This window comes from Halichoerus grypus, chromosome 6 (assembly GCF_964656455.1).
Source record: "Halichoerus grypus chromosome 6, mHalGry1.hap1.1, whole genome shotgun sequence".
Lineage (NCBI taxonomy): Eukaryota > Metazoa > Chordata > Mammalia > Carnivora > Phocidae > Halichoerus > Halichoerus grypus.
The window spans coordinates 155,156,753-155,300,931 of record NC_135717.1 but is presented as its reverse complement, the minus strand read 5'-3'; the positions used below and the strand labels follow the sequence as shown (position 1 = coordinate 155,300,931).

Sequence of the window (144,179 nt, the reverse complement as noted above, 5' to 3'; positions counted from 1 at the left end):
TCTATGTTATAAAAACTCTGATCTTTAGCTGGGCCTACTGCTGCTCAACTTAGGAAAAAAAAAAAAAAAAATACATCCCAGCCTCCTATGCAGCTAATTATGGCCACCAGACTGAATTTTGGTCAATCAGGAAAAGGCACACCTTTCTCTTCCATATCCTCAGTCCCATTGCATGGAATTCAGATGTGACTCTGGAACTCTAGCAGCCATATTGGACCATGAGGACAAGGACTAACCAGGGCAGTAAGCTGGCAAGAGCCAGGGTATCTACCAGCAGCATGGAGCTGTCAGAACATCCATATACTGCCTGCCTAAGACTCATGTTTTCGGCTCAGGCCATGATCTCAGGATCCTGGGATCAAGCCCTGCATCAGGCTCTGTGCTCAGCATGGAGTCTGCATGAGATTCCCTCTCCCTCTCCCTCTGCCCCTCCCCCTGCCCTCTCTACTTCTAAAATAAATAAAATTTATAAATCTTTTTTAAAAATGTTGATACGAATGTAGTTAAAAGAAAAGAACTAAATCTATCTACCTACTCACCTACCTCTATATTTATCTATTTGAGAGAAAAATAAATGATATATGCATTATACTTTTAAGTAAAAGAATAGATTTATGTATTACTTGTATAAAAATGACAAAAAATTTTTAATCATAAAAATGCTAATTTTTTTACTCTGTATACATTTTGCTTCCTAAATAATCTTTTAAGCTTCCCAGAAGCAGAGATAAGAACTTTTATTTTCTTTGTGTCTGCCACTCTCCCTAGCATATAACAGGTCCTAATATTTGAGTGGCTAAAACCTGTCAGAATTTAACACTGACTCTCTGTACAGAAACGCTGAGGATAAATGGTGAGGTGGTGGGGGGAGCTTAAAAAAATGAAATCCTTCGGGGCGTCTGGGTGGCTCAGTCGTTAAGCGTCTGCCTTCGGCTCAGGTCATGATCCCAGGGTCCTGGGATCGAGCCCCGCATCGGGCTCCCTGCTCTGCGGGGGGCCTGCTTCTCCCTCTCCCATTCCCCCTGCTTGTGTTCCCTCTCTCGCCGTGTCTCTCTCTGTCAAATAAATAAATAAAATCTTAAAAAAAAAAAAAAAATGAAATCCTTCATCCTCAATAACTTCATATTTTATAGTCTGAAAGACTGTTTACTTCTCTTAGCCCTAATATCAGAGATTTTATACTCAAATTAAATATTAATATGTTTGACTAATCTTTATAGTCCCTTACTCCCTACCTCCCACCAAATTTAATTCACTTATCAACTAAAAAATTAACTATTTTGATTTCTAAAATGAGAGGGAAATGTTGATTGTGAAGCTTACCAGTAAGAGAGGCTGAAAGGAGCCAAATAAAGACAAAAATGGTACGAAATAGAATTTCTTTATAATATATGGTTTGAAAGATGAAATTAATACTCATCCATAAATTTACCAGATTCAAACTTATTCTAAGTTCTTAGCAGTTATGCTCCAGAGGATGAGATTTCTTACTATCAGTAGTAGAAATCCATCCATATTTTGTGCTCTTCACCGGAAGACGTTGTTTGGGGCCCATCAAGAGGTAATAGGGCATAGCATAGAAGTTTATTGGAAAAACTAGCTCTTGTTTATTTCATAATTATATACTTGACATTTGGAAACTCCTGCTTGTTACTAATCGCTTAATTAGGCGCTCCAAAGTTCATAAAAAATCATAGGTTTAACTTCAACTTAAAAGATCCTTTAGCTCCTCTTGCTCTGAAATTCGATCTTACCCACTGTACATGCAATTACAGCCCTGACAAATGACTGCTGACAATAACAGACCTCATTTAAAGGAGAGAAATCTAAACACAGCGATGACCTGATTTTTTTTTTAATCTGTGTCCAGGGAAAGAAGGTGTGGAACAGATAAGTCAATAATGGGAAGAAAAAAAAAACCCTAATTGTTGACTTTACATTCAGCAAATCATTAAATGAAGCTTGAATTAATGGAGATTTACATAAATAGTCTAAATGGTGAGTGACCTTCAGGAAAATTACTATTAAGACAAAGGCCTTTGCATATCTCTTCAGAAATATTTGACAAGGGAATGATCTCAGCTGCATGTCTTCATTATTATAGGTTTAATTTAGATCACCAGGATTTTTCCTTAACTATATATATCTCTTAGCTAAAGCAAAGAGCATATTTGATGAATTTTGGCAGTTATAAACACACATACACACAACACCCAAACTAATTATGTCTAGGAGTGCAAACGATTTTTTTGTTTTCTTACAAGCAGTCATTAGAAAAAATGAGGGTGACTTTAATGGTGAAAATACTTTTGATAACAAAGGGTGCTATAAAAAATGCAGAATATTACCTCAAGTCAGTATTTCTCAAAACGAGTTACTAAAAACCCTGGTTCATCAATATGCTTCACACCAAAGAGCTCTATAGTCAAAAGAACATGAAATATGATGCCTACTACATTCTCTCCTTAATATATTCACCTTAGCATATTACATTCTATTAAGCATATTAAAGGCTCTGAAAAGGCATGCAATAAAACAACCTGTGTAAATGTAACCAGATATTTTTTCCCAAAGTAACTTATATTACTATTCCACTTTGGGAAACTACGTTCTAAAAATCAATGGTCTCAGGTTGGGTTTTCACGTGCATTAGAATCCTCAACTGAATGCTATTTATTATGAAGGTTATTTACCAAATTCTCACCATGGTTAAAGCCCTATAAGGAACAAGCGATGAAGAAAGTAGGATCTTTGATCTCCAGGAACTGACACTCCAGTAGAAAATCTAACATGCATCCCACACTAAATGTATCATGGTACATGGTATATGCAGGCAACACTTGCCATAGTTAACTTGAACAGGAAAGGTTTCAGAGTCTGTGGCATTTCAAACTGAATTTTAAAGAACGGATTGAATTTCATTTGGGAAGAGATGGAGTTTGGAAATAACGAGGTGCAAAGATAAAGGAGCAGGAAACTCAAGATGTTCTGTAGGATGATGACTAATTGGCTACTGGAGAGATTTCAGGTAAGGGACCTACAGGCTAAATGGCTGGAAAGCTCTCCAGCAGTTTTAAGTAGAGTTCAGATTATGAGGTTACTTAAATGCAAAGCTAAGGAAGGTGGGAATTATTAGGTAGAATAACTGTGAAGATAATATGATTAAAGCTCTATACGGAACGGTTTGTAAGGCCACCCTCAATATGCAAGTGCAGCAGACTGAGGCCTCTCATCCTCTGCTTGGATCACCCAATATATAATTTAAGATCTTTTCATTTTTTTAAAGATTTTATTTATTTATTTAAGAGAGAGAGCACAAGCAGGGGATGGGGTGGGGAGATGAAGAGGCAGAGGGTGAAGAAGACTCCCCACAAAGAAGGGAACCCCATGTAGGGCTTGATCCCAGGACCCTGGGATCATGACCATGACCTGAGCCAAAGGTAGATGCTTAACCAACTGAGCCACCCAGGTGCCCCTATAATTTAAGGTCTTCAACAAATCCATATTACAAAGGTTCAGAGTGGCATACATTTTATCAAAAATGTTCACAAGCAACCAAGAGACTAGAAAATTATGGTTTTGGAATAACAGGAAAAGATGATAAATTTCCACTATCTTTCATAAATCCAACCTGATGGCAATACAAACGCGTAACCTGAAATATCACCCTGTGCACTCCCACTGTCACTTGGGGTGGAAACCATGGAATAGCCCTGCAAAACTGATGAGACCAATTTCACCGCGGCAACTTTTATTGGTTACAAGAGGTTACTTTTATCCCTCAAAAGCCACACACTATTAAAAATTTACATGAAGCAGAAGTATTTCATGTGCGGAATCTGTGGCTTAAAAACAAAAAAACAAACTGGCAACTTCATATACTTAAAGACCAAAAGAGAAAACACATAATTTGATGTTTAAAACCCAATGACTGTTTGCTTTAGAGGAACAGTTTTACTCCATAAGAGACTCTTAACTATAGAGAACAAACTGAGGGTTGCTGGAGGGGAGGCTGGTGGGAGGATGGGCTAAATGGGTGATTAAGGAGGGCACTTGTGGGGATGAGCACTGGGTGTTGTATGTGGGTGATGAATCACTGGCTTCTGCTCCTGAAACCAGTGCTACACTGTATGTTAACTAACTTGAACTTAAATTAAAAAAAAAAAAAGAAAGAAAGAAAAAGGGCAACCGTTTTACTCCCACAATTGCCTTCACATCTATTGACATAGTTGAGGTAACTAGGACTCTATAATGGTGCTTGCTAGGAGGGTGGAAAAGACTGAAACGAGACATCGGGAATTTTTTATTTATAATTATAATAAAACACAGGTAGCCAGTTTCCACAAAATCCAGGATGGCTCTCTTCATATACAAGGTGTTTCACTGAGAAATGAAGTAGTTTTATCTATGGAGCATGCTATGGACGTCCCAAACAACTGACCACAGAATATGTCTGAAGTCCGACCAATTAGAATGGCTGGTATAAATATACATTATACATATATATACATTACTAAGTAACTAAAGATCACTCCTTTTTCTTTTAGTCCTTTTTGCTAAAAATCTTCCTGAAATGAAGTAATCCATATTCCTGCTTATCTAGTGCATTATCTAGATCCGTCCTCTGCAAACACCAAACTGGCACCAGACTGACTATATCCAAATTACCTGGAGAGCTTCTGAAAAATGTAGATTCTTGGCCTGCTTCTACCCCTACCCCCACTCCCATTCTGATTCTGTGTGGGGCTAAACGAAGTTCCAGAGATATTTTTTAATGACCCAGGTTTATGAAACCAGTAATCTAAATGATAATCAGATGTTTCTTAGATGCCTAACAATATCAGAGGGGCCATAACATCTCACTGCAGTGACAGAGACCATGTTAGGTAGATACCAAACCCTTTCCCTTTTCTTTCTGGGCACAGAGCTGGACTACATTTCCCAGCCTCTCTTGCAGTTGGGTGGGTCATGTGACTGAGTCTCAGCCATTGGAAGTGGACAGATGGACTGTGTACCACTTCTAATCCTGGCCCTCAAAAATATCCCGGAGAATCTTCCTGGTTGGCTGCCTTCCTTTGCTTGCCAGTCAGGACCCAGAGCTTCAGTAGAAAACTGAGATTCTACAGGAATATCAGAGCCACAAGATAGAAAGAGTCCAGGTATTTGAATGAGTGTATAGAGCAAAGCAACCACCCCTCCCCCCACCACAACTGACTCCCACTGCATTGTGGGATGGATGAGATATCAAGTTTTATTACAATAAGCTATTAAGATGCAGGGACCCTTTGTCACAGTCATTAGCTTACCTTTACTAGTACAACCCCCTTAACATCTTTAGCAGCCTTAGCTGTTGATTAAGCATTTCAAAATCACAAAGAAATATACTTACAATTTAACATCTTACTAGGCATATTAAGACGTTAGGCGTAACATCTAAAAGGCATAGGACCATAGGACATATTTAACCTTGAAAAGAAATTTTGATATGAGCTTATTTTTCTGTGGCTTTCTCCTTCCTTCTAAAAGTGGAGTACAAAAAAAAAAAAAAAAAAAAACCTGGTTAATTGAGAGTTCCAGGTAATAAGATTTCAATTTAATAAGGTTTTATAACAGTTAGAGGAAAAAAAACAAAATATAGCAACTAATAAATCTGAATTTTCAAAGACCAAATGAATTCAAAATAAAAGGCTGTGAAATTTTAAGACTTAATAGAATCACACAACCAGAGGAGTATTCAAAAGGTCATGATATTTATTTACTTTCGAAAAAATCTGTAGGAAGAAATTCTACCACTGAGCTCATCATTGTCATCACCTTGGAGGTGGTTTTACAACATAATGTTGAGAGAACAAGGTTAGGAGTTAGGCAGAGGTGGTTCTAAATCCCAGCTCTTCTGCTTACTATTTGGGAAATCCTGAAAAATCTAAGGCTCACTCGCCCCATCTAACCAATGGTGATGATACTACCTACTTCGTGGGTTGTTATGAAATTTAAATGGGCTTTAAGGCAATAGATGGCATACTGTAAATATTTAATGCTTGCTTATATTAATATAGTATTAGCAACATACTATATTATAGTTGCTCCCATTACTACTGTTGCTGCCTCCCTCCAGCCACCCCCCTGCAACAGATCTTAGTTGCAAGGTATCTTCTTTTTTGGGGGGTGGGGGACAACCAGTTATTGTCTACATGCATAAGGAAGACCGTGAGAAAACTCAGGAGCCAAAGCCTGCTAATTTTTATCCCAAAAGAAAGATGAGGCTGATAGGAGATATGCCTGGAATTCTATACAGGTAAACACTGTTCTTGTAACACCACAACTAGTGTGCTAAAATCTATGATTCTTAATCCTTTTTCTGCCAACCATGAAGACCAGTAAGTCCCGGGCAAGGATCACTAGTGCTTGATGCTTCTCAAAAAATGGTAAAACTCTCCCCATTCTTGGAGAGAATGGCTGGGCTGCCTGTCATGGTCATCCAATCTCAGCCAGCCCTTCTTATCTTAGCCCATCTCAAAAATGCATGTCTACAAGAGGGAGCAGAAATCATTTGATGAAGGTACACCCATCCTCCCTCCACCCGAACTGCCCGAGGCAACAGGGAGAGTCTGCCCCTGGAGTTTCTTTTGATAAGCTACTGAGGAGACCCTTCGTTTTCTAAGTTTTAGTTTGAAAATTGAATTCAGGAACTTGTCAACTCTGACAGCAGAGCTTTAACATTCAGTTCAAAAACAATCTGCTTGTACTTTATAAAATCCAGCTTCTGACTTCAGAGCAGGAGGATTTTTCAAAATCTTCACTTTGTAGGGAATGAAAACTTCAGTTTTCCTTCTTTCCAATTAAACTTAGGTTCTTCATAAAACCCATTACATTTTTCCCCTCTTCCTACCCTAATTCTTCCCCCACAAACCACCTCTTTCAGCACGCAGAACTCAGTCTTACGTTTCAAAAAGCAAGGCTGAGACTTCTGGGTAATGTGGACCCTCCTCATCAGCAAAGACCAAGGACAAAAATAGACAATACACACAGGATTAATTGCCAATCAACACTGTTCAACTGACAAGATTTATGACACCTAAGGTTTTAAAAATAATAAAAAGCGAAGCCTGTGGAAGAAATCACTCCATACCTTAAAGTTACAAAAGTCACACCTGGCAGCGGAGACCTCCATCGAAGGCTATATTGAGAGGTAAAATTACCGGGACTCAAAGGGATAGGTCAAAACCCTACACATGGCAGGAAACCAAAGGTAAAACCATGATCCAATGACAGATGGCAAAGGCCTGTCAATGCCAGGGAAATTACAAGGTAAAATTCATTTCTGACATTTCATTCATACAAGAATAACAGGACCCTGAAGTTAAACAATGACATTCTGAAAGGGAACACCTCCACAGATGACGCTCCTTGCATAGTTCAGCCTCCAGGGCATACACACGAATCAGAATTTCATACAGTTCAGGTGTGTGTGTGGGAGGAGGTTGCGGGGGTTGGAAATGCAAAGAGCAGAGAAATGAGCAAGAGGGGAAAGAGAGCCAACACCTAAGCAAAGGGAGGATACAGTGACAGTTCATTTCTGCTCCTTCCCAAAGGACTTGAACCTTCACTTCATGGATTTTTTTAAGTGACATTTGAAAGGTGCTGCAATCATCCATTCATTTGTGTTCTGTTTGGCCTTTAAATGCAATATTTCAACTGAGAGTTCAAGCTGCTGGGGGTTTGAGATGTTTTCATAAGAAGTAACCAAGCCAGACAGTTCCTATTGTCAAGGAGACCCTGTTGAAGGGGAGAAGCACTAAAATTAGCCACTCAGGCTAATTTTATCACTCAGGCCCAGGGGCACAAGGCTTCTAGACTGTTCCATTCTTCCTAGCAGGAAGGTATTGAAAGGAAGCAATCCTTCGATTCTGGAGAAATCGTGTGTGGGTGTGCAAGCAGTGGGATGGAAGGGTTGGGGGGGGGGGGGTCGTATCTCAGAGTTGTTTCCATGTACCAAAATAGGAAACAAAGTGAAATGCTTTTGAGTGATGGGCAACTCAAGAAAAGCAGAGCCCCTTTATTTTTTTTTAAGTTTTTATTTAAAATCCAAAGGCAGGCTCTAAAGTTCTAATTACTAATTTCTGTCTCATTGCCTTCCATTTGAATGATGATCATTATTACTTTATTAAGATTTTAAATTTGTTTTCAAATGGCTTCAACAATAGATTTTAATTAAATATTACTAACACATTATATTAGAAATCAATCCTTAAAGTGTAAAAAGCAACACAAAGGATTTCTCATCTTACAGTATCTCACACACACACACACAGCCTCCAAAAAATTCACTTTTGTTGGGGTGCCTGGGTGGCTCAGTCTTTAAGCGTCTGCCTTCGGCCCGGGTCATGATCCCAGGGTGCTGGGATCGAGCCCCACATTGGGCTCCCTGCTCAGCGGGAAGCCTGCTTCTCCCTCTCCCACTCCCCCTGCTTGTGTTCCCTCTCTCGCTTCTCTCTCTGTCAAATAAATAAAATCTTTAAAAAAAAAAAAATTCACTTTTGTTTTCTTCTGCTTTAGAGAATAAACACAACTGCATGCAATTCCAGTGACACTGAGAGGCCCATATGACCTCCCCTTACCCCATCACACGCATAACTATTTCAAAAAGGTGATTACACACATTTTCTTCCCACTGAAGCATCAGACTGGGGAGACAGTTTCCCCAGCAAGTCTCAGAAACAGAAAACAGCACATTTAATTTGTTTAAGTTTCCAGAGCAATTTACCAGAGAAAAAAATAAAATACCATGGCATTTTGCTGGCATCTTAAAAAAAAAAGAAACCCTCTCTGAGAAGTACAATGAACCTCATGAGAGTTCCAACACGAGTCTTCTATTTGTATGCACACATATTTTTATAATTTTATTCACTGAAGAACAGGTTAACAAATTCCAACCCATGCATGTAGTGGTAGAGGAGCTTCCAAATAAACAGGTCTTTTAGGAAGTAGTCCTCAAGGTTACCAACAGCTAACCAGGCTCAGGCAACAACCCACACTCGCCTCTCTCAGCCTCAGTAATCAAGAGACTCTGCTCCCTGGATCGCCTTCATTTGAAAGAACATTTTCCTATTTAACAGAGTACAGCATCACACTAGCATCAGCCCTGAGTTTAAGGAAAACTTATATGCCTATAAGTAAGGTATGGCCATCTATGCTTTCATTATTTTACAACGAAGCTTGAAATGCGAATGATGTTTTTAAAAAAGGAATGACTCATCTGCAGCTCATGGCTTCGACCTGATACACAGTACCCAAGGAGGTCAAAGGCAGGCATAGTTTCAAAAATACTAGGTCTCTACTCTTTGATGTTTGCACTTGATCTGCCACGTGGAAAACTTCATCTCCCTACTTGGGAGTGAGTTGTCAAGCTATCTGTTGGTCTGCTGATTCTCCTTCACCACTGCAATGATTGCTCAGCACAAAAGCCCTCCAATGGATGGGGTTCTCTGTTCCACTGTTTCTGCTTGCTCTAACTTGACTCTCAACTGCTACATAGCTGCTTAATAACCATAGATGCGACCTTTAAGGCCCCATCTACTTAGGAGGTATCACTGGACAACACGTGTATTTAACAAACTTTCAGCTCTTCCACATCAGTTTAGAGTTCTTTAATTACAAACAACAAATCACTCTGGCTAATTCAAAAGAGTAGAGCTCTCAGAATAGATAAAAAGGCTGGAGATCTGGCACAGAAAAAAGGTGGAAGCCTAGAAAGGTTTGAGGTCTAGCTAACGAGAACAATTTGACAGTCTTAATTAGGAACCGCTACTGGAATGAATGAGTCCCCATCATTTGGGGGAGAGGGGTGTTGCTTAGAACACATCACTGATTTTCCAGAGTCCCAGAAGGCCCAGTTGGCTTAGATCAGGGTTTCTCAACCTCTGCATTACTGACATTTTAGACCAGATAATTCTTTGTTGTAGGGAGGTTGTCTTATGTTGTGCCTCTGGCCTCTACACACTAAATGCCAGTAGCATTCTCTCTAGTTGTGACAACCAAAAAGGTCTCAGCATTGCCCAATGTCCCCCAGGAGGCAAAATCACCCCAGTTAAGAACTGGCTTAGACTGACTCACAAAACTGCCCATCTGATGGCTTAGGAAAGGCCAGGTCCCTTGATGTATGATCCCATAAAACAAAGGGAAGGTGGGTAAGTCTCCCAAAAGAAAGTTGGGATACTGATCCCAAAAGATAAGAGAATGAATGCTTACAGTCCATTTCCCAACACTGGTAAGCCGAAGGTTGAAGAAGATTATGTTTTTTAGCCCATGTATTCAGAGAACAAGGAAAAAAAAAAGTAGAATTTCATAAATTTCTGAAAACAGACTGTAGAAAAAGTAGTCCATCACAATGGTTTCCTAGTCCCTCATAACACTGTGCCAGTTAGCATTCATGTCCTGGAAAAGCACAATCCCAGTAAAGTGGGTGTTCTTTTCCATTTTTATTGAAATTCTCCATGTTTTCCTATCTGTTTTTAAAACCTGCCAGATCTTTTTCCAACTCCTGGTATCTACGGACTCGTGGTAATTGACATGGCTAATTTAAGGGAAACTGATTCCAAATCCCAGAAAACACCCAATGCATCTCTGTATTAATTAGTCAGCTAACTCTGGTGGTTCCAACATGGTGCTAATGAGACCAAAGACATGAATCCAATCCTCATGCCATATGGGCTTGTTCAACAGCCAGCCCGGAGCCCCACATCAACCAGCCAACTGATAGATGTATATGGCTGCTGGTGAGGAGAGGGGAAGGAGAGGGGATGGATGTGTCCAGACAAATCCACCTCCTCTTCGAGCACAGCCTGTGCAGCACATTCTCCCAGGAAAGGGGAGCAAATCCTCACAGAATCAGATCACAGCACACCCCTCACTGTGCCTCTTCCCTAACACTCCCCCATGCCATGCCACGTCTTTGCCTCTCCCCTTTCCCCTTTCCAGCTCATACCTACTCACACCAGCTTCCTTTGCTACTTCCTTTCCCTTCTGTTCATTACCATTTCTTAAAAATTGGAGTGCAGAACTTCATCTCCAATCCGCACTGACTCTAAATTCCCTGATCCTACCATCAGCAGCAAGTCTGGGCTTGTCTCTTCTTCCATTATTATTTCTGACAGCCCCAAAGAAATCACTTAATATTCATTTCAGTCTCCTTTTTCAGACAGTCTTAAAAATCAATTTCAAAATTTTTCTTCTTGATCCTGTCATTTAGCACCGAAATGGCCCAAACTGATTACTTGGGAGCATTAGCGTTTCTCTCCCTTCTCCTCCCAGGATGTCAGACTCTGTGAGTCTCTTCTGGTATGATTTCGGTTGGCTTTCATTTCAGAGAGGCTGTTTTTCACTGAGAAACATGATGTTTTTTTTAGCTATATTTGTAGAACAATTATCCTTACTGGGAGGAAAAAAAAAAAAAGCATTAAAGAATAGGCCAAACACTTGGCTACGAGCAAAATCAGATTCAATGGGTAAAAAAAAAAAAAAAGAAAAGTCTTGAAATTCAGTCACTCTAAAACCTCCAAGAGTGCCGTGTGAAAGCCCCTACTTTCCAAACAGTAAATTAGCAACAGTAACACCATCTTATTTATTAATAAAAAGGAGAAGTTGAAATAGCCATTCATGATAAGACGCTGAACGCTGCAAAGAAGCCAAGAACGGGAAGAAAAAGGTCTGAAAGGGGGAAAAAAAAAAAGGGAAGGGCAGCTTTTATAAAGAAGAGAAAAGTTCTTTGTCTTTGCTGCCATTCTGTGAACAGTCTAGAGAATTCAGTTCATTGTTATTGTTGCTGCCCTTCTTCCTTGCCATTGTTTTGCTTTTTCAGGTTGTCTTTAATTCTCCAAGTAACATTATTCGAGAACTGGAGAGGTCGCAAACCACCAGGAGGACTGGGGTGCAGGGGTGGGGGGGACGGAACTCAATGAAACGTGTCCAGAGCATTTTATTCCTTAGCCTGTGTTTTCTCTTCTCAGCGAGCAGAGGATGATTTTCAAAGTAAGGAATGCTGCAGACATGACATTAAAAAAAGCTCTGGACCATGCAAAACAGTCCTCCAGCTTGATAACCGTAACTGGTTTTTGCTCTAACCTCTTAAGAATCATTCTGCTCTCTTTGTAATTCCACCAACTTGTTATTTATATTATTACAGTATCTTCACAGACATCCCCCTGCCATAACTTCAGCTTTAGAAAGAAAATATCGGCTAAAACGACCAGGGGACAAAAGCCAGTGGCAGGAACTGCAAGACAAAAAACAATTGGATTTTTCTTAGAGGATCACAGAGCCAAAATTCATTCTTTCTGGGATGGGGGAACATCAAACATTGGGACTTAAAATGTGTCACCTAGGGAATTAACCAACAACAGAGTAAGCATCCAGCCCCAAACCACTTTCTGAGACTGAAGATAAATTGCAGGAGCCCGTCCGCATCACAGCAAATGGGATCCCACAGACTTGGAAAAGGCACAGTGTGACTTGTGGTGAGGGTACCCTCTGTCTTTTCTGCCTGCCCAACGTGTGACCCTTCTAGGTAGAGCAAGTGTCCTTTGAGTGCCACCAGGAGGCCACTTACATTGTGCCACACTACCATCCTGGCTTTTAGGCTCTGACTGCAGGAGGTCAGCCCGTGACTAGAGTGGACTGGAAGTCACCAAACATAACCAAGGGACGGGGACAGTACTCCTGCATGAGTGTGTACTGAGCATCGGTAATGCAGCTCGCTCTACCTGCAACATCATCTCTGACTATTCACTCCTCTACATGGATGTACAGTTAACCGGGGGATGCCTTGACGAGAAGGGGAAAATTAGAACTGTTTCGATCACTGACCTTTTTGTTTTGTTTTTAATAAATGACTCATCTCTGAAGACCGTGATGGTAGCTGGGAGAAGAAAAATTTTACTATAGATCCTGAACTAAGTCATAGAGCAAGAACAGAGGAGTTCTGCAACTGCACCCAGAATTCCCCTGAAAGTTCTGCCAGACTTCAAGCGAAGGCAACAGAAGAACATCCATACTTTCAAAATTAGGTTATGAGTCACTTTACTGAGAGTCCATTTATTTCACTAAGGGATTTACTTCTAAATTCTTTCAAATAGCATTAGCTCTTTGAATGCATTTCTAATTGGATTAGAACTATAAATATTTTAAACTGGACTCAACTGTGAGAGACAGAAGATCTGAACTGCTCATGTAACTAATACATGTCTCTAGGCTAACAGGACCAGACCTGGGTCCCCGCGTGAGGATGACACACCCTTACTCTAAGGATGCCACGCTTTCAGCTTGTTGGTCTTCCGCCCACATTTCCTCATGATGTTTCAGCACTTACAAAACTGTCCTTGATTCTAATGGAATGAGTGTAGTGAAGCCCAATGCCAAATCCCATAGCATTTTCATTGGCAGGTGACCATGAGACCTTCCTCTGAGGTTCAGGGCCCCCCAAGCACATGCTTGATAGCCTCTCTTAAGCACATCTGCTCACAGGAGGGGAATACTCTTCAAGGCTCTTAGGTGTCACTCAACTTCACTAGTACAGGATCTCATATAGAAGGTTAACATTTACAGATGAATACGTGATGCTCTAGGATATACGAATTGGGGGAACAGTTCAGAGGAGAGCATATCTTTATTACAGTCTTCTCTGTTCTGCTGAGATGGTTTCCCGATCCTTCCATTCCAAATGTTCTACATAACCTCACCTTCCTTTGAATCCTTTCCGCCATGCTATCCTCAGATTTATTATCTAATTCATAAGAATAGCAGCTACAAAAATCCCAAATGCTTCTGATACATTTCTTGCAAATCAGGTGACAAGAGCACACCCGAGCACCTAAGGAAATGCCGAGAGTGCCATGAGCCTCGTGGAGACCAAAGGAGAAAGAGCACTTTGGATTTCACAAATGCCCTAAACTTTCAAGTCTGGCATTCCCTAACCTGAGAGTGGATCCTGGTCCACAATTCTGTGGGCTAACAATGAATTGACAACTATTTGTGGAAGACCTTCGTGGTCTAGTTACCATGATGGAACAGAAAAAAAAAAAAAAAACTATCAGATGTGGTTCTTCCCCATCTTCCCCTGTCTCACTGGGGAGACAAAACTAATACACAAGGCCAAGGAATAAATCCTTAAACCAACCTTAAGTTTTTTTAATTGAAACAGAAGCGGGATAATTCATGGATTTGCTAATTATACTTCTGTGCTGTACACATTAGCCTTGAATGGCTCATCCATGGCTTAACCTGACTTCAGGGACATTTCATCGATGCCTCTCTTGACTCCTCTACATGTTCAGCTGATACCAATCCTAAGCATGGTTTCTTACAGAACACACTCCGTTTTGGTGGTTGCTCTAGCTCTTTCCCACTTTATACAAAGCAAACATGAAAGTTAAAGACTTTCAACACCTATCCTGTATTAGTTTCCAAAATTTTCCATGCCAACATGGAAATAAGCTTCCAAAAACCTAAAAAGCGTGTTCATATAAATAGATGTCAAGCAGTTTTAAATACTTACAAACGGTCCCTTTCACACCCTGTTGCCAGTTTATTTCTGTGTAATGTTAACAAGGAAAAAAAAAAGCCAACAGGAAAAGAAACACAGCCCAAAGTGAGCAGCAAGTAAAAGCTTGAAAGAAAACACAGGAAAGAAATATACAATAGTCCCCCCTTATCTGTGGGACAAACATTCCAGTCCCCCAGTGGATGCCTGAAAGTGCGGGTAGTACCAAACCCTATCTAGACCATGTTTTCTCCTATACATACTTATATAATGAAGTTTAGTTTATAAATTAGGCATGGTAAGAGATTAACAACAATAACTAACAATCATACAGAACAATATCACAATAGACTGTAATAAAAGTTACGTGGATGTGGTTCACACAAACAAAATACTTTATTGTCCTGTACTCACCCTTCTTGGGATGATGTGAGATGATAAAATGCCTACGTGATGAGATGAAGGGAGGGAAATGACGTAGGAACTGTGACACAGCATGAGGCTATTGCTGATCTTCTGAGAGTTCATCAGAAGGAGGATCATCTGCTTTAGAACACAGTTGACCGGGTAACTGAAACTGCAGAAAGCAAAACCGCGGATAAGTCGGGAATTACTGTGTGGCAATCATTTGCATGAACCCTTACTTAGTTCTCCCTCTTAGATTTCAGCTTTACAGGATTAAATTTCACACTACACACAGCAGAGGTGGCTGAGACAAAGGAGGGAGAGAGTGAATCACTTCATGTACTTCCTAGAAGAATATAACCCTATTCTTTTCTGAGAAAATTCATGTCAACTTCCCCTCCTCTGCTGATGAGTAAAAGCATTTTTAAATAAAAAGTCACCATAAATTTTGATGTTGCAAATAAATCCCCCAGATGTTTTGTGTAGCTTCAGAAGTAAAAAGCTTCCAAAGCGTTTACCCTGAACATAATAGCAGAGTCTCCAAGAATACATTTGGCACTAAATCCAAAATGATATTATATGAAAAATACAGCACATTTCACACTTTTTTTTAGAAGACTTGGGACACTGAGCACAATCTCTTGGGAATACAAAGTTAGGCTGTAACAAATAAACTTTTAAATGCTTTTTTAAAAATTAAATGTGTACATGCCTGAATCTGTCTGGAGTTATTACTTAAAACTGGAAAGAATTAAGACAGACTTTTAAGTCCGGGGGCAAATTAATGTTGGTTTTAATTCTTCACTTTATAAACACCTATTTTATTAATGTTAAATAATTGCTGAAAATAAAAGAATACCATAACATCTAAATGAACATTAAAATGTATTAGGTAAAAATATTTCACATTTGGGTTCCAGGAATCACAATTACAGACTAAAGACTCCCTTACTTGGTATAAGAGAAGGAATTTTAAAAAAAAGAAAGAAAAAAAAAGAAAAAGAAAAAGAAAAAAAATTTTTGAGACAGCTGTGCCCTCTGGAGGTGGCACTTGGGAATTGAATAAATCTTCCCTAAACTGGTAATGAGGACTTTCCTAAGGAATTGAACACGCACTTGGAAATGCAAAAAAGGCTTAGAAGGTTTCATCCATGTCCCTTTCTTTGTGTCAAACCAGTTTTCAATGAATAATAATTTAGAATTTCAATTTAGAAATGTTCAAGTGGGCACAAAACATTTTGGTGGGAGGGATTAAAAGCTTGTGTTCAATATCTAGAATACAATGATCAGGAACACGCTCAGTATTATGAAAAGAAAGAAGGGTAGTTCCAAATCAAATATCCTCAAGCCTCTTTTGGTGAGCTGGCTAAGAGCGGATGGCCTACGCTCCTCAAACCATATTTTCGAACACTCTGGGAGAGAAGCAAATCCTCTAGACTAGCAAATGCATATCCTATCTTCTCAGAATAATTCACCACCTCTCTTTTACTTTTCTTTTGACCTGTCTTTTTATAGCTCATTCTTCATAAATGGAGCTGTATTTCCCCTTCTAGGGAATATATTGTCCCAGTGGGAGAAGAAATAAGTATTTCCTGCAGGAGTTTTAGAAATAGAAATTAATAAAGTTGGCTTTGTGTGTTTGGAATTTCAACAGGCAAAAAAACATATAAATAAATAAATAATGTAATTATGGTTGGGGGGGGTCAAAAACAAAGCCACCCCAGAAGTCGTACTTATTTGATGTGAAAACCAGAACAAAGCCACCACTTCTAAAGAGAGAATGAAGACATCGTCTTCATTGTAAAATTTGCCTTGGATGTAGGTGAATGTTACGTCTATCTGAAAAGAGGTGGGGGAGAAACCCGAGAGCAACTGAGTAAGGCTGGTGCCTGGGGAGAGAGTTTAATTACTATCTGTAGGAGTGTAGAAGAATACACCCAAATATCAGTGGGATGTGATCCTCTTCAGCAAACAGGTTCCCCGGTGCGCGCTGAGTGCGTGGCCTGTGCTGCCAGACGGAAATGGAACAGAAGGTTCGGGAAAAGGAAGCAGAGAAGGTCTTCCGGGCTTCCACTGACTGTGGGACACACCTGCGTCTCAGGTTCTGGAGCTCTCTCCAAAGGCAGCTTCGTGCTCAAACCCCACTTCCTCCCTCCTCCCCAGAGGGAAGTCAAGGACCCAGAGTTACTAGAACCTCGTCCTTGCCAGCTTCCCACTGCTTGTGGTTCCACCTACCCGCGCAATTCTTCACTCTTCAAGTTCTCCTGCCCCTCAGCCAGTCCCTTCTCCTCCAAGGGCGCCCCCACCCCCAGTGCCGATTCCTTAAAGAGACCCAGGACGATGCCCCTGAAACTCACGGTGATATCCGGGTCCCACTGAGGGTGCGCTCTCGGCGACCCCAAATGTGAAGCTAACACGTGAAGACGGGGGCTAGTCAGGGGCCGACGCACGCACCTTGCGCGCCGCTTCCCGCCTCCCGCCGTCCGCGCACCTGCGCGACCGCCCGTGGGCCGCAGCGCCACGAGAGGCCGACAGAGGGCGCCCGCGGCCAGCCTCGCCGTCTGAGGCCGAGGCCAAGGCCAGGCTAGCCGCCTGCCTCCTCCAATGCAGAGGTGCCGTGTGGAGCCAGGGAGATGGTGGTGTGGGCTGAAGAGTAAGGGATAGGCATAGGCCACGAGTTTCTTAACTTATCTGAACCTCAGAGTCGTCATCTAAGAAACGGTGATAACACCAATAATCGAAGCCATGGTTGTCAGTTATGACCATATATGCATCCATTTATTTATTCATTCATTCACAACAAATATGCCATGAGGTCCCTGCGATTTTCTAGGCACTGTAGATGCGCTAGGGATACCCTGACAATCAAACTGGACTCAGGATCCTGGAGTGAACGTTCCAAAAGGGATTAACCTGGGGTAGCAGGAATGAGATTGTGCGTGAGGAACTTTTAGCACAGCGTCTAGCACATGCTCAGCTTCTCGGAAGGCTGGTGCTTAATATTATTAGGTGCCTACACCAACTCCATCCTCCTCCTACAGAAAAGAGGGTTGGTTCATTCCTCGGTGGCCCCAGGGCAGAACACCAACTTCCTCACATTAATAGCTGGATGAGAGTTTGATGAAGGAATAAAGTGATTCAATGAACGGTGCCCTGGACCCCTGGAGGAGGGTAGAAGGAATGGAAGTGGAACCTTCAGAGGAATATCCTCCTGGTGAGGGCCTTGCATCTTTTAAGGACTGACCACTTTTCTAGAGAAAAAAATCAGTCTCTTCCATTAAAAGAGAGGTGAGCCTGCACAGGGATCTCCCTCCAGCTCATACCCGCCTCATTAAGAGCTTCCAATGGCATTTGGGTTGTTAGCTATCTCCTACCCCTTTTGTAGGTGTACTTAGGGGTTCCCAGTGGTTTCAGGGGCCCCAAAAAGCTTTCTCACCGAGTTTCCCCTCAAAGGAACTGATCATAGATGAGAACTTACATCACTAAAGGGAGTCACATCGTTGTAAAAACAAATCCTGGACAAATGAGAATGCTCTTCTCAACTTTTTTTAAAGGTGTTTTAAGGTTTTAACTCCTCAAACCGCATCCAAACAGAGACAGGGTCTTTTTCCTCCTAGAGCCACTAAAAATGATTTTTTCTTGAAAATAAATTTCAGGAAGATGTATTAGTCTTCTGCTGCTGCATAACAAATTGCCACACACTTAGCAGCCAAAAACAGCACTCATTTATTATCTCATACTTTCTGTGGATTGGGCATCTGGGTACTGGGTTCTCTTTTCAAGATCTCGTGTGGCTGAACTAAAGGTATTGGCTAGCACAACAATCAGACAAGAAAAAGAAATAAAAGGCATCCAAATTGATAAGGAAGAAGTAGAACTCACTATTTGTAGATGACATGATGGTATATATAGAAAACCTTAAAGACTCTACCAAAAAACTACCAGAACTGAAGAATGAATTCAGTAAGGTAATGGGATACAAAATTAATTTACAGGAATCTGTTTCATTTCTATATACTAATAATGAAGTAGCAGAAAGAGAAATTAAGAAAGCAATCCCATTTAAAATTGCACCAAAATAATAAAATACCTAGGAATAAACTTAACCAAGGAGGCAAAAGACCTGTACTTTGAAAATTATAAAACACTGTTGAAAGAAACTGAAGACGACATAAAGAAATTGAAAGATATTCCATTCTTATTGATTGGAAGAACAAATATTACTAAAATGTCCATACTACCAAAAGCAATCTATAGATTTAATGCAATTCCTATCAAAATACCAATATCATTTTTCACAGAACTAGAACAAATAATCCTAAAATCTGCATGGAATCACAAAAGACCCCAAATAGCCAAAGGAATCTTGAAAAAGAAGGACAAAACTGGAGATATCACAATCCCAGATTTCAAGGTATACTACAAAGCTGTAATAATCAAAACAGTATAGTACTGGCACAAAAATAGAAACATAGATCAATGGAAAAGAATAGAAACACAAGAAATAAACCCAATTATTATATAGTCAATGATTATCAACAAAGGAGACAAGAATATGCAATGGGAAAAAGACAGTCTTTTCAACAAATGGTGTTGGGAAAACTGGACAGCTACATGCAAAAGAATGAAACTGGACCACTTTCTTACACCATACAAAAAAATAAACTCAAAATGGATTAAAGAACTAAATGTGAGATCTGAAACCATAAAAATCCTAGAAGAGAATATAAGCAGTAACTTCTCTGACATCAGCCATAGCAACATTTTTCTAGATATGTCTCCTGAGGCAAGGGAAACAAAAGCAAAAATAAACTATTAGGACTACATCAAAATAAAAAGCTCTGCACAGCTAAGGAAAAATCGACAAAACTAAAAGGCAACCTATGGAATGGGAGAAGGTATTTGTTAATAACATATCTGATAAAGGGTTAGTATCCAAAATATATAAAGAATTCATACAACTCGATACAAAAAAAAACCCAAATAATCCAATGGAAAATGAGCAGAAGATATGAACAGACATCTCTCCAAAGAAGACATTAAGATAGCCAATAGACACATGAAAATATGAGCAATATCACTCATCATCATGGAAATGCAAATCAAAACCACAATGAGATATCTCACACCTGTCAAAAATGGCTAAAATCAAAAAACTCAAGAAGGGGGGTGGGAGGGATGGGGTGGCTGGGTGATAGACATTGGGGAGGGTATGTGCTATGGTGAGCCCTGTGAATTGTGTAAGACTGTTGAATCACAGACCTGTACCTCTGAAACAAATAATACATTATATGTTAAAAAAAGAAAAAAGAAGAAGAAGATAGCAGGAAGGGAAGAATGAAGGAGGGGAAATCGGAGAGGGAGACGAACCATGAGAGGCTATGGACTCTGAGAAACAAACTGAGGGTTCTAGAGGGGAGGCAGGTGGGGGGATGGGTTAGCCTGGTGATGGGTGTTAAAGAGGGCACGTACTGCATGGAGCACTGGGTGTTATACGCAAACAATGAATCATGGAACACTACATCAAAAACTAATGATGTAATGTATGGTGATTAACATAACATAATAATAAAAACAAACAAACAAACAAAAAAACAATAGGTGTTGGCAAGGATTTGGAGAAAGGGGAACCCTCATGCATTGTTGGTGGGAATGCAAACTGGTACAGCCACTCTGGGAAACAGTATGGAGGTTCCTCAAAAGATTAAAAATGAAATGACCATATGACCCAGTAATTCCATTACTGAGTATTTACCCAAAGAAAATTAAAATAGTAAATTCTAAAAGATAATGTTTATTTGTAATGTTTATTACTATGTTCATTGCAACATTATTTACAGTAGCCAGATTATGGAAGCAGCCCAAGTGTCCATTGATAGATGAATAGATAAAGAAAATGTGGTATATAAATACAATGGAATATTACTCAGCCAAAAAAAGGAATGAAATCTTGCCATTTGCAACAACATGGATGGGTCTAGAGAGTATAAAGCTAAGTGAAATAAGTCAGTCAGAGAAAGACAAATGCCATATGATTTCACTCATATATGGAATTTAAGAAATGAAACAAAAGGAAAAAAAGACCAGAAAAGACTCTTAACTATAGAGAACAAAATGGTGGTTCCCAGAGGGGAGGTGGGTGGGATGTCTGAAGTAGGTAAAGGGGATTAAGAGTACATGTATCATGATGAGCACTGAGTAATGTATAGAGTAATTGAATCACTATATTGTACACCTGAAACTAATATGACACTGTATGTTAACTATACTGGAAATAAAATTATAAAATAAAATAAATTAAATAAAATGTATTGGCCAGTTGCATCCTCTCCTGGAGGTCCCACTAGGGAAATATCCAATCCGAAGCTCCCTTGGGTTGTTGGCAGAATTCTTTTCCTTGTAGTTGTAGAACTGAGATACCCACTGTCTTGCTAGCTATTACCCAAGGACCACTGTCAGTTCCTAGAGGCCACCCTGGTTCTCACCAATGTGTCCTCCATAGACTCTCTCATATGACCATTCACCCTTTTAAAACTCACCTGATTAGATCAGACCCACCCTAATAATCTCCTTTGTGAGTAACTCAAACTCCAATGATTAGGAACTGACTAATGGGAGTAATATCCCATCATATTCATAGGGAAGGAAATTATACAGGTGTCTTCATTTGAGTTGCTGTAACAAATACCATAGTCTGGGGGGCTTCAAAACAAAACAAAACAAAAACACATTTATTTCTCATAGTTCAGGAGGCTGGGAAGTCCAAGATCAAGGTGCTAGCTGATTCAGTTCCTAGTGAGAGCCCTTTTTCTGGTTTGTAGATGGATGCCTTTTTGTTGTATCCTCACATGGCAAAGAGAGAAAGATCATGTCTCTCATGTCTCTTCTTATAAGGGCTCCAATCCCATCATGAGGGGCTCCATCCTCATGACCTAATTATCTCCCAAAGATTCCACCTCCTAATATCATCATACTGAGGATTAGGGTTTCAACATGTGAATTTGGGGAAGACAGAAACACTTAGTCAATAGCAACAGAACATGCATACCAGGGGATAGAAATCTTGTGGGTCACTTTAGAATTCTGTCTACCACAGAAAATAATAGAGGAAAATAAACCAAGCAAACATAAAGCTATAGAAATGTGCTAATTTACAGACATCAAATCCCTATCTAACATCACTACTGACTAAAGGCCAGGGGTACCTCCAGGGCCCAAGGGACCCCTCCTTCTATCCTGCCTCAAGTCCTCAGCCCTCTCCAACCTTTCCCTTCTGCTCTTCCACCCCTCTGCATGAGGAGGACTAAGAGCCAACACTGGAGGTGTTGGAAGGGTATTTACTGAGGGCCATAGGCAAGAAAGGCCACTGACATTCTTCCCATGGTGTCTCTGACTTGACAGCAAAGCAGCAATTAGAAGTGGACTGGGTATTATATGCAACTAATGAATCATTGAACAATACATCAAAAACTTATGACGTACTATATGCTAGCTAACTGAACATAATTTTAAAAAAAGAAAAAAATAAGTAGAAGGGTCAAGAAGGCATACCTGGGTTCTGAGCTCAGCTCTGCCACCTACTCACTTTGTAACTTTCAAGTCCAGTTACTGAATCTCTGTTTCTGCATCTATAAAATGAAAGTCATAAGATTTCCTTCAGAGTGGTGGTAAGCACTGGGTGAGATAATATACATCAAGTGCTCCACACGGCATCGGCACAGTAAGAGAAAACAATGGGAAAAACATAAAACCTACCTGAGAAGCAGGTCGGAGAAAGAGGTGTTGCTATTTCCCAAAGCATCTACTGGGTGCTTGGAGCCATGGGATTTGCAGGCATCCATAAACCATGACTTTTTTAAAGATTTTATTTATTTATTTGAGAGAGAAAATGAGAGAGAGAGCACATGAAAGGGGGGAGGGTCAGAGGGAGAAACAGACTCCCTGCTGAGCAGGGAGCCCAATGCGGGACTCGATCCCAGGACTCCAGGATCATGACCTGAGGCGAAGGCAGTCGCTTAACCAACTGAGCCACCCAGGCGCCCATAAATCATGATGTTTAACCTTGCGACATCTACAATCCCCCTGAAAGACAAGGTGACTTCCCCAGCAAACAGGTGCACTGTCACAGAGAGACAGATTGTGAGTGCAAGCGTTCTCTTTCTCATGAATTTTCACCCAGAACCTGCAAGCACTTGACCTCCCCAGGTATTCAAGCCAAGGCTTCACTGCAGCCCCTGGCCTTGCCATGACTAGCACCTTCCTGGTGGCTGCAGATAAGGTCCCTGAAAACCACCCAGCGAGAGACCCACCCATGGGGCCCTCACTCAGGTACACTCAGCTGCTTGGCCAACGGTCGTTGATGGCTCCATTTACTCCTGCCACATAAAGGTAAACATCTAGAGGAACCGGTGGGACCAGAGACTGCCACCAGAGCTGGATTATTTTCCTATGGCTGCTGTAACAAATCACACAAACTTCATGGCTTAAAACAATATACATTTATTCTCTTACAGTCCCAGAGGTCAGAAGTCTGAAATCAGTTTCACGGGGCTAAAATCATGGTGTCAGCAGGACAGCATTTCTTCTGTGAGCTCTGGGGAAGAATCCCTTTCTTCAACTTTGCCAGCCTCTAAAGGCCGCCTGCATTGCTTGGCTCCTGGGTCCTCATCACTCTGACCTCTGCTTCCACCAGTCACATCTCCTTTTCACACTGACATTCCTGCCTCCCTCATCTGATGACCCTTGTGATTACACTGGTCCCACCTGGATAACCCAAGACACTCTTCCTGTCTCGTGCTCCTTCACTTAATCACATTTGCAAAATCCCTTTTGCCAGGTAACTTAACATCGTCACAGATTTGGGGGGATTGAGATGTGGCGATTTTGAGGAGCCATTATTTTGCTCACCACAGGTGCCTATTGCACTGAGACAGATGCCTGTATACTTTCTACCTATCCCCTCCCCAAATGACTCAGAAAAAAATGATTCATCTCTAGACGTATACCTGATCTAGCCTACAAACAACTTGGGGATGAAGCACATTGTCATAGAAGTAAGTTTGTTGAAGTTTGGCAAGAAAAAGATACTATGCTCTCAACATCACAAGAGAATAATCTGTTACAATCTGCTTTTAAATGCAATGGATAGGGCACATTTAATAAGACATGAAAACAGAACCTATATTTTAGTAGCGTTCTAGTGTTCTTTACTTCCGTTTTTGCAAACTGGGATGATCACTAACACCTATGCTCCCCCTACCCTGTTTCTAACTATTCTTTAAATCGACTTGATACTGCATTTTTTTTTTTTTTGACAGTTCAGTGACAGGAACAAATTACTTGACTGTTACCATGGTAACGAAGGGACCTCCAAATAGAGAAAACATTAAGATTAAAATAAAAGGGGGAAGGAATAGTCCAAATTGGCATTAATGAGTTGCTGTCCAAGTGTAACGGGGTGTCAACTGGTCAAGCTTTGGGAGTTTTTCCAGTAAGGACCTCGGAATCAGTCAACCAGCAGGGGAAGTCGCCTGTGTGAAGAGTGCTTGTCTCCTGCAAGAAGCAATGGTTCAAAGTTTATAGAACCTTCTACTCTCCCTTACTTATGCATCTCTTTTATTTGGATCGTCTCCTTTGTTCTTCATCTCCTCCTGCTTTTCCCCCTTCTGAACACATTAGTTACTATGGAAACATTGGTGTGAATGTCAGAAAGCTCAGCTCAGAAATGCTTCATAAAGTCAATTTATAGAATGGTCTGACATTTATCTCATGTTTGGGAAATTTAAAGAATTTGTGATATTCATGACCAGGGACAGGGTGGGTGGTAAACACTGTGCTATGTACGGATTTTAAAATGTGTTTTATATACACTGTGAAAGCATCAGGTTTTGTCTTTTAGGGGAAGAATCGCAACAAAAACAGGAGACTGTTTTGGGATTTGAAATTGGATTCATTTTCCATCAGTTCAGGAAGGATTTCCACTTTCTAAGTTTGTAAGGCTGACTGGAATCTCTTGTGTCAAAATAAATGCTTTTTGAAAAAATTACGGTTGGCTTATTTTTTTTTAACTTTAACCTGACAATAAGACAAATGGTATTATCCATAATAATGTATACATGGCAGCAGCAATATTAGTTAAAGGCACAGAAATGTTAAACCCATGCCGTAAAAATTCTTACTTCACTATGGGGAATTTCAGAGTTAGTGCAACCCTACGGAATATCAATAATAGTAGCTAACGTTTAAAGCACATTTACTATGTGTCAGGACCCATTCTGAGTATTTTCTATGTATTAATTCATGTGATCCTCCATCATTATACTTTTTTACACACAAGGAAACTTGAGGCACAAGGAATTTAAGTAATCCAAGGCAACTGGGCTCCAGAGTCTACATCCTTAGCCATCATGCAAAACTGCTTCTGTATGAGAAAGTAAAATAACACTTAACACCATATCCAGATAGAGAGCTTTGAGTTATCAGTTCTGGACTAAAAAGACGATTGAGGCATCCACCCGCAGTATCACCTCTCTGACGTTATTGCCCAAAACCTTCAGGTTCACCATGTTGTCACTGAAGATGCAATGAGTTCCTAATGATTACAGTTTGACGATGAATGCAGTTTAGAGTTAAATTTGATTTCCGATGTGCAGCCTCTTACAAATTTTGTTATAGAAAAGAGTAACAATGTTTCACTATGCGATTAGCAGCAAAGCTGTAAACAACTGACATCAATACCACTGCATTCCATCAGAATTTAATTACAAAGAAAACCCAGTGTCGACCCGTGGGGGGCGACGTTTATTCTTTGCCACCCTAACATTTCCCACACCCTCTAGCAACAGCTCCCAGTTTTTGTTTGAGAAAGCTGTACCTGCTTAATTAACGCACTTGACCCTCCTAAAATGGATCATGTGGCTCAGGCCCACGCCAATCAGCACATCTCAGCTCCATGACTTCAGTGATCGGTTCAAAGATCCCCATGGGACCAGATTAAAGCCAAAGAAATGCCAGAAGATTTTGCTGGGAATGCTCGAACAGGAAGAAGACCTGTTTTTCTTCCCTGGAAGACTTGAGTGTAGAACAAGCTGCTTTAACCATCTTTGCCCCCACAAAACATTGGCCTGTAGGCAGAGAGACTGAAACCTTTGGAACAAAAAGCATGTGGAAGATTAAGAAAAATCCAGCCAAATGGCAGCATTTGATCTGTGAATACAGTACTGCCCAACTATGTTTGCCAGACTTTTCAAAGCACTCTTGCCCCTCCACCCCCTTTTTAAAAAATCTAAACACATTTGCTCTGGCTTACAACAGAAAAAGGCCTAATGGGCAGAACATGAAGCGTCTGTGTCCTTTGAGGGCAGATGCTCCACCTTGTTCACCTTGTTCGTAAACAAGCAAACACAAAATCCACAAACCTCTGAACCCCCAAAGTCCTTTTCTAGCTTATTTGGTGACAAAACGGACATGACCTACATGGACATAAGGCTACTCATAGGCCTGATTTATCCCACTTAATGTGAATATTCCTATGTTTTGCCAAAATGAACCGCTAATATGTGTGATTACAGAATGCTGTTGCAGACCTGGCCAGGAGCATCAGGCTGTATAAGGTACATAAACTCTTATCTTTATTAAATTTAAAAAAAAAATTATAAATTCTTAAGCCCCAAGGGTTTCAGATGAAAGACCATGGACTTCTAGTAATAGGATAAATTGAATGAATAAATTTATTGAAAAAGTAAGTGCTTAACCTCTGAAGAGGATGGGATCTGAGTTAGCCAAAGATACCGTTGAGAACCACAAGATGAAAGCATCCATCATTCCAAAGTTGTATCAAAGGTAAAGTATGCTTGCATGGCACACAAGAGACAGACGTCAAGTCAAATATCAGATTGGTAAACACTAGGACAAAGTGAAAATTCCTAAGTTCAGAGCAAAAGCAAAAGGAGCTGGGTGTCTCAAGGAATAGTATCAATAGCTTTGAGAACAGAGTATTTGGAAGAAGAATAGAACCCGTTGTGTGACTTCACACCAAGTTACACTACAGTGTATGTACTATAAACAGTAATTCCAAGATGTAAAAGGATTATGATGCTGAATACATGTGGTTATGACCTTGACTAAATATTGAAGTGCATATTCTATGTTCATGGGAACTTTATTCTAAACCCTTCTCCCTGAAACACACACACACACACACACACACATCACTGTCCAAAATCTGTCTGCTAGACTTTTCAATTATTCAATCAATAAGGCCCTTCCATCCTGCCGCCTCTTTCTTTAATCTAAACACACTTGAGCTGGCTTACAACAAACAGAAAAGGGTCTAATGGACAAAGCGAGAACATCTTGTGAACCTTATTCATAAAGGAGCAAACATTTCCTTACCTAAGATTCCAAAATCCACAAACCTTTGAGTTTTATGTTTTATATATACATATAAAATGTTATTTACTTTTTATTGGACTGCAGCCAAGAAAACTATCATGCTATGTGACATCAAAAAGACTACTAGAAACTAATTAAACACTATCCTCAAAGTAGAAGACGTTGGGGTCATGACTAATCTGTTTTCTTCTTTATATCCAGGACCTAAGATAGTGACTCGTTCACGGTAGGTGTTTAAGGTGTACTTTATTAATAAATGAAATATGAACTACCTTCTGACACCTCTTCCATCTGACAACACGGACAAGCTGTCAGTGGGACAACTGACAGAGGGAGGGGAAACCAAGCGTAGAAAAGCCCCTAAGGATGGTGACACCACAAATACATGGAGAAATACTGTCCATGGGCCTCACCTCTAGTTGTAGGAAAGCCAAATGAAGATCAATGATCTCTAAGGTGACTGCCAGCCCTATGATTACATGGTTTTGCTGCAGGAAAAGAAAATCTAAAAGGGTACAGATAGAAGTCTATATAACTTAAAATACTAACTAATAAAGCATGGCACATAATCTCTAAATATGGAGGAGACTCGCTTAAAATTTGAAATTTCATATATATGAAAAAATTCTGCATCAAGCATTTTACTATGCCTGAAAATGGCACAAGTCTAAAAATTAGTCCAGCTCATAATGGCCCACACACTGGTCTGAGAAATATTAGACCCTTACCTTCCTGTTAATAAAACTTCTAATGTCCAAACCACCAATCTGTAGGAGCCCAGCCAAACCCAGCATGTTGTCAAATGTTTCGATCTCTAGGACCTTATGCAAATCCAACCCATCTTTCCCATAAGAATAGTTAATTCCCTCCCTTCGTTCCAGGCTCTCCTCCAATCTTTCTTGCACACAACTGCCAAATGAATTTTCCTAACGAAAACCTTTGATCCCATCACTGTTTTAAAGCCTTCAACAGCTCGATGTTAACTTCAGCAGCATTTCACTACCTTCGTGATGATACCACATTGTCCTATTTTCTCTCCTACCCCTAGCTCCTGCTTTTCAGTCTCCAGTACCGAAGCATTCTCCTGTTACAACTCCTTAAATCTTGACCATAGCCCCTCCTCTCATTCTGTACCTACTCCTTAGGTGACCCCAACCTTATAAGGCCTTCATTAACATCTAGATGTCAACAAGTATCACTATTTATTTGTTTAATTGTGGTAAAATACACATGTATCATTTTCACTACCTTAAAGTGTACAATTCAATGGCACGGAATACATTCACAATATTGCACAATTGTCACCGTCCTCTAGTTCCAGAACTTAATCATTATTTCAACTAGAAGCCCCAGACCAGTTTTCCCCCACTTCCTGACCCCCGGCAACCACTAATCTGCTTTCTGTCTCTGTGGACTTGCCTATTCTGGATATTCCATGTAAATGGAATCTTACAACATGAGGTCCTTTGAGTCTGGCTTCTTTCACTTAGCATAATGTTTTCAAGATTCATCCATGTTGTAGCATGTATCAGTTCTTCATTCTTTTGTACAGCTGTAAAATATTCCACGGTATGGATATACCACAGTTTATTTACCCATTCATCTACTGATGGACATTAGGGTTGTTTTCATCTTTTAGGTATTATGAATAATGTTGTTATGAACATTAGTGTCCAAGTTGTTGCTTTTTCATTTCTTTTGGATACATACCTAGGAGTGGAATTGCTAGGTCATATGGAATTACTATGTGTCACTAACTGAGGAACTGCTAAAATGCTCTCCATAATGGCTGTACCATTTTATAGTCCCACCAGCAATGTACTTTTGTTCTAATTTCTTTACATCCCTGTCAACACTTATTTTTGTTTTTGTTTTTGTTTTTTAAATTATGGCCATCTTATCTTTGTGGTTTTGATTTGTATTTGCCTAATGACTAATGATGTTGAGTATCTTTTCATATACTTTTTAACTGTTTATATATCTTCTTTGGAAAAAAATGTCTACTCCAATCCTTTGCCCATTTTTAAATCAGGTTGTCTTTTTTTGTTGTTGAGTTGTAAGAGTTCTTTATATATTCTGAATATTAGACCCTTAACAGCTATACAATTTAAAAATATTTTCTCCCATTCTGTAGGTTGACTTTTTATTCTCTTGATAGTGTTCTTTGATATACAAACATTTTTAACTTTGATGAAATCCAGATTATTTTTTTTCTGTTATTGCTTTTACTCTGGTGTCATATTTAAGACATCATTTTTTTAAAAAAGAAATTATTGCCAAATCCAAAGCTGTGAAGATTTTTCTCTGCATTTTCTTCTAGAGTTCTAAAATTTTAGCTCTTAAACTTAGGTCTTTTGAGTTTTCATTATGAGTTAATTTTGGTAAATAATGTGAGATAATGGTTCAACTTCATTCCTTTGCATGTAGATATCCAGTTGTCCCAGCACCATTTGTTGAAGAGATTGTTCTTTCCCCCATTGAATGGTCTTGGTACCTTTGTCAAAAATAAGTTGACCAAAGACACATGGGAACTCTTATTATTTTTTACAGAGATTTCTCCTCTGAGCTCAAGACCCATATGTATCCATCAAGCCATTCAACACATCTACCCTCACGTTCCCAAAGCAGACATCATGGTCTCCGACCTCTCCAAGTCTGTTTATGTTCCACTGTTCTTTCTAGGCACAACCATTCATCTAAACATGGAAGCTAGAAACATTTCCTTCTCCTTCAGTATCCATATCCAATTCTTGTCAACTGAGTCTCCATAATAAATCTGGAATCTGTCCAGTTCTTTCAAGCTCCTCTGCCATTCCCTAGATGAAGTTAACTGTTGGTTAATCCCTGTACCATTAAAGGTCTCCTAACTAGATTCAGATCCCTGCATCCATTCATGTACTGTTTTAGTCTACTATTCAGGGATCGTTTTTAAAAAGACAAATCAAATCATGTCTCTCTCTCACTCTCCTACTCCCACTCCAAGCCCACCTTGTTGAAAATTTTTCAATTTCCTCCCATTATTCATAGGATAAAGACCAAAATGGTAACATGGCCTGCAAGGTTCTGCAAGACCTGATCCTGAATTTCCTCTCCAGCCTGATTATATACCACTCTTGAACCTTCAAATAAGTAACACCTACTCAAACTTCAGGTCTCACCTCAAACGCTACTTATTTAAGTGACCTCTGCTAGATCAGGTCTCCTTGCTAATTGTTATGAGAGCATACTATACATTTCCTTCATAGAGCTTGTCACAATTTGAAATTATGCATCTGTGAGATAATTTAGGTGAAATTACGCATCTGTGAGATAATTTAGGTGAAATTATGCATCTGTGAGATAATTTAGGTCTCTTCCCTGCTAGATTTAAAGCTCCATGAAGTCCACATTTTCCAGCCTGGAAATTTCAAGACCCTCCATCATCTGACCCTAGTAGACTTATTCACAACTGTTCTCCTTCACATTCCCATCCTCATATCTAATAAAACCCTGTAAAAATTCTGCCACCGTATTCTATTCACAATGTTGTTTCCCTATTTCTTCTTAATTTTTTTCTATAATTATTTTGTTATTACTGTAGCCCATTTTCATTCTTCACTCATTCTTTTAAGTTTAATTTGTGAAGTACATATTATATATCAAGTCCTGCACTGGAAATGCAGAACTAAAGATACAAAACAGAGAAAGTCATGATTCCTGACTCAAAGAAAGCAAGGAGACAGGCCTGTAAACAAATAGCTGCCACCCCAGATAAAAGTTGATATGAAAAGGACTTCTAAAAATTATCATGGAAACAGAGAAAGCTTCTCTACCTGAGAAAATTATTAAAGCTCCATGATAGAATGTATAATTATAGCTAGGTCTTGAAAGATGAGTAAGAGTAGAAGAGAGAAGTTTTTAGGGAGAAGCATTTAGACGATGGTAAGTCATGATGAAAGAGGGTGGCATATTTGCAAATAGCAAGTGGTCCAAGTTGTCTGGACCACAGGGCTTACCAAAAGCTAAGGTGTCCAAACTAAAAACCAATGCCTTTGTATTTCAGATACAGCTGACAAGCACAGTCTTAAGCAATTGTCCCTTTTCCCCACTTTATTAGAAAGTAAAACATTAGAATGAGAAATGTATTGCAAGATAAAACTCTTTGGTGGAAAGATACTAGGGTGGCCCCAGTGAATCCTGCTCTCTGGTGTGTAATCTTGTATAATCCCTTGTCCTTGAGTGTGGGTGGAACTTGTGACTTACTTTGAACCCAAACAATACGGTGAAGGTGAAGAAATTTCGTCAATGAAATTAAGGTCCTTAATCGGTTTATTTTGACTAATTAAAAGAGAGATTATTCAGGTTGACGGAGGAAGGGGCTGACTCACTCAGGTGAAATCCCACAAAAAAGAGACTGCATGCTCCCTGAAGCAAGAAACTCCACTTGTTAGAAGATGAAGTAACCATCATGTTGGAGAAGCCAACAAGGAACTTTCGGCAGCCTGCCATTGACAGCCAGCAAAAAGCTAGGACCTATCATGCAACCACAAGAAAATGAATTCTACCAACAATCTTAATGATTTTGGGAATGAGTTCTTCCCCATTCAGACCTTCGGATAAGAATCAGCTCTAGCCGACACCTTGATGGCAGTCCTAATGGACAGTGAGCAGAGGACCCGGTGGTGTCATGCCAGACTCCCGACCTAGAACAACTGTGTGATAATAAATGTGATTGTTTGAAGCTGCTACATTGTGGTAATCTGTTACACAGAAACAGAAAACTAATATAAACTTTAACTTAGCAAAGATGTTTTTGTTGTTGTTGTCATGTTTTTACACTTTTGCCAAAACCACTTAAATATCTAAAGGGACAATTTAAAGAATATACTGGTTAGAACAAAATGGAATGTATTTCTAGCCAGCTGCCCAATAAAGGGAAATGATGAGTGAAGCTTCAGTCCGACTTGCTCTACTTTACAAGAGGATAGTAACTTGGCTGCTCCAACTTCATTCTTAGCAAGTTCTTTGGCTTCTAATGAACCAGTTGCTCCCAGATAAAGGGAAAAACACAGCAGCTTTGAAGATCAAAGCACAACCATAAAGAAACAAATGGAAAAGCACACTTACTGCACAATACACAGCAGCACATAAATAGTCCACAGACTGTTTTGCCTCCGTGCCTTCCTTGCCTCTGCTGTTTGAGTCAGTATCTTCCCGTAGGAATAACTGTGTAATAGGGAGTTGATGACCCAGCATCAGATGAGTCATTACTATGACTGATATGGTCAATTTTTATATAATAAAAGCAAAGAAGGGATCTAGAGGCTCTATAATAATTTAAAATGAAAATATTATGCTTCAAGTGATAGAAAATGGCGTAAGATGCTGTTCATCTTATAAAATAAATTCACAAGTAGCATAATAAACATTATGCTATAAAATATAACTTTATAGCATCATTTTAAAAATATAACTAATACACTAGACCTGATAAATGTATAGTATTTCATTTTACATAATTTTGTTAAGAAAAACCTAGCAAGGATAATTAGAAACCTGTATCATTTATGAAAATAGAACTAAAACTCTAAAATAAATTACCAGGGAAAAAGATGCAACCATAAGTATATAAAGAAAGTAATCCTCCAGGGCGCCTGGATGGCTCAGTCGTTAAGCATCTGCTTTCGGCTCGGGTCATGGTCCCAGGGTCCTGGGATCAAGCCCCACATCGGGCTCCCTGCTCCGCGGGGAGCTTGCTTCTCCCTCTCCCACTCCCCCTGCTTGTGCTCTCTCTCTCGCTGTGTCTCTCTCTGTCAAATAAATAAATAAAATCTTAAAAAAAAAAAAGTAATCCTCCATAACCATGTAGAACCTACCCCCAAATAAGAGAGACATGTTAGTATTCAAAAATAAATCATAGTAACTCACATCTATAAGTTAATAAAGGGGAGAAAGCTCACTAGATGTTGGGAACTATTCAATTTCTGTTCATACATTTAATGTTTAAAACTCTTCAAAAACTAGGGCTGATGGGATAATTATTAAACATAAAAAGCCTTTTCAAACCATTAATGTTTAACAGGTAATTTCTAGATGCATTCCAGTTTAAATCCACTACTTTGATTATTTCACCTTCTAAATAGTTCTCCAATTTTTGATGGTTCAGACCTTTAGTATTTCTCACCTGGATGACTTAGCAGTCTCCTAAATGACATCCGCTATGGTCTGAAGGCTCATGTCCTCCCAAAATTCATATGTTGAAATCCTAACCCCCAAAGTAATAGTATTAGAAAGTAGGGCCTTTGGAGGTAATTAGGTCTTGAGGGCAGAGCCCTCATGAACGGGATTAGTGTCCTTATTAAGAAAAAAAGGCCCCAAAGAAATCCCTCACCCCTCTGGCCATGGCTATGTGAGGACACAGAGAGTCCTCATCGAGAGCCATCTATGAGAAAGAACCCCCCCATCAGTTACCAAATCTGCCAGCACCTGGAGCTGAGACCTCGCAACTTGCAGAACTGTGAAAATACATTTCAGTTGTTTATAAGCCTCCCAGTCATGGCATTCTTTCAAAATATTCCCCTCATTGTGGTCAGAATCATCATTCTAAATTTGATCATGTCCTATCCCTGATTAAAACCCTTTATTGGTTCGTCTTCATCCTCAAAAGAAAATCCTAGTGCTTGGCATGCACCCAAGGCTCTTGGTGATCAGACTGTGCTCACGTCGGCCCCCTACATCCTGCCTCCCTGTCTGGCCCTTGCAGGTCCTGTGCATACTCTTTCCAGCCTCCTACCTCAGGAACTTCCCCCTCCCTCTTCACTAGAGGTATTTCCACTCACTTTTAATCCCCAGCTCAGGTCTTTTATCTCCCGATTTACCTCCTATGACCTGTAGGAAGCCTTCTCAAATACCACACTACCTTTTAGGTTACAGCTAATGCCCCCGTCTGCTGCCTCCACAATGCCGTGTGCATATATACCATTTCCCACTCCTACCACATGATTCTCCAATTTAGGTGTGTCTGTTCTACTTGATGATGGTGCTCCTCAATATGATGCTCGGTGCTCAGCACACACAAGGTGACTACTGCTCACTGAAAGAAAGAATGATTAAAAAATTGAGACAAAGGAGCAAAAGTGAGCTATGTTGGTTGGAACACCTCTACTGAAACACAGGCTGGAGTGGAATCATCTGTGGGAGTTAGTTGCCCAGACCAGATGAAAATGCCTGAAAGTATTATCTACCACCAATCCTAAAAGAAACTGCCACAAAGTCAACCTTCCAGATCTGAAATATCCTATAGACCAACCTAATATCACCTCACATCCACACTCAGAGGATATGCTATTTCCCTTTTAAACTAAAAACAAACAAACAAAAAAAAACAAGCCTTATGTACAAAACGAAATGCTAACAAAGCTAAAGATGGTGGCCGCATTTAAGTGTCTGCATGCAATCTAACAAGAAGAGTACAGACAAAGTCACTCCCCTCATTCTGTAATCTATAGGCAAAAGTCTGTTTCTTGGAGGAACTCTATAAACTCTTAGCCACGTCTTACAAACCTTTCCTGATCTGCCCCCACCTACCTCTTCAGTCTTTGCTTTGCAGTCTCCTGGCTGTGGCTCAAGTTCCAGCAGTTCCTCCTATTAGACAACGTTTTCCTTTGCCAAAGTTGATAACTTTGTTATTTAAAGAGAGTTCAGTAACTATGGCAATATTTAGACATCCAGATATTTTTCAGTTTCATTTTGGCAGATAAAGATTTAATGTGATGATCATTGTAAAAATGAGAAATAAAATGTTTTCTCATTTCACTAGTATTCAAATAATAGAGTAGGTGTCTTTTGACATAAGATGTGCTTTAAATAATTTTGAAAAGTTCAATTTGAATGGAAAATGAAGCATAATTGATTTTTGACATTTTAATTTTAAGTGAGCTGGTTGTCAGATTTCACTTGAAAAGGACCCACAATATCTACATCAAGGGCACGTCAACAATCTTCAACCAATAGTGTCATTTTTCTATGTTCATAAATTTATCCTACTACTATAAATGCTATTATTTGACATGTGTGAGGAAGGAAGAATTATGGTTAATCATATCTCTAGTTTATTGCAAACATAAACACCACACAGAAATTAATAATTTATAAGAATCCCTATATGGATTCCATTGTTCAACAATAAAATTAGAAATATTGAACCTCTACAGAGGTCAAAACATCATACTAGATGTTGCATCCACAGAGAGGAATAAGAAATGGCCTCTGCCCACTGGGGAGAGAAACCTGAAGACAAAACCATCACCATTCTATGTGAGATTTACAAGAGTAGGAAATGAATTTTCAGGTGCACAGAAGAGAGTATGATTGCCTTTAGGTGTTAGAAAAATATCACAAAAGAGGTGACATGTGAGAAGTGTCCTGAAGGATCTGTAGGAGCTTGCCAGGCAGAAGGAACCATGAAGGTAATGGCCCAGAGCCATGAAATGGCCTAGGTCTCTCTGGACCCCGAGACTGGAATATCAGGGGCAGGTCTTCAAGGAAGGACCCAGGATGCTACATCAAAGACCATGGCTTTTTCCTATGGACAGTTAGATTTGACTTTTGGGTAGAAACAAATGTAGTAGAGGTGAATACAACAGACAAGAAGGAATCGAGGAAGACAGAAAGCCTAGTTAGGAGGCTCTTAACAAAAATCTCAACAAGGCATGCTGAAGCTCTAAATCACAACAGCTGGACTAGAGATGAGTCAGGAAGTTTATCAATTACCTACTGCTGCATAATAACACAAAAAACTTAGTGGCATACAATAGTAAGTGTTTATGCTCATAGATCTGAGGGTCAGTTGGGCTAGACTAAGCTGGGTTTGGCGAGCAGCTTGGCTGAGACAACTCCCTTCACATGTCTCATCTTTCTCTTGGGACCAGCAGCTAGCTCAGGCAGCGTATGTGTGTGTGTGTGTGTGTGTGTGTGTTTAATGTCCACAATAGAAGTGCAAGAGTTGTACTTCAAGAAGTACAAGGCGGTAACATGCCACACCTCTTAAAGCTTAGGCTTGAAACTGACCCACCATCACTTCTGTTTTATCGGCCACGTGGCCAAACCCAAAGTCAGACGATGGGGAAAAATACTCTATCATATTTTTACTAGTAGGAACTGCAAATTCAAATGGCAAAGGGCGGGAAAACAGGTAGGAGAGAAGGACTGGCGCTGATAATGCAATATATCACACTCTGCCCTCTGGGCCACGGTCACTTGTGTTCCTCCCAAATGCAATACATGCTCACCCCCATCAATGGATTCTCAAAAGCCACATCCAATCACCGCATCATATTCCAAGTTTAGGATCTTGTAATCTACATTAGATCCAGATGAGCCTCATTTTGAAAAGAACGATTGCTCTTTGTTCAGAGAATACCAAACAAAAGAATGAGCTATCTGCCCCCTCCTGATCACACACACACACACACACACACCTTACAAACAGTGGTGAAGTTGGGGCAGGATACCTGCAATACACACCCCCATTTAAGAATGGGGGGCTCTTAGCAGTCATTGGCCTGCAGCAATTCTGAAATCCCACTGGACAAATGTTGCTCTGTGGATGGGGAATGTTTCTTAATTAGGCCTGGGTTCTGTTTCCTGGGAGTGCCTCCCCACCGTCCCTTATTTTCTGTTGGTTTTGACTCTGCTCTGTGAGATTTCATCCTCCTCCTCAATCACTTCTGAAAAGGGCTTTGGAAGATCTGCCATTCTAACGACAGAGCAACTTTCTCAGGAGTTAAAAAAATATTTTTGAAAAGCCTCAATTTCTTTTAGTCCTAGATGGCAGTGCTTTTGCTAATTCCACTGTCTGAAACAATTTGTGAATTTCTATGCATTTGATTCCACAGTCTACTCTGTGTGTCAAAAGCCAGAAGTCACACCCACAATTCTTTTCTAGACATGCTTTTCTCTCATTCTTGACTTAATTACTACTACTAAGCACATTTGACAGATAGGGGACCATGCCCTTAAGCTTCATAAATATCCTTTTATTCAGCTGAAAACATATACTCCAGGCTCTCAATTTTCTCAGTCTCAGTCTCTTTTATACTATTAAAAATTGAGGACTCCAAAGAGTTCACCTTAGAAAATTCTAGAAAGTACAAGAATACACAAGTACCCATTCCATTAAATATCAGGGCAATGGTATTCACTTGTCATGTAACCTCTGGAAAACTCCACTGTGCCCATGAGAAAAATAAGAGTGAAAAAGACAATGTCTTAGTATTATTATGAAAATAATCTGATCTCACCAGACCCGAAAATGACCTTGGAAATTCCCAGGGATCACCAAACTACATTTTGAGAATCCTTGGTCTAGATACCTTTTTTCTTCTCAGAGGTTCACGACTGTTTCTATAGCCACACCCTTTATTTTCCCACAAATAATATAAATCTACATATATTATTTCTTTATCTTTATATCACTGTAGTCTTTAAGAGCTCTAGTTTATCTAAGAATGTGGAACTTGGGAATTTGATACATAAAATAATTCTTTACTAGAAATATTTTAGATAAGAAAAAGTGACTATCCACAGCACTAACTTGTCAGGCATTCTGTTAACTTCACCTGCAAAATAGTCTATCTAAACATCAATAAGATAAGAAACAAAACTTTGAAAATCTCTACAGAGTTGGAGAGACAAAAATTAAGAGCTCATGACTCACTAAGATAGGACCTGATGGAACCCTAATGGTTTGGTTTAAACTCTGAAGGATTAGGGCACCCTGGGTGGCTCAGCCCGTTGTCTCTTGATTTGATTTTGGCTCAGGTCATGATCTCAGGGTTGTGGGATTGAGCCCCATGTCAGGGTCTGTGCTCAGCCCGGAGTCTGCTTGAGTTTTCTCCCTCTGCCCCTCCCTTCACTGGCACACGCTCTCTTTCAAATAAATAAATCTTAAAAAAATAAAACAAAAAAAACCTCTTAAGGATTAAACCACAAAAACAAGAATAAACTAGGGACTTAAACTCAACTTGGAATCAGCTCATCCCTAGCTGCCTGCCACAGTGAAAAGAAAATCTCTGGGAGAAGACAGCAGCATTCAAAGACTCAAGAGTATTTCTACAATTTTTCTTAACAATGTCAGTCCCTCAGTAAAGAAATACTCAAGAAGACGAGAAGGCACTGTGTGACCAAAACCTGAGAGAAATAATGTAAAATGGAAACAAATCCATAGGATATTCTGGTATTAGTTATCAGACACAGACTTTAGAATAACTAAAATGAATACACTTAAGGAATTACATTATAAGATTTCAACAGAGAATTAGAAACTATTAAAAAAAAAAAAACAAGTGGAAACTCTAAGCTGAAAATTGAAACAGGTGATATTAAATACTTACCAGATTAGGTAAACAGTGAATTAGACATAGCTGAAGAGAAAAATAGTTTCTGCTAAAATTTTTATTGGGATTATACTGAATCTGTAAATCAATATGGGAAGAACTGACATTTGCCTTCCAACCAATGAACATAGCATCTCTTCATTTATTTAGGTTTACTTTCTCCCAGGAATGTTTTGTAGAATTCAGTGTATAAGTCTTAGATAACTTCTATCAAATTTATACCTAAGTATGTAATATTTTTGATGCTAGTATAAATAGTATTGATTTTTCAATTTTTTGTTAGTATATAGAAATGCAACTGATTTTGTGTGTGTGCGTGTGTGCAAAAAGTGGTTTTATTAAAGCACGGGGACAGGACCCTTGGGCAGAAAGAGCTGCACTGGGGTTGTGAAGAGTGACTGATTATATACTTTGGGGTTGGGGGAAAACTGATTTTTGTATATTGACCATGTATACAGTAACCTTGTTACTCACATATTAACTTTAGAATGTTCATCTATTCCATAGGTTTTCTGTAGAGTCCAATATGTCATGTGTGGGGAGACTTTTACCTCTTCCTTTACAATGTGAATGGTTTTTCTTTTTCTTGCCTAATTGTCTTGGCTAGAAATTCCAATACAATGTTTTATAGAAGATAGTGGACATCCTTGCTTTGTCTCTGATCTTAGGGGAAAAACATTTAGTCTTTCACCATTAAGTATGAGGTTAGCTGCAGGTTTTTCTTAAGATGCCCTTTATCAAGATGAGGAAGTTCTCTTTTATTTTTACTTTACTGAGAGTTTTTATCAGAAATGAATGTTGTGGGGCGCCTGGGTGGCTCAGTCGTTAAGCGTCTGCCTTTGGCTCAGGTCAAGGTCCCGGGATCCTGGGATCGAGCCTCACATTGGGCTCCCTGCTCAGCAGGAAGCCTGCTTCTCCCTCTCCCACTCCCCCTGCTTGTGTTCCCTCTCTCGCCGTGTCTCTCTGTCAAATAAATAAATAAAACCTAAAAAAAAAAAAAAAAAAAAAAGTTGGGTTTTGTCAAATGCCCTTTTTGCATTGAGACAATCATATGGTTTTCCTATGTTAGTCTGTCAATAGAGTGAATTATTTAGAGTGAATTTTTTAATGTTAGCCCAAATTTGCATTAACATAAACCTCACTAGTTCATATATTATCCTTTTTACACATCGTTAAATTCAAATTGTTAAACTTCGTTTAGAACTTTTGCATCTGTGTTTGTGATAAATATTGGCTTGTCGTTTTCTTGTGATTTTGGTATCAGAGTAATGCTGGCCTCAAAGAAGGAGTTGGGAATTATCCCCTCTTCTATTTCATGGGTGTATTTGTTGAGAACTGAGTATTTTCCTCCTCAAATATTTGAAAGAATTCACCAGTATAGTTAGGTTTGGCATATTCTGTCAGAAATATACGTAGGGGCACCTGGGTGGCTCAGTCAGTTAAGAGTCTGATTTTTGATTACAGGTCAGGTCGTGATCTCAGGGTGCTGAGATTGAGCCCTGCGTGAGGCTCTGTGCTCAGCGTGGAGTTGACTTGAGATTCTCTCTCCCCCTCGGCCTCTTTCCCCACTCGCATGTGCTCTCTCAAATTAAAAAAAAAGAAGTATCTGTAGAACCTCTAGTCATGTCGTTTCTCTCATTCCTAGTATTGATCATTTCTGTCTTCTTTCTCATCAGTCTGACTAAAGATTTCTCAACTGTGTTGATCTCAAAGAGTTAGCTTTCAGTTTCACTGACTTTCTCAATGGATTTTATTTTCTATTGCATTGATTTCTTCCCTAATCCTTTTTCCTTTGAGTTTCACTTGCTATTATTTTTCTTGCTTAAGGTGAAAGCTTCAGTCCTTGATTTGAATTCTTTTCTTTTCTAATATAGACATCTAATGATATAAATTTCCCTGTAAAGTACTGCTTTATCCGATTCCCACAAATTTTGTTTTCATTTGCATTAAGTTCAATATACTTTTTATTTCTTCTTTTCATATTTAAACCACTTGTATTTATATTTAAATAGGTTTCATGGATTCAATATATAGCTGGATTTAAAAAAACTCGATCTAATCAGGGTAACTGACAATTAACAGTTAATGTAATTATTGATATTGCTGTTTAAATCTACCATCTTATTTTTTTTTCTATTTGTCCCATTTATTCTTAGTCTCCCTTTCTTCTTTTTCTTCCTTCTTTTGCATTATTTTTTGTGACTACATTTTATCATCTTTGTTGGTTTATTAGTTACGACTTTTTATTGTTGCTTTAGGGCTTACAGTAAACATTCTTATCACAGTCTACTTTCAAGTAATACTACACCATCTCACAGTTAGTGTTAGAACCTTAGAGTAGTTATACTTCGTTTCCCTCCTCCCACCCTGGCAACTGTTGTCAGATATTTCACTTTACTTATATTAAGCACACAACACCTTGTCATTATTTTTGCTTTAAATCATTAATTATCCTTTAAGGAAAAATGAAAAAAAAAAAAAAAAGCCTTACATTTGTTCACATATTTACCATTTTTGGTGTCCTGGTTACTTTGCATAGAAACATATTTCTATCTGGTACCATATTCCTTCTGACTAAAGGCATTCTTTAACATTTCCTGTAGAACAAGTCTGCTTGTGCTGAATTCTTCCAGCCTCCCAAGGTCTGAAAAAGTTTTATTTTTCATTTTTGAAAGACATCTTTGCTGGATATAGAATTCAAAGTTGAGTATTTTTCTTTCAGTACTTTAAAGATGTTACTCCACTGTCTCTGCACCCTTGTCTTTGTTCTTCTGTGTCTTTTAAATTTAGCTGCTTTAAGAATTTTCCTTTGACCCAAGTTTTAAGGAATTTGATTATGATGTGTTCTGGTATAGTTTTATTTCTTATACTTAGAGGTTCATTGGGTTTCTTGGGTCTTACTTGTTTCCCTCTCTCAGGGAACACTGTCCTGTGCTGCCTAATACCTTATATTTGAAAACTGTCTCATATTTTGCGTTTTTAGAATTTCAAATAGGTAAATCCAATCTCTATTATTCCATTTTGGCCAGAGGCAAAAGTTCAATTTCAGGCATCTCATTTTTACCACATAAAAATTTTACTTTTTGTACTTACGTAACTTTTAAATTCTGTGACAAAATGTTTCATCTATACGCATAAAGTTACTAAAATTGTTTTATTTATCCCACCTCTTTTAATACACATTACGTGCATTTACAGAAAAAGGCAACAGGAAAATATTAATGGACTTAAATACAGCATGCAGGCAAAACACACTTTATGCTTTCTAAACATGTTTGATAACGATACATAAGGAAACGTGTTACAAATCATAATGCTTCCAATAATCTGTCAGGAAAAAAAGATCACATTAGCACCCATTTATACTTTAACACAAACATTCTCTGAGCCACACTGGGGAAAAGAAAGATTTCTGTTTTTATTTCCTGAAGTAATTATTAGTAGGTTTACACTTATTAAATATATCCTTAAAATTTCCACCACTTTGGAAAACCATAAAGTTAGTAAGCTAGCTAGATTTCCTTTTTACTTTAGTAAATATTTTTATCTCAGAAGTCAAAATTGGGTAGGAGTGCTGTATACAAGGTACATAGTTTAAATCTTTGGGACAAGAGACTACAAGAAGGTAAATAAGCCAGGAGCCCTCCTAATCTTATATCACTAAGGCTGTATATCATAGCAGGTAGATGTATACCTCCACCCATACCAGAGAGGTATGCATTCTTTTGACAATTAACCTTTCTAAATTTTATGGTAAGGTCAATAAAAACATTACACACAGCAAACAAAGAATTAGAGAAAGTTAATGATATAAACCACAAAAAAAAAATAATCCATACTTCTCATTTGGAAGGGAAAAAATGGGACTAATACTGAATACTTAGCGTCTAATATAAAATTTTCACTCATTGTAAGTTGAATCATATTGATTAAAACTTTACAGAATAACTTTGCATGTTATTAATTCATGAGACAATCAGCAGATATGCAGCTCTAGTCAAGTCTTATAAACCCCTAAACGTTTTCATAGGTAAAGTGAAATTAGCTGAAAAATACCAAACAGGAGTAGAGATTTGTGAGAAGTACAAAACACATAAATGCAATAGATATATAATGTAATCTGTGCAATTCAAAATTCCCAAAATTTTCTTATGAAATGTACAAGTAATAAATAATAGTCATACTTGACTTTATCAAGTTAACAAAATAATTACTAACCAACCTTGTGTTTTACTAGTCCGTTGCTTAGAAACACCAACTGCCATTTAAAAATTACTTTCACCATAAAAATAGAAGGCATATCAAACTCTTTAATCCTCAAATATCCAAAAAAATTTGGAAGGCAACTGTCAATCAAAAATATTATCTGTTAAAAAAGGTGATTAAAAAACATACATAACCTATTTTTTTGCACAATTTTGTTTTCTTATGAAAAAGGGCACTTAGTGTATAGCTAAAGCTTTCAGAAATTATAGATCCTGTTGACTTTCCTATTAGGCAGATGACATGTTGTACAGTTTTTAATATAAAAATATAAATATCTTTGACAGAGAAGGTGAAATAGTGGTTGGTATAAAATCCCATCACCATTTTACTTGAAAAAAACTTTTTTCCTAGAGACCATGAAAACAATACTGATTCCATGCAGTTCTGTGTTGCCAGAAGCTTCCCATATTATAAAACACTAAGGTATTCACTGAAATTTCAAAAGTGGGCCCGTAGTCTTTTGTTTTCTTCTCGTAGTCTTTCAATTTCAGCCACTAAACCTTCATTCACTGAGTATCTTTCCAGTAAAGAGTGCATTTCATTCTAGAAAAGAGAAAAAATGCTTTTTAAAGCATTGATACTTCACATTTATTTGGAAAGCTGTTTTACATAGTTTCAGCTATCATTTCTGTCATGTTCAATTACCTAGCTGAATGGTACCTTACTACTTTGTTAATATAAATGAAAGATCACTGGTGAAAGTTACGTATTTGGAAGGTTTATATTTGCACATGTGGGAAGCTTTTAGCTTACTTATGGAAATAAATAAATAAATAAAAAGCTGTGAAAAAGTAGCCTTAACTATTATAGGTTAAAAAGAAGGGTGACTAGTTAAAATCTATTTTACTTTTAAATTTCTAAAACTCCCTGTTTGTTTACTCTAGCAACTAGATATAATAAAGTAAAAATATATCACCCTTTAATGGACTTTTTAGATCCACAACTCTATACTCATTTAAAATAAAAGGTCATACCTACCAATTGCATGTGAAACTGTTTAATCATCTCCACTTGCAAATTCACAATGTCTCTATGGCATGCTTCTCTAGGTAAGAATGTAAAATACCTATTAGAATTATAATGGTTTTGCCAATCCTAGATCATTCAAGAAACTGCTAAACTTTTCTCGTTGTTTCAAATTATTGGATGTTAGTAATAATGATAGTAGTAATAATAATAATAAAAATGCCAAGGCACCTAGAATTTATTTACTATGTACTAGGCACTGTTTGTTGTACTTTGAATGGAAGAACTCATTTAATCTTTACATCACATGCAATTATTACCTCCATTTTACCAATGAAGGAACTAAGCCACAGAGCAGTTAAAACTTATCCAATCAACCAACCAGTAAATGGTGGAGCTAGTATATAAACCCCGGCTGTATATATCCAGAACTCTCATACTACACATCCCTTAATATAGAAATTATCATTAAGGAAAGACACAGGTTTATATTACAATGAAATACAGATCATTTACTAGGTTACAATGTCTTAACTATTATCAATGTTTTAGCTATCAAAAAAAAATACTTCTAGTAGAATGGAAAGGGTTATTTGGGTGGTTATAATAAAGGTTACCTATAAAGTACAATTCAGTCATACCAGAAAAGAATACATGAAAATTATGAGGTATAATAATAAAAGGATCATTCAGTCACCCACCATACAACTTATGAGCTAGAACATTACCAAAATCATAGAAGTTTCCTATGTGCTCCTCTCTGATTCCATTACTTAACTTAGGAGAAGCCCAAGAAAGAAGTCACTACTCTGATGAATTTTGTTTAAGCAATGTAAAAAAAAAAAAAAAAAAAAAAAAAAAAAAAAGTCTAACAAAGATGCTGTAGTCAATATATTTTTGCTGTGCCTGGTTTTGAGCATTATAAAAATACCACATCCTATGTAGTACTAAGTAGTGTACACTTAAAAAAATAACCCAATATCATGTTTTCAACATTCATATTCTATACATCTGTAATTCACTGATTTGTATCAGTGTACAGATTCTCCTATCAATTGACATTCAGATTGCTTTCAAGCTTTTACTATTACAATGTTATTATAAACAATCATGTATGTATTTCCCAATCATATTCACCCATAACTGCACCCATAGATCCAAGAGTAGATATGCTGAGTTAAAGGCCAGATGTATACTTGTTTAGTTTTACGAAATAATGCAAATTATTTGTTGAAGAGGTAGTATCAGTGGACATGCTTGTCATCAGTGTAACAGAATTCCTCTTGCTCTGTATCTACACCAAGACTTGGTCTTCACAGACTTTTCACATTTTCCCATCTAATGGGTGTGAAACAGTATCCCATTGCATTTTCAGTTCTCTGATTAACCATAGGATGGAACACCTTTCCTTAGGTTCATAGACCATTCCTCTTCTGTGAAATGCTTGTCCATGCCTTTTAAGCTTGTTTTTCTGTTGAATGTCTTTTTTTTAAAACACTGTTTATTTGAGAGAGAGAGCACAAGCAAGGGAAGGGGCAGGGGGACAAGCAGACTCCCCGCTGAGCAGGGAGCCCGAAGCAGGGGCTCGATCCCAGGACCCTGGGATCATGACCTGAGCTGAAGGTAGATGCTTAACTGATTGAGCCACCCAGGCACCCCTCAAATGTCTTTTATTCTTATTTATTTTTAAGAGTTCTTTACATCATCCAAACCTTTGTTGGATCCTTTGTTGGAGTACCATAGATAGATTTTTGTCCTTTCACTTTGTTAATGGTGCCTTATGATGAGCAGTCCTTGTCAATGTTCTCTAATTACTGACCTAATAACACAATCAAATTTGCCAATCTATGTTTTTATAGGTAGTGTATCCTCTTATGTTTTGATAACTTCCCTACCCTGAAATCATATATAAATTCCCTTACAATGCTTAAAATTTTACCCTTTAAACTTTCACGCTGGGTAGAACTGATTTTTTTAATAGCAGGGAATAGGGATCTATACTTTTCCTCTGTCATATATCACATTTCTATATATGCCCAGGTTTTTCTCTGGTCTATTTGATTCGTTTGGGCAATCTGTCCATCCTGTGCTAATGCTACACTATTTTAATTATAGCTTAATAATTAAGCTTACCCATCTGACAAACAAGTCACCTTCAATCTTGTTCTTCTCTAGAGTATCTTGGTTATTCCTGGATCTTTTCTTCTTCCACATAAATTTGAAGTTATCCTATCATCATCTTCCAAAAAACACAGTTGGGATTTGACTGAAATTGCATTCAATCTATAGACCAATTTAGAAGAACTAACATCTTCATATCTTTCCATTTATTTAAGTGTTAATGCTTTCTAATAAATATTTAAGTGTTTTTCTACAAAGATCTTTACCATTTTTGGTCAGATTTATTCCTAAGTACTTTTTCTGTTACAACTATAAGGGTTTTTAAAAAATTCTCTTCTGCTTTCAATTATGACAAAAGCTGTATTTAAAACAAACGAACTGGGGGCACCTGGGTGGCTCAGTCGGTTAAGGAGCTGCCTTCGGCTCAGGTCATGATCTCAGGGTCCTGGGATGGAGTGGCAAGCTGGGCTCCCCACTGAGCGGGGAGTTTGCTTCTCCCTCTCCCTCTGCCTCTCCCCACTGCTCGTGCTCTCTCTCTCAAATAAATAAATCTTTAAAAAAATTAAAACAGGGACGCCTGGGTGGCTCAGTCGGTTAAGCCTCTGCTTTCAGCTCAGGTCATGATCCCGGGGTCCTGGGATCGAGTCCTGCATCGGGCTCTCTGCTCGGTGGGGAGCCTGCTTCTCCCTCTTCCTCTCTCCCTGCCTGTACTCGCTCTCTCTCTCTCTGACAAATAAATAAATAAAATCTTAAAAATAAATAAATAAATAAAAAATTAAAACAAACCGAAAGCATCAGAGAACCACTAAGGTGGTCAGGATTTGAGGGGCTATGGTTTTGCAAAGCAGGGAAGTCTACTAGGTAAGCCCCACAGTTACCTCTGTTTTCCCTTGGGGATGTGCTGACTGGACAGAGGGGAACAGAGGCTGAGCGGAAAGCAGTGACCTGGAGCTTGAGAGAGCCTCACCGGGTTGGGGAGTGCCAGGGTTTTGGACAGCCCAGGCAGCCAGGGCTTCAAGGTGCCAAGAAGGTACCTGCAGAAAAGTAAACCCAAAACTGTGCAATTTCCCCCTCGAGGTATCTATTGACTCCTAAGCAATGCCTGTACTGGTGGCAGAAAATTAAACATAAAGTCACAGCTAGAGCAGAGAAAGACTTTGGCGGCCTTGTGGTGCTGGGGAAATGGAGGTTAAAGTTTCAGAACCCACCAAGGTAAAAAGGCCTGGTGAATATCCTAGAAGGGCAGAGACTAAACCCTAGAATAAAGGCAACCAGAAATAAACTGGCCCTAAGAAAACTGGAAAGCCAGCAAGTACAGGAACAAAGTGATCTGCTTGCCAGAAGAAACTTAAATCTTCTTGACAGACAATAAAAATAGACCCATAGACTTCTGCTTAGGATATAATCTCTCCAACTCTAATAGTGAGGACAAGCCAGATAACCTATAAAATCATACATTTTTAAATTCAACTTGAGAGTGCAAAGAAATCTAAATGAATGAAAATCCAGAAAATGAGTCCCTCCTAGGAGAAGAGACCCATGACTGTTTTCATCCTCAACAGAGCAGAGGGCGGGTGGTGGTGGTGAAGGGGGGGGTGGGGGGCTGGAGAGGTAGGGTTGACACAGCTGCCATTGATAGGGTAAGGAGAACTAACTGAAATTTTTATAGATTTTTGTAGGCCAAGTAGGACTGGACCCAAGGAGTCCTAGCCACAAAGAAAATCTCCATTCACTCACCAACTATTTGCCACAGGCCCTCACTGAGTGCTTATGTAAACCATTAGGGGCAGGGCAGGAGGACTGAGAGAGACACCCTAAGGCAGAGAGCAACAGGGTGTGTGAAGACTGCGCGCTGTGACAACTGAGAGTAACCCGTCTGAAGCACTCCAGACCCTTGTGGGGAAGGCAGTCTCCACAGCTGACGGAGCCCCTCAACAGCCCCTCTGTCCCTCCACTGAAAGGTATAGCTCTTCAAGACTTACTGAAGGTTACGTCAGAGCAGCAAATTTATAGAAATTCTCTGAGCCATTCTCTGGGTCCTCACTGAGTCCCAAGCAGAAGCTGCCTATGGTTATTGGAGGGGCAGAAGGATTGAGAGAGGCCCCTACTCACCCCCACTCCCCAGGTGCAGGCATGCGTGGCAAGCTGAAAGCTGAAGGCAGGGCAGTGCTCTCTCTCTCAATCTGCCCAGCATAAGAGCTTTCTCCCCTTCCAACACTGCTTTACTCACATCATATTAAAGTCAGACAATTCTGCTGTTTTGCCACATATATACATTCCTGAAAATAACAGGACCAGATTTTAAAAATGTAGTGTGTGTGTGTGTGTGTGTGTGTGTGTGTGAGAGAGAGAGAGAGAGAGAGAGAGAGAGAGAGAGAGAGAGAGAGAGATGGAATATTATTCAGCCATAAAAAAGGAAATCTCGCACTATGCAACCACATGAATGAACCTGGAAGATATTATGCTAAATGAAATAAGCCAGTCACGGAAGGACAAATACTGCATGATTCCACTTACATGAGATATCTAAAATAGTCAAACTCATAGAAGCAAAGAACAGAATTCTAGGTATCAGGGGGTGGGGAGAATGGGAAATAGGAAGTTGCCAAGTGACAAATACAAAATTTCAGTTAAACAAAATGGATAACTTGTAGAGATTTACTATATAACACCGTGCCTATGGTTAGCAATACCGGATTATACAGTTAAAATTTATTAAGAGGGTAGATCTCATTGTAAGTGTTCTCACCACAATAAAACTAAAACAAAAAAAGGAAAAGAAAAAGAAAATAAGAAGATAACAGGATTTAAAGAAAAAGGATTGGGGCAGACTACTCAAAATTTATGCAACTTTGTAACCAGAGCACTAACAAAAACAATTAAACCCTAGTAAAAAATACTAGCATAGTTTAAATAGTGAATAATCAAAGACTTTTACCTTAAAAAAAGTGATGGTCACTTGATAAGAGGGGTAAGAAAAGGAGAAGAAAGGATTGGGGCTGTGAAGGATGGAGGCAAGGATAAAATAACCAAAGATGGGGAATAATCACAAAATAAGTCCTTCCAAACACAGAGCACAAAGCCAAACCAGGTGAAGAGGAAGGGAAGAGAAAGAGATGGGTACTGATAGCTGGTTTGCTGCCTTCAGCTATGTTCATACATTCTGTTTTGGCAACTGTTACAAGAACCAACAAAATTTCCTTATCAGGTATGTTGTCATTACTGTCCTATTTACCAATCACAAATGAATTAATCCACATTAAAGAAACACACGTCATAACAGGACACATTGTACCTACCCTAACTAAACTACACATTGTACCTACCCTAACTAAACTAGAAGGCCTTTGTGGACAGATCATTCATATTTGCATCCTTAGTACCCAGTACATATACTAGGCATGTTGTAAATGTCAAAAATGACCAAAAATGATGATTTTCCTTTAAAAATATATTTGTTAACATTTAAAAATATTTTTTCAAAACACTTTTTTTTTTAAAAGTAGGCTCCATCTCCAGCATCGAGCCCAATGTGGGGCTTGAACTCATGACTCTGAGATCAAGACCTGAGCTGAGATCAAGAGTCAGATCTCAACCGACTGCGCCATCCAGGAGCCCCCCCAAAACACTTTTAACATTAAAAAGAAACATGCACCAGGGCACCTGGGTGGCAGAGTTGGGTAGTGTCTGACTCTTGATCTCACCTCAGGTCTTGATCTCAGGATTGTGAAATTGAGCCCCGTGTCAGGCTCCTCTGCCCCTCCCGCTCGTGCTCTCTCTAAAATAAATAAATCTTAAAAAAACAAAACAACAACAAAAAAACCTGTACCAACAAAAACTGTACATCTTCTCTAGCATTCTTGCTCGCTATATTCCAAATCAGAGCTAGAATACTAAGTAACTACAGGTCAGAAAGGGAAAAAACACATACAAAAGATTCTAATAATTGAAAATAGCTCCAATATATATTGAGATGATAGGTAAAAGGAAGCAACAATGTCAAACACATTCTTACAGTGTTCAAAATTCAAAGGATGAGGAGACAAGGACAGATCCATGAAAATTTTTTTTTTAATTGACTATTACATTCTGATGCATTCTGTTTGAAAATATTCAGAATTCCTTTAAAAAATTATTTCTCTATTACATTATTACCCATAGCATATTTAGCAGGTGATCTATAAATACTTCATGTAAGAATACCACTGGGCCTTACCAGAATCTGCTGCCCAAATTTTGACAAAAAAAATCCCTGATGGCAGCCTGCCTGCTCGACTGCCCTGCCAAGTTATCTAACAATTGCCCTAGGTAAGTGTACCTTTTCCTGGCTGATATTCAATAAATTCAATACAGCAAGATCAACAAAACTCATCATGTTTTCTATTGTTTTATGGACCCCAAAACCTAGGCAAAAGTAGTAACCACCAATATTACTTATGGTTCCGGTTTTACACCTAATAAAAAAAAGCCAGTTAATGTCTAGATAGAAAGAGCAATTTCTCAATTACTACCTAAAGTCATCCAATGTCTCCTGTATCATGTTCTGAATAAAACGGATCTGAACAGATGTCAGTGGTGCATTTGGCCTATTATTTCCAATGGTATCAGCTATTTTTTCTGATAGTGAACTGGCAACTCCAGCCGTGACAGAGGATGCTGTCTTTGGATCTAAAATAAAAAATGGGAGAAAATATTAATAGTCAGCTTAGACTAAGAGACATCAAACATTTGTAAATAAGATTTGGCATGAGGAGACTTGAAAAACTGGTAAAGAACAGTGTTCCTGTGACATTTAGAAAAACTCACTGTCTGGAATACAAATCTTAGAAACTTTCTATGACATTATTTCTAATAGTCATTTATCTATATATATAAACTGCCAACTGTCTAATATAATAACATATGACAGAGGGATTAATCTTGAAGAATCTTGGAACCATTTCCTCTTATAAAAGATGAATGTGACATGCTATCCCATAAACTAGATAAACTAAGACTATTAAAAATAAACAGAAGGAATATAGGAGTAAAGTACCGCTATAAGCAAAGCCCCAGAGTTTACACTAATACAATATATCCACAGAAACCCTAAAGTAAAACATAAATATCTATATAGAAGAGTTGCTTCTATACAAAGAGTTGTTTTCTATAGATAACTTGTGTAACAACCCAATATCCCATTAAATGTGATCAAGTTTTTAGGATCTGTGGCATGAACTTTAGTACGGAGGAGGGAAAAAAAAGACAATTTCAGGTAGTTAATGACTCATTTTCAAAGGGTCCTACATTATATTCCCATTTGTACCATATTAGATCAAGATCCTTACATATTGGATTGACAATAAAATTCACACCAAAAGAGTATCAAATCAATGTCATTGAGTTTAACCATTCACATACATGTCATTGTCCTCTAGTAAGAGAGTCATAATAGACAAGCGTTGTGAAGTTTCAACTCCTTCTAATTTTCTTAGTCTATGATCACTCTATTTATCAAGTTAAATAGTGGGAGTCTTCAACTTAACACTTTCAAATATCAGGAAGTTTTATGTACTTACTTGGAGTTGAGGATCCAATGAGGGGGGGTTCATATATGAACTGGGCTTCAATTTCTTTCTCTGGCCTTTCAAATTTCTCAGGACTTCTTGTTTGGTTAGATGACGGAGAGGTATTCAGATTTCCAGTTTCAGCACCAGAAATCAACTTTGCAAACTTCACATTTAAAATAAACAATATATCAATTCTGGTTTTATATATATAATTTGTACCTACTTTTCTTTTTCCAGTAGTTAGGATCAGAAAAATGAAGAATAAGAAGGGATATAGAAGGAAAAAAAATTGCAAGAACTAGTGGCAAAATAAATCAACTTTACTAATCAAAAACAATTTCAATGGTAACATGATGAGGAAAAGCTCATTTATTAATAAGCATCTGCTATTGAGTGCCACTGAAAATGGTAATCACAGGCCAAAAAAAAAAAAAAAAAATCCCCAAACTCTCAGGTGGTAACTAGCCAGAAATATTTGAAAAATATGTCAGAAGACATTTTTGTACTTCCTAAATATCTTTTCAATATCATTCTAAAAAATCAATATGAAAATATGGCAGACTCTACCTTACTGGTAACATTTGATCATTTTAAGCCCTTATATAGAAAATTAACTTCTATTTTGGATACTGTATAATAGCAGAAGGTAATGAGGATATATTACATTCTTAGCACCATCAGTTAGCTCTAAGACTTAGGGTAAATGACTTGACCATCAACTTGGTGCTTTCTGCTGCAATGGAAATAAATTCTAAAAAACTCAGGTATAAACTAGTCAAGTACCTTGTCTTAGAAAAAACAGCATTAAGTTTACATCTGCTGTTACCTCCAACATTTCCAAAGACAGATTTCAAAAGTATCCTTTAGTTTTTAACATGTGACATCAAGATTTAAGAATATTTTCTACCTGGTAAGGGTACAGCACTGTCGATAATTAGGACATATCCCCTGGCAGCCACCTGCTTTCTGTCTCGTGATGAGCTTCATTATATGCTTGCTACTGACAAACGCACACTGTGAGTTCAGTATCATTTTTAGGCAGATACCTGTTTGAGGGAGTCCTTAGGTTCCTGTTTTCCCAGATATATTTTCTTAGATTCAGCTGTCAGATCATGATTTTCATTTTCTTCTTTCCCTGGAGATCCCATAAAGACATTCAGAGGACTAGAATGCAACACTGAAGTGCTTGAAGCTACTGGATTTTTTCTTGGAGGAAGGACTGAATTCAATTGTGGTAGAAAGTCAAGGCCTGAAAAAGAGGAGAAAAAAACTATTTGCATATGATTTTCCTCAATCTTGGATATTTAAGAAAAGCACTTAACACGATAAATAGGTTAATATGGTAGAAAGACATGCAATTTGGATTCAGAAGGCAGGTTCATTTGTCAGCTCTACCCCTTACTTGATGTATACAAAATCTTGGGCAAAAATTGCAAAACTCTGTTTCCTGATCAGTAAATGTGAAGAATGATATCCATCTCCGAGTGGTGAGACTAAAAAGAGATATTATATGTAAAACTACTCTGAAAATTGCAAAGCCCAATGAATGTTTTAGTCAATATTATTAGTTTTTGATAACTGAAAATTGTTAATTTGGTATATATATGTAGTATATCTTGGTAGCCTCTAAGATGGCTCCGAATGATCCCTGCCTTCTGGCATGGATCCATGCCCTCAGGTAATGTGGGCAGGACCTAGTAACTTGCTTCCAACAAAGAGAATACAGCCAAAGTGGTGGGATGTCACTTCAAGATTAGGTTACAAACATGCAGTGGCTTCCATTTTGAGTGCCATCTCTGACCATCTTGCTCACCAACTCTGAGGGAAGCCAGCTGCCATGTTGTTAGCTGCCCTGCAGAAGGGCCCACATGGGAAGGGATGGGCATCTTCTGCTAATAGTCGCCTGAATGAGCTTAGAAGTAGATCCTTGCCCAGTCAAGCCTTGATAGGCCTGCAGCCCTGCTGACATCCTGATTAAAGCATCAAGACAGACCTTACGCCAAAGGCACCAGCTAAGGTATGCTCAGATTCTGAACCCACAATTATGAGATGGTAAATGTTCTTTTAAGTTTCAAAATGTTGGGGTAATTTGGGGGTGCCTGGGTGGTGCATTCGGTTAAGCATCTGACCCTCGCTTTTGAGTCAGGTCATGATTTCAGAGTCGTAAGATCAAGCCCTGTGTCCAGCTCCGTGCTCAGTGCGGAGTCTGCTTGAAATTCTCTTTCCCTCTTTTTCTCTCTCTCTCTCTCAAATTAATAAATAAATCTTTAAAAAAAAATGTTGGGGTAATTTGTTACATATCAACAGATAGCACGATATCACTTTTAATTTTCCTAAAAATACTTCTCAATAGTTCTTACCATCTTTGCCTATGGACTCATCACCTCCCTTGTTAACCACAGCATCTATAATAAAATTAGAAAATCAAATTTTTTAAATTGTGACAAAGAAGCCATAGCAACTTAAGCTTCCTATTCATTCCCCAAAGAGTTTGATTTTAAAAAGGAAAATCTGAGTGAAGTTACAGCTGGGACTCATATAAACTTCCCTTTTCATTCTTCTCACTTCATGCATAGCAACAAGTATGAAGAGTAATTCTATGTATAGGGTCATTTAATGAGACAGCAAGGTATACTAGAAAAGCACTGCAGTAGGCTCCAGAAACCTATAATCCAATTCTGCCTACCACTTAATAGCCTTAGACAACAAGACTTTAATACAATTAAGCTTCAGTTTCTGCATCTATATAATGGGAATAACGTCCTGACCATCTCACAAGATTGTTTTGAGGATCAACTGAAACAACGTCAAAATAGTTTGTGAGCATTACAATGATATACAAAACATAAGATTTTATTAATATTTATTTTAACGGCAGAATATGTATAAGAATATTCCAATACTATAATACTATTCATTTACCAATTAACAACCAAAAATTGCCTAACCTCATTTTAGCAAATTAATTTAGAAAAATGAGCACAAGTCATAAAAAAATCCGTCAGAAATTCAAATGGCCAATGAATTATCATACATGATTATCATAGTAGGAGTATCAACCATACATCTGCATGTGTGTATATACACCTAGTAATTACACAACACACATACACTTTTAGAAGTTATTAGTTTTAACAAAAGCAGAAATATTCTTATTTAAAAGATGAAGAAATTGAAGCGCAAACAGATTCAGCCTTTTACCTAAGGAGAGCTGCATTCTTGAAATCAAAACATAAATTTCTTGACAATGAAAACCAGTCCTATATTTAGTATACATGTTCTTTTATTAATAATATGAAATGCTAATAAATGAGGGGCATATAGCTCAAATTCTAATCATATTTTAAAAAAGTAAAGAGGAATTTCTATCCTTTATTCATTTCTTTTAAAAAACCATTAAAGAGAATTTCATTTATAACTCAAACACTTTCAAAAAGCCCCTTCCTACATTCTCCAATTCAAAAGTTACCCCAGAGGTTCTCATAAGCCAAAGCTCCCAGATGGTTACTAACCTCCAAAACCTTTCTCAACTCCAGCTCATGCCACTTTTCCCTCCTTTGCCCACATCTTTCCTCTCTTTATTCTTTAACTATGTAGTCTGACCCCTCTTCATCCTGAAAGAAAGGAATCCTTCCTCTTTCATTAGGTGGAAGATAGGGAAATCTGACCTGGCAATTAAAGTAGTCATTTTCAGGCCAGGATAAGGCAGAATACACTAAGTAATTCTGTGCCATCACATATGTGTTTATTCTTTCTGATTACGAAACTAATTGTAGAAAATTTGGAAAACAGACAATTTAAAGTAAAAAATGAAATTTCATAAGATCATGAGTGGATGTAACAATTTAAACATCCTGTTACTGTTGACATTTAGATATGCTCCAGAGTTCCACTATTATAAAAAAAAAAACAGTACATACAAATCTTTGTGGGATTCTCTGAACAAGTTATTAGGTAAATTTATAGAAATGGAATTAACAGTCCAAAGAGTATGAATATTTAACCTGCCAAATCATGCTCTAGAAATTTACCCATATTGTTAATAATACTGCTATTAGCAGTGAGACTACCCAATTAATGAAAACAGTATGAACATCAGTATCAAAAAAACACAGCCAAACAATGTGACTAGTTCATACAGTATGAACAATGATATATACTGTTTCTATTTATCAAAATGGTAAAGTTTTTTATATTTTTATTTTCTTTTTAGTAGCAACATCTCCTAGCAATAGGAAGAGTGTATGTGTGTGTGTTACTTTCACAAATAGTTAGTGTAAAAGATGAGGCAATCTATCCCCCCGCCGTATATCTCCATGAAAACAATGAATAAATATACCAATTAGATATTAATAATCAAAAAACAAACAAAATATTTTTAGGTTAGAAGATATTTTTTGCCTATCAAAATATCCAAGATTTTAAGATTTATTTAGAAGTAGATACAACTAAAAAACTGCCTATGGAGGCAAAACTTCCTTTAAGAAACTTCTGTGGAACAAAAATAGACTCCAAATGGTTGAAAGACCTCAATGTGAGACAGGAGTCCATCAAAATCCTAAAGGAGAACACAGGCAGTAACCTGTTCGACCTCAGCCACAGCAACTTCTTCCTAGAAACATCGCCAAAGGCAAGGGAAGCAAGGGCAAAAATGAACTATTGGGACTTCATCAAGATAAAAAGCTTTTGCAAAGCAAAGGAAACAGCCAACAAAACCAAAAGGCAACCGACAGAATGGGAGAAGATATTTGCAAATGACATATCAGATAAAGGGCTAGTATCCAAAATCTATAAAGAACTCATCAAACTCAACACCAAAAGAACAAAGACTCCAATCAAGAAATGGGCAGAAGACATGAACAGACATTTTTCCAAAGAAGACATCCAAACGGCCAACAGACACATGAAAAAGTGTTCAATATCGCTCGGCATCAGGGAAATCCAAATCAAAACCTCAATGAGATACCACCTCACACCAGTCAGAATGGCTAAAATTAACAAGTCAGGAAATGACAGATGTTGGCGGGGATGCAGAGAAAGGGGAACCCTCCTACACTGTTGGTGGGAATGCAAGCTGGTGCAGCCACTCTGGAAAACAGTATGGAGGTTCCTCAAAAAGTTGAAAATAGAGCTACCATACGATCCAGCAATTGCACTCTTGGGTATTTACCCCAAAGATACAAAAGTAGGGACCCGAAAGGGTACGTGCACCCCGATGTTTATAGCAGCAATGTCCACAATAGCCAAACTGTGGAAAGAGCCAAGATGTCCATCAACAGATGAATGGATAAAGAAGATGTGGTATATATATACAATGGAATATTATGCAGCCATCAAAAGGAATGAGATCTTGCCATTTGCAATGACGTGGATGGAACTGGAGGGTATTATGCTGAGCGAAATAAGTCAAACAGAGAAAGGCATATATCATATGACCTCACTGATATGAGGAATTCTTAATTTCAGGAAACAAACTGAGGGTTGCTGGAGTGGGGGGTGGGGTGGGAGGGATGGGGTGACTGGGTGATGGACACTGGGGAGGGTATGTGTTCTGGTAAGCGCTGTGAATTGTGCAAGACTGTTGAATCTCAGATCTGTACCTCTGAAACAAATAATGCAATACATGTTAAGAAAGAAAAAAAGAAGAAGAAGAATGTAGCAGGAGGGGAAGAATGAAGGGGGGGAAATCGGAGGGGGAGAAGAACCATGAGAGACGATGGACTCTGAAAACAAACTGAGGGTTCTAGAGGGGAGGAGGGTGGGAGGATGGGTTAGCCTGGTGATGGGTATTGAGGAGGGCACGTTCTGCATGGAGCACTGGGTGTTATGCACAAACAATGAATCATGGAACACTATATCTAAAACTAATGATGTAATGTATGGGGATTAACATAACAATAAAAAAATTAAAAAAAAAAAAGAAACTTCTGTGGAAATTAAAACGCTAAGTTGAGAGCTATTTGCATAGTTCTCATGTGAAAATGATAAGCATATACGTCAGAATGGTAACATCTGAAATATCAGGGCAAAGGAAAAGATACCACTCCAGGGACTGAGAAAATTAGCAACTGTCATGAAAAGAGCCAGACTAAAGCTATTACCCACATCTTTTAGCTAGAATAAAAATGTAATGACTGCCAGCAAAAGAACATGATCCTTGGATCTGAACAGACTTACCATCTCTGATAGGTGAGAACATGTCACCTAAACTACTTTTTCTGGTATCATCAAAGCTGAAGAAATCCTGATTTTTCCCACTGTCCGTTTCCTTAGATATAATATCAGTGTTTATGCTTCGAGGCAAACCTTATAGGAAAATTAGATATAAAAATAACTGTTACTACATATACATGAATTTACCATCAGAAGCTAGGTTCTAAAAATTAATGTATCATGCATATATTAATGTATCATGCATATATTACATACATTACATCACTGTTGTAATATTACAATAGTGAGCACCAGGAAAAGAAAACAATGTAACAACAGCTCAGTTAACCATGATTTTCATGGAAGGAAGGGCTTCTCAAAAGCAAATAATCTATTTATTCATATGATACCACCTTATTTTAGCCATTTTGATGAAATTTTCCCAAAATGATTTATATACTTTGCTGCCCTCTTAAACAAAGTATACTGAACACAACCAACTTCTGTTATAATGGGCTCACTTTTATGAACATCTACAAATGATTTAAAAAGTCTGTAAGGCATATACCACGATGCCTAACATAGAGCAGGATTCAAGTAATGTTAGTTCCTTTCCATAACTGCAGTAACTGGATCTCCTTTTTCCCTCTTCTGTCTTTTCCTTCACTAACTGTGGAAGCTTAACACTGCTCTCAGTATTATTGATCTCAAATGACTTTACTAGCCTCAGGATAGTTTACTAAGAGGAAAGAAACCAGAATACTAAACTCATAAAGAATAGCATAGTAGACAACAATGAAGAGATGTGCAGCAGTTTATTTTCCCTGCCAGTATATAATGCAAGGAATTAGGGCAGGGACTTTGTAAGACTGAACTCTGTGGGCTCAGTAGCTTCTCACCCATTTTTGGGTTGAAGAATAAGTTCTAGAGATTCAAGAGCTGTGAGGAAAGTCTGGTACTTTAACTGGTAGCATGTTATTGTATTACATTTTTTTAAAAGATTTATTTAATTTATTTTTTCCAGAGAGAGAGAAGGGAGGGGCAGAAGGAGAAGGAGAGAATCTTAAGCTGACTCCCTGCTGAGCAAGGAGCCTGACATGGGGCTTCAATTCAGGAACTCACAACCCTGAGATAACGACCTGAGCCGAAACAAAGAGTCAGAGGCTCAATGAACTGTACCACCTAGGTGCCCCCTGTATTACATTTTAAATAGTGTTTTATTTGCCATCTTGGTCCCAAATGAAAACTGAAAAGCTGGGATAAAAACAACGAACAGCCAGCATACCCAAAAAGGTCCAAACCTGGCAAATAAAATAAACTTTTCTAGTAACACCTGATAAAAAGTTAAAATATTACTGAACATTTGTACACCACTGTCATTGAAGTGTTTATACCAAGAGTTAAACTGTTACAAAGAATAAATTTTCTCTCCTTCTTCTAGATGTTTAAACATGTATGAATGCATAACTTTAGCCTCTGGAACTTTAGGAGAAAGAAGTCTGGTATCATTTGAAAGTAGTGCTAAAGACATTTTTTACTTCTTAAACTGCTGTTTTCCTCTGAAAATAAGCACTAGCAACAAGTCTGCAGAGGTTCTCTAAGTTTTTACTTAAATTCCAGGTGGTTAACATACAGTGTAATAATTTCAGGTGTACAATATAGTGATTCACCACTTCCATACAACACCAGGTGCTCATCACAACAAGTGCAGTCCTTCATCCCCATCACCTGTTTCACCCATCCCCCCCACCCCACTCACTTCCCCTCTGGTAACCATCAGTTTGTTTTCTATATTTAAGAAAAAGCAAATGACGTATCACAATTCCAGACTTCAGGTTGTATTACAAAGCTATAGTGATCGAAACAGTATGGTACCAGCACAAAAATAGACACACAGATCAATGGAACAGAAAACCCAGAACGGAACCCACAACTATATGGTCAATTAATCTTTGACAACGCAGGAAAGAATATCCAGTAGGAAAAAGCCTCTTCAACAAATGGTGTTGGGAAAACTGGACAAGAACATGCAAAAGAATGAAACTAGACCACTTTCTTATACCATATACAAAAATAAATTCAAAATGGATTAAAGACCTAAATGTGAGACATGAAACCCTTAAAATCTTAGAGGAAAACATAAGCAGTAACCTCTTTGACATCAGCCATAACAACTTCTTTGTAGATATGTCTCCTGAGGCAAGGGAAACAAAAGCAAAAACTACTGGGACTTCACCAAAATAAAAAGCTCCTGCACAGCAAAGGAAAACAACAAAACTAAAAGGCAACCTACAGAATGGGAGAAGATATTTACAAGTGACATATTTGATAAAGGGTTAGTATTCAAAATATATAAAGAACTTATAAAACTCAACACCCAAAAAATGCATAGTCTAATTTAAAAATTCGCAGAAGACATGAACAGACATTTCTCCAAACAAGACATCCAGATGGCCAGCAGACACATGAAAAGATGCTCAATATCACTCATCATCAGAAAAATGCAAATCAAAACCATAATGAGATATCATCTCACACCTGTCAGAATGGCTAAAATCAACAACACAAGAAACAACTGGTGTTGGCAAGGATGTGGAGATAGGGGAAACCCTCTACACTGTTGGTGGGAATGCAGTGGTTGGCACCTTTAGTAGAAGCAATGTGAACTTTTTTCAAATTTCAGATTCATTTTACAGGAAGTTGAAAATAATAGTAATGATGATAACCGTGATGACAATATTAGCAAAACCATAATTTACTAAGTGCCTATCATGTGCCAGGCACTTTTGATACATCTTCTCTGGTTTTCACAATAACCCTAAAAGTTAAATATTATTCTACGGAAGAGAAAATAAGACTCAAAGTGGTTAAGAAAACTGCCCAAAGTCATGCTGGTAGAAGCCACAGACCCAAGACTTACGCCTAACATACTCTCAATATTTCAGAGTGGGGAAAATGTACGTGTGTGTGTGTGTGTGTGTGTGTGTGTGTGTGAGAGAGAGAGAGAGAGAGAGAGAGAGAGAGAGAGAGCGCGATAATGATGAAGCAAATGTGGCAAAATTTATAAAACTGAATCTGCTAAAGGGTATACTAGAGCTCAGGAGTTCTTTGTACTATTTTTGAAATGTTTCTATAAGTTTGCAATTATTTCAAAATAAAATTAATAGACAAAAGTTTCTAACACTGTGGGTACAGAGAAAACATTCACTTTGTCAGAAACTTTGCTAATCAGCCAACAGTTATCATTAATCAGTGACCCTGCAGACCCAACTCTTGCATTTCCTAATTAATGCTGTCATCGTTACACATGAGTTTCCTTATTAAAAACTAAATGAGTAACAGTGAGACTTCAGAAACCTCAGAGTAAATAAGAGAAACTTTATTTTGTTTAATTTTGGAAATTATGAATAGAATCAATAATAATAAAATAATGACAATTTTTATAATATAGTTAATTCAACATCTTGGTGAACATTACCCAAAGTTCTATTTCAAAATGAATTTCTTCTTCTAAGTATATAGGAATAATATTTGTTTCTGGGAGTTCTTAAATAAGAAATTATTTTTCTATATAATATGTAATGACTTTTATGTAAGGATGATGTAGATATTAACAGAAAATTTATAATGAAGATATATACTTATTATATTTTTTTAAAAACCATTCCATACTATCAAGGCTAACAAATTAAAGTTTTGCTTCTACTTGAAAATTGTAAACTCATGCTGAGAAGGTACAACAAATATTTTTGTCCAAGTTAAGTACTTGTCCTGAAACCTTAAAAGACATGGATACGTGCATTTCTAATGAGACTAGTTTGGAAACACAGTGGTATATCATGCAGACTTTTTAAAATTTTTTTAAAGATTTATTTATTTATTTGAGAGAGAGTGCATGAGAGTGGGGATAGGGGCAGAGGGAGAGAGAGAGAGAGAGAGAGAGAATCCCAAGCTGACTCCTTACTGAGCGCAGAGCCCAACATGTGGGGCTTGATCTCACAACCCCAAGATCACTACCCGAGTCAAAACTGAGTCAGACACTCAACCAACTGAGCCACCCAGATGCCCCTACCATGCAGACTTAAAAATACGTCGCAAGTTGACAGTATAGTGTAACTTCTTAAAATTTAAAAGAAAAAAAATGTTTTCAGGAATTTAGAGAAAAAGAATATTCTCTACAGTAAATACAGGGAAGCTTATATTACACCTTCACAAAGTCTAAATGAATTCTTTAAGAACCATTTCATCAAAACGATTATCAGAGTAGAAGAAATTATTTAAAAATTGCAAAATTTTTATTTTTCTTTAATAAACTATTAATATACTGCTTAATATGTGCCAGGCACTATTCTGCACTTAAATACATTCATCACCTGACTTACTTTACATTCTGAAATATGAAATAAAAGACGCCATTAATAGCTTTTTTTGTGACTCAGAGATCAAATCAAAATGACAGCATCAAAGAATCATACTCTCTATTGATTAATCTGAAGACACAATGGACAGTCATCCAGTCTGGAGTGGTATTAAGGATAATTTCTGGATTGGCATTATTCTGTTTTTAAGATAATCAATATGTCTTACAACAGAAGTTCAGCTAAATAGAATAGGTGCCTTTCATTACTTTTTTAAAAATTTATAGCTCAAGTTAAAATGGTCACTTCTTCTATTTTCACTATCTATTAATAATTTTACCTAAATACACAAGTGAATTTGAGTTCCAGGTTCTTGAAGAAAGCGCTAATAATATATCCCGGGGTGGGGTGCCGGGTGGAAACTCCACATATGATACATAAGCAGCATTTACCTGCTTTGTCTTGCACAGCAACTGCTCCTTTCCCCCCGGCCGTTGTCATGGGCTGTGGCAGAGCCGTGCCAATGGGAGTGGTGGCTGCTTCTCTGACGACTCCAGAATTCTGAACTCCTCCACTGGTAGCGCTCACATTAATGGCTCGTTTGTTCACAGCTGTGGGCTTATTTGAACAGCCTTTATTTAAACTTGACTGAAATGCAATGGAATATTTAAAAGCTCAGGTTTCTAATGCTCCATACTATACATTAATATTTTATCAATTCCCTGTTAGGTTAAAAATATATATAATTTCCCTTACAAATCTTAAGCCTGCTGGTGGATCTGAGAGTTTCCCTCTGAACCAAAAAGCCTTTTAAAATATTTTTTGAAGAGAGAAATATGAGAATTAAGTACAAAAAAATAGTTTTAAAACCAAGTATCAAATGGCTTTGTACCAGTCATTTAAAATGCTTTCATATAAAAATGATTATAAAGTAAAACTACACTGTGTTTAATGGACAAAATATGATTTCCATATTCTGAACTAGACTTATTTAATAAAATAAAAAATAATGAAAAGAAATACCTTACCTTAGAAAGAGCAGTGGAGTACTGAAATGCTATACACCGCACAGATGTCTTGTGAGCACTGATGGTTTTAACTGGTGATTTCAACATCCTTAAATCATACTGATATATTTTCCCACGGGAAGATCCAATAGCCAAAGCGGCTCCATCAGGCATGAAGTCTACTGCAGTCAGAGGGGTGTCGGCCACTAAAGTTTTCACTAGCCTTTGGAAGGGTAACAAAGTATACCTAGATATGTGCGCCTACACAGGTATGTAAGTGTATGTGACATATAGATAGCTACCTACCAAAACCAAAGTTACTTAGCATTTGGCAAAGTTACTTAGAATATGCATCCCCAATATTTGTGTAAAGCGTAAATTCAGAACTAGACTTAGAGACCTTTCTAATACAATGGCATATAAAGGAACTGCTGCATACTCCATCCTATTTTTCCTATTCACTTCCAATAGGTACGTTCTACATCATCTAGAAGCAGCAACTATTTCTCTGAGTAATTACTACTTCAACAGTGAACATGACAGACTTCCTGAGTGTTATTCCACAAACAAGGGCTCTAGTCTCAGGATTAAGGAGGCCCTAACCATCCCCTTTCCATTTATTGACCTGCTCAGGTCTCAAGAGGACTATGACCTTTCGCAGGGGAGCAGCTGCTACTTTGCTCTTTTAGCTGTGCATTTCTTGACCAGAAAGCTAACAGAATCCATGTGGCTTGATCCTCATGAAGCTAATATAGAAATATGGATACTGAACTGCTGAAGCTGAGCTCTTTGCCACAGTTATCTGGTATAAGAGAGAAATGCTTACTGACTCTTAAGGTTCTCAGTAAAGTTCAAAAGAAAATAAAAAAGAAAAATTTTTAAAAAAGAAGAAAGTAAAACAAGTAACAGTAAACTTTAACAAGGACTGAAAAAGTCCTTCCCTAGTCATAACATTACCACTTTCTTCCATACAATCTTTAGATATTGCTAGGTGTCTTGAATACACCTGTAGCACTCTTGTACCATTTTTTTTTTATAGCTAACCAAGCACACCTATAACTGTTAAGAAAGCCAGAAGGCACAATGGACCCAGATACTTAGAAGATTATGTACCCTTTAGCTCTAGATCAGTGGTTCTCAACTGGGGGCAATTTTGCTACTTTTTCTAATATGGGGAGTGCTACTAGCCTCTGGTGGATAGAGACCAGGGATGCTGCTGAATATTCTACAATGCCCAGGATAGCCCCCCACAAATGAGAATTATCCAGCCCAAAATGTCAACAGTTTAGAAATCCTGCTCTTGATAATGAATTAATTTTAAAGCAAATTAATCACATTGCTTTTAAAATATACATAATTAGTTGTATTTCTGAAAAAGAATACTATGCCTATATGCTAAAATAAAGATGTGCAATCATTAACATGCTATCCTCAACATTCAACATCCAGATGTACTCTAAAGAATATCCGCATCTCATGTATTTTTTTCTGCATGGGAAGAAAGAGAAAATTCTATCCTTCTAGATATCAAGTACACAACTTTAGATCTTCCAAACATTAACCAGAGGTCTATGCAAATCACAAATGTCTGCTAATGAGATAATAGTTATTTGTCACTAAATTAAGAAATGATCATGTCACACTTACTTCTTACTTGAAGTGTCATAGAGAATGATTCTTTTATCCAAGCCTATAGTCACAAATAGCAATTCATTGACAGGAGAAAAACAGATGCCTGAAGCTGGAGCTTTATGTGTACTGTCAAAGTTATGGTATGGACTCTGACTATTCACATCCCAGAGAGTTACTATTCCGTTATCCGAAACACTGCCCAGTAGTGATTTCTTAAACAAGGAGTACTTCAAGTGCCGAACAGACTGTAAAAATAAGAATAAATTTTATGCAATTGTAACCATTCATAAGAACATTTTATATAAACTATATAAATAATGGCAACAGTCAACCACACTATTCACAGGGGATTTAGGACTTCTCTTGTTCATAGATCATAGAGTAAGAGGTTTCAACTATGACAACCATAGAAATCACTTAGTGGGCTATAAGATGATCCTAATACATACCAGTATTCTAGTAATTAAATATTTGTCATGATTTTATTATCTTGGAATAGAGCTACCTCAACCTCCCCTTTTGTAGAGGAAAAATACAATATGTTGAGATTAACTACATTAACTCATCAGGGTTAGGAATATCTACCATAATAAAAGGCCCAGTAGCTAATCACAGCCAAATCACGATTTATAAGTATCAGAGAACACTGGCAGAGAATAAGCAATATTTCAAATTTATTTTCTCTACATATTTTATTTTATTTATTTTTTTATTTTTTTAAAGATTATTTATTTATTTATTTAACAGAGATAGAGAGAGAGCACAAGTAGGCAGAGCGGCAGACAGAGGGAAAGGGAGAAGCAGGCTCTCTGCCCAGCAGGGAGCCCGATATGGGTTCGATCCCAGGACCCTGGGATCATGACCTGAGCTGAAGGCAGCCGCTTAACCGACTGAGCCACTCAGGCGCCCTCTACATATTTTAGATATTTGGATATATTTGTTTGAATCTGGGCATTTGATGCACTGGCAATTTAGCACTTGAAGCATAATAAAAAAATTAACTAAACCACAAAGAACTGACAACACTCTAGACTGGGGATGGACTATATCCTTCTTTCAAAAGCATCAGCCTGAGGGCAATACTGGCCTTTCTCTAAACACTCATCCCTGGGGGCAGTGGAGGCATTCTCTCTTTCTAGCTTCTGCTGGATCAGAATAAACAAAGATCCAGTTTGAGTAAAGTAAAGTAGATGAATTTTATCTACTTTTACTAAAATGTTGCTTTCAAACTTGTGTTGATATTATCATTTACTGAGCTGAGGATTAAGTATCTTACATTTAAGCTAATTTTTCCCTGCACAGAAACAGCAATATAAGTATAGAAATTAATAGTAGAATCTGCAAGAGTGGGAAACTGGTTTTCAATGAGTTAAGTTAGAGTTCCAAATAAAGCAATGACTCAGGCTCTAGTAGGCTGACAGTAGCTATACATATAGGTCCCAGATAAATCTGGCACAAAACAAAAGTCAAATCTGAAGGTTTTTTGTTTGTTCTATCTAGTTTAATCTATTATACTCCAAAAGCTTCTATATACCACTAGAAACCACACAGAAACCACTAGCTTCTATATATTAAAAACTCATATACTACCTACTTCTAAGATGTTTCAAAATAATATATATCAGCCCTCAACAACAAAAATATTTATGATTAATACAAAACAAATTCTGTCTAAGGAAACAAAAGGAGTATTTGTTACCAGACACCCCAACATAAGATAATTACTATGGTCATGCATTAAATATGGCTCCTCATTTTCAGACGGTTAGAGTACAAAGAGAAAACATCGGCTTGTGTTTTCCATTTTTGTTGAGGAAAAGTATATCCTTCCAACAGAAAAATCTTTCCTCTGGTCTACAGTCAAGGAAAAATAAACTACTTGGACCTTGACTATATAAAAGACATAGAGGGCGCCTGGGTGGCTTAGTCGGTTAAGTGTCCGACTCTTAATTTTGGCTCAGGTCATGATCTCAGGGTCATGAGGTCAAGCCCTGCATCAGCCTCCATGCTGAGTATGGAGCCTGCTTGAGGTTCTCTTTCTCCCTCTGCCCCTCCCTCCATCCCCAAGCTCTCTCTCTAAAAAGGAAAAAAGAAAAAAAAAGACACAGAGATCCTTAGTGAATTGCGATGTTTATAGTCACATATCAACCTAGCAAAACATTAATTTTTTTTAAAAAATTCTGTAGCACATTAAGAGTTTATATAGTTATGGTCCTTCATATAATCTAAATTTAGATTAAATACACAAGCAGAACTTAAAAAAAAAACAAACTAACACCATAAAACATAGACCTCATAGATCCTCGAAGTACATAAAATTCAACCTCTTAGCCACAGGATTCCTACTGGAAGGTGGTCATCCAGAATCTATTTGAATATAGCAAGGAAAAAGGAGCTTACTACTTCATATAATGAAACTTTATAAATAGTTAAAAATGCATCTCTTGATTAAGTCAAAACCTAAATTCCAAATATTGCTTCATACATGTTCTGTGGACCTATTTGGCAACCTTATTTAAGAAAAGAAAAAAGGCTAACGATAACCATCAATCTTCGTTCAAGCAGGGTCTCGGCCAAACTCTGCAGGGTCTTGGGTAAATTACTTAAACTCTCCAAGCCTCAGTGTTCTCATCTACAAGACAGAAAACGCTCTTATTTTCCAGTCAAAGTTCTTCTAAGAATTAAACAGAATCTCTGCACAGAGCCGTGTACACAGCCGTAGCCGCCACTATTCTCACGGGCTCATGACTCATTCTTCATTGTATATGTACCCATTTGACCATCTTTTACACATACTTTTTTAAAAGACCCTTAAGGAGCCAAACTGATTTCTTTAAATGGCTCCCCTCTATCTCTCTGATACATTTCTGACCTTTCTACAGCTATTAAATCATCATGTCTTTAGAGTATCATTAAAAGACTATCCAATGACCTGGATAAATGAAGTATTAATCTACTCAATTATATTTAAAATAAGTACTAATAATACATGTTAGTACCAGCAGCACTTATTAAGTCCCTACACCTGGTTCCAGATTCAAACCATTTCTAAGGAAAAAAAAAAATATTGCCAAGAACCTTATGAAAAACATCCCTATAAGCAGCAATGCCATTTTTTCTTACATTATTATTATGTAAGAGTGTATGTGCTTGTGGAGAAATATATGTTTCTAAATATAAAAAGTACATCACTCACTATAGATCAAGGGTTGGCAAACTTTTTCTTGAAGGGCCAAGCAGTAAATATTTTATGCTGTTGTACAGCAAAAGCAATATGAATGAGCATGGCTGTGTTCCAATAAAACTTTATTTACAAAAATAATGGTCAGCTACTGGGTCATAGTTTGTTGGTCCCATAGTTTTCAAACATAAATGTTTGAAATAAAAAAACAAAACAGGGGGGCACTTGGGTGGCTTAGTCAGTTAAGTGTCTGCCTTCAGCTTAGGTCATGATCCCAGAGTCCTGAGATCCAGGCCCATGTAGGGCTCCCTGCTCAGTGGGGAGCCTGCTTCTCCCTCTCCTTCCCACTTGTGCTCTCTCTCGCTATCACTGTCACTATCTCTTTCTCTCTCTCAAATATTTTAATAAAATCTTAAACACACACACACACACAAAAGAGAAAAAAAATCTATAATCCTACCACCCACAAAAAAACTGGTTAACATTTAGTTTTGTTGTAAATAAGTCTTAGTTTTATTGTTTAAATATTTTTCTGTGTGAATGTATGTTTGTGTGTATTCAGTAAGTATCAACAGAAAACCTGGGATCATACTTTATTATTATAAAGTCAGCACTGTCACTAATACTTTCTACTACATGATTTCAACAGCTGGATAATACATGAATATATATCAATTTATCTAAATAATCTAATGTTGGACACTTAGGTTATTTCCAATTTCCAAGTATCCTAACTACTATCATTTTTAAAATCTGCTAATTTATGAAAGAATTTGTATTTCACTGTTGTTCATGCTTTAAAGGTTCCTGGTTGAAAAATGCTAAGTGACCATCTGTCTTCCTTCTTTTATGAATTACACATTAATCTACTTTGCTTATTTTCCATTGGGCTATTAAGATTTTTTTAAATCCTAATTTGCAATTGATCTTACTATAATAAGGACATTAAAGCTCTCATAAGTATAAATATTTCCCCATTTTTCTTTCAATTTTGTTAATTTTTTAAAAGAATGCTATTTGTCAGACTTTTAAGTTTTTATGCACTTAAATTTATCATATCTGTCTCCCTAACTTATAACTTTGTTCTTATACTTAGAAAAGCCTTACCTTCACAGAGATAAGAATATCCATTCATGTTTTATTATAGCTTTATAATCTGTAATATGTATGTACCTAAATACATATATATGTATATATACATATATATACTAGACACTATACTTACATATACAACAGATACTATACATGTGTGTATATAGACATACATATAGACACACACACACATACATGCATAAATATATACAGTATCCCTTCAACTCCATCCCCTCCCTCTTTTTTTTAAGATTTTACTTATTCATTTGAGACACAGAAATACAGAGAGAGAGCGAGCATGAGCAGGGAGAGAGGCAGAGGGAGAGGGAGAAGCAGGCTCCCCACTGAGCCAGGAGTACGATGTGGGGCTCAATCCCAGGACCCTGGGATCATGACCTGGGCCGAAGGCAGATGCTTAACCATCTGAGCCACCCAGGCACCCCCATCCCCTCCCTCTTCTTAAGTCCCAGTGTCTTGTCTCAAGCACTAATCAGCTGTCACTGGTGGTACTGCCCACTTCCATTCTCAGTAGCTTACTATCCATCCTTCACATTGCTGCAGCAGTAACCTCTTCAAAACTAGAAATCTGAACATATTTGTCCTGCTTAAAATCCTTTTAACTCGAAGACTCTGAAAAGTTAGTTGTTACAGCGGTGGCAGGGTTTCTGAAATCTCTCTGAATAACCCCGTATGTGTGTGTGTGTGTGTGTGCAGGCCTGGACTTCCTATCCTTAGAAAGTCCTATTTCTCAAGGTTGGCCCTTGGCTGGTATCTGGGATTTTGGGAGGGTTTCCACTACCCTAACTGATAAGAGCGACTCACTGACTGATAAAAGTGGCTCACTGTGCCGAAACTGTTTGTGTATGAGATACGGTTTATGACTGAACCATGGCTGAACAGCTGCTTTCCTTCTAGGAGTTTGGAATTTCAATATATGCTACACGGAGGGTGCCCAGGTAACTAGCCTCCACTAAAATCTCTGGGCAATGAATCTCTAATGAGCTTCCCTGGTAGACAGCGCTTCATACATGTCACAGTTTGATGCTGGGGAAATTAAGTACCTCCTCTCCACTGAGAAAGGATGCTTCGGAGCTTATACCTGGTTTCCTCAGGACTTCACCCCATGCACCTTTTCTCTTTACTGATTCTGCTTTGTACCCTTTCACTGTAATAAATCACAGCCATATGTATGATTATATGTTGAGTTCTGTGAGTACTCTTAGTGAATCATTAAACCTGGTCTTAGGGATCCCTAGCGCAGTGAATTTAAATGACTTTGTGTGCGTGTATGTTTTACAGACAGACAGCAAACCCCAGACAGCAAAAGTAAAATCCCATGAACATTTACAACAAAACTAGATGATCAGGGATCCTCATGAGCCCCAAAATATATGCTAGAAAGTCAAACAATTAGCAGCCACAAGTCCCTCATAATATTAGTATCTGTGCAAAGGAAGCAGAAGGAAATAACAGGGAGTCTGAGACAGAGCTGAGAACAGAAAAAGTCCCAAATAGCCAATAGGTATTCAAAAAAAAAAAAAGCATGGTGACCAATTTGACAAGCTCAGCCAAAACCAGGACTATCTGCTGCACTGGTGGGACTATACAGAGGTCTACAGAAAGGTCTGAAGAGCTAGAGAAGTTTAGCTGCAATGAACTCCCCAAACTGACCAGATGAGATGCTTACCTCCCAGGTCAGGGCACCACACTAAGGAGACACTGTTAGGAGTAGGTGCAAACCTAAATAGGATGGAGTCAAGAGAGCTGAAGGAGAGCAAAAGTTCACATACGAGTGAGTGAGTGGAACAAAGCTAGGCAACCTCAGAAAACAAGTCACCATTAAAACAAAAACAAAACTAACTGAAAACAAGAGGGAGCTTGTAAAGCTAGAAAAGACACCCTGAACCCCATCTCTGTGTAGAAGTTCAGGGAAACTAACTCCACAGATAAATCCCATATGAAGTTATTATGAGAACAAGAAGAAAGGAACTCTCAGAGGAGATGACCAACAAGAAAATAAAATGACACAAGACATTAAAAACAATATAAATCAGAATTAGAAAACTTAGAAATGAGATGTTAGAACTTAGAAAAGAATTAGAAATTTCAGAAGTCTCTGCAAAAATGAAGGCTAATTTAAAAGGTATATAAGAATGAATAAACACAAGAGATAACACCTTAGAGACAGGCAAAAAATAAAGAATTTTTGAAAATTATAAATAAGGAAAAAGTTAAAATGATTTGAAAGTAATAAATCAGTGAAGATCTAATAAAGAAAAAAAAGAAAACATAAGGAAAATAACAAATACTAAAAGCAATAATTCAAGAAAACTTCCCTGAAAGAAAAGATCTGAAACTACATATTAAAGAAGCACACCGGGGCACCTGGGTGGCTCAGTCGGTTAAGTGGCTGCCTTCGGCTCGGGTCATGATCCCAGGGTCCTGGGATCGAGCCCCGCATCAGGCTCCCTGCTCAGCGGAGAGCCTGCTTCTCCCTTTCCCTCTGCCTGCCACTCTACCTACTTGTGCTCTCTCTGTCAAATAAATAAATTAAAAAAAAAAAAAAAAAAATCTTAAAGAAGCACACCATGTCCCTATGAATAGCAATACAGAGTGACCAACACCAAGACACAGTCTAACAAAATTACTGGACTTTAAAGAAAAAAAAAATATCCCTTGGACATCTAGGAAAAAAGAAACAAGTGACTTCTAAGGAAAAAAATACTTAAATTATCATCAGACATTTGAGACCAACAATGATGGGAGTAACACATTGAAGTTCCTCAAGGAAAAAAAATGTGAGCCTACTACTGAGTTACATCAAAAGAGAATTTATGTCAGAGAAAAAGTCAAAAAGCAGAAAACACACACTTATGGAAACAATATATAGTGCTCATTGTGATTATAAAATTTTGGAAAGTACCTAAAATATAGGAATGTTTAAACTGTGGCATTTGAACAATGGAATATTATGGAGCCATTAAAAAATTATGGTCATGGGGGCACCTGGGTGGCTCAGTAGGTTGAGCATCCAATTCTTGATTTCGGCTCAGGTCATGATCTCAGGTCATGGGATCCAGCTCTGTGTGTTGGTCTCCACACTCAGCAGGGAGTCTGCTTGAGATTCTCCTTCTCCCTCTACCCTTCCCCATCGCTCATGTGCACTCTCTCTCCTTAAAATAAATATATAAGTCTTTTTAAAAATTATGGTTATGAAGACTAGTAAAATGAGAATACCTGGGATGGAACACTACCGTGAAAAAGGCAAAAAACAAGACTGGACCAACAGAATGATTATAATTGTATGGAAGGAAGATAGAGCTATACATAGAAACACTGCAAGAAAACATTCTTCCCATTACAGAAAATTTGGAAGAGAGATATAGAAGGGAAAAAAATAGCCTTTAAAAAGTATCTACATTAAAAATATAGATTAGAAGTTTATTTTATGCCAACATGTCAATTATAAAACTGCTCAAAGAACATACTAGATAGGCTAGACAAATATACACAAATACTAAGAAAAAACATGGAGCATACTGCATGGAGCACTGGGTGTTATACGAAAACAATGAATTGTGGATCACCACATCAAAACCCAATGATGTATTGTATGGTGAATAACGTAAGATAATAAAATAGAATTTAAAAAAAAGAGAGAAAGAAAAAACATGGAGGACATATTATCATGCAAACACTGTATATCAATGTTCCTATATAACATCAAGGAGACCATTATTCTAGAAATAAAGCTTTGTAGTCAAACTCTCTGAGTGGTAAAATTCAGGTATAAATATAACCAGACAAACAAGTTAACCCAATTAAAATTAAACTCATTCTTGATAAAATAATTATTATTTTTAAGTGTAACTAATAATTATTTACATTTTTGGACTCTGTACCCAAACATGGTTACTAATACTTACAAAATCTATACCTAAAATGTCAAAAATTACATTGAATAAAATTAACTTATTTAACATATGTCAAAATACATTATATTTATTTATTCATTTTTAAATACATTATATTTAAAATCTCACAAACAGCCTGCTGCATTTAAAGATCATTTTTAAGTCTAAGGAATCATTAAATAGATCCACTTTGTAACTGTTTTGAAAAGGGCTGCAGTTTGGGAAAGGCAACACAGGTTAACCTATTTGTGAGCCTACGCTGCTGAACCTGCCAAACAGCAACATGCAGTTGTAATCTAGAAAGTCTGTCAGCCCTGGCAGTTCTGCAGAGGCCGCAAGCTTTCCCCCACACCTGCCCCCTCACTCCTGCAGAAAGACACTGTGATCCACATAAAACTAATAGCTTCAATTCAGCTCAGACACTTCAAAGTTAGGATCTAAGTATATTCAGGCAATCTCATTTCCAGTATGAGATTCAGTATAATGCAGATTCAATGACACTCCAGGTTTTTGTCACTTTTGCTAAGAAATCAATCTGATGATTTTTAAATATTTCAAATTCTTGATTGTTCATAGAAACAAAAATTAAAATTTTTATTTTAGGGTGCCTGGGTGGCTCAGTTATGCATCTGTTCGACTCAGGCCAGGATCCCAGGGTCCGGGATCAATCGAGTCGTCCCCCGCGCCCCCATCAGGCTCCCTGCTCAGCTCAGTGGGGAGCCTGCTTCTCCCGCTGCCCCTCCCCCTGCTTCTGTGCACATATGCGTGCGTGCTCTCTCTCTCTCTCTCGCCAAAATAAATTTTAAAATCTTTTAAAAAAATAAAATTTTTATTTTTATCATTAGATGTGTCCTATCTACTATTTTTCTCAATACCCAGACCCTACCTATAGTAACTGATCAACATAAAAACTGGGCTGGCTAACAGTATATTTGAGTTGAATTATGTCAATCTTCTGACAGACTTAAAATTTTTATGAACATTGTTTAAATTTAAGAAATGAATATTTAATATATTTGAAATCTTAAATGAATTTTGAGAAATCTAAATGAATGCTCAAGTAGCAATTCTATGCCTCTAGTCACCAACAGATAAAATACACCATAACAAAATCATTTGTAGGGGAAAAAAACAAAACAAAACAAAACAACAACACTCCAAAGAATTCAATTACAATGCTCATAAAAGGGAAATATAAGTATGCAGAATCATGAAAACTGTGACTTTCTTCACTAAAAAAACTGAAACTGCATAGTTACACAGCGACCAAATGGTATTTCCTAGCCCACGTACTCTGTGTTAAAGGTACAGAGGAAAAGTTAAATAATACAGTACACAAAACATACAAACATTTGTTCCAGGGAAGGGGGAAAAATTAAAATACTCCAGTTCAATTTCTTCACTTTCTTTAATGCTCTCCTTTTTCTAAGTCAAACACACAAAACATGATTACTGAGGTCAAGTTACAACTGGAAAATTAGCAAGGGTTTAGAGGGAACTCATTAAACCTAAAGATACGCAAACCAGTTTGGGAAAGTAAATCACAAAAGTTATTTTAATGATTTAATATGACTATTCATTAAAAGCTCACTGAAGTTCACTGATCTCTTACCAAATGTTAGGAACGATGCTAAACACACTCAGCATCTCATTTAGCCCTCAAAACAAACAAAAAAACAAGACTCTACTGAAAGTATATTCGCATTCTCACTTACAGATAAAGAAAAGGAGGCTTGAGAGTTAAGTAACTTGCCCAGGTTCACACAGCTAGCTCTCCAAATAAATGTGGGACCTGCAATACAGAACTATACCAACGATCCTATGGAGATGCCGACTTGTGCTAGCAGGAGGCAGCAGACACATGAAAATCTCATGTGACCTTACACAAGAGATAAGCCTACAGCATTACTGTTTTCCTCAACTAGAAAATAATTTAAGTTCAGTTTTGCTATGCAAATAATCAATGAAAATCCTTTGAAAACCAACCATACAGTGACCTATCACCTAGAATTTTAAAATATCTTTAAAGTGGCAAGAGAATACTGCCAAGTTTCCAGAAGCTTCAGATTCTCAAATCTTTATACATTCAGCTGCCTCTGAGCTAGAAAGAGATCCCAAAGAAAACAGTGCATCCACTCTTAAAGAACAGATCTTCAAAATAGTTAAAAGTCTTGCCATCTAAAAGTCCTCATTTGTAAAATGAAAAATTAAAAAATGAAAAAAAATTTATAACATACATCTCACAAGTGAGTAGCAAAAATTAAACAAGAAAATGTAACATAAAGCAATAATCACAGTGCTTGAAACACAGGAAATGGTAGTAAGGATCCTATGAAGGTGATAACCTCTGCCTGGAATGCTCTCCAAACCCTCTCACCACCTAGTCACCCCAGTGGCAACAGGATGGTCTTTGCAATGAGTAATGCTGACGTAATTATACACCTGTCTGGAAAGCTGAACCCTATATCTCACACCATACACAGAAATTAATTTGAAATGGATGATAATAGACATAAATGGGAAAGGTAAAAAAATAAAGCTTTATCTAAAGGTAAAACAAAAAAGGTAAAACAATAAAGCTTTAATCCAAAAGAAAACAAAAGGACACTATTTTTAAGACCTTGGGGTGAGCAAGATTTTTTCAAGAGGACACAAAAAAGAGCATCTATAAGTGAAAGTGATATACTAGACTAGGTTTCATTAAATTTAAGAACTTCTGTTCATTTTTTTTTTTTTAAAGATTCCATTTATTTATTTGACAGAGAGAGAGATAGCGAGAGCAGGAACACAAGCAGGGAGAGTGGGAGAGGGAGAAGCAGGCCTCCAGCGGAGCAGAGAGCCAGATGTGGGGCTCGATCCCAGGAAAGAGGCATTAGAGTTAAAAGGCCAGCTGTAGACTAAAAGAAGATATATGCAGCACGCATACCCAAAAAATTACTCAATCTGGAATATATAATAAACTATAAATCTATCAGAAAAAAACACAAGTAACAAAATACAAGAAGGAGGAACAGACTTTGGAACAGTCACTTCACAAAAGAAGGCATATGAAAATACACTCAACACATCCGGCATGCAGAAATGCAAATTAAAACCACAATGAGGTACCACTACACAACCATCAAAATTGTTATAACTAATAAGATAAACAATACTTGGTATTAGCAAAAATGTGGAGCAACTGCATCTCACAAACATTGCTGGTAGAAGTGTAAAATGGCACAAGTACTTTAGAAAGCTTTTTGGCATTTTTTAATAAAGTAAAGCATGATGCCTACACTAAGACCTAAGCAAGTCCATTTCTGAGTATTTACTCAAGACAAATGAAAACATAGGTCCACAAAAAGACATTCACAAAGAATATTCACAGAAGCTTTATTGTAATAGCTAAAAACTAGAAACAACACAAATGTCCATCAACAGACTGTGACATATTCATATAATGGAAAACGACACAGCAGTAAAACAGTATGAACTACTATTCCATGCAACAAGGCAAACAGTGAAGACTAGAAGAAACCAGACACATCCAATTCTTTTAAGAAATATGAGGTAGGGGCGCCTGGGTGGCTCAGTCGTTAAGCGTCTGCCTTCGGCTCAGGTCATGATCCCAGGGTCCTGGGATCGAGCCCTGCATCTGGCTCCCTGCTCAGCGGGAAGCCTGCTTATCCCTCTCCCACTCCCCCTGCTTGTGTTCCCTCTCTCACTGTGTCTCTCTCTGTCAAATAAATAAAATCTTTAAAAAAAAAAAAAAAAAAAAAAGAAATATGAGGTAGTGCCTGGGAAGGATTAAGAGGGAGTCCTCCGGTGTGCCAGAAATGTTCTATACCTTCTGGTAGTTATGCAAGTATATACATATATAAAAATTCATCAAGCTATATACTTAAGATATATGCCCCTTATTATTTAAATTATATCTCAATTTTAGAAATTTAAATACTTTGCACATAACAAAGCCAAGAGCAAGAACTAAACCTAATGCTTTCAGAACTATTCCTTCATGTCTGGTTTTAATAAAACAAACAAACAAACAAAAAGAAAACCTCTCTAACAAGATAAAATAAAAACTGAAATATAAGAATTCACATGGTAGGTATCTGACCTAATGTTTATGTTACTAAAAAGTCAGCCAAGAATTTTTAATCTAAATGTGTCATGCTTCTAATATATCAAAAATCTTTAAAAAAAAAAAAATAGGAAAGGAAGAAAGAAAATTAATTTCCTTAAAAAGCAAGACATGTGAACATTAGATAAGATTTTTTCACAATAGTTCCAATGTTTATGGGCTTAGGCTTTATGTCTCATTATCAAAATACAAATAACCAAAAAAAGAATGACAAAAAAAAAATATTACTTCCTGCTTTTATGACTGTATTAATACGTTCTCTGTGGCAAATCACTTATCCACATCCATAAAATGCAGAAAGTGAAATTACCTGTAAACGCTTTCTTTTAGTTCAAGGTTTCTAGGATTCGGACATTGAACTAATCAAAAACTCTGATTAGCTCCTCAAATGCCTTCCAAAATAGAAGCTGAATCTTTGGTCTGGCATTCAAAGTTCCACATTAACACTATGCTCATACTTACCTTTCCAATCTTTTTTCACATTGGCCCTATATAAAAACCTATATGCCTTCCTTAGTGTTTTTGATTTCCTACATACAAAATACCCTTCTCCCAAAGTTCTGTATTAGCCGATTAAGATCTTTGTTATCTCTATATCCATTTACATATTTATTAAGGATCTTTTCCATATAAAGTACAAAGCTGGATAATGGTTGAGGACAAAGAAACAAGACATGGTTCCACCTATAAAGTGGGAATGTAAAGAGCTAACCCTAATATAAATTAGAATCAATTAGCAAAGAAGCCAATTTATACTGTAGTAAAAGCAAAATAAAAATCATTTAAGCATTAGACACAGATGAAATCCTCCCTCCTTCACTTTTCCCTATTTTATTCCCAGATAGTTCTCCCACTGCTCTGAATCACCATAAGATTGTTTTATATCAATCATCTATATCATGTTTACGTTTATCTCCTTTATTCCCCCAACATATAAGGAACTTGAGAAGACTTTTTTCTGTTTTTAATATCCATTAAATTTTCCTCAAACACTAAATATATACTATTCAAATCATGATTTCAAAAACTGCCTTTCAAAAGTGAATAGCTCCCATATTTTATCTAATAATAGTTAAGGTCAAAGTGATTATAGTAAAAAGTAAGGATTGAAAGAGATTGCACCTCACTGGAAATTTCTGCAGAGTATTTCACAGAAAGCTGGCCAAAACTTTGATTTCTTGAGTAACTGAATTTATTCTTTTACAAATTTTACAGATGACTATTTTATAAAGAAAAAAATTACTTGACTAATTTTCCTTCATAAAGTTTCCCTCACTACTCCTGTATTAACCTGAAAGTCCATAAACAAGCTTTGGGACTTTGACTATCATATACTTACACAAAAACCTTGTGCCTAAACACACTCAACCATCTACGTCCACCAAAAAGCATTTTTGAACAGAAGTATCTATCTTGTAGCTGACATAGTTTGAGCTACGATAACTGTGATGTCATAGAAAGATTAATATCCATATTTCAGATTTAACCTACCCAACAACTGTTTATATTTTGCCATATACAGTTATATTCTAGGAGCATGTGACTACTCAATGGCATAACTGAACTCATGTAGGCAACATAATCCAGTATGAATTACCTTGTTATTTGAACATTTTTAAAGAATACCATTAAAAAACAGCTAGCTCTAAGTTTTTTAAGCAAGGTAAATGCAAATTTAAAATACTTAATTTTGAAAACTTAAAATTCACTGTCTTATGTAAGATAATTCAAAATCTACCTTATCAACTCTGATTTGAATAAATGCATACTGTACCTGGTTACTGCCATGGCCAAAGGGAGTACTAGATAAATTAGTGGTTACACTGTGCAAAATAATTTCACCACTGAGAGATCCAGAAGCAATGTAGCAGTCATTCCAATTGTATGTGACACAAGTTACTTCATCTTTATGATCCTGAAAGAAATGAAAGTAAGTACACTACCACATATCCTTCACACCGCACATTTTCATGTTTTTGTAAATTTCATTTTTGGTAAATATTATGTATTTGTGAATTTAATATCTGCTTTAACATTTTCCTCAAATAACCTAAAAAAAAATTACTCAAATGAGTAGGAAACTATTTGATCAACACCAAGTCTTCTCAGGGAACAGAGACTTAGTTTTTATAACTGTAATAATGATCAGGCACTCTGAAACAAGAGACAAAAGGGAAAGGTAACTTTCTAGATGGCAATATGTCTACCTTCCACTGACAAGTAACATTTACTGCAAGTTGACTATTATGAGAGTCCCTGGCCTTGAAAGTATCACTGTTCAATGGAAAAGACAGGACATTTAAATTAACATGAAAATGGCAGAAGGAATGCTAGATGAGTAGTAGAGGCAAAGTGTCCTAGGAAAGAGAAAGAGGCATGACTGTGACCTAAGTTGACAGAAGAAGCTGTGGGGAAGACATAAAGCTTGAGTTCGACCTTAGAGAAAAAATAAATGATAAGTAGGGGAAGGGGAAAGAAACCAGACACACAAAATGGAAGAGAGCAAAAACAAAAGCCCCAAAGCCAGAAGAAGCAAGGCATGGCTGAGAGATGACAGCAGCTGTTTCCATTTGCTGGGAACATTATGAATTCTTATTAATCCTTAGAAGAATCCTGGGAGGCAAGGTCACTTTTCTCATTTTATGGATGAGTTCACTACATGAGGCACAGAAAGGTTAAGAAATCTGTGCAAGCTCATGTAACTACTAAGTGGCAGATCCAAGATTCAATTCCAGGTCAAAGCCCCAAGCCTATTTCCCTCTCTATACTAGGTTGTCTCCCAATCCAAAGGGGAATCCACTTTGAGGAAACAAAACTGGTTTTAAACAAACTGGGTTCACAAGCACTGTATTTTCCAACATCAAATTAGAGATATCTAGCAGGAGCATAGAAAAGTGATCAGGGGGGCGCCTGGGTGGCTCAGTCATTAAGCGTCTGCCTTCGGCTCAGGTCAGAATCCCAGGGTCCTGGGATCGAGCCCCACATCGGGCTCTCTGCTCTGCGGGAAGCCTGCTTCTCCCTCTCCCACTCCCCCTGCTTGTGTTCCCTCTCTCGCTGTGTCTCTCTCTGTCAAATAAATAAATAAAATCTTAAAAAAGAAAAAAAAGGAAAGAAAACTGATCAGGGTTAGAAGTATAGTTTTTAACAGTTTGCTGTTGTATCTTAATATAAATAAACTAACTTTTGCATCTAATAATTAGATTAATGTAATATCATAAATAGTAGCTATAATATTCCACTTATAATCCAATGTTTTCAAATGGCCCTTCGAGCATGTCTAAAGGTATCTTTACACTTTATTCCTTACCTAAATCAAAGAAAAATTGCTATCCCAAGGAAAAAATGTCTGATGAGAAGAAAAAAAGAGAGTGGACATTTAGTTCATTGTTCCCACTTGGAAAATTACGAACATGGGGTCCAATACAATTTCTATGACTTTAAAAAGAAGCAAGTGTCTTCCTTATTTTAACTGTGGAAAATAAGTCATTCAGCAAATATTCAGTAAGCACCTACTAAGTGCCAGAAATTGTGTTTCCAGGGAGAGCACCACAGAGAAGAGACCCAAAGGTGAAAGATTAGATTTCCCACTATCAAAATTAGTCAGTCAAACACTTGTTAACTGAATGAATAAAGAAATGAACTACTCTAAGAGTTGTAAACAATGAGAAGAGACAAAACTATCTGGAGTAATTGGGAAAACTGAGGATGGAAAAACAAGTAGCATTTTGCCATGCCATAGGAGTTACAGGGGTAAGAGATGCTCCTAAAATGAATGAGAATATGTGACAAAAGGGGCCACAAACTTCAAATCTCTTCTCAATACTGTAAAATAATCTTTTTCATAGTAGGTATACCCCTCTAAATAACTTTAACTCAATTTCATAATTTAAAAAATTAAACAATGGATAATATCTGAGTTTGCATTTCACCTTTGTCATTACTAGCTGTTTGACACTGAACAAGTTCTTTAACATCCCTGAGCCAGAGTTCCTCCATGGGTTCACAGGAATAGTACTACCTGCTTTGCAGAATTCTTGTGACACAAAGAATAAACATAGTTAAGCACAGTGGCTGGCATATCAAAGAACTCAATAAAAGTTAACTATTCTCATTATTGGCAACTCTTCAATTATCCTTAAGACTCTTCAAAGTTTAGCTAATATCTAAAATAATGAACTTCCAAAGGTAATATTTTAAGCAGCAATTATAGGATTACATTTCTGTTTAAAACAAAATCATTCTTTATATACAATTTCCCTAGCAAGAATTAACCCAATGACATTTGACATTAACAAAATGATAATGTGTCTAGCATTTGCTTCAAAATAATCTGAGGGTGAGATTACATAGTAATCTGATTAGAGAGTAGACAGGGCACATATAAAATAATATTGGCCATGAGCTGACCATCATCACAGTCAGATGAATGTATGTGTATGTGTATTAATATGTTTAGAATTTTCATATTAAAAGTTTTTTAAAGACATATGAAAATGAAAAATAACCTTAAAGATGAGTTTCCAAATATTAAAAGTACATAATAGTGAAAAGGTGAATTCCAAAAAAATCATAACCCAGAAGCTTTCACGTGACAAATATTTTTATTTTCTAAAACTACAAAAAGCTAATTATTTAAAGAAACACTAATTGTAAATAGTAAATTATTTTAGAAAATATTTAATTACCAAGATGAAAACACATACACACAAAAATAACACAAACAGCCGCAACCACATACGTTAGAGAACTAAGAAGTCAAATCCCCAACTTTGATTAGTAGGTCGATTATGGCCATCCCAAAACCACTCTCATTTTTCTCAGAGACTTAAAAAAAGATTTCTGATGACAACTCATACTTTAGAAAAAATGAAGGAAGTGGTTCACTAAAAAAAGAGAGGAACTAAGTGAAAAGAATAAAGGAAAAGTTTTAAACACCAACAATATGCATTAGTGACATACATGGAGGTAAAAACAGACCAAAAAAAATTTTTCTGACTTAAATAGCATCTTTATTTTCCCTAACAAATCTCACTTCAATTCTGAAGCATCTTATTTTTATCATAAAAGCTCAAAATTAAAAGTGTGGCAAATATTCTAAACATCCTAAGATACTCATTACTACAAGGATTTAAAAAAAAAAAAAAAAAACAAGTTGCTTACCTTAAGAGATCGATGAATTCTTTTTGATTTTAAATCCCAAATGTTAACAGTGTGATTTAGGCCTCCACTTACTAAATACATAGATGTGGAATTTAAACTGACACATGTCTGCTTTTGCTATTAAAGAAAGAAAAAAAGTTACCTTAATTTAATAGAGCCCAGAGCTGACTTTCAAGTCCCATCCAACACTTAGTGAGCACTTTGTAAACATTTGTTGAATTAAATGCTATAAACATGCTAAGACTTAGACTGACCTCTCATCATCCTCCACCCGCATCCAACAGCTTGAAAGGAGTTCAAAACGGCTTCAAGGAACTCAACCAGGGCAGTGTTCTCCTCCATAGAACAGAGCTGACAGAGGAAGCTTAGGCAACACCAGCAAGTCTGGGCCTCCCATCATGACTTACTTGCTCTTAATATTGCCCCTTATAAAACCTACTCTTGTACTGTCACAGAGTATCTCGAATTAGAATCAACCCACAGCTCAGAAAACACTAAACATAGAAGTGACTTTAAAGAATGTCTAGACCCCTTCTTTTACAGATGGGGAAAGTTCATAAAGAGGACAAGATACTTGCCCAAAGTCTCACAACAAAGTCTCCCCCAACGGAGCCCAAGTCTCCAATATCAGATCTTCAGAACCTAACTCTACCCTCTTCCTCCCGTCTGAAAAGGCACCATCCACTCAGTTTCTCAAAAGTCCAGAATTACCCTTGATTCCACGTCTCCTTCCCTGCCACCTACTATAAGTTCTTTAAACTCCAACACTAACATAAACCCCACAGGGGCTCCCCTTTATCTACTGAGGCTACCAACATACTAATCCGGACCCTATAGAACCACACGAACAGCAGCCTCCTAACTGGTTGTCCCACTTCCAACCCGACTCCCCTGCATTCTATGCTCCACAAGTAGGATGACCTTTAAAAAATGCAAATCAGATCATGACGCTCCCATTTAAAAAATTTTGATGGCTTCCAATCAGCCCTAGAATAAATTCCAAACTCATTAACCTGGCTTTCAAACCCTACCTCATCTCTCACCATTCTCCTCCTCACCTACTAATTCTCCAGCCACAATGGCCTTCTTCCATTCCTTAAACGTTATCAGCCCTGTATTTGCCTCAAGGCTTCTATACTTGCCTGGAAACCTCAATTCCCTGAGCCCTGGCTGAATGACTTCTAGTTGATAGACAGCAACTTCAAAGCCACACTTTCTGGGGACCTCCCTTGGCCACCTAATGTAACTTGCTATCTCAATGCTTATTTTAATTCTCTGTGTAGCAACTTAATCACTATCTGGGTATTCTGTTTAGTAGTTTACGGTCTTCCACCAGAATGTCAGTTTCATTAGTGCAAAGACCATATCCATGCTCGATAAATATTTATGGAATAAATGGCTAAAAATACAGAGGTTTTCAAGTTTTTCTCACAATGAGTATCTGTGAGCGTCATCTATCTGGAGGCATCATCAGTAACTATGCTACACAGTAAAACACAATGTTGCATGTGTTTTCTCCTATTTAACCTTCAGATACACTCTGTAGTTACATTAATTGTTCTCACCTCTAGTTGAATGCAATGGGGAAAAAAAGAGAAAAATGAATACCAAGGGGCACATTTTATGACTTAGCTAGAAGTTAAAAGGTAAGCTATGTAGGTTTAGGCAAGTCATCTCACCTTTCTAAGCCTACGTTTCTTCATGTGAGAAGTGAAAAATCAGGACTAGATCTATTGTTCTTACCTCAAGAGTCCACGCATCTGAAAAACACCCTGTGCTCAAAAGAGCACTTTTCTTAAAAATTTTAATTCCAGTATAATTAACATAGTGTTATATTAGTTCCAGATGTACAGTATATTGACTACTTCATGCTCATCACGATTAAGTGTACTCTCAATCCCCTAGGAGAGCACTGGATTCTTATAAGAAACCTATCCCTCCCCCGAGGTTTCTTCCAGCTCTGAAATTTTGACCAAGAGTCAAAATTACTAACACATATAAAAATATCAGGAACACATTACATCAATGTTTCAGTATAGTTGCTACAATTCCCTATAGATACCATTCTAGGAACTGACTTTGGTCTAAAGGGACTAGTATTGATTTAGAATCTGGAGGCGCCTGGGTGGCTCAGTTGGTTGAGGTCATGATCTCAGGGTACTGGGATCGAGCCCCACATAGGACTCCCTGTTCATTGTAGGGTCTGCTTCTGTCTGCCCCTCCACCCGCCCCCCACCCTGTGCTTTCTCTCTTACCTGTGCTCTCCCTCTCAAATAAATAAAATCTTAAAAAAAAAAAAAGAATCTAGTTATCACCACAAATCAGGACAGTTTACTAAGAGCTATCAAAATAACCTTTAAGAAAATAAATAAGAATGGTGTCCATCAAAGATCAATATATTAGTATTCTAATCATCAAAAACAACTCAAATTATTAAGGACTCAGAACAAAACCTATGTTTTCAACTGGCCTACCCTGATGTTAGAAGATCTTTTTTTTTATGTTGATGTATTATTAATGTAGCTAATGAACTTAAATAATTGATGAAAACTGTGTGCTCATTATAGGAATCCTGTACCCTAAAACACAAGCAATGGGTGAAGTTTTTAAAATCTAAAAATAAAAGCTGGCCAAATGTCTAGGTTATACAGTAGCCTAAGATATTCATTATATTACTGTTAATATCAATTTGCCTACTCTAAAGAGCTAAAAGCAAAATCAAAGAAAATAAATACAAACTTAAAGTTCTGCTCTAAAAATGGTGTTAAAGTAAGTAAGATAGAATCTTATTTCCCCAAGGAGTAATGGTCTCATATCTCAAATGGTACACAAATAATAGGACTTGGATCCTACAAAGCAAAGGTGATCAACACACTAATATGTTACAAGAAATTACTAACAAATGCTAAAGAACCAATGTTTGCAAAATATTCTTTTAAGCAAATTAAATTAAAGCAGATTCAAATTATAAGTAATAACCTCACTTTCATCCACCTGTATACTTTTTTTTTTAATTAAAGATTTTATTTATTTGGGAGAGAGCATGAGCAGGGGGAGGGGCAGATGGAGAGGGAGAAGCAGACTCCCTGCCAAGCACAGGACTCCACGAGGGGCTACATCCCAGGACGCTGAGATTATGACCTGAGCCAAAGGCAGACTCTTAACCAACTGAGCCACCCAGGTGCCCACCATCCACCTGTATTCTGATGTGATTTCTTAACTGTAGGAAAGAGAACTACCTATAGCAACTGATGTGGAATATTCACAAAATCCTTAGAATTGTGTCACATTTGTGAATATCATCTACTATTTTCATAATTTAACAAGAACAACAATTACAAAGACAAAGTTCCCAAACTGTTCTAAGGCATAATGGATAGAAGGAGCACAATATTGTGCTGGAAGTGGAAACTGAAATTGTTTTGATATTGATATTCAATTCAACAAATGCTTGTGATACCTCTGATAGTACCTAAAGATCCAAAAATGACTAAGATGTTCTGCCTGCTCTTGAAGAGTACAGTTTACCTTTTATCAACCAGGGCTACTCTCTGCCTCAGTTTTATTTAACTGAGTTTGAATAGGCAGTGTGTCTCAAATTCTGTATCTGCCCTTAGCAGACATTCTCTGCCCCAGCCTCTAGCATTTGTGGGCTGGATTTGATGCTTGTGTCAATCCCACCTGCCTTTAGGAAAGGATGGATAGAAATCAAAAGTCCTTTTTAAATTAGATGAGCTCATATTCCACTGTCCTTCTGTGTTCTAAGTGAGCTACCTTACCTATTCCAGTGTGTAAAATTATGACAACTGATAATGGTTTAGGGCCTGCTATGAAAACTTTGAACCTTAAATTAAGAACAAGCTACCACTACTTGTACCTTTTTAGTTAAACCTTATTAACAAAAAAATAGATTTCAAGGAGTGTGTGTGACTAAAAATGAGGACACCATCATTATCCTGAATCAGAGGGATTAACATATAAAACAAAAAGATGAGAAAAAAAATATGCAGTGAGAACTTCATTTAAATGCTCTGGGACCAAGGCTCAGTTTGACAAAGCCATCCTGTTCCAGGAGAGCTTGAGGAGACTCAGGCAGGCCCCTCAGTAACCAGAAGGACAGAAGCTAAAGCAGAAGCTACCAACACATAGGGGTCTTTAGCTGATGGTCCTGAACTCAACAGCAGTAAGGATAGGCCTATATCATTAGGACATTTGAATGGTCAAATCAACCTGGTGACCGCGGTAGGACTTGGGCTTTAAAAAGGCAGCAATACCAGGCAATCTTCCACAGAGAGATGGAGAAAGCAAGTGATTAGCTGACATAATCTAAGTCCTTGATTGCTCCCCTAAGATCCACTATTATTTTACCTGAAGATGTTTCAGTACCCATCTCCTCTTTAAGTGTTACTGTATTATTTTGAGTTTCGGTTAAGAATTATAGTTTTAAACACCTTTATATTTAGTTGCAAGCACCATAAGAAGCAGTTACCACCCAAGCAGAACTAAGATTTTTAAAATTTTTTTTTAAAAAATCACTTACCCCTTCACCAAGCTCGAAAAGTAGAAAAGGTTTATTTTTGTAATGTGAAACAACAATTTTGTCGCCACTGGAAGATGCTGTCACTAGAAAGTTATCTAAATGAAGAGTTATGGAGCATCAAACAATTCATGAGCATCTCTAGCACTAGACTATTATTGCAAGAATTGTGATGATAAAAGCAAGTGCACTAACCTAAGAAGACAAGCAAATGAATATAGCTTATACATCAGCTTTCAAAAATGGCTCAGGTTACTAATTACTAAGACTCATTCTCTTTACTACTACCGCAGGGAAGAACTATCCTCTCTGGCTCTACTATTACTTGAAAGCTATTTTACCCAAGTGAAATACTACTCCATTTTCAAAGAATAGGCCAGAAGGTCTAATTTTATCCTTCAAGAATGAGATCATGATAAAAGCAACATCAGCAAATATCAATCAGCCTTTTCATCTATAAACACCGCTCAAGATAGTTATTTATTAACACAGTGCTTGGTACCAACTTAAGCTATAAAGCAAATAACCACATTAGTCTCCTGTTCATCCATTAAAAATATAAAGCCTGATATATCCTTACAACTAGAATTTTTACGATAGAATGTTTCAATCTTAAATAAATTAAGAATAAATATTACAGTAAATATAGCAAATATAAATATATGTGGTTAAATAGCAACTATTTATGCTCTGGAAGAGTTTTATTTTATAAGTTAAATTTATTAAAAACTTAATTTAAAAATTTAACTTAATTTAAAATTATTTTACCTTGTTTTACAGAAATTATAAAGAACAGTCAGTAAACACAAAACACTGTAAATTATTTTTAAATTAAAAAGATTAAATACAATATAATCAAGAATAAGAGCCTAATTTTGAGAGTCACAATGAATTAAAATATCAGAAGTTTAAATCTTTGATTTTTAACAAGCGAAATCTTAACTGCATTATTTTGGGTGGTTTCTATAACATTTGTATATTTCATGAATAGACCATGGATTGTGATTTTATTATGATACATGATTCAAATAAAATCATTCCCACCTAAGTATTATAGCACTGAGAAGAACAAATCATTTCCCTTTCCTTGGTTTCATCCCTGTTTACTACTTTTTCTTCTTAGAATACAGAAAAGGACTGAACAAAGATAATATGAGAGGGTAATCTAGTTACTCCTTTTATTTCTCTTGTAGTTTTAGAAATCATGAGAAAGTGAGGGACCCTACCTAATAGGGCCAAAAACCTGGTACCTCACTCAATCCTGTTCTTGGAATCCATGCTAAGTGGACCCCAAGTAGCTGAGTCTGGGAGGTCCTTGTTCTTTGGTAACTAACCTCTACGGAAGAGATCAAAGCCTCATTAAAAATAAGACTATATGCAAAAGTTTCCAGTGTGTATCTACTTGTACAACAAAACTATATAGAAATAAGACCAGTTTCCAAAAGTCATCCCACACCACCTCATAGTCACATCAGTTTTGTTGATAGACCATTAAGTGGTTTATCAGCAAGTGCCAACTCCTAATAAAACTCCTTGGAATAAAAATAAACCCAAACTAATAAATCTTATCAAGAACTGCTACTCTTTTCTTATACAGTAAGTAACAGGGAAATTAAGCTCTACACATAATAAAAACCTAATAATAGAAAGAAGCAACCTCACATATTTGTCACTCTCTTTAAAACATTTTTCCCCCACTACCCGCCTAGAGAGTCCTTCAAAAATGTACTCCCTTCCTTCACCAGGAGTTTGATTAATAGAGCACCAAAGTAATTTATTTTGCTACTTTAACACAAAATCAAGGAATGATAAAGAGGTAAATTTAATTCAGTAAGAAAATTCATCATTTTTGTTACATATTTGCAAGAATAATTAGGTTGGGCATGAAAACTTCTGTTTTTGTTCATAAATCAGTCATATTTTAAAGCTTTGATATTTTTACTTTCATCAGGAAACAGAATATTCATAATCTGATACTGATAAGATCAAACATACGTTAAAACTTAATCTGGTGTTTAAGTAATAGTCTATATGTGTAAGTTATACAAAAGAATGATAATTTCTAGCATACCAAGTTTATAGAACATATTCAGAGTATTTTGTTTGCAGCAATGGTTCTACTGAGAGCTACTGGCTTCTGGTGGGTAAAGGCCAGGAACATTTCTAAACATCCTACAGTGCACACGACAGCCCCCATAACAAAGAATTATCTAGTCCAAAATGTCAATAGTGCAAGGCTGAGAAATTCTGATTTCTAAGCTTCATCCCCTCATTTATTTTACCCACATTTAGGAGCTTACTAAGACAGGGAGCGTGTAAATCAGAAACACAAAAGGCTTGGAAAATTCAATCTAGACAATTTCTCTGAAAAATCAGGCTATTTTCATCATAGACAGAAAGAGAAATACAGAGAGTACATCAGTAAGATGAAGATGTTGGACAATTTTAATTTTTATCTCCTCCCCCAACTTTGCTTCTGCCTTTGAGTTCTGTCTTTAATTTGCAGACCAGACCTATAAATAGCCAAATGTAGATGCAAAAACTCATTCCAAAACCTTTCAGAAGTTTTCCCACCATTACCTACCTTATTCCATTTGGGTTAAACGACAAACTGTTGATAATAAAACTAATTCTATGGTCTCGATCTAGTAGTTTATATATATATACACACATACATATACATATGTGTGTGTGTATATATATATACGTATACATTCATATGATGTACTTATTAAACCCTTATTTCACTTTATCTACCTAGCTTTCATAGCTATGCAAAATATATTTCTTATTGGTCACATGCAAAAGTTTCATTGATACTGTTATTTAACCCCACAAAAAGTGGTTATTTAAAAAAAAAAAAAAGGATACTATTACTGCTCCAACACATTGAGCTGATTCCGTGTGGTGATGTGTGGGGGCTGAATTTATCCACCAATGTCATAGAGGAAGCATCCCATATTTTAATATCATCTCCGGATGAAGCAAATCTGAGGTTTTCCTGCATGACTGCACCTACAAATAGTTTAAAACAATATATTTAAAAAAACAATTAAGGATAGATCAAAATGAAGGATCTAATCTAAATCAGGTGGTTCTACTTGTCCACTTTTGTTCCAGAGGGGGGTGTTCACCACAAAGTAGCTGGAGCGATCCTTCTAAAATCACATTCTCTCAGTTGACCCTTCCAATAGCTCTCCACAGCAATTATAAAGAAATCCAACCTCCTTGGCATGCCTCGCATGACCTGGCCCCAGTGTAACCGTCCTACCGCTCTTCCCCAGGGCCACCAGACTCACAGGCCTTCTTTCTTGCCTCAATCTTCCCAGTTGCTGCCCCCTCTGCCTGGAATACTCTTTCCCCAGATTTCCCATGGTCATCTCCTTCACCTCACTCTAGTTTCAGCTCAAATGTGTCCTCAGAAAAGCTTTCCCTGACCACCATGGCTAAAGCAGCCCCACACCAGTTGCCCATTATGGTTTCATTTTTTTCCCCCACAGCACTTTCTGCTATTTGCAACTCTTTATTTATTCTCATAATAATGTCTGCTGCTCCTGACTTGAACAAAACAAAGATCCTGAAAACGGATTTTGTCTTGTTTACTATCAGTCTTGAAATGTTCCTGGCACTCAGTAGGTGCTCAACAAATAAGTACTGGCTAGAAAACGTCCTAAATCTTTTTAAAATGTATAATAAACTGGAGGATCCCTGCGGGTCAGAATCCAGTGACTCCAGTTTTTCCAAATAACTCCAAAATTAGCAAATATAGCCAAAGGAGATGTCACTAAGTCCCTGTACCAATACTTGGTCTAGGATGGCTTCACTCGTATTGTTTATTCACAGTATATAATTCGAGTACATAATTCTGACAAGTGATTTAACAAACCAAGGCAGTCTAAAAAACAGAAGGCAAGGGAGCTGCTTTAGGCAGATACTCTAAGAGCAGCAAGTGGTAATGCATGATGAGTCAGAAAAAAAATGCTCAAAAATACATGGAAGAAAAGGAAAGGAGCCTAGAAATATACCCTCCACACGTTCCTGGTGTGGACAGTGTAAGAGGACTGCACAGTAGTAGTGATGTCACAGAGTCCCAAGTCACCAACAAAGCATCACATTTATGTCCAGTATATCTTATTTCAGAGGCCATGTTAAAGGTATAATAATTACAAGGCCCTTTGATTCTCAAGAGACAAAAAAAAAAAATTTTTTTAATGTGCTTATAAAAAGACTAAAACTTTTGTTAACTAGAAAAGTCACTTATGCGGTGACTTATTATGCTTCATCCGTCGGATAAAAACAGTGTTACCAAAAGCCGTTCATCATCTGTTGAAATGTGGACATGCAGTGTTTGGATTTGGTGCCTTGACATGTGGTAACATGTATTGGTTCCCTACTCACGGTACAATTAAGTGCTGGAAAGCGGATCTCTTAAACCCAGGAAACACAACTGAAAAATGCCTTTACTATAATCTCACACCATTCCCGTTAAGCGGTGTGGGGCAGTGTGGAAAGATCACTTAAGTAAGGGCTCAGAAAACAGGAGTTTGCCCCAAAGTTAGGTGGCAGTAACTTCGGCAGAGTCACTTAATGTCTGCTTCCTTCTCTTCAAGTGGAGTGGGGAAGGGGTCCACCTGCCCATCTACCTCGCTCTTCTGAGAACTGAACACCTTTAAGGGAGAGTCATTACATCAGTCTCTCAAAGAAGGTCCCATTAAAGTGAGTTGTCAGGACACAAGGCGGCAAAAGACAGCCAACCCCAAATTTAGGGACAGCGCCTACAGGGGGAAAAAAAATTCACTACAATATTTAGTTTAAACGAAAGTTCTTCAACTTTTACTTGCAGAAGAACTGCTCAACAGGGTTACCTTATAAAATGCATTCGAGCCGTAGAGGAGAGGTTTACAAAAGGGGAGGCGGCCGGTGGAGAAGCGGCAAACTTTCCGGGGGACAGCACACCCCCCAGAGCCGCCACCAACCCACCCACCCCAGCTGCCCGGGCCACCTCTCAGGCCGAGTCGGTGACTGTCGCAGACGGAGGTGCGCGACCCCGGCCCGCGGCTGCCGTGCACTTCCGCGCCAAACTCGCTGCCGCGCCCCTGCCCTACAACTGCCCGGAGCACTGGACCGGCCCGGGCGCGCGGGGCTCGGGGACCTCCGACCCGCCCCCGGAGTGGCCGGAAGGCGGGCGGGGTTCGGGAGTCTGCAAGGACGCGACGCGCAGCGGCCCGCTGACCCCCGGCGCCCCGGAACCTCACCTCTCAGCCGCGGCACACCGGGGGCCACGGCGCGGCCCGCTCCGGCGCTGGGCTTCCGGCTCCCGCCCGGATTGTTAAACTTCGGCGGCCGGAAGTCCCGCCCGCAAGCGGCGTCATGGGGAGAGGCGCTGCACGGAGGGGGTGGCTAGGGTTGGCTACGCAGGGGCGGGGGCGGGGCCGGGGGCAGGGGCAGGGCCTCCGCGGGGATCCCTGTCCCACCGCCAGGGCGGGAGCTGGGGGCTTGGGCGGCTCCTTCCACGCCCCAGCGACGGCCTCTGGGCACAGGTAGATAGATGCCCCTTTGTTGTTTATTTGTTTGCTGACTGCCCGCTGGGTGCCGGGTTCTAGGATAGACTCGGTGCGCGATGATGGGCTTAGCCTGGGAGTACAGGGGTACTGTGAACGTTCATCGTCCCTGGCCTCGTGGAGCTTACAGTTCACTATAGGAGGCAGACGTTCATAAATAATTACATACTTAAAAGAAAAGTGAAGCTGACAGTTGCTTCAAAGGAAAGCTAAGAGGTGAATGAAACATATATGAAAGGGAAATGAACATGGATATGGGTTTAGGAAAGGCTTCCTTTGAAGAGGAAACCATGGAGAGCGGGTAATACCCCATGCAATTTACAAACCAGAAGGCATGCTCAGAAAAGCTCAGAAATAACCAAAAGTGTAAGTGTCTGAGGTATCTGACTTCAAAATCCATGAGCTTTCTTCCTAATCATTGATCTTTCTTCTTAATCATGCTGCAGGGTCAGGAACTTCAAACACCATCTGGTTGGAATTCTTCTGAAAGGGAGATTTCTCAGAGTGGAAAAAAGAGGAGCTGAACTGAGTTTTCAATACCAAGGCCTTTTTTTTAGCTTTACTGACAATTTTTGCTGAGAATACTTATAATAAATATAGGGCACTTCTTCTGCAAACAGTATTATTATTCTTTCATCACACGGAACTAGGAGTGGGTTTCTGAACTAGGTTCATAAGCCCCAATTATTTGTACCCATGTTGCAAATGAAAACTCTGAGTGCAATTTTTTCAGAGCAGAAATTGAAATCCTAACCAAGTTGTAAAGATTGATGGGAAGCCTCAAAAGGAGAAAGATAGCAAGCAGCAACTGCCTTAATTGTGTAGTTTACAGTTCTTGAGTTTATTAAATCCAATTTTTGCAGGGATGGGGGCCAAAAAGTTGGAAAATGATAAAATAGAGTAAGGGAATAGAGGCAGTGAGAATTGGGGCAAATGGGGAAGAAAAGACGACTAAATCTCTGAAAAGTTAAAGCCAGAAAGAAAATTGAGACTAGAAAATGTGAAACAAAATATAATACATGTCATATAATACATATTATATACTGTATAATAACAAATATATATGACGATACATATTATTTATAATGCATACTTTACTAAACATTATATATGTATGCATGTATAGATATAATGTGTGTATGTATGCTATAAGTCATCCTTCCAAAAACATATACTATTATATGTCCCCCACTTTACATTTGAAGAAACAGAGGTTAAGTAATTTGCCCGAGGTCACACAGTTTAGAAATGGTATGGACAGGATTTAAACCCAGAACCATAAGTCTACAAAGACTGTGCTATATAGTCATTATGCTATATAGTCAAGAGCTAAAACACAGCATAAAGAGCCAAAAGTTAACCTCCACTGCCCTTCCTACTGGTTAGAAGTTACATGGTCTTGACAGTTCTGTCATTCTTGTTCCTACCGTTGTGTCTATGTGCATACTTTCCTCAGATCTATAAAATATAAGCAATAGAAGCCAAATGTTGGGAACCTCACTAACATATGAATTATATAAACATATATACCTTTCCAAAAGTAGACATCATTACAAGGAATATTTCTAGAGACAATGAAGGATACTTTGTAACAATAAAAGTGTCAGTAAAGCCAGAAGCAATATAAATTATATATGTGACTACAAAACTCAAAGTATATGGAGAATAAATGTCATAATTAAAGGGGAAAAAGGCATATCCAGAATCATTGTTTGAGACTTTAAAAGAATTCTCTCAATAATTGATAGAATATCCAAATAAGAAAAACAGTAAGTAAAGATGTGGAAGATCTGAACATTATTAACTATTCTATATGAAAGAAAGAAAGAAAGAAGAAAGAGAAAGAAAGAAAGAGTTCCAAAGCCAATGATCTATGCACTCTCTTAAGGAACCTAGAAAAAGAGGAGCAAATTACACAAAGAAAACAATGAAATTGAAAACAAATTAACAGTAGAAAAAATTTGATGAAATCAGAAGGTGAATCTTTGTAATGATTAATAAAATTGATAAACCTCTACCTAGACTTATCAAGAAGAAAGAGAAAACATAGGTTACCAATAGGAGAGGTGAAAGAGAGGCCATCAATATAGAGCCGAAAGATATTTCAAAAGATAGTAAGGGAAAAATATGAACAACCTTATAACAATAAATTTGGTAATTTGAAATAAAATGGACAAATATCTTGGAAGACATGAATATTAAAACTGACACAAAAAGAAATAATATGAGTAGTCCCTATATATACTACAGAATTTGCATTCATAATTAAGGAAAGAAAATATCAGGATCAAATGGCTTCACTATTGAATTCTAACAAACACATAAGAAAGAAATAATAACAATCCAATATAAACTTTTTCTGAAAACAGAAGAGGAGGGAATATCTCCTAAACTTATTTTTTTAAGGATAGTATTAGTCTGATACTAAAACCAAGCACATTACAAGAAATAACTATAGACTCATATCTCTCATACATACAAAAATTATACATGCATGCAAATTAAATATATATGCAAATTAATTCCAATAACATATAAAAAGGATTATACATCATGACCAAGTGGAGTTTATTCCAGAAATGGAAGGTTAGTTTAACATCCCAAAATCAGTGTATATAATTCACCATATTAACAAAATAAACAATACCCATATGATTATATCAATAGGTGAAGCAAAAGCATTTGAAAAAATCAGCATTCACTCACGATTAATAAGTCTCAGCAAACTAGGCAAAAAACAGGGAGGAACTACCTACCTCACCTGGGTCAAGAACATCTATGAAAACCCCATAGACAGCACCATACTTCATGGTAAAAAACCGAATGCTTTTCTCCTAAGAACAAGAACAAGACAATCATGGAACACTACATCAAAAACTAATGATGACGTACTGTATAGTAACTAACATAACATAATAAGGTAAAATAAAATTTAAAAATAAGTAAAAAATGCTGAAGATGAAAAAAAAAAAAAAAGACAAGGATGCCCCAGTCTCACAACTACTATTCAAATTCTTCTGGAGGCCCTCGCTGGTGCAGTAAGAGACAAGCAGAAAGAAAGAAAAGCACACAGAATGTACAGGAAGAAGCAAAACTCTATTTGTAGACAATATGATTGCGTACTGGAAAATCATAAGAAATATGTTGAAAAGCTCTTAGAACCAATAAGCAAATTTAGCAAAGCTTATGCAAAGTCATATACAAAAATAAAGGAGCATCTCTAAATACTAGCAATAAGCAACTGGAAAATGAAATAAAAATTACAATTCCATTTCCAATGGCATCCAAAAGCATAATACTTACAGTTAATTTAATAAAATATATTTAATAACTACACAAACTATAAAACATTGCTGAGAGAAGTTAAATATAGATATAGATATCATATTAATGAGATGGAAAATATTGCTAGAATGTCAATTTTTCAAAAAAGACAAATTCAAAAGACCTATCCCTGCTGTTGATCTAGATTTAATACAAATTAGTCCATAGTGACAGAAAGCAGTGTAGCATTTGCCTGGGTAGTGGGAGGGATGGACTACAAAGAAGTCAAGGAAGCAATTGGTGGTAATGGAAAGTTCTTTACATTGATTTTTGTGGTGGTTTCAGCACATCTATCAAAGTTCATAGAAGGGTTTATTTTAAACTATGCAGTTTAATATTTGTATATTCTACCTAAATAAATTTTATTTTAAAGAATTTCAGGGACTAAGAGTTCCAGATCCTTAAGAAATAAAGTGATGTCCTTGACTTAGAAGAGAAAAACAAAATTAATTATTTCTTAAAAAGACATACCAAAATACATAACTGTCAAATTTCAGAATATTGGTTTGAGAGAAATTTTAAACATTCCCCAAAATGAAAAAAAAAAAAAGTTACTATACAAGTTTCAAGGATTCAAATGGCTTCCATCTTTTTAATAGGAATACTAGAATTTATAAGACAATGGAACAATCCCTTTATATTTTTGAGCAAAACAAAGAAGAAAGATTATTAACTAAAAATTATCTAGTCCTATTACTATTCAAGTGTGAGGGAGGAATAAAAACATTTTCAGTCATGTAACATCTTAACCAATTTACCTCCCATGCACCCTGTGAGGAAGCTATTTGAGGGGTTGCTCCACCAAAACAAAGGAGCAAACCTAGAGAGAGGAAGCGTGGGTACCCACCCTGAGAAAGGTAAAGGGAATCCCCAGGATGTCACTGAAGGAAAATCCCAGGATAACAGCCAGACACTGGGCTTAAAGAGCAATCAGTCCAGACAGCAGGTCAAAAGGCTCCAGGAGTGCTATTGTCAAAAATAAAAATACACACACACACACACACACACACACACACACATACACACACACACACACCCATATTTGACATGCTTAATTGTGTTATGAAGAGATTTGCAGAACTGGGAGAGAGGAGGTAAAGGGCTTATTTCCTAACTGAATACATAAAAAACTGGAAAACCAACCAACCAGCCAAACAATAAGAGAAAACTAACACTAGGGAAACAAAAAGTTGTGCAAGAAAGGAAAAATGGAAATAGCAACGACAATATACCATATAATTCTGTGATGAGTAATATTAACATAATCATAAAAATGAACATGGAATGTTCATTTAACCAAAATTATGATACAGCTATCTTGAGTTGGTAGGGAGATGGGAAGTATTCATTTGCATGTGGTTAGGTCCTGTGAGAACTGATTCCCTGCCTTCTATGGTGGAAAGTTAATAGTAAATCCTAAAACTGAAAAAATATTTATCATGAATAAGCTTATTATTCAGAGAGATGGAGATGAAATCCAAAAGACACAACAAAAAACGTTGCCTCAGGGAGAGTAGTAAGTGGGTGATGATGAATAAAAGCAAGGGACTGCTTTGTTTTTTTTGTTTTGTTTTTTAGCCTTGTGGTTTTATGTTCCTCTTTTTAACTTATTCCAATATGTCTGATTCTTTTAAGTAAAGTAAATTTAAAAAGAAAAAAAGTAAGTACAAAATATTGACCCATTCATATTTTAAGGCGTCAAGATTTAGAAAGGATAGAGCAGCTAGATAATATATTTTATAGTGGTTTTCAGGGATACGCCAAAAAACCACATTGTTTGTTATTATTGCAATGTCAATGAACATTTGTGAGTCCTCCAACTTCCCAGGAAGCTGTGCGGGTTAGGTGATTTCGGTCACCAAGATGAACAATATCCCTACCTTGGAGAAGCTCAGGTTATACCAAGGTAACACATACTAGTGATACAAAGTGGTAAATGCTATAATATTTATCAAGTGCTGGGGAGCCTCAGTGGACAAAAGAATTAGTACTGCCTAAGGAGCTAGGATTGGTTTCAAAAGGAAGCAGGATGACATATACTTAACAACTTACAGTTTCCGGGTACTGATAGGGTCCTATGACATGGAGATCTGCACCCCTTCTCTCTCCATCCCTTCCCCACAACTGCCACCACCCATTCCTTTGGGACCCTGCTGCCCCACATGGTTCTTCTCTGCACACTCTTTCTAGGACTTTCCCGTGGCTCCTTCTGGCACTTTAATCAGGTTTGGGCTCAATTCTTACCTCTTCTTTTCTCCAGACTACGTTATCTAAAATATCCCCACACCTCATCATGCTCTGTCTTCTTACCTGAATTTGTCTTCAAAGCACCTAACTGCCTGACATTTTACAATATTATACATTTATTTGCCTTTGTTTGGTTTGTTTAGTTTCTTTATTGGAATGACAGTGCCGCATGAATAAGAATTTTGACCCCTTTTTTCCTTGCTACTGTACTCCCAGTGCTTAGACCAGCGCCTGGCATCTAGTAGGCCTTCAGTAGTTATTTGTTGAATGTGTAAATGGATGAAGACTGAATATCTCCAGTCTAAATCACCTAAGTGCAGACCCATACATACTCAACTGCTGCTGTCTCCACCAAATCATACTACTGCCTCTCTGCCAAACTGTCCCCTCTTCCATAGCCCCTCAGAGCATCCCAAGGGCTCAAACCAGACATTTGCAAGTCAATACTGACTTTCCCCTGTTCCTTCCCTCCTTCCCACAAACATCCAAATAGGTCATCACTAAACCCAGTTTATTCTGTTGATGAATAACTCTCAAATCTGTCCAGTTCTCCCCATCTCCAGTAGCTATTATCTTGATTTAAAGTATCCTTGACTCTTGGCTGGATTGTTGAAAGAGTCTCCTCCTCATTTGTTTTCGTGGTGCCAGGTTTTGATCCCTCCAACAATCTTCCAAACTCCTACCACATTGCTTTTCACAAAATGCAAATCTGATCACATGACTGCTCTGCTTAAAACCCAGGTTCTTAGAATAAAATCTAACTCCTTTGCCCGGCCCCCTAGGCCCTTCACCACTGCCTCAGGCTGACGTCCCCAGCTTTTCTCTGGCTACCCATTCAGCCTTACGGGACAGATATACCCCGTACCAGTTTGTCTAGCCTTTGTCCTTGCTGCTTCCTGTTTAGAACATGTCCTGCCCCTCTCCAATTTGATCAGATGGCAGAGACTGAGAAACTGTCCCCCCTGCTGGGTGCTGCCACAGCATCCTTGGCCCACCCCACTGGACTGTAAATCATGCATCTACTCATTGGCCCCCTGCACTAGACCCAAAGCTCAGGGGCATAGCACCTGCCTATGAAAAATATGTCTTTACGTCCCCAGTACCTAGCGTGATGCCTGACACAAAGGAGATACTTAATAAATGTTTGGAGAATGAATGAATGAGTGAATCCGTTTTTCAGAATCTCTTCTTAGAATCTAGCAGTAAAGTGGAAAATGGATTGCTGGTAGGGAGTCTCAAAGCATGCAGGCTAGTTAAGAGCTAACTGACATATTCCGGACAAGATGAAGAGAGCCTGGACTCAAGCAGAGGCAACAGGAATGGAAATAAGGAGTCAGAATAAGAGACTTTTGTTCAAAAAAACAAAAGGTATTTTATGAGCAAATGCAATTGAGCACTGTGTGTTTTCTGAAGGATGGGTCTAGTGTTTTAAATTTAGACACAGGCTGGAAAGCCAGACATACCCCGTGAGAAGCAATCAATCAACAAACTTCATGAAAGTGAGAGGAGGTGATTGAAGTAGACAAAGAGGTTAGTAAGGCACATAGAGTTTTTGATACAGAAATAAAAGAGAGTGTTTTAACTGCCGAAGAATCTAGAGGCTGACAAGGAGAGTGAAGATTTGAGTGCAGAGGATGTAATAACTGGAAAAGTTTGCCTCAGTCCTTAATATGGTAATAAAATTTGCAGACAGCCCATAGTACTATACTGACTGCAAAGTTATACATTATACAAGCTGCCTTCCATTTTGACCAGAGAGGTATAAAAGTAAGCTAGCAAGCTTCTGGGATTTACTGGGGGGGAAATAACTAACTTCCAGGGCCTGCCACAGGGGCCGTGTAGCCTTCCCTCATTTACAAATAATTGACATCGCTAGAGTCACAATGTGACGTAACGCTGAAGGTATCCCCAAAACATGGAAAGATTCTGTGATGACATCTGTGCTTTAGCCAGAGTGTGGGGAAGGGAAAGGAATGGATATTTCCTAGGAACCTACTATGTGGAGGACACCATGGTTTACATGTGTCTGTCACCCATCTTTACTTTTTAAAAATGAACATGAATCATTATCTGTCATAACTGATTTTGGGAAATTCTTTTTGGGAAATTCTTCAAAAACAATGAAGACCGAGACACCTGGGTGGCTCAGTCAGTCAAGCGTCTGCCTTCGGCTCAGGTCATGATCTCAGGGTCCTGGGATCGAGCCCCACGTCGGACTCCCTGCTCCGTGGGGAGTCGGCTTCTCCCTCTCCCCCCTGCTCATGCTCTCTCTCTTGCTATCTCTCTCTCTCTCTCTCAAATAAACAAATAAAATATTTAAAAAAAAAAACAATGAAGACTTGTAAATACTTTTTTTTCTGAATAGATAGTAAATACATATTATAACACATTTAATCAGTAGAAAAAGGTAGAGTTAAAAATAAATCTTCTCCCATCCCAGATACTGAGCCACATTTTTTCACCTCTGGGACAATAACTAAAAATAATTTCTTATGCACCTTTCCAATAATATTCTATACATATGTACACTTTTACATACATCATTCAAAAATCCATTCACTATTCACTGAACACAACATTAGCTTACTATACATCTGTTCTGTGCTCTTCTCTTTTTCACTTAACAATCTAGCTTGGAGAGTTCCCCACCTTAGTACATATTGATCTCATTCCTTTTTCTCATCACATAATATTGCACTTTGTGGATGTATCATGTTTTATTTAACAAAGTCTCTGTTAGCGAAAATTAAAGATGTTTCCAGATATTCTTTACACATGCATATTTCTCATACACACAATTAGAACTGTATTTGCTAGCACTGTCAAATAGTGATATGATGTAAACAACTTACTCAAATTTAAATGTTTTAGTAGCCACATTAAAAAAAGTAAAAGAGGGGTGCGTGGGTGGCTCAGTCAGTTAAGCATCTGCCTTCAGCTCAGGTTGTAATCTTGGGGTCCTGGGATCAAGCTCCACATCAGGCTCCCTGCTCAGCAGGGAGTCTGCTTCTCCCTCTCCCTCTGCCCCTTCCCCCAACTTGTGTGCTCTCTTGCTCTGTCTCAAATAAATAAATAAAATCGTTAAAAAAATAAAAAAGTAGAAAGTAAAACAAGTAAAATTAATTTTTAAAATATATTATATTTAACCCATTATATCCCAAATATTTCAACTTGTAAATCAAAGTAAAAAATCAGCAAGAGGGGCACCTGGGTGGCTTAGTTGGTTAAGCATCCGACTCTTGATTTCAGGTCAGGTCACGATCTCAGGGTCATGGGATGAGCCCTGCATCAGGCTCTGTGCTCAACGTGGAGTCTGCTTGTCCCTCTCCCTCTGTTCCTCCCTACTCTCGTGCATGTTCTCTCTCAATCTAAAATAAATAAATAGATGGATAGATAGATAGATAAATATAATCTTTAAAAAAATCATCAATGAGATATTTTATATTCTTTTACTTGGACTGAGTCTCTGAATTCCAGTGTATATTTTATAGTGTACAACCCAATTCAGACAAGCCACATTTCAAGGGCTTAGCAACCGGTTAGGTGTGGTCATGGCTACCATATTGGATGGCATAGGTATATACATTCCTAGAAGAAGAATTGCTCAGAAGAATATGAGGTAAATTGCCTTTCAAAGAAGTTGTACTTATTTACGTTACTTTCAGTTCGGTTAAAGATAGCATATCACTGAGTTTTGATTTGCAGTTACTTCATTACAAGTGAGGTTGAACATCTTCTTATATGTTGAAAAGTTATTTGTATTTCCTTTTCTGTGGATTATTTTTTCTTTCTTAGTTTCTTTCTTTCTTTTTCTTTCCTTCTTTCTTCTTTCTTTTTTTTTTTTTAAAGATTTTATTTGACAGAGAGAGAGACAGCGAGAGCAGGAACACAAGCAGGGGGAATGGGAGAGGGAGAAGCAGGCTTCTTGCCGAGCGGGGAGCCCGATGTGGGACTCGATCCCAGGACCCTGGGATCATGACCTGAGCTGAAGGCAGACGCTTAACGACTGAGCCACCCAGGCGCCCATCCTCTCTCTTCTTCTTCTTTCTTCTTTCTTTTTACTGGATTGGTTTTCTTCCTCACTGGTAGATCAGAGAATGAAACTACTCCCTTTATCTGTCATAAATGTGGCAAACATTTTTTCTAGTTTACCACTCTTTTGGCTTTGGTTATAGCATTATTTTGCCATGCAAAAATGTTTACATTTTAAGAAGTCAGAATATCAATCCTTTATGGCTTCTTGATTTTATCATACTTGTAGAGGTTGTCATCTCTCTAAGATCATTTAAAAAATCTTTTCCATGACTCTTCTAATCCTCATAAAGTTATGAAACTGATGTCATCATTTCCATTTTACAAATTGGAGAATAGATGCTTAGAGAAATATTAAATAAATTGCTTAAAAACACCCAGCTGATAAGTGGAAGTGCTAGGATTCAAACCCAGTCTGTCTAGTAACACTAAAGACTATGCTGCTTTTTTGACTACACTGCAATGATCAATATAATCTGTGTTAGGTGTCTCCCTATTGTCTGCTTCTTTTAAATCCTAGTGCTGTATTAAATATATCATTATTATTGATAGCTAAAGCATTCCATCAGTGCTAACACCATCTTCCCACAAAATTCCAGATAAATAGAAATAAGAACTCTGGGCAATCCCATGGTGTAAGGATGACAGTTGTACCCCAGGTGGAGGAAACCAAGGATAGTCAACTGGAGTGCAACACATGGGAAGGCTAACACATGGGAATGATGACATTTGATTGGTGTCATAAAGGAGATGCAGAAATTAGACATACAGAACAGAAAGACAAAAAGTCATAGAGAATGAACATAAAATATTCAAGAGTTCAGTTCATTGAGTGAAAGAGAACAAATAACAAGTTTCAGCGAGACAGCAAAGAGCTTTGACTTCTAGACTGAAGGGTTTGGACATATTTATATGAGTAGACAGAAGTCACTGATAGATTTTGGAAAAGGTAGTGACATGATTGGAATTCTGCTTCAGAAGATTAATCTGGCTGGTGTGTGTAAGAGCTACTGGAGAGAGAAGAGTGAAGGAGAGGGAGAGAGGGAGTGAATGAGAGGGAGAGAGAGAGAGAGAGAGATAGGTGTGAGGGAGAGAAAGGGGGGAAAAGGAGCAGATCATTTAGGGTCCTGGAGAGGAAAATTAATCCATCTCATTATTGTACTACATGATTGTGTTGTATTCCTATTTACTTACCTTTTCCACTTAATTTTACTCCAAATGACAACTTACATTGTTTTAAAAACTCAAATCTGTCCTTTAAAGAAATAGATTTTTACCCCTTCAAGCTTTGAGACAAATTCAAAAGAGAAGTTTCAGGAATATCTTGTGCAGTGATTTCACTGCTAGATAAATGTACAGCTTCTCGAAGTGAATACCTTGGAAAAATGTTCCAGTGTTTTCATCTAATGTTTAAAAAAAATCACTTTATAGTTTTATCTCGTGCCAAAAACAAATTTCAACCACCATGAAGGAGAAGAAAGTCTGCCTTTCTTATGTGCGATTTTCTGAGAGTACATATATCTTAAATTCATATGTTTAGTTAACAGGCAAGCTTCCTTAAAATGAAGACTAGTCTGTGGGGGGTTGTCTTCATTTTTAAATCAATATCTGTCAGAGCTGAGTTTAAAAAGCTGACTGGGTTTCAACTGCAAGCTGGCTTCCACCATCATCATTCAACAGATTGTAGACATCTGTTGTTTTTGGTTGCCCTCCATTTTCCCCACATATTCTGGAAACAGCAACTCTTCTTTCCTCTGGATTTATTCCTGCCCTCTTTGGACTTTTTCCTCTTCTTTCCTTTGGATTTATTCCTCCCCTCTCAAACCACGTGATTCTGATCATGTGGCCATTCACAGTACCTAGTCCCTAGCCTAGAAATGGGCCCACAACCCTGCCCTGACTAATCAGAGTCCTTCTGAGCAAGTTGTATATTCTGAAGTGGGGAAAGAGTTGTTCCTTCTTTTCTCTGGAGTTACAAGGCTGAGGAAATGTAAGCCTGGAGCTGCCCCCTGTCTTATATCCCTGCATGGACAGGGACCCTATATGCAGTAGAAGAGAATGAGACCAAAATGTAGAAGGACAGGGATGTGTGGATGAGGGGTTATGGTGAGAAATGGAGAGAAAATGGTAATATCATTCAAAACCTGCTTCCTCCCTTCTCATTCTCATCAATGGAAACCAATAAATTCCTTAAACTGATTTGACTTGAGCTTCCAGTAATTGCAACAAAAAGAGACCTAATTGCTTCACTTACAAATTAGCTCCAATGTACCCAATATGACATCACAGGCTTTAGCTCATCCAATCTTTTTGATGTCCACATCTCTGTTAGCTATGTTCTCTTTCTTACTCTATTCTCTTAGATTTTATCCCATCTCTCTGACCACTCCATCTTGGTCTCCTTTTGGCACTTTGCCCCCCTGGGTTTCCATGCTGTGTCCTTCTTCCTGTGAAATAGTATCAAAACCCACAGCTTCAAAACCCACTTCTATTCTGTTGACTCTAAATGCGACATCACACAGGCCCCTCCGGCCCAAGGGGCTATAGTAAACTTATTGTCTTTGACACCAAACCTGCTCCTTCTACCTATTATATTCTGTATCTCAACTGATTGACCCGTCACCCAACCATAAGCTCAATCCAGAATCCCAAGAATCATTGTTAGAGTCTCCTCCCCTATCTTCTCTTTCCCTCTATTCTATCAGTCATTAGATCATACACATGTTGTTTTCTAAGTATCCTTCAAATCAGCCCCTACTTTTCACCTTAACATGCCCTACCCTAGTTCAAACTATCTAGTCTGGAATACTACTGTAACTTCCTAGTGACTCATCCTACCTCTAGGTCAGTCCCTTTATACTGTATGTTCTATCCTATTACCAGAAGGATCTTCCTACAAAACAAATATGACCATTTCACTCCTCTCCTGAACATGCTTCAGGAGATGGCTCCCCATCATTTTTAGGATGAAGTTCTAACTCCTTAGCTTAGTACATACAGCCGTTCTTGAGTCACCAAACATGTATTAAACACTCACCATGTCCCAAGTTCTGTAGCAGATGTTGTAGTTGCAGAAAATAAAACAAAAACATAACTTCTGCCTAAAAGAGCTGCTAGTTTTGGAGAAAAGTCACTAAACGACAGCAACTTGGTTGAAATGTACAACACGAATGCTGTGATTCATGCCTTTTCTAATTCCATGAAAAAACAACATCAAATACATGATCCAAGAGACCTCAACCTGAGTTATTTGCCTACTAGAGACCACTCTTACTTTTAGCCATTTTGCTTGAACTGAGTTGAGGCTATTCTAGAAAAGATTAAAGGAAGATTCATCCCAAAGAGTGACTTTTTGCATTTCTTGTAGCTCCTGATAGATATTAGCACTCAAGGCGATTTGAGCACTACCGGCTTGCACGCCTATACCTTGATGGAGAAGGCTTTGTCTACCTATGGCCCCATATGTTCACCTGTGGGTCAGATGGCCCTCCTGTGCCTTCTAAACACAAAATAAAGGATGCTTTATATCACTTGGTTTCTAATAGCATGCCATAGACTTTAATGCAACATTATGGGGTTACAGTATTTAATTGGTTTGGTGCTTGCTTCCTGTCTACTCCTATAATAAAGGGTACATTAGGTGTGCTTTATGTGTATGGCTTGACTTTGAATAAAACAGCTGCTCTCATTTTAAACTAGAGAAAAAACTAGGAATTATATCACAGGGAACAATCCTTCACCTGATGACCTAATGTATTTTTTTTCCCTTCTAATTTCCATGAGTCTAGACGCATCTTTTGTGAGGAAAAAATGCTCTCTGGCTGTTAATTTGACAGCTGGAAATTTTTTGCTCTTTTTCACCTGGACTTTCATCACTGATTTCAGCTTGTGGGGGACAGGGGAGCTGTCTCACAGAAACTATTTTTGAAAGCTGACGAACAATGGTCCAAGGGTGACTTGTGACGCAGAAAAGTAAGCATTAAGCAGATTGTTGAATAGGAAAAAAAGTTGTTTGATATATTTCCTTCCTCCTGCTGAAGTATTGACCAGAAAAGGCCTTCTTGGGTGCTAGTGAAATTCTATTTCTTTATCCCCTGTGGTTACTAGGTGTGCTCAATTTGAATAAATTCATTGAGCTTATTCTTTGGATTCATGCAACTTTCTGTATGTATGTTATACTTCAACAAAAAAAGAAAGAAAGAAAAAAAAAACCCTGCAACATCCCCTCCCCACCTGGAGATTGGAGGATAAATACACACACACACACACACACACACACATGCTCCCTCTTAATGCAAAGTGATTATTTTCCTAAAATATCTTTCTCTTTTCTGTTAGACTATAAATTCTCTTCCTTCTTTATTAGACTTTAAATTCCTTGAGAGTAGGGCAAATGTCTTACATAGTTTACTCTCCTTCTTGGAGCTAGTACATAGGAGATACTTAGATATATGCTGAACAAATGAGTGAGTGAAGCAATGAATAAATGACCAAAGTAAAGATATTAGAAACAGATCTTAATGACTCAGAATAGGAATATAGTAAATTAGTATTCTCTACATTGCAAAAGGCAATTATGTTCATGATAATCTTGGACATTGGCCAGGTTCTCCAGGCAGCTCGAATCTCATAATTGTGGTAAATATTAAATATAATGTTTGACCAATCAAACCAGCCTTATTCTCAGTATTACCAGATAGGCGTCAGGAAGAGTAAGGTCTCTGTGACTTAGTGATTGTCTTTAAAGAGTGTTTTAACTACGGTACTGCAGGGTGAGATGGGCTTAGTGTTGGAGCAGGGGACAGGACACCGCCTCCATCCCCCATGTGATAAAATCTTCATTCATGTCATGAGAACAGTCATTGATATTATAGGGACCTGACTTAACATGTACGGTTTTATTTTGTTATTGTTTTCTTAAGCCTTCATCTTGAAAAATTCCATGCTTAGACTGTGGAAGAACAAATAGAATAGAACAAGGTAGAAAGAGTATCAGCTGATACTGTAGCCTCACTGCATGAAGCTTTTGGTTTTGCTAACATAAGGGTGTAGGTTTTAACAGCTGTGATGTCTGGGACTGCACAGAGTGGCATGTTATAACTAAGATCCTTGCACGAAGCTGAGATCTTCAAAACATCATGTGGCCCGCAGAAAAGTGGCTCCCTAAAAATACCCACATCCTAATTCCAGGAACCTGTGAATGTTACCACACATGGCAAAGGAAAATTAAGGTTGTGAATGAACTGACCTTATAAGAACAAGATTATCCTGAGTTATCTGAGTGGTTCCAATGTCATTACAAGAGTCGTTAAAAGTGGAAGAAGAAGACAGAGGAAGAGATCAGAGCCATGCCATGTGAGAAAGACCTAACTCAGCATTGTTGGCTTTGAAAATGGAAGGAGGACCAACAGCTGAGGAACGTGGGCAGCTTTTGGAAGCTTCAAAAGAAAGAAATGGATTCTCCCCTAGAGCCTCCAGATACCTTGGAATCCTTTTAGCTGACATCTTGATTTTAGCTCAATGAGATACATTTTGGACTTCCGACCCACAGAATTACAGTTTATGATAATTTACTACAGCAGCAATATGAAACTAATGCAGACTTCAGCCTCCATAAATGTTGGACTAGAAAAAAATCTGCTCATTAACACAGGTAAAGAACAAGGGATTGTATTTAATTTCCTGGTGTTTTAGGTTAAAACGTGTCCCCTGAGATTTTGTTACCATGGCCTTGCCCTTCACTAGGTGTAGGATCTGGGATTCCCGAACTGAGAAATCATCCAAATAATTTTTCTCAGGGAGTGGCTCCTGGCAAAATGCTCTTAGAAAGACCCAACCTTAGTCTAGGACCTGCACGATTTACACAGATAAAGTTCTGAGAATACCCTACTTAAAATGCCAATCCAAATTTTTTTTTTAAAAAGAGAGAGAAAAAATAATCCAGCATAAACCAAGTAAGCAGATACATCAAAGAGTAAAATCAATATCACAGGAGTATCATATAATAGAAAAATGACAGAGAAAGGGAAACAAGGTATGTTTTAAATGGTTGACAATAGAAAAGAGAGAATCAGAATAATAAAACAAGACACTATTAAAAAGATCAGACAGATTTGATAAAGAACAATGTGGAAATTCTAAAACTGAAGAAGATAGCCTTTGCAATTAAAATTTTTATGAACAGATTAAACAGCAGGTTTGGTAGAATCAAAAAGAGAATTAGCAAACTGAAAGATAATTCTAGAGACACCATCTAGAACAATGACAGAGAGGGTAGAAAGAGAAGATCGAAAATATGTGTACTAAGGATTCCTAAAGAAGAGCACCAAGTGAGTGGGAGAGAAGCAATATTTAGAAAATGTATTATATATATGTATATATATATACTTATTTTTTTTTTAAAGATTTTATTTATTTATTTGAGAGAGAGAATGAGAGAGCACATGAGAGGGGGGAGGGTCAGAGGGAGAAGCAGACTCCCTGCTGAGCAGGGAGCCCGATGTGGGACTCGATCCCGGGACTCCAGGATCATGACCTGAGCCGAAGGCAGTCGCCTAACCAACTGAGCCACCCAGGCGCCCCTATATATACTTAAAACCAATGTCAAGTAGGTACCGATGAAGAAAGTAAAATGGTTATTAAGTACCTCTCTCTTGACTCTTGCTTCTGGCATAAAGTAAATAATAACCCTACACATTGAATAATTAGTCATTCTTTTCTATATTGTATGTCATAGGTTTCTCCTTTGCCAAAATATAATTTGCACAATTTAAAAACATTATACTTATAAAAATATAAAATGAATATAAGACGAAGACGTCATTCAACTCATTAATTGGGAAGGGAAGTTTTAAAATGGTAAGGCTTATTCAAAGAACACTTTTTAAATGTTAGAATAAGATTGCTAGGTTAGACACAAAACTGGGCTTGTCCTACAGGACAATGAATGATCACCTTTGTGTTATCGTCCCATCACTGGCATCCCTTTGGGACAAGATTCGTTTACATTTTTACTATCAGTTTTTTACAAGTTAACCTCCACTCTTTCAGAGATGTAAAATGTCCTAATCAGTAGTAAATAAAATGCCAAACAAAAGTTTACAACCCTAGAGAATCAGATACCTACTTCAGGGACGTTAGACAATGCCCAGCATTCCATGGGCAGGACACCCAGTGATCCTTTCTGCCTATTTCCAAATTGGGGATAGTTTTTCTTAACATTCCATTGATTTGGAAAGGTTTCATAGATTTAAAAATCCATTAACACCAAAGTTGGCCCTTCATCGTGCTTCATAGGTCTTTCTCAGAATAACTTTAAAAGAGAACTGTACTTCGGTGGGTGGTAGGAAATGATACAATTGGACTACTCAAATACAACTGGGACAGCTGATGTAGGGCAGGCTACTTTCATTTTATCATAAAAAACAACACCAATACCACAACCTAGTTAGGGTTTGCAAAGGTGACTATGTCTTTCCTGCCCATTTGTAATCCAGTCCCCCTATTGCAGCCAGAGTGACCTGCAGTGCAGATCTGACCTTGTTGTTCCCTGGCTGTGAATCCTTGAGGAGCTTTCACACCTCACTGTGGTCCCTGCAGCATTTAGTGAGCACGCATATCCCGCTAGCCCTTCCTCTCACTATCCCTGTGTTACCACCACAGGCTCGTGACCCAGCCAAACTGAGCTTCTTTCCAGTTCTTGAAAAGCCACTCTCCAGTTTGCCTTTAGGTGTCCCAAAATGCTATTCTCTAAGTCTGGACTATTTTCCTCCATCTTCAGAAACGAATTCTTCCTTATATAACTATATTAGTTTAAAACTTGTCTTAGCTCAGATTTCCCAGATGACAGAGCCTAAAGCAAGAAATCAGTGCTAGTGCTTTGTGGGGAGGGCGGGGATGTGGAATCCTGGGGCAAACAAGTGTGAGAAAAACAGGTGAAGCAAGATAGGCTGTGAGGCAACGGGAAATGTGTTAGCACTCTGACCACCGCTTCAGCACAAGCCTTGAGAAGTACAGCAGTTTTGCTCAGCAGATGTGATTGTTGAGTACTCGAGATTTCTCAAGGTGACTGTACACACCACAATGCCTCAAAAGGGGAGAAAGGAAGAAGGGGAATCTGCCCCAGCCCCATGTATCTTTTGTTTCCCACTAGGCTGGTCTTTAGAGGATCTCAGCTTTATGCCAAGATCTTAGTTCTAACTTGCCACACTGTGCATTCCCTAGCCTCATGGCCCTTAAAACCCCAAGTGGGGTGAACCACCTCATCCTTCTAGGTCATGACATCTGGCCTTTTCTGCAGCCTCTCAGAATACCAGATCCCGTATCCAATGATGTGTGCAGGGAATCAATATATGCTACTTATATGTGCCAAGATATGCCACTTGGGATAAGAATTATTTCGAGCTGAAAGCATTTGGGATTCAAGAAATACAGAAAGAAGCATTTCTGGAGCTTCCCTTCTCTGATCAAAAGCAAAAACTTCTGAGAAATGAATACTGCCGGAAATCCCCTCTCCCAGGGAAGGTTTATGGTCACAGAGAAGATGGAAATTCAGCACCGAGTGGATCTGCACAAAGAAAATATACTCATTGGTTTCTCCCATATATTTACCTTCTCATAGTTTGTCCTCCTTGGAATCCTAAAACCTTTTTCTTTGTTTTGCACTTCTCTACAAATTTACTATCCTTTGTTAAGATGCTATATAAGCCCAAATTTTTTTGTTTTTGTTTTTGTTTTTGTTTAGAGAGGGAGAGAGAGAGAGAAATGGGGAAGGGCAGAGGGAGCGAGAGAATCCCAAGCAGGCTCCGCACCCAGCACAGAGCCTGACATGGGGCTCGATCTTGCAACCCTGAGATCATGACCTGAGCCAAAAATCAAGAGTTGGACATTTAACTGACTGAGCCACCCAGGTGCCCCTATATAAGCCCAAGTTCTAACCACCTCTTTCAGTTACTCATCACTGAGTTTCTCCCACATGTAGTCACGCTACTCTGTTTTTCTTGTGCTAACCAATCAGCCTTTGTCAATCTACTTCGCAGGGCCCCAGTCAGCAAACCTAGAAAAGTAGAGGAAAAGTCTTTTTTCCTTACCTGCAAGTATTTCCAGAATAAGGAGTAAAATGTTCTAGTTTAGATCCTCTGAGAAGCAGATGTCAAAACTGTGTTAAGTGTCCAAGATATTGATTGTGTGAAACAACTGTGAGGAAATTGAGGGAGGGGCAAAAAGGTAGAAAAAGTAGAGAATGATGTGAAAGCATAATGGAGTCAGGGAAGGAAGTTCTTACTAAGAAAGTTTTAGTCAGACTGATGGGGAATCCTAGGGCCAAAGCTGCCTATCATAGGAATCCTGTGTTGCGCGGGAATGGGCCAGCCTCAGGATCCCTCTGTGACGTAGTCTCTGGCAGAGAGAACCTGGGGAAGTGGGGCATCAGCACCAACACAGTAGTGGATTCAGAACACAGAAGCTGGAGTCATCCATTGCTTCTGTCCCTCTCAGCAGATCTGAGTGGTGCACAAGGAGTGAAAATCTCTAGCTGAGTGGCAGAGACCAAGATGGGGGCCAGGACCACTGGGTGTTGGGTCCCTGGTGTTGGCGGCACAGCCCAGTGTAGGGGGCTGAGAGAATCTGAAGTGGCAGATAAGATCTGTGTTCGACACAAGAGTAAAGGCAATTCTACCAGGAAGGCTGCCTTCAAAAGCATACTAGTCTTTCATCCTATGTTAGGGGCTCCTAGTCTTTGCTCTGTGATTCCTTTATCAAAGCATGATTATACTTTATTTTAATTGCATATTTATTAGTAATCTTTCCTGATAGTGTAAGCTCTGAGGAGGCAGGGACCATATCTGTCTTGTTCATGGTCCTCAGAAGGGGCACAACAAAGAGAGTTGAACAGATGAGAAACAGAACCCCCGCTGTCTGCCAGTGATACTTTCAAGGCTATGAAATGATCTCTACCTAAGATTCTCTATCTTTAAAACAAGTCTCAATTAAAAACATACGTACATACATACATACATAAAGCCTCTTTTAGAGGTTGTGAAGGATAACCTTATAAAAAGATGTGGAATGGAACTTTTCTTATATTCTTAGAATTTTCCTAAACCCTAAAGATGAGGCCAGTGGTTAATAAGCCCATTCACATTCTAAATATTGCTGAGGAAGCTTCCAGCCACCCCATTCCAGGACTTGCATGGAAGAGATGCAAAACAGGCCCTTGCATTCCTCCCCCTTCCCTCCCACCACACACACACACACACTTCCCCTCCCCCAGCTGTGTTACATAAACAAATGAGAGTTCATTTAGAAAGAGAATGTTTGAGGAGTGAAGAGTGCTATGGCTTTTCTCCTCTCTCCTGTTGGAACATGAAGTTACTGCATGCTTCATGCTCCATCATGAAGATGATGGGGTAATGAAGAAGAGTGTTCTTTGCTGCAAAATGGAGTTGGGGTGGGTGGTTCTAGAGAGAAGCATGGTAGAGATCTACACGCCTGCAGTAGAAGACTGCAGTCATCTGGCAGCTTAGTCTGGGGCCACCAGGAATAGGCAGAGCTTTTAGGAAGAAGGATTTATGTCCCTTGAGCTTGGGGCTGTAATTGTACATGCAGTGTGTGCCTCCTACCTGCAGAATTCTGAAGATGGGAGGCTGTAATTCCACCCTACTGCACACCCTCACCCCAGACTATGTAAGTCGGTTTCCGCAAGCTCTGTATAATTCTGACATTCTGGGAATGGAATGTGGTTTACATTTTTATGTCGTCTTTGACTCTGAATTCCTACATCTCTGAGTTAGTTCAGTCTGTGGATCATCTTCCCTGATGCACCCTAGACAAGGAGCAGCCTTTTTTTGATTTCCCTTTGATATCTGTCTCCCACAGGAAGCAGCTGTGTGTGGAGCAGAGGAAAGGGCTTCATGTCACCCTGTTGTTTTCACCCTTTTCCCCTCAGGACTGTTCTTTTCTCATTTCTCCTTTCCACTGGGGTCCCTGAGAAATTAATTTCCCTTTACTTTTTCCTGTAAAACAACTTAGACCACTGCATCCTACTTGCTCAGGGACCTATATTTACCTATACTTAACATGCTCTGTAAGCAACGGACCATTTTCTCCAAAGCTTCCACCTTGAGCAGCACTAAACTCTGTTACCGGTCTCTGAAATTATATAGCTGAAGTAAGAGATCTGATTCAGAAGTGACTGAAAAGTAATTGATACGCCACCACTGTCCACCCCCTTCCCTAGTTCCCTAGAGGGTTAGCGAGAGGGCATGGTGCCCTCCATCAGGCCTGGGATGGGTCTCAAGGCAATTTCGAAGGTGGGAGAGAACAATATGTTTCTCTGCTAGATAAACTATGACTACCCCCACTTTTGAAAGCAGATGCTGCGAAAGTCAATTTTGGTTTTAAATAACACATTTTTGTCCTCTTCATTTCACATCTGTCACATGAACTGTGCCAGAATACATTTAATAAAGAAGTCCGTGCTAATCATTAATTATGATACAATATACCAGTTGTATTGTGTTCTAATGTAACTCACACTTGTGGATTTCAAAAAGCTTCCCCATATTTAATTAATCCTCAGCTTTGCTAATGAAAAGCATGGCTTCTACCCGGTGTGAGTTTGGGTTTCTAATCTGTTCCTTAAGGTCACCTCATTTTTCTTGAAAATGCACATTTGTAGTTTAACACTGCAGATCTTTCACATTCCCTATTAAGCAATTATTTTGATTACTTCATTATCTTTCTTTTTTTTCCTAGACTATTTAGGTTGGTTTCTGCCTACTGCTAGCCAAGTGTAATTCCGACATTCTCTCTCACTCCCTTTATTAGCATGATTTGCATTAGCAAGGGATTCATTTTCATTCTGAGGACTGAAAACAATTTCATTATCTGATAAAAATTATCTCCTCATATGCTGTAAGAAGCAATTCTCCTCATTTATGGTCTCATTAAGCATTTCATATACCTAATACATCTTCTCAATTCTTCCTCTTTCCAGAAGTAATCATTCTTGTGGCTCAACTAACAATATCTTGGGCTTGGAATTCTCATTTTTGCCTTCCTTCCCTCCTTTGTTCTTTCTTTTCCTGATGTAGTAACTGCATCATCTCTGTGAACACTGGCTATTTCCTTCTCTTCCTACACAGTTTGTTCAGGTTTCGCTCCAACACCTACACTGCTGTATCGTGCGTTGTAAGTTTACATTTCTGTTGTCCTTAGTGGACTATAAGCATCCGAAGGGTGGGCCACAGCTTCCAGATAGTTATATTTTCAGAGCCTGGAACTGAGTCCAGTGTACAGCAATAATCAAAAGATGTGTATTGAATAGATGAAGGACTAAGGACACATGCACAATCATTTTTATTTTAAAAATTAGTACTTTTCAAAACACAGGAGAAAGTGGAGAAGCCAGAGCAACTTGATAAGGAAATGAATCAGTTGGACAAACCGAGGCAGGCTAAAGAGATACATAGATCTATAAGTAATAGGAAAGAAGTGCTTTAACTGCCCCAGTGGGAGCTAAAACAAACTTGAGGCTGCAAGGGGCCAGTTGAGCAAGAGCAAAAATCCAAAACAATTATCTGGAGAATATGGATACATCACAATGATCACATGGGGCAAGTTCTAAGTCAGACCTAGTGCCTTCTGTGCAAATAAGATACTGAATCATGACTGTTTCTTCTCACCAAATCTCCAAAATGTGACAGATATTGCTGAAACATTCCTCTGTCCGATGTCACATTCTTGATTTATTTCTCAGTTTTATTCATCCCTCAAGGAGGAAAAAAGTAATCAGAATACTTCCTTTTCACCATAAGCATGTCAGAAATATAAGGAATGCTGAAGAACCATCCTGTGGCATTGGGGTCAATCCCATAGAAATGCCAAGGTAGCTCAGCCTGCCGCTGAGCCTATTTTAATGGAAGCAGAGTTCCCTAGCAGGTTTAGATTACATTAAATTTAAAATGCTATTAAACCTTTAAATGGAGAGGTCAAGCAGACAGGTGGCTATAGGACTTTGGAGATAGGGGAGCAATCTAGGTTGGAGATGAAAATTTGGAAGGTTTTAACACATACATGGTACAGATATGGTCATCCTGAGTGAGAGTAATGGAGAAAAGGGAGCACGTACGAGGAAGGAGAGTTTTTTGCTTAAAACTGGTCAATCTTTTAAGTAAAGGGTTAGCGAACTATGATCTATAGTGAAAGGCCCTCTGCCGGTTTTTGTTCAGTCTTTGAGCTAAAAGTGGTTTTACATTTTTAAGTGGTTAGGAAAAACTAATCCAAAGGAGAAGAGTATTTCATAACACATGAAAATTACATGAAATTCACATTGATAATTAGAGTTCTATTGGGACACAGCCATGCACATTTGTTCACATATCGTCTATGATTGCTTTCGCTCTACAGTAGCAGAGCTGCCTGGTTGCAACAGAGACACAGCCTAAAATATTTACCATCTTGCTCTTTACAGACCAAGTTTGCTGGCTTACGGTGTCACGTGAGAACGCAAGTCCTGAAAGTGCTCCGCTATTGTTGCCACTATGAGGGAAACCAGTCTGACTATGAAAGGTGGCAGGGAGGAAGGTTGCTGAGATACTTGCCGAGAAACGGAACCAGAGCCCAGAAGTGACTGTGACACTCCCAGACTGAATCAAACCTGAAGCTCACTTCACCAATGCCCTTTACCGTCAATGAGGGAATAAACGCCCTTTATTGTCTGATCCAGTTGGATAGATTTCCTATCATCCAAAATAAAAAAAAAATTTTTTAACTACTACAGTTATGAGATCCAGAGGTAAAGCGTAGTCCTTTCTCCCCTTAATATATGCCAACTTGATTCAAATCTCCCATTTCATAGCCCGTACAAGTCCAAGGTTGTCCTCATGATTTCTACAAACTCCTGAAGACTTATCATCTCAGTTGCTAAAACAGAATACCATAGATTGGGTGGCTTAAACAACAAGTATTTATTTCTCACAGTTCTGGAGGTTGGGAAGTCCAAAATCAAGGTGCCATCCAATTCAGTGACTGGTGAGAGCTCCTCTTCCTGGTTTAAAGATGACTGCCTTCTTGCTATATCCTCACACAGCAGAGAGTTAGCTCTCTGGTATCTTCTTATAAGGGCATTAATCCGGCATGAGGACTCCACCCTCAAGACCTCATCTAAACCTAATTACATCCCAAAGACCTCATTTCCAAATACCATCAAATTGGGGGTTAGGATTTTAACATATGATTTTGGGGGGGACACAAACATTCAGGCCATAGCACTCATGGTCCTTGCTCCATGAAGTCCATGTCCATGACATACGCTGTCTATTTTTCACCCATTCTACCTCATCACAAGTTTCCCAAACCTACACACATACTCTGAACCTATCATTTTGTGAATTTAGCAATTTTACTTAGGGCTTGAGGGATCATTCAAGGGGTCACTTTAACTACTATACAATCTCCTACATCTCCTGGCTATCCATTCTGTTCTCCTCTCTTTACTCTCTTATTCCTCCATTTCCAGAAAAAAATGAATTCCTCTCTTTGTAGGATGAGCAACAATCCTAGCCTGCCTGGGACTGTCTTAATTTGGGGACCATCCTGCTTTTTGCACTGAAAGTCCTGGGTGAAGTGGGAAGATCTGTGTCTCTATCTCCTTGTCTCAAGTAAAGTCTTTTTACCTGCTTCTCTGAAGCATCAAGCCAGTGCACATCTGTAGCTCACAGACACCACCTGCTCCAAAGACTGAAACATCTTCCTAATCAAGGCAAGTCTCCTTAAAGGGAATAACTGTACCAGATGTTTTGAAAATAAACACTTCTTATCATTAGATGCATGTATACTTAGGGTTGTTATGTCATCTTATTGAATTGATGCTTTTATCATTAAAATGAAATGTTTCATTTTACCTCTGACAGCAATTCCTATCTTGAAATCTATCTTGATACTAATATAATCACACAGGATTTCTTATGTTCACTGTTCATATGGTATACATTTCTCCATCCTTTTATTTTCAACCTGTCGGTGTTTTTATTTAAAATGCACACAATCTCTGCCTTTTAACTAGAAGTGTGGATCCATTTAGAATTAGTGTAATTAATGATACGGTTGAATGGAAGTCAAATGTAAGTCATCGAGACTTTTAGGTCAGTCCATTATCCTTTGCCTTCCATGTTTCTGATGAGACATCAGTCTTTATTTTTATCATTGTTCCTTTCCTTAGTATGTTACATCTTTTTCTCCTAGATGACTTAATATTTTTTTCCTATCTTTGGTTTTCAGAAGTTTGAATATGATTAGCTTGGGTATGGGTTCTTTTTAAAAGGCAGAGATCATTTCTGTGAGCCAGAGATGCGGGCTGGCCTTGATGGTTTCCATTCCACAAGTTTACTGTCTGTTTTTTCTTCTGTGGTGCCTGATTTGATATTAAGTTCATCTAGTGAATTTTTTAAATGTCAGGTATTATAGTTTTCAGTTCTAGGATTTCCATTTGGTTCTTTTTTTATAGTTTCCATATCTTTCTTGATATTCCCCATCACTTTACCCATTATACCAATCTTCCTAACAGATTCCTATACATGTGTAACATAGTTATTTTAAAGTCTTCATCTGCAGTTTCTAACATCTGGGATTTTCACGGATCTGTTTGACTATTTTCCCCCTTGATTGGGGGCACATTTTCATGCTTCTTTGTATATATATATATATATATATATATATATATATATATATATAAAAGAACAAAGAATTTAATAAGCCCCTTTTACTTGGCTGGACTTGAATTCCAAAACTTGTCTCTCCAGCACCAGGCACCTGCTGAAACCTCTGTTTGGCTCATTAAAACTTCCAGCTGTTACTTTCCATTGGATTCCCTGGGGTCTGATTACATGCAGGTGGGAGCCAACAATTTGAGGGGAATTTGTGCAGATTTAGGGGCTCCCCACTCTGTCTCCCAATTTTCTGAAATATGCTTCCTTAATCTCAAGCTACTATGACAAACCCCCACTCTGCCTTGTGAATCCTCAGTCCCATTCATCTGCCTCTTCCTGACTGAGCTCTATCCCTCATGTACTTTGTAAGATGAGGAGTACCGTCAAGGAAAGAGCTACTCAACTGTGGATCTTGGGCGCCTGGGTGGGAGCACCCAACTCTTGATTTCAGCTCAGGTCATGATCTCAGGGTCTTGAGATCGAGCCCTCCGCTGGGCTCTGCACTCAGCAGGGAGTCTGCTTGAGATTCTCTCTCTCTCTCCACCCCTCCCTGCTGCTCATGCTCTCTGTCTCTCCCTCTCTGCCTCTAAAATAAATAAATAAATCTTTAAAAAATAAATAAATAAATGTAGATCTTATGTAGTTTTTTCCCCTTTATTTCAAGGATCATGTCCCCCTCAATTTCTGCATATTTTCAGCCATTCCCCAGGGCTTCAAATAGTTATTTGAATTCTGATTTTATAATTATTTACACTTCTTTTTTAGTCTGAAGTTCAAAATTGTTATGACCAGATGATAGTTCAATGAAAGCTACTCTGCTAGTAACCAGAAGTGAATACCTCTTATTACTAAAACTCAATCAATCCATCAGTCAATCAATCAATCGATCTCTGGTCTTTCTAGGCAGAACTGAACTTTCCTGAAAGGTGCATGTGATAATATAATATGCAATTAAAGTAAGAGATAACTGTACTGCGGATCCACAACCTGCTAGTCACTGTTCCATGTGCTTTACCCCTCCCCAACTTACGGATGAGAAAGCTGAAGTGCAGAGAGGTTAAGAAGCTTACCCAAGTTTATGTAGGTGGTCAGTAGGAAAGCCGGGACTCCAGCCCACATGGCCCGATGTGATCGCTGGCTGCCTTAGCCACTGCACAGTGGTTATTTAGGTGTGGGCTGCTCTTCAGCGTGGCCTTTCCTTGATGGAGACAGTTTAGAGGGGATTTAAGCTTGTAGCAGAGGACAAACCAAATATACTTTGCGGTTCTTTTAAACCAATGAATCCATTATCCTATAAAAATTAGAATCTCCAGTCAACCAAAAATATTTTCACGTCAGAAAAATTATTTTCCCTCAGTCAGAAATCCAGAAAATGTCCACATAAAATGGTATTTCCATGTATACTCAGCTCCCACAGAATCGTTTCTCTTTTCTCGACTTCAGAATTTGACTTACGGCACCTCGAGCAGAACTGTTTATTGTGGTTTTGCCCGAACTGCCGCGGTGCTGATTGTATATTGTGTTCATTTCCAATGCAGTGTTGATATTGATAAACCAACTTACTTCAAGCAATTCAAAGCATCAACCTTTGAAGTTTTGAAAAATAGCCGTTTGGGTGTGTTTTTCCATGCCACCCCAAATGCACTGGAGAAGTATTTTTTACCAATAAAATTGCTCTAAGAGGAAAAGCCACATTTAAGACTTTTTTTTCCTGAAACTGTTTCTAAGATCAATAAAAATATCCCTTTTCCTGATACCTGTCTTTTGCTATATGCCTCCCAAATTGTTTTAAATGGACAAATCAGAAGTGGATATTGTTTTGCAAAAAGCAAACAAAGAAAAATCCTTGAAAGCCTGCAAAATACAACCCTTGGAAGTGTACAGTCCTTGAGACCATCTATGAAATGGGCTGCATTTCACCGTAGGCTGCTGTCGAAGAAACAGTTCATTTAGAATATAATCTCATGAAGCCCCACAGGAAAAACTGTTCTCTAGAATTAGTATTGGGAATAGCAGCGCTCCTAAGTACAAGGTCTGCTTTGCCCTCACAACTCTAGTGATGTAAGGCGTTGCATTTGCCTGTGAACGCTGGCTGCCAGAAAACACGCAGCAGCATCTCTGGCTGACCCCTAGTGAGTGTTAAGGTTGTAACACCATCTTTTTTTCCAAGAAATTAATTCAACTCTTGGCTCCATCATAAGTCAGATGATATTTGTGTTCTACCTTTACTTGTTTTCTTTGCCTCCTTTTTCTCATCTGGCTTTAACTAATCGTAGCTTTGTATTAAATCCATACTTGTAAGCTCTCTTGCATCCTTTTTGAGCAGGTCTGAAGATAACTGACTAAATGATCAGGATTTGATGGCCATAGTTTTCAAAATAAAAACCACTGAACTGTAAATGAAAGTTGAGAGAGGCAGATGAAAACCTGAAAATGATGTCACAAATTATATGGAAAGGGTTAATAGCCTGGACATCGAAGGATCTTGGAAATCGACAATAACAACAAAATAAATAGATGGGTGTACAAGTAAAAAGTTGAGTAAAGGACTTGAAGAGACATGAAAATAGAAAAAAATGTGATGAGCAAATAACAAATGTAAGAACGATTCAACTTCAGTTGTCGTCAAAGAAATGCAAATTAAAATTTAATGAGATGAGAAACTTCCATTTAAAAAAATGGGGAAATAAATTCATTGGTTTCCTTGAACCTACCTTGCTCCCTGACCTCGAGGACAGGGTAGGAGCAGACATGCCAATACGCATGTGTAAGATAGAGTGGCTCCCACGTGAGCATGTGTATGGTAGGTGGAGGCCCGGGGGGGGGGGGGGGGGGAGAGTACAGCAGGAAAGACAGGTCCGAGGTAGTGGAGCTGCCTGGGCTGAATCTAGGATGAAGAGCTGCTATCATTAGATGTAACTCTTTTTTTTTTTAAGATTTTATTTGTTTATTTGAGAGAGAGACAGCAAGAGAGAGAACACAAGAAGGGGGAGGGTCAGAGGGGGAAGCAGACTCCCTGCTGAGCAGGGAGACCGATGTGGGACTAGATCCTGGGACGCCAGGATCATGACCTGAGCCAAAGGCAGTCGCTTAACCAACTGAGCCACCCAGACACCCTAGACGTGACTCTTTGAAGGACAGGAGTAAGTGGTATTCTTCATGTATAGCCTCTGGCACATAGTGGGCAATAAATATCTTCTAAACGAAAAGAGTGAGAAAAGACATTCTTGCCAAAAAGCAAAGGTACAAAGTAATGAATAAAATCCATCAAATGAACAAATATATGCATGAACAAATGAGCTAAGTTTTTCAGGGAAATACTAGTGTTATCTATGAAGGAGATTTATTTTTATTTTTTTTAAAGATGTTATTTATTTGATAGAGAGAGAGAGCACATAAGCAGGGGGAGCAGCAGAGCGAGAGGGAGAAGCAGGCTTCCCGCTGAGGGGCTCAATCCCAGAACCCTGGGATCATGACCAGGGCCCAAAGCAGACGCTTAACTGACTGAGCCACCCAGGCGCCCCTAGGAAGGAGATTTAAATGACCAGCCTCCAAAGGACAAAACAAAGATTTGATATATTTTTTTTCCTTCCTATGGATCATTACCATATACTTCATTATTAAGAAGTAGAACTCTAGACAATACCTTTGGATCTAATTACATCCTGATTTTTCTAACCGCATCTCATCCAGGCCACCAGGTCTAAACACTCCCAATTTGGGCATTTTCCCAACCAATATGCTCTGGAAAGGCATCTGTACTGCACCTCAGGAAATATGGATAGTTGCCTCAAATCTCAATACTTTTCAGTCTAAGATTGTGTTTTACTGGCTATTAGGGAAGACAATTAGATATGCTGTAGGACATATATTTAAACGTTAACGTTGATTGTTTCATAGGAGTGGATTTCTGGGTAACTTTTATTTTCTACTTTGTAACTTTCAATATTTCACAAATTCTCTATATTAGTTCTGAATTGTTTTTGCAATGACGAGAAGAGAAATCGGTTCAAGTTATTCTTGTGAATCTTGTGGGGGAGAATTAGGACAGTAGTGAAACTCTTAGAAAATCTTCAAATTATTTAGAAATCTGCTGAGTTTTCTTTCACATTGTGTACAGTTTTAAGGGAGGGTTCAAGCTGATTTGCACTCGGGCAGAATGTGGTTTTTAGACCTGTTTTATTCTAAGTTATTAAATACAAAACGTATAAATGTTTCGTAACTATAAAACAGGACCAAAGGCAATTTAATAGCAATTAATTTTGTGTTGTTTCCAAAGCTCCAGTTGAAAATGTCCTTGTTGTAATAAAATCTCTATGCCTTTTAACCCAGCGTTTTAACTAATGAATTTAATTATGAAAAAAACTGCTGTCACTAAAGTCTTCCTCTTAATCATGCCTGTATTTATGACCAAAAAAAAATCTGTTGCTATGGAAATTTTAGAGTCAGAGTTGCATCTCATAAAGCTCTACTGAAATGTAAAGCAAAAATAGGAAACGAATCTTCAGTAAAGAGAAACTTCTTAATATATTTTTAAAAACATTGAAATTATAGATTGTAGGTGGATTTTACAAATGAACCTCATTTTGCATAACAAGTAGTCATGTAAAAAGTTCTGCATATATCTAATTTTGGAAAATCAAATAATTTAAAGTATAACTAGGGAACTTACCATTGACAGGCATTGCACTGGGGATCTGCCTCAATTTAATTAAACATATATTGAGGCTTTACTATCTTATATTAAAAATTAATATTTTCATAGATGGAGTTTCCCAAAATTGAGCACATTTATAATTTGACATTAGTTTCAAAACGATTTTTAGTTGTCACTAAAATCCCAAATAACAGAACCAGATGTGAACTACAGCTATATAATGAGACCAGCGTCATAACTCACATTTAATAGTTATTTACCCACAGGTGAGCCAATGACCACACAAAACAAGCTGGCAAACAGGATGAAGAAGGTAAATGACGCACTTGCTTTTAACTTATGAACTATCTCACGTATGCAAAAAGTAGAGACCAATGTAACAAACCCCCGGCTGAAAAAAGTACAAATGAAACTTCTTGGGCCTTCTTGTTAGATCTCATTCCCTCTCCTCCGTGACTCCAAACCTGAACTTGGGCTTGCCTATGAACCTGCATCGAAAAATGCTTTTAGTACATACTTACACATCCATAAATACTCTATATTAGGTCATTTCCCCTGTTTTAATAACTTTTATATAAATGGTGTCTTCATATATGTTTTCTGCAACACTTCACTTTTCTCTTTTACTCAACCTACTTTTGAAGCATATCCAGATAAATATGTCTCTGATTCATTTACAATATTCTGCCGTAGTCTTACACATTCATTTCTAACTTCTGTGTACTATTCTACTGCATGATGACATGGTCATTTATTTATCTGTTCTCCACCTGAGAGATATTAGGTAGGTTTGTTTCTTTGTGTTTGGGGGGTTTTGTTTTTTGCTATTGTAATCAATGCATCAGTGAACAGTTTTGCATGAGTTTCCTTGGGCACGTGAGCGAAGCTTCTTTGGGGGATATACCACAAACATTTCAAGCATGGGAAAATGAGAAAAGGTGCTTCAACAGTGGGCTTCCTGGTCTACTGTTTTCTCCCCTAATCAACAGCTGTGGGCTTGTCCAATCCTGTGTACACATAGATAATATTAAATTATTAAAATTTATGTTTCCATAGACTGAAGATAGCCTTGATGACATTATATATATTTCACCTAGGTTTCCAGGCTTTATGGACACCTTCCAAGATACCTTAGCAAACAATGAAGTATCCAGTCTCAAGCTAGATGAAAGCCGAAGGAATGTGGGGCAGACTCACACACTTATGCCATCCTTTGAGTTAAGGTTATAAGACTGCACGGTGAAAATGTAACAATGCAAACCTCTGCGCTGAAGGGCGCTATTAAGAGCCAAATTAGCAGTGCATGAGCCAGTGCCCAAGGAGTTCTGGGAGCTCGACGCTGTGCCATTTGAATTAGGATGGAAAGATTCATGTAATGCGCAGAAGGAGAAGGAAGAGCGATGCAGACTAGAGGCAGAAACCAAGTTTCTAGTACTGTCCAAAAATGTGCCATTTTCCCCTGTAATTCAATGAAGGAGAACAAGTCAGCTGGGGTGGGGAATGCGTAAAGCACCTACACATGAAGTGAACTGAGACTACTGCGTTTAAGCCTCTGAATAGCTGGCAGGTGGTCAATTTCTAAAGCAATTTCTTGGAGATTGATATGGAGAAAGATATGGGGAGCTCTGCGGTTTTATTACCCATCACTTAGCTGCTGGCCCTGGCTCCTATTCTCTCGCTGCCTGCTTCCCTCCCTTCTCTTTCTGCTTCCCTTCTTCTTCCCCTTTCCGTTTGTGTCCTGTCATTCTCTGTTATAATTAAAATAGAAAACATTGCAGGTGTCTGCTGTAAACCACTTGCAGACACTGGATATTACATGAAAAAAATAAGCAGCTGCAAATTGTGTCATTTGGTCTTTAAAAAAAAAAAACAAAACCTGAACGACATTTCTGGAAATAAACACATCTTTCATCCTGGTAGGTTTGAATTTATTTTTTGTTTGTACTTCAGCCCCTTTGCTCGCCATTTCCTCACTGCCTTGTACAGAAAGTTTCAGCTTTAACCAGTGAGTGTTCCTATTTTAGAAGAAATAGGGGAATTTCTGGAATTATGGCTTAAAATGGGGCAACTGTGTCTGTAGGGTGTGGTGCAGTTTTAGGCAGTGTTTCTCTCGGTCAAAACAACGCCTAAGAATAACAGCAGCTGTAAGTGACTAAAAGTGGAGAAAAAGAAAAATGTGCTGAAATATTATCTGTGATAGTTGGAAGGGATCTGCCATCCCCAGAGGAAACCAGTATATTGGCATGGATGACAATGGGGACTGCACCCCACCCCCCCACTCCGGCCGCCATGTTTTCTTGGGGGCATCCCCTCAGGTCTGCAAGTCATTTAAAAAAATCTGCTCCTACAGCAGACAATAGGTGTTCCAGTTTTAGCTTGAGGCTCAGCTATGTCCTCCTTTTCCTTGACTTTCAAATTTCCCGGAGCAGTGGGATGGGTGCAAGAGAGGGGAAGCCCGTGTAGCAATGAAGAGTTTAAGTTCTCCAGTCAGACAGAACCAAACTTAAATCTTGGTTCTACCTCTAACTGTGATCATTAGGCAAATTGTTTAATTGCCTATGCTTTTGTTTCCTTATCAGTAACATGGGGTCAGTCATTCTATGTGCATCATGGTCATAATTCTTGTGAGGACAGAAGGAGACGATGCATATGAAGTATATAATAATATAGTGTCTAGCATGATAGATGCTCCAGAAAGGTTAGGCAGTTATGGTAGTGGTAGTGATGGTGGAGGTGGTGGTGATACCTTCCCTTCCCCTCCTTTTATACCCCCATAGTGCCATCTTACCTGGTCACATCCATCCACCCACCCACCCATCCATCTATCCATCCATCCAAGAAGTGTTATAGACCTCTACTATGTGCCAGGCATTATTCTAGGGTTCTATAAAACAGTATATGACTTTATATCCACTAATATTTAAAACAAAGAAAAATGAAAAGCACCCAGTTAGTAAAAACTTACTAGTGGGAGGCATACATATACACTCCTTGGAAATTAATATTAGGTTGAAGTGAATGGCCTTGGTTATGAGTGATGCTATATTTCCACACCTATATTAAATGTGTAGGTAATTTGTTGTGCTTTTTTGCCCCTGGTGGCTAAACTTCCCATAAGTTAAACTTTCTCTGTGAGAAACACAAAACCCTTGAAAGCATCCTCTCTCCCACAAGAGAAATTTATAAACTCCAGTCTCTGGCCAAAGGATTCGGAAGCCCTCACCACATAAGTGCCGTCACTATCCTAACGGTTTTCTGCAAGACCCAAACTTTATTTCATATGAAGGTATGGTCATCAGGCAATTTCTTTTTCTGAATTCAATGGGAAGTATTTTGTTCTTTTCTCTTTCTCTTTCACTGCAGTATAGTGTCTTTCTGGAGGCCACTAGCGCCATCCTAGAAATCAAAGTTCTTCCGACATTGCCTCATGTGCCCTGGGGACAAAATTGCCCCCAGTTGAGAACCACTGTTTTAATCCAATCTTGTTCTATGGACGCATCTAGAGACAACCTACATGTGAGCTGTATAAACGTGGGAATAGTTGCACCGGGCACACTATTCATACTTTTAGGAATAGTTCTGTGAGATGGTTTTAATAAGCTGCAGCAGCATTGTCATTTAATTCAGATACAATTTAAGACATCACTCAAAACTACAATTTTTGAGGAAATTTAGCCTATGTAAGAAACCATTTTATTTTGCTTGTTATAAGAAGACAGTTCCAAAAATGTATTCAAACCAAGAAAAAGAGCATCAATTAAATCCTTTATAAGGTTAGTTAACATGTAAAGAACGTTTAGGGAATAATCGACACCATCCAGTTGAAAAGGCTTCCTCCTGATATGATACAACCATTAGCAAGGTCAAAAAGTCTCTCAAGATGGAATATAGATGGCAGCGAGATATCAAATGGGACCTGAGAAAAAGCAGAAAGTGTTCATGAAATGCATCGTTTCAAACTGTTGGCTGAAGGAAAGTTCTCAAACATTCAAATACCAATTCCATATAATGGTTTTATGTGAAAGATATTTAACTCTTGCCTAAGGCAAAATGCCAAGTTTCATATCTCTGCATGGCTAAAATGTCACACGTATCATTTTAGACCCTATTAAGATTCACAGATTAGCCTATAAAACAGTAGATATTTTAGAAATATGGACTACTTGCAACCCTATAATCACTGTATATGATTCTAAAGGTAGGACTTTGGCCCCATTCCTAACAAAATGCTTTCCTCCGTAACAGGCTGCCCAGTGGACAAATCTCCCTGTCTTTGAGCTTAAGTCTTGCCACAGTGAAGCAAGTATGTTTGGCGCTCACTCTCTCTGGAAGAGGCACTGGGTTACCATGCTGAGAACTAGTCCAGTCTCAGTCACCTGAACAGAATGAAAGATGGAAAATAAGACTGCCTGTATGACCACAGCACTGGTCATTTCAGAGAGAAGCAGGAAGGAGAGAATAATAAATAGGAAGGAACTTTAACGTTTCCTGGGGACCTACTTTACGCAGATCTAGATACTTTGGAAGATAAATGAGCAAATGTCATGTAGAATGACCACAACAGATTAGATGCTTGTGGCCCTAAATTCTGGTAAGAAATTAGAAGACAAGTTTTATTAATTTCTTGTCAAATTGTTAAACGAATCTTTTATTCTTAAGAAAACACAGTGAGCCTAAAAGTGGAGGCTGGTTTTTATTTCTTTTTCTTCACTTCATTGGATTAAAACAGGACCAAAGTATTCCAGTGCTTTCTATAACTTAACATAATAAAGAGGTGAAAAAAATTAATAATGTCCTCCTTTCTCACTCAATCCTGAAGTAATAAGTATTACCAGTTTGAGGAGTATCTTTCCAAGACTTTTAAAATCCTCTGACGAATGTATATTCATGTGGGTTTTTTATTTTCCCTTTTTTCTTTCCTTTGTTCTTTGAAATAGGATAATTAGGTTTCCATTATTTGCTTTTTCAATTACCAGTATGTAAGAGAAATCCCTCTTTAATCAATTCAAGGAGGCAGAATAACTACATGGAGTTTAAGCGTGTGTGTTCTGGAGTAAGACTGCTTTGGTTCAAATTCAGACCTCATCACATACCAGCTATGTGAGCTTGAGTAAAATATTTGATCTGTTTGAATTTTAACTTGGTCATCCATAAAACAGAAATAATATTGTTATTACAATTATTATTACAATCATTGTTGTTACAAGATGGAATGAGTTTATACATATAAAATACTCAGAATGATGCCTAGCACACAATGAACACACAGTAAAGGCTACACATTACTATCATTGTCGAGCATATTCTTTTTAATGGCTACATAACAATGCATGGGATGGCCGCATCCTATTGTTCAATCAATCACCATAAAGGTTGTTTCTAGTTTTTGTACATGTTTGTTTATTCATATACATCCTTGGGTATAGATGCTTCTATTTCTGTACTACTGATTCCCCAAGATGGTTTGGTTTAGTCAAAGGGTGTTTACATTTTACATTTTAACATTTCTTGCCAGGTTACTTTCCAAATAGGTTATGATAATTAACACTTCAACCAGAAATATATAGCTGTATGGATACCCAATTGACCCAGATCTATTTGTTGAAAAGACTGTTCTTGCCTCACTGCACTGCAAAGTCACCTTTGACATAAACCATTGGGCCAAATATGCATGGATCTCTTTCTGGACTGTATTTTGTTCCATCGGTCTATATCTATACTTACTCCAATCCCACACTGTTATTACAGCTCTTTCATAAGACTCGACAACTAGAAGTGTAATTCCATTAGCTTTGTTCTTTTTTTGGATGGTTTTGGCTATTCCAGGTCCTTTGCATTTCTGTGTAAATTTCCTGATACTACAGTAAATGATAGCTTTTCGAATCTTTCATTTATAATTTTTGCCTGCTATATAGAAATAAAGTTTACATTTACATTCATATGCATATAGCAACTTTGCTAAATTCACTTATTCATTCTAAGAGTTTATCTGAAGACTACTTTGGATTTTCTATGTCTATAAATAATAAGAATTGTATTCCTTCCTTTCTCACACTTACACCTTTTTGTTTTCTTCCTTTACTTCACTGGCTGAGAATCCCCATGCAGTATTAATTAGAAATGATGACAGGATGTCATAAACATATGATTAATTGACTTTTCAGTTCAGAAAAAGAGGTAAGGTTTATTTAATGAATGGCATTGTAAAAATGTCTACTACTAAAATTCATTCTTTACTTACATCCTCTACTACTTTATTCCTAGACATTTTATAGTTTTGTTATTATTGTGAATGTTTTAAAGTTTTAAAAGTTCTGTTTAAAGTGATTGTCCTTGGGGCACCTGGCTGGCTCAGTTGGTGGAGTATGTGAGTCTTGATCTCAGGGTTGTGAGTTTGAACCTCATGTTGGGTATACAGATTACTTAAAAATAAAATCTTTATAAAAAATGGTTATTCTTAGGGCGCCTGGGTGGCCCAGTTGTTAAGCGTCTGCCTTCGGCTCAGGTCATAATCCCAGGGTCCTGGGATTGAGCCCCGTGTCGGGCTCCCTGCTCCACGGGAAGCCTGCTTCTCCCTCTCCCACTCCCCCTGCTTGTGTTCCCTCTCTCACTGTGTCTCTTTCTGTCAAATAAGTAAATAAAATCTTTTTAAAGAAATGGTTATTCTTAGTAGAAAGAAAGTTATTTTTATATCAGCCACTTTATCAGATTCTCTTAATCTAATCATTTTAAAAACCCTTACATTTTGGTTTTGCAGTTATATCATTTACAAATAAATATAACTTTGTTATTTCTTAGTATTTATGTTACTGATTTTATTCTCTTGTCTCATTGCAATAGTTAAAAATTTCAAAGTAATATTGATTCCTAGAAGTGCTATGGAGTCCTGTTACTCCTAAAAATTCTACCACCTAAACATGTTCCAGGTAATTTATGGAAGTTTATTTTGTTAAACAGTAAAATTAAAAAGCCACTATCATCAAAAACATGGAGTCCAGTTTTAAAAAATGTTGAGTTAGGTGAAAATGTGAAATTTATCTCACACCCAAAGTACATCAATGCTATAAACATTAAGGGAATCTGAATGCTTTAGGAAGTCAGAGTTATATCTTTTCCCAGAGAGTTCAAGATTTTACAAATTAGGATTTATAAGATTTCGAATAAAATGATAGAGTTAACAGGTAAAGCATTTCTTTAAACATGTTTCTTGATTTGTATCTACTCAATCTTGATACCAGGACATTTAAAGTAAGCCCACATAATGTTTTACAATGTGAATACCCCATGAGGCTCAGAAACTTTTTTTTAAAGATTGATTTATTTATTTGAGGGTGGGGAGGGGCAGAGGGAGAAGGAGAGAATCTCAAGCAGACTCCCCATTGAGCAGAGCCTGACCTGGGGCTCAATCTCTCCACCCTGAGATCATGACCTGAGCCAAAGTCAAGAGTCGGTTGCTTAATCCACTGGGCCACCCAGGTGCCCCAGAGGCTCAGAGACTTCCAGTGACTTACCCAAGCTCCCTCAGCTTGTGCGTATCAGAGCCAGGATCTATATTCCTGGCTCCTCAGAACACGTTCCTAACCACCCTGTGGCACGGCCTCTCCCCTGCTGCCCAACTGTCCTTGGAGCCCCCCCCACCATGTGTGGCCACCCCAAAAAGCCCCTGCTCCCTGCAGACTCTCCTCCTGCTCCCACCTGACTACACTCTCCTGCTCCCTCCCACGGGCTCTGTGGCGCTCTGGACCCTTTTCCAGTTTTGACTTTTGGAGATTTTATGGAAGGTTCTAGGGCTTCCATATGGAATTTCTCAAGTAAAGTTAAGCTTAGGTGAAATTACTGAATCTTTTTTTTTTTGGCCATTCAATGGAGACAAGATTGGCAATCGTACAATCATGGGGGAGTCTTTTATGTCTTCTGTAAGTAGCTCTCAGTCTGAATTATCCTGGATAAGGTACCAAGGAGTCCCGGTTCCTTTTCATGGATCAAGAAAGACTTTGTGGAGAGAAAGGAAGAAAACAGCCTGGCAGGTAAACAGACTGTAAATTAGTTCAAGTAGGTTCTGCTTTAAGGGGCAATTTTAGAGAAACGGTGATGGTTCTGCCTGGAAAGGATAGAAGTTGGAAATAACAAGAGGAAAGGAAAAAAGGTAATCAAGTTGGGGCGCACTGAAGGGGTTCACTGCCAGGACTTGAGCTTGTCTGGGGGAGTTCTGAAAGTCACTGGAGAGTTAAAGTTTATCTGCCAATGCTATATTTTATATGAGTTTCTGCATGAAAACTAGATTCTATCATAATGAAAGATTTTATTACTTCTGTTCTTTTGTTCCAATAACTTTCCTTGACTGAAAGAGAAATCATATAGTCTTCAAAGTACCTATGGTTTTTCTCAATCCAGTGAGTTTTTATTGAGCACCTACGTTGAGAACTCTTCTTGCTTCTCTCTCAGCACAGTGTCAGTTGCCTTTTCGTTGCTTCTATGTGACCAAGAAGACCAAGAAGAAAGGGGAGGGGGAACGCCGAATTCCCACTACTCAATCAGGTTTGCCTACTCTTTTAATTGGTAAGTGGGTTATCAAAAACTGTGGACCTTGTGATATGGATGGATTTAACTTTGCCTCCTATCAAGGACTTTCAAACACAGAGAGCCAGAGCCAAGGTTGGGGGGGGGGGAGGGCGGGGGTGGTGGTTTAAAAGCCTCAAGGCAGGAAAACAAATGCTGTTTTCATCCAGCATTCTCACATGTAAGTTTCTGTACCATGTGATAGTTCTATCTCAGTATATCCCCTGAGTCTTCGAAGTTAACAATTTATTGGGTTTTTTTTTCAGACTGGGGAAAAACATGCATTCCAAAGTAGGAAGGATAATATGATACTAGTTTACTTAAGAATCAATATCATGAATGACTGGTGACCCATCGGATAGCAGTTCTAGATGAGAGGGAACTACAGAGATTTGGTTTCACTGTACTTTATATGATCAAGAGAATCCCACCACTGACAGTAATAGGTATTATCTCCCCAGAAATAGCACCCAACTCTTAAGAAGGCGAGAAGGGCTCGTGTACAACTCTACCAGAGCACGGGAAATTTCAAACTTTGCTGAGAACAAGATTATCTTTTCCATCACTCTAATTTTGTGTTAATAAAACTTTAAATATGACAAAAAAAGGGTTCTTTTTTTAAACATAATATGAGATCAAAGGGTCATTCTGGTAAGATGGTAGAAATCTTTTAAAATTAAACTTTAAAGAAATAACATTATTATAAAGACATTTTGCAGAGAACAAGAAAATTAGAAATTAAAGGTGGGATATGGGAGAGAAAGCATTTCTACAGAGAATTGGTTCAAATGTTATACTATCTAAAAATAGGATTGATTCTTCTTAGATCATCATCACCACCACCGCTATCATCACTGTGCCACCACGGAGACTTGGTTGTGCATGGCATTTCCTTGAGCTCTTGAGGAGAGTTCACCTTTTAAGAAAGGACAATTCATGCTCAGACACATTGTCCTACATGCGCAGGAAACCCAAATGTTTCAGTCAGGCCAGAAACTGTTCGGCAACATTCAAGGGCCCTGTCTCTCTTCTTGTATCTAAGTAGATGCCAAAAATGTTTTGAACAATGGCCTCTTTATTGGACTACATGAAGAATGCCTCCCTAAGGGAAGATATATTGAGGGGGACTACATCCACTGGGTGTACATTGAAAAATCAATCTTAGGATATGCTCATAGTTTAGAGTTGTGGTATAAGAAAAACTAATTAATTGGTCTTTGTCCCAGGTTCCTGGCATAAAGCTCCTAAAGCCATTGGGAATTTTCCTTTGTCTGCTAATAAGATGACTATGGCAGGGAAGGGGCCTGATAGCTTCAGGATGGAGCTGGTCACCAGGAAAACCAACCATGTGATTGGAGGGTTGGAATTTTCAGCCGTAGGCCCTGATCTCTGGGGAAAGGAGCAGGGCTGGAGATTGAGTTTGATCATAATGGCCAACCATTTAATCAATTGGACCCATATAATGAAACCTTCATAGAAACCCCATAACCACAGGTTTCAAGGAACTCCTTGGTTGGTGAACACATTGGTGTGCTGGGAGGATGGGGCGCCCTGAGAGGGCATGGAAGCTCTGCCCCTCTCTACCCCCCATATCTTGCCCTATACATCTCTTCAATTTGACTGTTCCTCAGTTGTATCCTTTATAATAAACTGATAATTGCAAGCAAAGCGCTTTCCTGAGTTCTGTGATTCATTCTAGTGAATTATCGAATTGGAGGGGATATCATGGGAACTCTCAAATTTGTAGTCTGCGGAGCAGAAGTGTGGCTAGCCTGGGCACTTCATTTGTAGCTGGCATCAGAAGTGGGGGCAGTCCTGGATTAAGCCTTTCATCTGTGGAGTGTAGGCTAATGGAATTGAATGGTTAGACACCCCGTTGGGGTCAGCAAATCGCAGAATTGGTTGGTGTCAGGGAAAACCACCTAGCGGTCACATCTGGCATTATGTAAATTAGGGCGGTGCTCAGCTCTGAGTGTCTCTGGGCCTTTGGGGCGTTCTGCACTCCCCTCCTCCTTGGCGGCTATTAGGCATACACTGCCCTTCACACCCTTCCCAGGCCAAGCCGAGGCACTCCTTGATGAAAAGCGACAGAGCCAACAGTGACATCTCCATTATGGGTATATGCTTTTTAGAGGGAACTATTTAAGAAAATAGATCCTGTAAGAAAACAATCCTGTAAGGCCAAAAGAGATCTTTAAGAAAAAGAGTAAAAGTTCAGGCTGTAAGTATCAGGCTTATTCTAACTGCTCAAGAGTCTAAGGCCCAGGGAAAAGAGTCTTTGAAATGTGACACCCTACTGTGCAGAAAGAGCAGCTGCTCCCTCCCTCTCTCCAGGAAAGTATTTTTCACCAGATAAAGAACTAATAAAGGGTCTCAAACAGGGCAAATCCCCTTTAAAATATCAAAAGCTGTAATCAGAACAGGAAGGATGAGTTATGCAACCAACAATGAAGTGCATGGGGCATAAAGGCTAGATCCAAGTTCATGGCCAATGGCTCAGTGCTTATAATCAGGGCCTTGGGGGAAGAGTGAAAGTTTCTTGGAGGGAGGATTTAACAGAAATGCCTGTATTCAATGTGTTACAAAACTGAATGCCTATTTCTCATTCCCGGTGGAGATGCAAGAGTATAAATTTTGATATAGTACTTATATGTGATTACATCACTTTACATCATTGCCTTTATTTTCAGAAGATAGTTTTTATTTTATTTTTTTATTAACATATAATGTATTATTTGTACAGGTCTGTGGTTCATCAGTCTTACACAATTCACAGCGCTCACCATAGCACATACCCTCCCCAGTGTCCATCACCAGCCACCCCATCCCTCCCACCCCCCACCACTCCAGCAAGCCTCAGTTTGTTTCCTGAGATTAAGAGTCTCTTATGGTTTGTCTCCGGCTCTGGTTTCGTCTTGTTTCATTTTTCCCTCCCTTTCCCTATATTTTCAGAAGATAGTCTTAAGGCTTTACTGAGTCCTTGTTTTTCTACTCTGAAAATATACATTTTCTAAGAAAGGAAGTCTGTATTTATTGAGGATTGCAAATGGGCTGGAGTCTTTGTTTTACAGAGTTTATTTCATCTGTAAGTTAACTGCTAAATGGAGGTCAAGAGAAAATGTCAAGAGCTATGGAGTCACATTGTAGAATGTAGTTTTAATCATGATTGGGTGACATGTGTATGATGTTTTCTCCTTACTTCTCCGTTGGAAAATAAGCTTCAAGCCAGAGTATGCTTCCTAGTTCCTTTGGAACTCTTCTAATTCCAATAAATAAGGATAATTGAGCATTCATGTATTCATAACCAATCAGGGATTTTATTTTTATATTTTAACTCACTGCTGAGGTTCAGGCTCCTGGGAGACAGACTCTGAGATGGAACTCAGCTTCCAGGAAGCTTATTAGGAAATACTCTTGGGATCAACACCCATGGGAAAAGGGAAGACTGCAGGATTAGCAGAGAGAAGATGGGCTGCAATGCAGTCACAAGGAAGGGCTCAGCCAACACCACAGGGGTTCTGAAGCTGGGATGACCCTTCAGAGATGCTCTGAATTGTGGTAGGGGGTCAGGTCTCTGCACCCCATATCAACCAGTAATCGGATGCTGACCTCCCCCGAGAAAGAGGCCAGCTCCTTTCCCTGTAGGCAATTCCTGGAGAGGGCTGAGAACTGAGGGCTGTCAGTCAGCACATTGGGAAAATGAGCTCTTCAGTCCTGAAGGGGAGATCTGGGTGGCTCAGTGAAGGGGCCATGACAGGCACAAATATTTAATTCAATGGTTAACTATAAAACCATTAAACAACTAGCAATATGGCAAAAAGCATACTAGTATATAACTAATACAAGCCAAAGGGAGATTTAAAGTAATAACTAAGTAAGAATTCTTATACCAGATTTCCAGATGCTGCTTTTCTGGGTCACAGTAAGACGAGCTTAATACATTTTCAGTATAACTCTTATTAATCACTTTATTTGATTACCCTGAGGAACAGTCCCCCTTCTGAAGTATGAGGAGAAGAACAAGGAAACAAAGAGTAGGAGGAAGATTCAGAAACAATTTCTTCCCTCAAATAATACCTTTCCATAAACTTAAATATGAAGAAATTCAGTAATTTCACCTAAGCTTAACTTTACTTGAGGAATTCCATATGGAAGCCCTAGAACCTTCCATAAAACCTCCCAAAGGCAAAACTGGAAAAGGGTCCAGAGCGCCACAGAGCCCGTGGGAAGGAGCAGGGGAGTGTAGTCAGGTGGGAGCAGGAGGAGAGGCTGCAGGGAGCAGGGGCTTTCTGGGGTGGCTGCACGTGGTGAGGCGGGGGCGGGGGGGCTCAGAGGACAGTTGGGCAGCAGGGGAGAGGCCGTGCCACAGGGTGGTTAGGAACGTGTTCTGAGGAGCCAGTCTGCCTGGGTGTAGATCCTCTAACACTAATTAGCTGAGGGAACCTGGGCAAGTCACTTAAATTTCTCACATGTAATATATGGATAATAACAGTCTCTACCTCAACTAGAAACAGAAATCTGAGGTCAGACGCTGACCTTTACAAGGTATGTGCATATTCATGTCTGATTGCTGCTGCGACAGCCTATGACAAACCCAGGGGCTTACAACAACACAAATCTGCTCTCCCACAGTCCTGGAGATAAGAAATCGGAATTTATAGTTTCACCGGCCGAAAATCAAGGTGTCAGCAGGGCTGGTTCTTTCTGGGGGCTACAGAGGGAGAATCTGTGTCTTTGCCTTTTGTCGCTTTTATAGGCCACCTGTTGCCCTTGATTTGTAGGCCCTACAGCATCCACGCCAGTCCTGCTTCCGTCACCACACGCCTTCTCCTGTCGTTGTCAAAGCTCCCTCCGCCTCCCTTTTATAAGGATACTGTGACTACATTTAGGACCCACCTGGATAGGCCAGAATAATCTCCCCATCTCAATACCCTTAACTTAATCATATCTGCAAAGCCCTTTTTGTCATACAAGGTAAAAGGTTTTGGGGATTAGGGCATGATTCAGCCTACTGCATGGGTGATTAAATGATATGGCTTTGTTCATAAGAATATCATATTTATATCCTACCTGCTCAACAAAGTCTTCATAGCTGCAGTTATTGCATTGTTTCTATTTAAAAATTCATGGCATTATTTGCAACAACATGGATGGAGCTGGAGAGTGTAATGCCAAGTGAGGTCAATCGGTCAGAGAGAGACAAATACCGTATGATCTCACTCATATGTGGAAATTAAGAAACAAAACAAATGAACAAAGAGAAAAGAGAGAGAGAGACAAACCAAGAAAAAGACTCTTAACTATAGAGAATTGATGGTTCCCAGAGGGGAGGTGGGGGGGTGGGTGAAATAGGTGATGGGGAGTAAGAGTACACGTAACCATGACGAGCACTGCGTAATGTATAGTTATCGAATTACCATATTGTACATCTGAAACTAATGTAACACTGCAGGTTATCTATACTGGAATTAAAATAAAAAATAAAATAAATATATATATAAAAATTCATGGCATTCCTGTAAAATGCCTATTGTGCTAGAAGTTATTAAGTGTTCACTAAAATACATACTCATCCCTCTACAATTCTCTATGTCCTTGCATATCAGGTTGAAGCCAATAGGATATGAACAGAAATTATGACAGTCAGTCCATGCTGGCTCTTGGAAATGGTCACCCTAATTTATTGCCTACACTGGGACACTTTCTGAGAGTAAAAGGGAAGTATAGTAAGCATCTCTCCAAATCAACAGGTATATGTTATGAGTGTCGCAGGGAAACTGAGATGCATAGTCGCCCTACTTAAAATTATCCAGTGAAGTCCTCTAGCTCTTCTCTCCTGCAGTGGTGACCTCGGAGGCCACGTGGTCCAGACAGCATGGCTACAAGTAGAAGGAGAGCTATCCCACCCTCACTGAACTTTGCATGAGAAAGAAAGGAACCTTTATTGCCACTGAGATTTGGGGTTTGTGGGCACAGCATAACCTACCCCATCCCGTCTAGAACACGTATGCTCTGGCAAGTCTGGCAAGCTTGTCCTCCCCTTATCATATGGGGGGGGGTGGTAATGCCATCAGAGTGAGGGTTTAACTCCACTGAAAGGTCAGGACTTTGAATCTCAGCAGCAAACGTAGAGGAAGAAATGCTGTAAGTGGGTACACTGAAGCTGGGCTCCCTCCTGAAGGGCTGTGTCAAGTCTGCCTGTGGGCTTTTGTCTTAGAAGATGTAGAAGTGAAAACCCCAGAGTTCGAACAATACTTGCCATTTCCTGATGGTTATAGTCTGGCAACTAGAAACAGGAAGTTTTTTTTTATTTTTTATTTTTTTAGATTTTTATTTATTTATTTAAGGGGCAGAAGGAGAGGGAGAAGCAGGATCCCCACTGAGCAGGGAGCCTGACAACGGGCTCCATCCCAGGACCCTGGTGACCTGAGCCGAAGGCAGACACTTAACCGCTTAACCGACTGAGCCACCCAGGCGCCACAGGAGGAGACTCTTTTTTAGAACAAAGGCTTGATAAAGAACATGAACTGAAGTTTGCATTTTGTTCATGGGACTTTGTTGCTTAGAACCAAAGCATGACAGGCTTTGTTCATAGCTTCCACTTGCAGCAGCAAACTGGAGGGCAGACCTCCTGTGCAGGGCATGGAAAGAAAAACTTCTCATGCTGACTTCTTTATTCATCTCAGCAAAAACCGCAAGCTGCCTGCAAACCGCTCTCACAATATGGCCAACACTGCCCGGCAATGTCTGATTGAAAGTCTAACAGAATTTGCAATTTACAAAGGAATTTCACATAAATCCTTTCATGGAACTCTTTTTAGAATTTCTAACTTGAGCAATCAACCTTCGTCTGTCAATATTAACAAAAGGATGTGCAGAAGAAGGGGGCAAGGAAAGAGGGAAAGGATAGACAGGAGGAGAAGGAAGGATGGAAGGAGGTGGAGTAGAAATCACCAATGAGCTTCCCTGAACACCTGCAGGCACTATGACCCAGGTTCTGCATCAGGCACTTTGGGCTACGGACAATTCTGTGGCCACGATAAAATGTGCCGATGTTCGTAAATATTTTTTGGCTCATCCAGAAGTGTAGTCTAATAGCTCTCTGGGGAATTACACTGAGTGAAAAAAATGACAATCCCCAAAGGGTTACATAGGGAATGGCTCCTTTTACATAACATTCTTAAAATGACAAAATTATAGAAATAGAGAATAGATTAGTAATTGTCAGAAATCAGGGCTAGCGGTGGGGTGGGTGGTGAAGTGTCTATAAAAGGACAACGAAAGGGGTCCTCGTAGTGACAAAATTGTTCTGTATCCTATTAATGTCAGTGTCTTGGTTGTGATATCCTATGGTTCTGCAAGATGTTACCAATGGGGACAACTGGGTAAAGAGTACACTAGGACCTCTCTATATTATTTCTTATAATTACAAGTGAATCTATAATGATTTCAAAACAAAAAGTTTAATTAAAAAAAGGATGGTTGAAAAATAATACATCTATTAAATGCGCATTTACTCTTTTGAAAATTAGCAAATATTTAGATAGGCCAAAAGCCACTAATGAAGGAAGTTTCTAATGGTCAGATGAACAAAGACTCATTTCACATTATTAAGGCAGGAAAAAATAAGGATGACCACAATGTACTGAATGCTTACCACTGGCATTATACTGGCCGGATACAAAATATGTTGCATGCTTTTTCGAATGTAATTCTCCATGAGGAGAATGAATGTACAGACAAGGAACTGAAGCGCAGAGAAGTAAAGTAACTTGCTCACAGTCATGCAATCAATAGATGGTGGAACCGAGAATTAAATCATGTTTTTATCCACTAAGATACATCGTTTCTGAGACCTTCAACAGAATCTAATAGCCCTGAGGTCTTTAAGGATTAATGACTTGTCCACAAGGGCAAAACCGGACAAGAACTTGTGCTAAGCGCTCTTCCTACCATACTGGGATCTCACAGGTGGTTGAGAAAAGAACATAATGTCATTAGCTGCCTGAGATACAGGCAGAAGAAGAGCAAAAATCTAGAATGGCTGGTGTCCTAAGTATTAACAAGGAGAATGGGTAAATTTAGACCTGCTCCTTCTTTGTGGATTTATTTTAATATGAAAACATTTGTGCAGAGAACTTCCAAAGCTTACCGACTGACTCAGCTATGTGAGGCAAAAGTCAGTATCTTCCAAAAATGAAAATATAATCCCATTGTTAAGGGTACAGTTTTTTAATCAAGACAAAAGCATTCAGCAAAATGAATGAGATAAATGAAGCTAAATGTTAACCTCCGTTTTTAGCAAAACGGAAAGCAGTAAACAGATTTGCTAATGATAGCCCTGCCTTTCACCTCCTTTGAAGTCACCCAACATGACTAAACTTCAGGAAGTCGTCCCTTTGGTTCTGAAATGCAGTTTTATCCTGAATGAAGCCAGGCCTCCTTGATCCAGCAGTACACACACTTCTTGCCATTTAGTAAATACACAATATCAGGTTCATATTATCTTTTGGTTTAAATTACATCCAAGTATCATTACACCAGCACATTGCACGTCTCACAAAAGTAGGACCAGTACTTGGAGCGCAGACAGCACAAAGGCTCTGCTTCCATGATGAGCGAGAGTGTATTTCACCTTGACACTACTGCTGGCGAATCTCTGAGAGATGAGCATTTTGAAAACGCTATAAACAGCTTAGCCTTTTCTTAGCATTTTGAAGAGCACATTAATAGCCTGGCCTTTTCTTAAGGGCTTCCTTTTTCCCTTAGCCAAATTTGACAGCTAGAAGTGAAGAGTGAGAGGATGGAATCAAAGTCGGGGCTATGTTTTAAAAGCAGCATGGAACTGATGTCATCCGGCATTGTCTTCAAAAGAATATAAGAATATTAAGTGGATGTCTCATGAACTTACACACAAAGGATACTCTTCACTTGAGGACAGAATGATAATGTCTCAGAGAAGAAAGAGGTAATTCTAGATGCCCATAAAATCTATTCAGACAGCTCTTGGCTGGTACAAAAAAAAAAAAAAAAAAAGCAGAAGAAGAAGAAAAGGAAAAGAAAATCTGCAACTCTTAACCAAAAGAAGTTATAGTTATTAGTAAAATTAATTTTTAAATACTTATTAAACACCTACTGTAGAATATGTGAAACCTTAAGCCCAATGCTATTAAATGACAGTTTAAAAGACAGTATGGTTATTGTCACCATTTGGAAAGTTTTGTTGAAAAAAAGACCAAGAGGCATACGGTAATGTAATAAAATTAGCCAAAGGAAATTAAATAGCTTAGCATCACTCTCTAAGATTTAACAGCCTAAAAAAAAAAGTGAAGTGGGAGCTGTCCCACATAAATAGGGACATGTGCAACCCCATCCACCACCCAGGAAACCTGCATCGGTCATTTCAAAGGGTGCTTTGAGAACCCAACTAGTTTATCTTCTACCTTCTCCGTAGAAACACACTGAGCAACTTCAGGACAGTTACTGAGCATATTTGGGCAGAGTTGCTGACTAATTTTAAAAACTGCCTAAGTAGGTTGCCAGGAGTGGCCTCTGCTCGGAGTAGGAAGAGACCAACAGATTGGGAGTGCTTTCCTGGATGTTGGGGCAGATTGCATTTTCCCAAAATGGCTTCAATAGCTCCTGACCCCATGCCTTTCCTACAGTTTGACATTGACACTCCGCCCATCAAGAGGTGGAATCTATGTTCAGCCTTTAATGTGGGTGGATTTGGGACTAGCAGGGAGAAGTCATTAGGTAGCTTAAAAAGCTGGGGCATAAAGAGTGACAGAGCTTCTGCCTAGTTCTCTTGAGAGGCTCATTCCTGAAACCCAGACGCTACCCCGTGCTGATGCTCAACCGGCCCCACGGAGGTCACGTGTCACGTTCTGGCCCACAGCCCACTCTGCATCCCCAGCCCTCAGCCCCTGGCCAATAGCCAGCAGCAAGCACCAAACCAAACTAGCCTTTGAGCCTTCAGGGATCCCAGCCCTCAGAAGCTGAATCATCCCCAAACTTCAGGTCTTCCCAGCTGATGCTCCAGATACCATAAAGCAGAAACAGATCCTTCCCAAATATTCATTAAAATGTGGGTCATTTTATGCCACTAAGCTTGGGGTGCTTTGTTATATAATAATAGTAACTGGAACAGAGGAAAATGGGACATATATGTGGCTAAAAATGATGCACACGGTCATTCCTAGCACTGGAATTACTGCAGCCTCTCTTTCGGGAAGGTACTCGGGAGCTTTATGCTACACATGTTTTTCTACTACAGCCACTCCTCTACTTACAAGGGTCTAACTCCACGTGAGCTCACATGGCTCTGAGATGGTCACAATGTTTTGCTTAGGATGGTGCCAGGCACTATTCTGAGAGTTTACGTGGATTACTCACTTAATCCACAAAACAAACCCATGAGCTAAGTACTATTTTTTTTTTTTTTTAAGTAGGCTCCACGCCCAGCGCAGAGCCCGACTCGGGGCCTGAACTCACAACCCGAGATCGAGACCCGAGCTGAGGCCAAGAGTCAAAAGCTCAACCAACTGAGCCACCCAGGCGCCCCGAGGTTAAGTAGGATTTTTATTCCCATTTTACAAATAGGGAAATGGAAGCATGGAGGCTTGCCCAAGGTCACAGAACTAGCACATCAGAGCTGGGCTGGGATGTGGAGCCGGGCAGTTTGGCTCCCAAGCCTGCCCACTAACGACCACACCCTGACTCTCATTTTCCCTCAGCCACGTATGGCTGAGTCCAGCCCCTCCCCCGCCAAGAGGGCCCCAACTGAAAAGGGGGGACACTGCTGGCTTCAGCGTGATGGTCATGGTGAGAGCCCAGGCTCTGGAGTCTGCCAGCCCCAGTGACTTTGGGCAGGTCTTTTAACCTCTGTTAACCTCTTTCTTCCTACTTTTATGCGAAACAGTCATCCATTGAAAATCACAACCATGGTCTTCGTTAAGCACTAGCCACATTCCTTCCTTCTAGACTATCAGCCTCTTCAGGGCAAGGACTCCTGTCTTTCTCACTTCGGGTTCCTCCTTTGGGGCCAGCACCGTGCCATGTACTCAGCTGCAGCTTATAACTGAGCTGATGTTGGCTTTTTCTTTTCTTTTTTTTTTTTAAACTTCTGTCTTTATTTTCGTATCCAGGGCTTTTGGGATTTGTTCTGTTCTCTACATCCCCATGAACAAAGCCTTAAATCATGCCTTTACCACTGAGCCTGCTGCCAAAACTAAGACTTGGGTTTTCTGCCTCGTCTTTCAAAGGTCTTCCTAATCAGAGGAACAGGCGTTCACGGGCACCCTTGATCATGTTTATATCTACCTAAGGATTCTCTACTGCCTCCCAATCATTTTCCAAAGTAATTAAAACTCTGAACCATGGGCCACAGGAGCTTCTACTAACTTGATTTCTTATAGGGAACTATTAAACCCTTTCTTAAAAGATATCACAGGGAATTTCTCACCTTCAGAATTATGTCAAGATAATACCAGAATATTAACTGAGATTATTCCTGAGGAGAGTTGTCTGGCCCCCAGGCCTCTGTTTTACCCTGTACTGTAATTACTTCTGTATTTGCCTGTCTCCCCCACTAAACCGAAGGCTGGGACTCTGGCTTTTACCTCTGTATCCCAATGTCCAGTCCAATGGCTGGCAAAGAGGATGCACTTGCCAAATGTTTACTATTCAAATGCATGGAGTTGATGAGCCCAAAGTCACTGATAATGTCTGGACTAGAACTGCAACCCAGGGGGATCTCTGGAAAATGCATCAAGAGCACTCGTTCATTTCACAAACATTTATTAAAAACCTCTGTGGGAGCCAGCAGTGGGCAAGGCAATGAGCATAAAAATGTAGTAAGATCCAGTCTTATTATATAAAACCCAATCTGCTCTAGTAGGGGAGACCAATATGGAAGCACATCATTAGAACACATTCTGGTAAGAACTAAGTACAGGGATCTAAACCATGGGCCTGAGAGGCAATGATAACAAGAAGGCAGTCTGGGTTAGGTTAACAGATTAGACGTGTTATTTCCCATTTTTACATGGTAACCTAGCAAAAGATAAGATGCTAGCATTGTGACCCCCAGCTGATAGCCAGGGTCATAAGGTCAAAAGAGGTCATAAGGTATAGGTGGTCACATGATAGAATCAATACATCAGACATAAAATTAATGATGCTAATGACTAAACTAAGATAGGTTAATATATCTGTGACTCTGTGTCTCCCTCTACCTGTTCTTCTACTCTCTCCACACTTCTTACCCAAACCTTCTTAAAGATAATTATTTTAGTGACCAGCACGCGGATGATGTCAATATCTGAACATAAATACATCAAAAAATGATAATTTTAGGAATCAGAAATAAGAGAACATGTGTGCACTAAATTCAGCCATGTGAAAAGGAACACACATAGATAATGTACATAATAATGTCATGGAAGTCCTTAGAACTTACCTGTCATTAATGATTTTTTATGTTAAATTCAAGTTATTTTTAAGAAAATATATTGCATAATAAACTATTTTATGTGCAACTGGGGCTTGAGAAACAATGGCAGACATCAGGCCATCTTGGTGCTTTCTCAGAACAGAAGGGAGGAGTTTTTGGATCTATTATAAGGTAAATTCATGGCTGTGAGGCCTCTCACATGCTGTCAGCTGCCTTGCTAGTATTCTCCTCCCGCATTTGCCTCTGTTGGCATTTTCCTCTCCTGTGTCCAGGAAGGCAAGGGGGTTGGAGAAAACCCACAAGCCAAGCCACCTGGTACCCCAACAAATGTATGATCTCTAAATCTCAGTGTGACCTTCGATCCTCGTATTTGTCCTTGCTCAGCTTCCTCCCTCATCACACCCAACGACTGTGAATACTCAAGACCTTCCTCTTTCCCTTGGAAGACCATGCCCTCAACCCCCCACCTTCTCCACAGCAGGTAAACTTGCCTCCACTTCACAGAGTAAGTGAAAACCTCTGGGTGTGAACTGCCCCAGCTTCTCCCACCCTTTTCTTCCACACTCACTCACGCCCCCACTCACCTTCATCTGCCACCCCAAGACCTAGAGAAAGAGGTCTTTCCTCTGTTCCCAGTCAGTTCTCTTGCTCGTGCTGTCATGTCTTTCTGTTCCCACCCCCTCTTCAAAGGCCCTCCTCCATTGTTTGTCCTTGTCTCTTCTAGAGAGGCAACCTCCACCCCTCTTAGCTCTTTTCCCTCATCACACTTCCCATCCTAGTGCCCTCCTGACGGGCCCCCTCCAGCCGTTCCTCTACCCCTGCAGACTTCTCACCCAAACCTTCCCGAAGATTCATCTACACCTGCAACTT

The 144,179-nt window shown here is 38.5% G+C and overlaps 2 protein-coding genes across 7 annotated transcripts in view; both read right to left on the bottom strand.

Moving 5' to 3' along the window:
- Nucleotides 1-41,841: 41,841 nt before the first annotated feature.
- On the bottom strand, nt 41,842-92,101 carry NEDD1 (NEDD1 gamma-tubulin ring complex targeting factor). 6 transcript variants are annotated; one of them, XM_078076444.1, is made up of 15 exons: nt 92,024-92,101; nt 89,640-89,783; nt 86,772-86,866; nt 82,232-82,348; nt 78,846-78,986; nt 64,774-65,003; nt 63,148-63,349; nt 62,572-62,767; nt 57,786-57,914; nt 53,969-54,013; nt 52,655-52,857; nt 51,618-51,771; nt 50,571-50,727; nt 43,951-44,017; nt 41,842-43,515 (listed from the first exon to the last, which is right to left on the bottom strand). In XM_078076444.1, exons 2-15 carry the CDS (start codon nt 89,773-89,775, stop codon nt 43,411-43,413), a joined length of 1,977 nt encoding a protein of 658 aa, XP_077932570.1. In that variant the 5' UTR covers nt 89,776-89,783; nt 92,024-92,101; the 3' UTR covers nt 41,842-43,410. The 6 variants fall into 6 exon arrangements, with proteins under 6 accessions (XP_077932570.1, XP_077932566.1, XP_077932565.1 ...); XM_078076440.1 differs by having other exon boundaries at nt 62,572-62,737; nt 92,024-92,097; XM_078076439.1 differs by lacking the exon at nt 92,024-92,101 and adding an exon at nt 91,634-91,989.
- Nucleotides 92,102-125,952: 33,851 nt separating this feature from the next.
- Nucleotides 125,953-144,179, bottom strand: part of CFAP54 (cilia and flagella associated protein 54) — a 291,059-nt gene continuing 272,832 nt past the window's right edge. The window contains exon 68 of the mRNA XM_078076438.1: nt 125,953-126,212. Within this exon, the coding sequence (XP_077932564.1) occupies nt 126,093-126,212 (120 nt within the window). The 3' untranslated portion in view covers nt 125,953-126,092. The remainder of the gene's footprint in view (nt 126,213-144,179) is intronic.

What these genes read in the sequence shown, in the direction of transcription:
- NEDD1 (XM_078076444.1), bottom strand. Translation starts at nt 89,775, where the DNA reads ATGCAGGAAAACCTCAGATTTGCTTCATCCGGAGATGATATTAAAATA. An exon ending in ACTCCACTGCTCTTTCTAAG is followed by an intron (nt 62,768 to 63,147) that starts GTAAGGTATTTC and finishes ATTGCATTTCAG; the next exon opens with TCAAGTTTAAATAAAGGCTG. An exon ending in TGAGTCCATAGGCAAAGATG is followed by an intron (nt 52,858 to 53,968) that starts GTAAGAACTATT and finishes CCTCTTTTTCAG; the next exon opens with GCCTTGACTTTCTACCACAA.